Raw genomic sequence first — 130032 nt, 5'->3', positions numbered from 1 at the left:
TTTAATTTTCCAGTTTCATTAGAACTACGGGTCAGCTAGGGATGCCTTTAAACTTCACCCTCAGACTGCTCCATTCAGTATTACATCGCTGCAGTGGGGGGGAGAGAAAACCCCCTTTTCACCACTTTAAAAGCAGGCAGCCAGGTTTTTTTGTGTTTTTGTTTTTGTTTTCGTTTTCCTTTCTCTTCTTGCTGCAGTTCAGCTGTACCAGGGCCACGCAGCTGGTGTAATCGCTGGTACGAAGTAGGAGGCCCTGGCAAACTCCTCAGTTTTTTGTTTGTAGTTTTTTTGGGATTTTTTTGTTTTGGTTTGGTGGAGGTTTTTTTGTTTTTGTTTGTTTTTCTTTTTTCTTTTTCTCTGTTCCATTAAAATGTTCTTTTCCCAACCCATGAGTTTTTCCTTTTGTTTCCTGAGTCTCCTCCCCATCCCACTGGGGGTGGGGGAGGGGTGAGCGTGTTGAGGGTTTTGATTGCGGGGTGACAATAAAACCGTGGCAGATGTATTATTAACCCCCTCTCCCCCCCTTCAGCCCCTCCCTCTCCCCCCCTTCCCACTAAGGACAGGTGATCGGGAGGGAAAGAAGGATGGTGGATGCAGGGGAAAACATAGTGACAGAGGATGAGGGAAAGGCTGAGGTACTAAATGCCTTCTTTGCCTCAGTCCTTAATAGTCAGACCACTTGTGTTCTGAGTACACAGCCTCCTGAGCTGGAAGACAGGGATGGGGAGCAAAATGAAGCCCAAATAATCCAAGGGGAAATGGTTAGCAACCTGCTACACCACTTCATAGACACACGTAAAACTAAGGGGCAGATGAGATCCACCCAAGGGTACTGAGGGAGCTGGTGGAGGTGCTCATCAAGACACTTTTAATTATCAGAAGTCCTGGCTTACCAGGAAATTGGCTAATGTGATGTCCATCTATAAGAAGGGACGGAAAGGGGATCTGGGGAACTACAGGCCTGTCAGTCTTATGTTGGTGCTGGGGAAGGTCGTGGGACCCAAAACTGAATACATTATTCAAGGTGAGACCTCACCAGTGCCAAGTACAGGGGGACAATCACTTCCCTAGTCCTTCTGGTCACACTGTTTCTGAGACAAGCCAGGTTGCTACTGGCTGCCTTGGCCACCTGGGCACAGTGCCAGCTCATATTCAGCTGGCTGTCAACCAACACCCCCAGGTCATTTTCCACCAGGAAGCTTTCCAGCCACTCTTCCCTGAGTCTGTAGCATTGCATGGAGTTGTTGTGATCCAAGTGCAGGACCTGGCACTTGGCCTTGTTGGAACATATACAGTTGGCCTCAGCCCATTGATCCAGACAGTCCAGATCCCTCTGTAGACCCTTCCTACCCTCAAGCAGATCAACCCTCCCACCAAAGTTGGTCTCATCTGGAAACTTATTGAGGTGTTTTTGTAAATGATCTAGATGCAGGAATCAAATCTGCATTAAGTTTGCTGACAACACTAAATTAAGAGGAACTGTGGACTCCCTCAAAGGTAGAGAGGCCTTACAGAGAGATCTGGATAGAATAGAGAGCTGGGCAATCACCAGCCATACAAAATTAAACGAGTAAGTTCTGGATCCTGTACCTGGGACAAGGTAATCCTGGTCGTACATACAAATTGGGGGACAAGAGGCTGGAGAACAGCTCCATGGAAAGAGATCTGGGAGTTTGGGTTGATGGCAAGTTGAATATGAGTCAACAGTGCACCCTCACAGCCAAAAGGGCCAACCATGTCCCGGGCTGTGTCAAGCACAGCATAGCTAGCTGGTGGAGTGAGGTGATTTTCCCACTTTACGCTGCACTGGTTCGGCCCCACCTTGAGTACTGCAGTTTTGGGCGCCTCAACATAAGAAGGTCATCAAACTATTACAATATGTCCAGAGGAGGGTTGCCGAGATGGTGAAAGGCCTTGAGGGCAAGATATATGAGGAGTAGATGAGGTCACTTGGTTTGTTCAGCTTGGAGAAGGCTGCGGGGAGACCTCATTGCAGTCTACAACTTCCTCGAGGGAGGTAGCAGAGGGAGAGGTGCTGATCTCCTCTCTCTGGTCACCAGCAATAGGACACGAGGAAATGGTATGAAGCTGCATCAGGGGAAGTTCAGATTGAGCATTAGGAAAAGTTTCTTCACTGAAAGGGTGGTAGGTCACTTGAACTGGCTCCCTGGGGAAGTGGTCATGGCACCAAGCCTATCAGAGTTCAAGGGGCATCTGGATGATGCTCTTAGTCATATGGTTTAGATTTAGGTAGTGCTGAGAAGAGCAGGGAATTGGACTAGATGATCCTTATGGGTCCCTTCCCTCTGCACTCCAATTCAATGTGAGTCATGCTAGAGCCATTTATTACAGAAACAAGCCTCCTTATATATGCAACTATTCTCTGATCACGCGTCCACGCTCCAAGCATGCATTCACTAATTGGATATCATCTATGTTCACGAGCTGTCCACGCGCTGAAGTCTCACTGCGGATAGGTCTGTTGATTTACGCCACGTTGAGGCCTTGTTATTATGGAGTTGCTTCTCTCCCATGACAGGTCCTGTTTTCAGCCTTTGAGTTGGCCTTGAAATTCCTGGCTGGTTCAGTAACAAATCTCCATCTAACAGAAACCCCTCCACAATTTCCCCTTTTTGGTCTCGAACCAGCCAGGCCCCATTTACAGCGCACTGAATCATCTTTGAAATACACTGCAATATACAGCACATGATTAACACAATAATTACAGTTACATATAATGCAATTAAGCCTTATTTAATAAGATCAAACAACTACCCACTTATTCCAAAACTTATAAGCTATATGTCAAACCTTAACTTTACTACGGCAATCTTATTAATGTACGGTTCTAGTTTGTCTAAAGCACTTATTAATAGATTTAGAATAATCAAACAAGTTAATACAGCACAACCATAATCCTAATGTTAAAAGTAGAACGTTTATAACTGCGTGATTTTGTAGAGTAACATGCCTAATACCATCAACATTTATTATTAGTATTTCAAGAGTTAAATTAACCTATTTAAAAGACCAATAGCTTAACTTTGATATATCTCCTAAAGCTTTACCAGCTGCTAGATCAGTGAGAAAGAGTGCAGTAGGTACTATGGTAGGAATGTCTCATAATTTGACCTCAATTTTGCATTGACTATCTAAGTGTAATATTGCCCTTTTGGCTCTCCTGCTATTTGTTCAAATTGCCATTCTCCACAGAAAGTACACCACCTGCTTGCTAATAGGCTTCTAGATCACCAGGTCTGTGAGCATCTGTAACACTGAATTAGGATTCATGGTTTATGTCTGAAACAGTCCTCACAACTTATCTTCCTCCTGTCCATCTGCATTCATTGAATCTCTGTTGTCTTTATTCAGCCATGGCTTGACCCATTTCGCGGGAATCCACTTCGATCCTTGGCCTGTAACAACACAAGCATAACCCTTTCCCCGGGTTATCAATTGATGTGGCCTTTTCCATTGACTAGTGATTTGACCATAACTAATGTAGGTTCTTTCTGATTTAGCATGGTTTTGGGTCATACTTGCAAAGTATTTCATCACATACAATGCTTTTGACAATTAGTTTTGTGGTGTTTCCCCCACTTCCCCCCCCCTTTTTTTTTTAAAGGTCAGAATCAGATACGTGCGTTGGATCTTGACTACGTACTCAAAATAACAAATCAAATTTAGACGTTCCTCCTTAAAAAGCTCTAAGTAATGTAAAGCTGCACCAAGCTCTGCTAATTGGGTTGAACCTTCAATAATTTTTACAGAATGATGCCAATTGTTATCTTCACACCAAACCACTACAGCTGTATGAGACTTCCCAGAACCAGCAACAAAAACTTGGCAAGTATGTAGGATCAGACCAGATACAAGTATGGTCTGTGACCTGATGTTAAAGACTTGCAGGTTCTGCAGCAATTTACATTTAGGCATGCCAACAGCTGTGCTGTTAACAAAACCAGCAAGTGCAAATTACAAGAACATAGATTACAAACAAAAAATCAAAATTAAATATCACAAATGGTACATATAGGACAAAAGTATCATGGCCTATTAAGACTTAAATTAATTCCCTGCATTTCTTGATCAGAGTAACAATTGGTATATCAGTCTGCTAGCAATCTCATCATACTGTCCCACAATAGCCACAGGTTGTTTCATAGACAAATCTGCAAGTCCAAGCGAATGCAATCAGTCTGTAAGGTTGTCATAAATTTATTCCTCAAAGTCTCTAAGTCCATTTTGGTTGTCATATTTATTGGATATTGTTTTCCCTTACCAGATTGAAGTCCTGTTTCAGTTCTATCAGTGTAGTGTTTGCTTTATGGAAACATTGGCTGTTAATACTAGTGGAAATACAGCATTCAAAATTTCCTTGGAGATTTCTCACTTGCAGCAAGCAGATCTGCACCATCCAAGCAGCATCTTGTAGGACATGCAACTAAACAGAATTCTCAGAAAACGTTATTTGAGCTTACAATTTACTTAACAAATCTTGACCCAAGAGAGGTACAGGGCTTTCTGGCAAATACAAGAATTCATATGGTAAAACTTTGTTCCAAATTTGGCACTCCATTGGTCTCAAAAAAAAAAAACAACAAACCTGTCTTTCTTTCTTTCTTTCTTTCTTTCTTTCAATCTTTCTTTCTTTCTTTCTTTCTTTCTTTCTTTCTTTCTTTCTTTCTTTCTTTCTTTCTTCCTTCCTTCCTTCCTTCCTTCCTTCCTTCCTTCCTTTCTTCCTTTCTTCCTTTCCTTTCTTCCTTTCTTTCCTTTCTTTCTTTCCTTTCTTTCTTTCCTTTCTTTCTTTCCTTTCTTTCTTTCCTTTCCTTTCTTTCCTTTCTTTCCTTTCTTTCTTTCCTTTCTTTCTTTCCTTTCTTTCTTTCCCATGATCTCAAAAACTATCACGGTGAATTTACTAGAAGTCTTTTACAACTAGTTACCACAGAATAAGTCTATTAACAAATTTTTGGTTTAATTTTCCAGTTTCATTAGAACTACGGGTCAGCTAGGGATGCCTTTAAACTTCACCCTCAGACTGCTCCATTCAGTATTACATCGCTGCAGTGGGGGGGAGAGAAAACCCCCTTTTCACCACTTTAAAAGCAGGCAGCCAGGTTTTTTTGTGTTTTTGTTTTTGTTTTCGTTTTCCTTTCTCTTCTTGCTGCAGTTCAGCTGTACCAGGGCCACGCAGCTGGTGTAATCGCTGGTACGAAGTAGGAGGCCCTGGCAAACTCCTCAGTTACAATGAGTCTATCTTGCAGCTTCACACAGGCCTGAAATTGATGTTTAAGCACAGGCCTGGGATATTTTGCTCTTTTGTTTTCCCATTTCATTCCAACCATAATACACTTTATATGCAATTCCAAGTAGCTCAGCAATAGTTACATTCCTTAGCTCCATTTACCTTTTACAATTTACAGATGTCAAAAACCAGTATAATAAACATAGATCCATTATTCTATTTTCCTAGATCCAAATCAGGTCATATTCTAGCAACTTTTACATACAGCCTCTTCCAAATACACATCTATCATAGCATTTAGTTTTCTTTCCCATACCTCCAACAAACACATAAATTCAATGCGAATCAAAGTTTAACAACTTAAATTATTTTCTGGTCTCAAAATTATTAGATAGCAATATGAGCAACAACTCTAATGTATAAGGATGCATCCTAAGGGGGAGCAAGGTGGAATTTTAGCAGCGGAACCGGTTCCCATTTTGTAATTATCTCCCCAAACAAAATTCTTTTGGTACCAAATAGAAATATGCAAATTAAAATACTGAGCTCAGATATGAAAACCAAATACCAAGTTCAAATATGCAGATGGATCACAGTTACACTAATTTAAGACAATATCTCAATTTTTGCATTGCACCTTTGAACTGCTTACTACTCAGCCAGGTGGAGGTACCTCTGGGTCTCCCTTACAAAACAGGTCAGTGCGCGCTGGAGCCCAATCGGCACCTGCCCCCGCCGCCGCAGCAAGCTGGACCGGGCAAGGCTTTTATTAGTGTCTCATCTGCTGCACTACAACTGTTAAAAACAGGATTCTTTACATGGTGTGCATACAAAAGAGCCAAATCCAGCACATCGAGATGAGACACAGCCTATCACAGAGTTGCTCAAGTCTGGATACCGGAATAAAGCTAGCATGCTAGAAAGAAAAAAAACAGCTACTACACACAAAAATTTTACCATCACATTCATGCAGTAAAGAACTAAATTACTCATGGTTTCTGTATTATCACAAAACGCACATTTTGAGTCAATGGATTCTCATGATTTAACAGTCTGTGAACTTATCATACCATATAACAAAGACCTACCAAAACTGCAACATGCTTAAACAGATACCCACAAAGAAAACAGGTTAATAAGGAAAGCATCTTGCAGACTTCAGCAAGTTTTCTGACCTGTGTGTTATCAGTTAACTCTCTCAGCTTGTTGAAGTTCAAATCGCTCCACCTGTAAAACTGTCTGAAATGATCTAATGATCTCTTGTAGAGATTTATTTTTGTCCTATTCTTCTCACCTTAAAAACAACATTAATTGCAACAAGGTGTTATACTTCAAGATGCTATTCTCCGGACACTCTTCTCAATCATTTAACTTATACAGCAGCCAACACTAATTTCAATATTTAACAAGATCATATTTTCTCCTATTTCCAAGTGCTTTCCTATGTTCTAAAACACCTCCCAATACTGATTACTTAGGAACATGACTGAAAACAGGCATTTCTCACCCCACCTTGTAAGTAAAACCCTTGAGAAGAGGGAGGGAGGGGGGGAAGCACAGGACTGCTTGCAGCGCGAGTGGGAAAAATGGGGAGAAGGTTTTACGGCGCACTTAAAAACAACTAGTAAAACAATTAACTCACATTCCTGACAAGCTGCTTGATTTTCAGAGAGGCAATACACAGGAGCACATAACATGTACTGTAAAACTCACAGATAACATGTTGATAGCAATCATTAGCATTCTCTACTGCGAATTTCAACACTAGTGCTTCCTTAACTTCTAAGTTTTCAACCTGCTTATTGATGGCCTCTTGAAGATGGTCAATAAATTGCATGTAATTCTCATCGGGACCCTGATAATAGTTGTAAATAATTTGGCTGCTTTGTTGGTTTCAGGCATCTCTATCATAGCTTGATATGCAAGGTCTGCTGACTGCCTCAGGATTTCAGAAACTAATCACACCTGTAATTGTGATGTGTCAGTTAGTGTCTCTTCCAAGAGTTGGGGGATACCCGCCCCTTTCAACGAATCCCCATTGTTCTGTCCTAAATGATCTATAGCTGTTACATTGCATAGGTCAAATTTTGCTTGAGTCTTTCATGGTTTTTATCTGATCTCGGGGCAACACGCACACATACTCTTTTTCCTGTTAACTTTTGAAGAAAATGCTGCAAACCCCCATCCTCATCCAAGTCATCAGATAACACGGACTTGAACGGTGCTGGAGAATCACTAGTAACGGGGGGGTTCGGAACAGTGCACATTCTCGCCAATACTTTCTAGCATCATAATTATTTGTATAACCTGAGTCCCCAGGTGTATCCACTTTCCCGTCACGATCAGCATGACTGCATTGCTGACTGTTGGATTCACTCACTGTTAGCTGATCTAATCTGTCACACAGTTCTTTTGCCCAGTTCCTATCTGGCGAGTTATCTGGAGAGTTAAATTGACAGAGATAAGACAGTTAGAAAAATTTAAAATGTTTTACTAATGCTAATAATAAGAACAGAGAAAATAATACAAAATATACAAAACCAATCTTTAAAGTCCCAGCAACTGCAGAGCTGGCACCCGAAGTCTGGGATTGGACTCTGCAGCCAACCAGAGCTGGATTCAGTCTTTCACTAGGCCTCAGTTCGCAGGGATGACTCACAAGGTCCTCTCCTAATGTCAGCCATAACGAAAAAAGGGACGAGAACCTCGTGATCTCCCACTTTTATATGAAGTATTCACATGAATGGGATTTTCTACTCAGTTGGTCAGTTTCTTGGTCACCTATTTTCTTGTTGCCCCTCTCGCGAGAGGTGCATCCATGCTTATCAATAACTTCTCATTCCATTGCTATGTTTACCAAAACATGTATCTCGTTCTCCAGGAAAATGCAGCTAATATGAAAGCTTTAACTGACAGGCAAATTCACTAAAAGAGAAACTTGTTTTTAACAAAACCAGGACAAAGTGGCACTTGGTTTTAGTTGCTTGCTGGTGGGGGCTGGGGCTAAACTACAACAATCACATAGCGTTTGCCTTGGTGGTTTCATGGCAGAGGTCCGATTTAATCAATCTGACAGTCCTCACCATGTCAATATCCCATTGTATTGGTTCTGGCTGAGATAGAGTTAATTTTACCCATGGTAGCCCTCATAGTGCTATGCTTTGTATTAGAATGATAGAATCATTTAGGTTGGAAAAGACCTTTAAGATCAAGTCCAACCATTAACCTAGCACTGCCAAGTCTACCACTAAACCATGTCCCTAAGCACCACATCTACACATCTTTTAAAGACCTCCAGGGATGGTGACTCTACCACTTCCCTGGGAAGCCTGTTCCAGTGCCTGACAATCCTTTCAGTGAAGAATTTTTTCCTAATATCCTGTCTAAACCTCCCCTGGTGCAACTTGAGGCCATTTCCTTTCATCCTATTGCTTGTTATTTGGGAGAAGAGACCAACACCCACCTCACTACGGTCTCCTTTCAGGTAGTTGTAGAGAGCGATAAGGTCTCCCCTGAGCCTCCTTTTCTCCAGACTAATTTGGTAGCTAGAAAGGTGTTGATAACACACCAGTGTTTCAGCTACTGCTGAGCAGTGCTCACACAGCATCAAGACTGTCTCTCCAACATTCCTCTGCCTCACCCAGTAGGCTGGTGATGGGCAAGATCTTAGGAGGGCACATCGCCAGAACAGCTGACCCAATCTGACCAAAGGGATATTCCATACCCTATGACATCTGCTCAGCAATAAAAGCTAAGAGAAAGGAGGAGGGGGGGCATTTGTTATTATGATGTTTGTCTCCCAGAACAACCACTATGCATACTGAAGCCCTACTTCCAAGGAAGTGTCTAAACATCACTTGCTGAAGGGAAGTAGAGAATAAATCTGTTTTCCTTTGCTTCCATGTGTGGCCTTTGCTTTTGCTTTATTAAGCTGCCTTTATCTTGACCAATGAGTTCTTTTCCATCTTAGTTTTCTCCCCCCCCCTGTTTTTCTGAGGAGGGGAGTGACAGAGCAGCTTGGTGAGTACCTGGTGTCCAGTCAAGGTCAACCCACTACAGCCAGCCATTGCCCTCTATTCCAGGAAGACTTTACTTGCATGACTCACTTGATTGTGACACATTTCACATGACTTCAATGGCCAGGTCTGTTAAGGGATGTTAGGAGCAGCTGTACATCCTGCAGCTTTGGGCCCAGAACTTCCACCTGCATGGCTGCTGAATCTCACTGTGTTGTACTTGAGGTCTCTGCACAGGCTGAGGAATGCAGCTGTCACTTTCTCATTTGCAGATTTAACCAGCAGGGAAGCTCAGCACAGGACACTGACACAGCTGGTTACACAGACTGCACAGACTGCCCCATACAAGGCGTGGCCTTCAACAACACCTACATATAGAACCAACATAAAACATAAGTATAGACAGCCAAGTCCCATTCCTCCTCTTTGGCTGATAGAGATAGAAGTTCACTAGGGAAGGCACACACACACCACTCCCTAGGTTCACAAGCACACGCACATTCACGGATCCCCTGAATACAAGCACATTCCCCTCTGTCTATCCAATATCACCGCACATATCTCAGCCATCTTATCCTTTTCATAGGTCCCATACTTGCCAGTGAGTCCAGTTTGATGCTCACTAGCAAACATGCATACATTCACACACTCATCTCAAAGGCACTCCACACTCACAAGTTCCTCTGAGCATACCAGCATGGACCCTCTGCCCAACTGATAGCACTGCCTAGACCCAGGGCCTCCTACTCACCAGCTAGTCCAGACTGAAGTTTGCTAGAGAATAACATGCACATGCAGACCAGGTTTGAGGAAGTGTTGTGGCTTAAACACAGTAGGCAGCTAAACTCCACATGTGGGTTTGCTCACTCATCTCTCAGTGGGAGGGGAGAGAGAAGCAGAAGAGCAAAAGTGAGAGAACTCATGGGTTAAGATGAAGACAGTGCGTACAAGCAAATCAAAATAAGGAATTCATCCACTACTTCCCATTGGCAGGCAGATGTTTAGCCACTACCTGGAAAGCAATACTTCATCACATGTAACGGTTAATTGGAAAGACACACAGAATCACAGAACCTCAAAATCACAAAATAGTTGAGGTTTGTGACAACCTTGAAGCACTCCCCCAATCCTTAGCAGAACAAAGGGCTATGTTATGCCTTAAACATCTGGTTTTTGTTACTTTGGGAGGAAAAGACAGATGACACCTCATCTTATCTTTCCCAAAGTTTTATGGCCATGGAGGCAGACACCTTGTAAGATAAGGGCAATTAACAGTGTTGCTGTGAAAGGCCTCATGGTCTAATTGGGATGATAGAGATGAACCATCTGTCGGACAACCAACTACCAGAAGAAACCACGAACCAACAGCTACCCCTGACGGGCAAGACAACTCACTTCTGGTCAGTACTGTGAAATTTCCCCTAGTTTGAAGACCCCAGACCCATTTCCAGAAGAGTCTTCCTAATTAGCATGAAGAGCAAGCAGAGGGAGGAGATGAACCGCCCTCTCCTATCTGGCATGTAAATGAGCTGGGTTATAAAACGACCTCACGCATTATATGAGTGGGTGGCATGTAAATCTTATGCGTCCACCCCCCTCCAGAGGTCATCGCGGGACCAATGTACCTGTGGAGTGGTGATATCTTTCTCTCTCTCTCTCTCTCTCTCTTTCTCTTTCTGATATCTTAGTTTTCCTCTCCTTTCTCTCTTCCTTTTTCTTGAACATATAAAAGTAATATAATTTAAAGTTCTGCTTCTAACGTCTTATTAAGTTTTGCATTACAGTTGCTAATTGTTGCCAATCCATCATTTTGCCATCAATGTGTTGATAAGCTTTGTGTTATTATAACATACTTTTGCCAAGTCACTAATCGCTGTAATTTGTATACCACCATGTGCTTTTAGTAAATTCATAATTGGACCCCCGGAGTCATTGTCTGTCATTCGCTTCAAATTGCCGCGCAGAATTACCCAGAGTTAACTCACACGTGATCCCATCTGTTGAGGCAGGGTGCGTGTTGTGTTCAGAATTAACTCATCCCTCATCCCATCTGTTGGGACGGGACAAGGTTGGAAGGGATCTCTGGATCTGATCCAAACATCCTGCTCAAGCAGGGAAAGGGACCTGGGGGTCTTGGTGGACAGCAGGATGACCATGAGCCAGCACTGTGCCCTTGTGGCCAGGAAGGCCAATGGCATCCTGGGGTGTATTAGTAGGTCCAGAGAGGTTCTCCTTCCCCTCTACTGTGCCCTGGTGAGACCCCATCTGGAATATTGTGTCCAGTTCTGGGCCCCTCAGTTCAAGAAGGACAGGGAACTGCTGGAGAGGGTCCAGCGTAGGGCAACGAAGATGATTAAGGGAGTGGAGCATCTCCCTTATGAGGAAAGGCTGAGGGAGCTGAGTCTCTTTAGCTTGGAGGAGGCTGAGGGGTGACCTTATTGATGTTTACAAACATATAAAGGGTGAGTGTCACAAGGATGGAGCCAATGGTACCCTCCAGTACCCTATACCATAGGACTCTTCCAAGCAGATCCCTGTATATGCAAAAGTCTGCTCTCCTGAAATCCAGGCTTGTGAGTTTGCTTTTCACTCTCCTCCCTCCCCTCAGGATCCTGAAGTCTACCATCGCATGGTCACTGCAGCCAAGGCTGCCTTTGACCATCGCATCCCCAACAAGCCTAAGTATTACGTAGGCAGGCAATTGACAGGCGGGAATTTGACTATAAAAGGTACACATGAACAAGCACTGGCAGTGTGCCCACCGCCTGAGGATTACTCTGCTCACCATTCTCATCACGGGAACTGAGCCAAGCACCAGAGGACTTACTAAAATATGCATCACTGGATCCAAGATTACTATTTGCGAATCTGTGCAAGACCAGTTGTTGAGCACTTATAGTGACAACTTGAGGTTATTTGATGTAATTGGGCATCCCTCATGGGTTCAGGCAAGCCGCTTTGCAAGGAGGAGCTTCTGGAACTCAAGGGAGTTTACCTTCTGCTAAATTAATCCTCTTAACTCAACAGGTAGGGGGATTTCTGACTGAATGATTCTCTCCAGCTGACTTCTTTTTCCTGCTCAAAGAATGGACTAATAATTGGAGGTTATTATTGTGCACGCCTTGTAAAACTTGTCGAGGAACTCCTAACTCTAATGCTGAACACCACAAATCATTTTGCCCTCTGTCAAATTTAGGTCTCCTCTCAGAGAGGGAGTTGTGAGTGTGAATCTGATAAACACATTAAGTGTTATCAGCAGGAGAAGGCAGAGTTACTGAATGCCTTCTTTGTCTCTGTCTACTCTGCCGGAAGCTGTCCTGAGGAGCCCCGTACCCCTGAGGCCCTAGAGGAAGATGGGAAAATGGAGGAGTCTGCCTTAGTTGATGAGGACTGGGTTAGGGAGCAATTAGGCAATCTGGACATCCATAAATCCATGGGTCCAGATGGGATGCACCTGCAGGTGCCGAGAAAAGTCCCATCAGAGTTCCAGACCCGAGCGGACGGAGGAAGAAATGCGGCCGACCCAATATGAGTGATAAAGCATACTTCAACTTTATTGCCCGAGATAGCGTGCATTTATACCAAATACCATAATTATGCATACTTGTCTCTATCTAATAGGCTAAGCACATTTACTTACTCCACCTACTTGGGTTTAGCTAGCTATGCGCATCCCACATTCTTCTGACTCTTATCTCTTCAAAAATATCCTAACCCTGCCTTAGTCAGTACTTTTCCGTTCCCCCTTTTCCCACGGCCTAATAGACAAGCTAACTAAGGCCTACTTATGTCAACTAAAATGGGCTCTGCTCCTACAGTTGCTTGGTGGACTCATGTCTGTGCTCCTTGAGTCAATCCCCGACATGCAGGTGCTGAGGGAGCTGGCTGAGGTCATTGCTAGGCCACTCTTCATCATCTTTGCTAAGTCTTGGGAAACGGGAAAGGTGCCTGAGGACTGGAGGAAAGCAAATGTCACTCCAGTCTTCAAAAAGGGCAAGAAGGAGGACCCGGGTACCTACAGATTGGTCAGCCTCACCTCCATCCCTGGGAAAGTGATGGAACAACTTATCCTTGGTGCCATCTCAAGGCATATCAGGGATAAGAGGGTCATTAGGGGCAGTCAACATGGCTTCACCAAGGGGAAGTTGTGCTTGACCAACCTCATAGCTTTTTATGAAGACATAATGAGGTGGATAGATGATGGCAGAGCGGTGGATGTGGTCTACCTTGACTTCAGTAAAGCATTTGACACGGTCTCCCACAGCATCTTCACAACTAAACTGAGGGAGTGTGGTCTGGACAATCGGGTAGTGAGGTGGACCGCAAACTGGCTGAAGGAAAGAAGCCAGAGAGTCGTGGTCAATGGAGCAGAGTCTAGTTGGAGGCCTGTATCTAGTGGAGTGCTTCAAGGGTCAGTACTGGGACCAGTATTATTCAATATATTCATCAATGACTTGGACAAGGGAATAGAGTGTACTATCAGCAAGTTTGCGGATGACACTAAGCTGGGAGGAGTGGCTAACACGCCAGAAGGCTGTGCTGCCATCCAGCGAGATCTGGACACGCTGGAGAGTTGGCAGGGAAAAATTGAATGAAATATAACAAGGACAAGTGTAGAGTATTGCATCTGGGTAGGAACAACCCCAGGTTCCAGTATAAGTTGGGGAATGGCCTATTAGAAAGCAGTGTAGGGGAAAGGGACCTGGGGGTCCTGGTGGACATCAGGATGACCATGAGCCAGCACTGTGCCCTTGTGGCCAGGAAGGCCAATGGCATCCTGGGGTGTATTAGAAGGGGGGTGGTTAGTAGGTCCAGAGAGGTTCTCCTTCCCCTCTACTGTGCCCTGGTGAGACCACATCTGGAATATTGTGTCCAGTTCTGGGCCCCTCAGTTCAAGAAGGACAGGGAACTGCTGGAGAGAGTCCAGCGCAGGGCAACAAAGATGATTAAAGGAGTGGAGCATCTCCCTTATGAGGAGAGGCTGAGGGAGACTGAGGGGTGACCTTATTAATGTTTACAAATATATAAAGGGTGAGTGTCACGAGGATGGAGCCAGGGTCTTCTCGGTGACAGTTGTGAAAAATGCAGTTGTGATTCATGCTAAGATGTTTAATGTTTACAGGTATAACCAAATGAAGCATGGACTCAACTTGGAAAAGGGAAAGGTGGTTAAGTTCTATAGAAAAAGTTATGAAACTTGCTTAGGAAGTTATATTGATAGAGCGAACTAACATTTTAAGGGTTAAGCAGCTATATAATAAGGGCCTACTAACAAGCTAACATTTTAAACCACATAATTAATATCTAGTTTAGAGCTGTATGTAACTAATTGTGCTAAAAAAAAAGCAGGACTTCATTAAATGCCGAGATAAGAAGTTTTACAGCACCAGCTGCAACCTTGAGGAGACAAGACAGCCAAGATTTACAGCAAAAAAGAGGCACCAGTCTGGTTCCAGTCGGTTTGGTAGCTTGGATTCCAGCCAGTTCCTCCTACGGAGCCAAAGGTAAAAAGTCCACTGTGACGAAGCTGAAGGAGCCTTCATCCAAAGACCCCTAAAGACCCTTCCTCAAATTCACCAAGTGACATTGTGCAGGCGCAACAGGGGAGGGTCAAGGAGGGGAATATGTAAATGGTTATCTGAGACTCATTTTAATAAAAAGCGGGAAAGGTCATGAATATGTATAGGCGTTTCTGGGGTCATTATGAATATGTAATACCATACTGTATTTAAGCACACTTCTTATTGTTAAAAGGGTGCGTGTTGGGCGGAGTGAATCCCCCTCGCACCCAGCGCTGTTTTGCTTATGCTCTAATGAACACGTGTTTAAGGAATACAAGGAATTGGATTAAATGTTGTTTATCCATAGAAAAAGCGTAAGTTATTTATTTCACAACCAGTGGTAGGACAAGGGGTAAGGGGTTCAAACTGGAACACAAGAGGTTCCACTTAAATTTGAACAAAAACTTCTCAGTGAGGGTAACGGAACACTGGAACAGGCTGCCCAGGGGGGCTGTGGAGTCTCCTACTCTGGAGACGTTCAAAACCCGCCTGGACACCTTCCTGTGTAACCTCATCTAGGTGTTCCTGCTCCGGCAGGGGGATTGGACTAGATGATCTTTCGAGGTCCCTTCCAATCCCTAACATTCTGATTCCGTGATTCTGTGATTCTGTGATTCTGTGATTCTGTGATTCTGTGATTCTGCTGGCTGAATTAATCCAGCCCATTCAGCACCCATATTTAACTATGTATTGTACAAATTCGCCCCAAGTAGGAATGTGTCTCGGTCTCTGTCTTGATCTCTGCCTTTATCTCATTTACGACCATGAGTGCCGCTGGCAGCTTTTATGTGGTCCTGGATGTGATCCTGGGTATTTGCTACAAACATTTTAAGGCTATCAGGGAGACCATGAATGAGAGGGGTTAATCGTGCTGGGTCAATGGGAGCCAGCATCAGGGATTTCCTAAACTCCTCACATTGATATAGAGCTTGAACACATGCTGCTTTCTGAACTGACGCTGCCAGATTGGAAAAAATTACTGTCGATTTCTCGTGGCTTGCCTCTCTCCTGGGGATCTACTTCCCTGACCCAATATGCTGCTCTTGCCGTCAAGGAGTATTATCTCCGAGTGTAGTAGTCAGAAAATACCCCTGGTCCCTAGTAACCTCCCGCTTCGTCCTCACTTAGCATAATTCTGTCTCTGCCTGTCAGAGAGACTCTCCAGACATATTCAACTTCAGATTCCTCTGGTCACCATGAATTTTTTTTCTTGCAGCTTCATTAACTCTACTGGCGTCCAGGGGATGGTTCGCGTCGTAACATGAACCTCCTCCTCTTCTTCATTAACAGCAGTCTCAGTTTTCATTACAGGATATAATGAGACAGGCTGCAAGGTCTCAGATCATTATCCTCACATTCAGGCAATACATCACTGTCCCAACTGTAGGACTCTGCACAGTGTACTAATTTACGAATCTACCTGAGTCAGAGGAAGGCATGTTCTGAAGCAGCAGGCTAACATCCAAGTATTTGTTTCAAATGAACATTCTCATCTTTAAGAAAATTATTTTCATAAGTTTATCAACACAAGCTCTCAATTGTTCCCCTGTCTGTTTTTCAAAAGTCAATGATTTCAGCACTTTATTTTCAGACTCCAGCACCTGGAATTTGGCATGTGTGATTTGTCTGGGGGGAGGGGATACTTGATATTCTTGGAATTCTTGCTGAGCACAAGACAGGCAGGCTCCTAAGACTGCACAGATCACGCCCTTGCCTTTTCCACTTTAGCTTTCTGTGTAATTAAACATTGTTCAATGCCTTCTGTCGCTTTCTTTTCATCCTTCCAAAACTTGCGAGCCCATGCTCTCCCAGCCTGGGAAGGAGTACATTTCTATTTTTGCAACAGTTTATCCATAGCACCCTGCTTTTTTCTGTTGTGTTAAGAGGATTAATTTAGCAGAAGTTTCCAGAGGAAACTCAGAGTTTTTACCTTTATTGGTTTTTTTAATTCTCCTCTCCATCCCACCGGGGTCAGGGGAGGGGTGAGTGAGCGACACGTGGTTCTAGCTGCCGGCTGGGGAGACCTGGGCTAAATTATGACAGTCCTTTTTGGCAAGCCAGGTAGGAGAAAGAATAAAAGGGTTGAGATAAAAACCAGAGCTAACCGGAATGTGTTAGAGCTTACTCTATTCGTTAAGTGGTCACAATGTTTCTTTGTTTGTCCACACGGCTGTGTCATCTGAATTCCTACATGCCCTATATGTTCCCTGCGGTGTTCTTTGTTACATCTGGGAAAAGGATTCGGTTTATCATAAAGCTGTCCTGTATGATATCAGCTTATGAGATTTTGATTTCATTTCTTACACAGCTCTGTTGGTATTTTTATAAGATATTGTTGATTTTTCTGTATCCCGAGTGCCGTCTCCTGGAACTGTTTAGTAATTGCACCCAGTCTATGAAGAAGATGAAGGGGGGTGTAGTCTTCCCTCATGTCTTCACCTCATTTTTCTCCTCCAGCTTGGGTCCAACGGTTTCTAAGGATTTTTAACACCCTGGGGATACTCAAGCTAACCTGCTCTTGCTGCTATATCTTCTGAATGTGCGCCAGGTCACATACAGGGTTAGAAAAGGATATGCTAAGAATATCACCCATAGATTTACCCCAAGGTCAGATGATCATGGGTAGAACGGTGCGTGGGAAAACATGGGCAGATATCTGGAGAATTTCTTGCCTCCAATGGTCTGGAGTTTCACTCCTGAACAACTGCAGGACCCTGGTGAGGTGACAGAATATGTAAAAGGGAGATGCTCTAGCTATTCTAGAGTGGCACAACTTACTGTGTTGTGTTGGGCCCTGGCCAATATCTATCAAAAACTGCTCAACACCATGCAGTGCCCTCAGGGCAAAGAGGGGGGTAACAAACTGACAGGCACTACAGCTGCTCCCGCCCTTGCACCAGATGCTGCGGTTGCTCAGACCCCAGTGACAGGCACTGTGACTACTCAAAGCCAGGAAACGGGCACTGTGGCTGCTCAGACCCAGGTGGCAGGTGCTGCAACTGAATCAGAGAACCAACCTGTGTCTGTATCAGTTGCCCCTCTCCAGAAGAAGAAATACACAAAGAAATCAGTTTGTGTAGTGAGGGAAGATGATGACCCAGGCCCATCACAAGAACAGGAGGAGGCAGAAACAGAGATAGTCACCCGATCACTATCCCCAGGTGAGCTGTGAGATGTGCAAAAGGATTTCAGCCGCCGGGATGGCGAGCACATCGTTGCTTGGCTGCTGGGATAACGGGGCCAGTAGCATGGATTTAGAAGGCAGGGAAGCTAAGCAACTAGGATCCCTGTCTAGGGAAGGGAGCATTGACAAGGCAATTGGAAGGAAGGCACAAACCCTCAGCCTCTGGAGATGACTTCTGTCAGGTGTGAAAGAGAAGTATCCCTTCAAGGAAGATGTTACCTGTCACCAAAGCAAGTGGACCACCATGGAGAAAGGTATCCAGTACCTGAGGGAGCTAGCTGTTCTGGAGGTGATTTGTAATGACACCAATAATGATGATCTACCCACCGATCCTGATGAGATCCACTGCATGCAACCGATGTGGTAGAGGTTCCCGCAGAGTGCACCATCATCCTACGCCAGCTCATTGGCAGTAATGTCATGGAAAGAAGGCAAGGGACAAATGGTGGATGAATTGGTTGGCCAACTCTGGCAGTACAAGGGAAGTCTGTCCTCCTCCCTACAGGCTTGTGTTTCGGCTGTAGAGAAACTGCCTGACGCACTAGCTGAAAATTGTCCCAAGAATTCCAGCATTTTGAAGACAAGTTCCGCTTCCCACCTGCATGGTCTAGGGTTTCAGCTACTTGGAATGAGCATCTCTCTGATCAAAGGAGAGAATACAGAGGGTATACAAAATGGAGCACCCTGTGGTTTTTCCTGCATGATAATGGAGAGGACATGAGGAGGTGGGATGGACAACATACCTCAGTCCTAGAGGCACAGGTACATGAGTTGAAAGGGGAGACAACCACAAGAGGACATTATGCTGCCCCAGTTTCCAGTGGGCAGTTCTCCAGACAGAGTAGAAGAGCTGACCTTGCCTCTGACCCTCTTGAAGGCACTTCTGATTCATTCTTACAAGGAGGAAGCAATGAGTACCATGACCGGGACTAGGGGGGCCCTGCCTCCAGACTGGTGGAGGAGAGGGATAACCGAGTTTATTGGACTGTGTGGATTCGATGGCCTGGAACATCAGAGCCACAGGAGTACAAGGCTCTGGTGGACACCGGGGCCCAATGTACTCTAATTCCATCAAACTATGAAGGGACAGAACCCATCAGCATTTCTGGGGTGACTGGGGGATCCCAACAGCTAACTGTATTAGATGCTGAGGTGAGCCTGACTGGAAAGGACTGGCAAAAGCACCCCATCGTGACTGGCCCAGATGCTCTGTGCATCCTTGGTATAGACTACCTCAGAAGAGGGTATTTTAAGGACCCAAAGGGGTACAGATGGGCCTTTGGCATAGCAGTCATGAAGACAGAGGACATTAGACAGCTGTCTACCTTGCCTGGCCTCTCAGAGGACCCTTCTGTTATAGGATTGCTGAGGGTTGACAACCAGTGGGTGCCAATTGCTACCACGACTGTGCACCGGTGGCAATATCATACTGACCGAGATTCTTAGATTCCCGTCCATAACCTGATTCATCAACTGGAGAGCAAAGGAGTGATCAACAAGACTCACTCACCCTTTAATAGTCCCATATGGCCAGTGAGGAAGCCCAGTGGAGAGTGGAGACTAACAGTGGACTATCGTAGCCTGAATGAAGTCACGCCACCATTGAGTGCTGCTGTGCTGGACATGCTAGAGTTGCAGTATGAACTGGAGTCGAAGGCAGCCAAGTGGTATGCCATAACTGATATTGCCAATTCATTTTTCTTTATTCTTCTGGCAGTAGAGTGCAGGCCACAGTTTGCTTTCACCTGGAGGGGCATCCAGTACACCTGGAATCGACTGCCCCAGGGGTGGAAGCACAGCTCCACCATTTGCCATGGACTGATCCAGGCTGCATTGGAGCAGGACAAAGCTCTGGAACACCTGCAGTACATTGGTGACATCATCGTGTGGGGCAACACAGCACTGGAAGTTTTTGAGAAAGGTGAGAGGATAATCCAGATTCTTCTGCAATTTCTTGGGAGTTGTGGGTTTTTGGAAGATGCACATTCCAATTTACAGTTGGATCATGAGCCCTCTCTATCAGGTGACCTGGAATGAGAATGACTTTGAGTGGGGCCCTGAGCAGCAGCAGGCCTTTGAACAAATTAAGCAGGAGATAATCCATGACATGGCTCTTAGGCCAGTTTGAACAGGACATAATGTTAAAAATGTGCTCTACACTGCAGATTGGGAGAATGACCCTACCTGGAGCCTTTGTCAGAAATACCAGGGGAGAGTTGAGGTCGACCTCTGGGATTTTGGAGTCAGGGATACAGAGGGTCCGAGGCCTGCTACACTCCAACTGATAAGGAGATATTAGCAGCATATGAAGGGGTTTGAGCTGCCAGGTTAGAGAACTTGCCTGTAAAAGTGCCCATGTGCCTAAAAGTCAGTCTACCGAAGAACATTGAAACAACCATCAGGTGGATTGAGCTGCCAAGATTAAGGTGTATCAGGTAGATTTGGACTGGCAACACAAAGGTGAATTATTCATAGCTCAGTGGGCCCATGATGCCTCAGGTCATCAGGGAAGAGATGCAATATATAGGTGGGCTCGTGATTGAGGGGTGGACTTGACGATGGACACTATTGCGCAGGTTATTCACAATTGTGAAGCATGCTCTACAATCAAGCAAGCCAAGCGGTTGAAGTCTATGTGGCATGGGGGGAAATGGCTGAAGTATAAATATGGGGAGATCTGGCAGATTGACTATATTACACTCCCACAAACCCGACACGGCAAGTGCTATGTGCTTATGATGGTGGAAGCAACCACTGGATGGCTGGAAATGTACACCATGCCCCATGCTACTGCTCAGAACACTATCCTGGGCCTTGAGAAACAAGTCCTATGGTGACATGGCACCCCAGAGACAACTGAGTCAGACAACAGGACTCATTTCTAGAACAACCTCATAGACACTTGGGTCAAAGAGCATGGCACTGAGTGGGTATATCACATCCCCTACCATGCACCAGATGCTGGAAAAATTGAACAGTGCAATGGACTGTTAAAGACTACACTAAGAGCTATGGGTAATGGAACTTTTAGAAATTTGGATTCAAATTTAGCAAAGGCCACCTGGTTGGTTAACACCAGGGGATCTACCAATTGAGCTGGCCCTGCCCAGTCGAAGCCTCCACACACTGTAGAGGGGGATAAAGTCCCTGTGGCATGAACGAAGAATGTGTTGGGGAAAACATTCTGGGTTACCCCTGCCCTGGGCATCCATGGGATTGCTTTTGCTCAGGGACCTGGGTGCACTTGGTGGGTGATGTTAGAAGATGGAGGAGTCCGATGTATATCTCAGGGGGATTTGATGTTAGGTGAGAATGCTCCCGTTATATGAATTTTATGATGGTAATTACTGCATAATTCTATACATAAGATTAACAATTTTCAGCAAGTGTCTTTCAGGTTAATGAAGAATAAACTTCAACAAAACTCAGCAAAGTGCGGCAGTGATGGAACCAGAGTTTCCTCCAACAACTGGTATCCAGACTCCTGCTTGAGGTCAGCGCCTCTAACATGCAGGCCGTGAACACGAACTAAACGTTCCAGATGCAGCATGCAGCAATACAACACTCCAACATGACACTCTATCTTTCCTGCCTGTCTTGATGGAATCCAAAATCATGGACTCAATGAATATTTCAGAGGAATGAGACCGTGCCATTAACTAAGGAAGAAAATATCCGTGTGTGTATATGTATATCTATAAGTATTTAAGGTGGTAGTAATTAGTTAAAACATGTGGGTGCATGTGAGACCTGTATATGGTATAGAATAAGGGGTGGAATATGCTGGGTCGGTCAAGATGGGGTTAATTTCTACGCTGCCAGGACATACGGGTATTCTCAACCATATCCGGTCTCTGGCTTTGGGCTCTTCTTCCGGTTCCTGGGGGGCAAGCCAGGAGGTGGAGGGAGAGGTGAGGCTCCTCCTGGGCCACGTGGTTTCTTTTCCTTTTAGTATTTCGTGTGCGAGTCGTGATTTGGGGTGGGGGATTAGCAGTGGCTTCAGCGCGGCTGTGACGGCGAGAGAGTTTAAGCGCGAGCCGTGGGGGGCAAGCTGATGGCTGGAAGGGCGCTGACTGCTGCAGCGGCAGATAGTCACGTGGGGAGCCACCTACGGTGTGGGCCACGCTGCCCTGTGTGCCCATTGTAATAAATTTTGACTCGAAATTAACTTGAATAACAGAAATTTATTCCCGATGGATTTCAACGCAATAAGCAAAAACAGCGCTGGGCGACCGCTTCTCCAGTGGCGCGCGCGGGAAAAACTTCTTCCGGACTTTTTATAGGGCCGACAGTCCCGGGTTCGTTGCTCAAAGTGCCACCTCACTTGTTCTTTCTGCGCATGTGTCCTCTGTTGCCGGGCAGTTAATCTCCTATCTTCTCACCTACCCCTGCCCCCCCCCCCCCCCCCCCACCTTTAGGGGATCGAACATTTAAGGCAATTGCATAACAAAGGGCAGGGGCTTCCCGTGTCGCACAATAACCCCTGAGCGTTTCCTTTTAAGAAGTGTTAATGAACAAACATCTCTAACTCAATAACCCCTGAGCGTTTCCTTTTAAGAAGCTTTAATGAACAAACATCTCTAACTCTTAGAATTGTTTATTACACCCATCGTCTTTGTAGGTTCCTTTACCATTGCTGTTACTGCTTGTTCTCTGTTCTTTGTTTTCTCCTTGCTGCCCCATTAAATGGTTTGTTATCCCAACCTACGAGTTTTTTCCTTTATTGTTTTTTTGTTTTTTTTTTTTAATGTTTTAATTCTCTCCATCCCACCGGGGGCGGGGGAGGGGTGAGTGAGAGGCACGTGGTTCTAGCTTCCGGCTGGGGGGACCAGGCTAAACTACGACAGGACTGGTTAAGTGTTTTAGCAAAAACCAGTGAATCTGGGTGGTATCTGCGATTGCCCCATGCCATCTACCAACTGAACAATAAATGGAGTGAAGATGGCTGCCCCAAAATTAAAGCCTTCAGCGCCTCTACTAATTCAGTTACCCCGAAGGTTCATACTAAGCCAGGAGAACACCCTACAGGATTCTACACTGGGCAACCAGTACTGGTGAAAATGCCTCAGATTGGAACAGTACCAATGGTACTAACAACACCCAAAAATCCCTATGCATGGGAAGCTAAAGATTGTTCAGGGAAAATACACCGGATCAGCACCCAGTGGATCACACCCTCTTTTTAAATAATCCTGCCGGTTATACGCCTAACCGAGCATATCTTTTCTTTTTGTATTCACAGGAATCCTGCAGGAATCGCACATGGATGGGTGGATTAGCTGATATCAACAAGATGACAGACCAACTAATTAGATTCATGGTGTTATTTCTTACCTTAACCATCTGGTTTCCCTTGATTGTCAGCCAAGGGGACTACAGATGGCTATGGTCCCACGCTCATGTTGCCTATACCGGAAGTATGGGGCTACATTCCATCAGTGGCAGTGGTTAATTAAACTTAGCCACTGTGGTCACACACAGAACCAAAGTGTACTTAGAAAATGAGTGAGGCTGGGACAGAAAGAGGTGAATTCCCTTTTTGCAGGGAATTCCTGGAGAAGAAATTTGAACAGGATGTAGAATGATCAATGGAACCACAAATGAAAAAGCTACTCAAATTACAGCATCCAACAGTACCTCACCCTCAAGGGCGAAATTAACAAAGCTTTGTGCCTCTGAGAAGTTAGATTGCTGGCTAAATTTCACTCTGCCACTTTTGTAAAATGTCTTTGGCAACAAAAACAGGTGCCCATCTATCATAGCATGGGGTTAACATTTAGGTTTAAAATAGACACTATCAAACCTGTTTCCACTACAGGATGGCTGAGTATAAGGAAAATAGACCCATGCAACTCTTCTGTGAGACAATTTGAGACCTTTAACCAAACTGGTGGGAGGGTGACTCGCATGAACTATACAAAATCAGGAGAACCCTTTCCAGAAAGTCTTACTGTGTGCTGTGAAACAAATAAGGTACCTGAATCGCTTACAATAATGGTGAACAATGAGAATAGAGCTCACTGTCTCCATGATGCCTGTTGCTCCTTGACAGCTGACACCGGTCAGTATATATTTGAGGAGATGGCAAGAACAAAAGTGTTAAAAATAAACTTAATGTGTGTGAAAATTGATCTCACCACCACGGTAGCCCCTACTATGACTCCACTAAGGGAAAATATGTTGACCCCACAATTATTCAAAATTGGACTGTATGTAGTAAAAAATATGGATCAACAGCAAATGCTGCATAATCCATCATGGTCCCTCAAATGAGTAGAATTATCAATGCAAATTGACATCTCTGTGATCAGACTTACCTGCTCACCATTCCTGAGTACATCTTACACAGGATGGTCAACGTGGTTGTGTACATGAATCCTCACGTCTCTCAAACTCCCAAGGAGAGATGTAACCGGTATCCTAGGAACAGGACTGGGAATCTTAAACAGTATAGATGCTGAGATATTTGCAAACAAATTAGTCACAGTGACTAATGATCTAAATAAACTGGATCATCCACCACAGTCTTCTCTTTTAGCATTGGGGATCAAACAATGGCTTTTATACGATACATTACCTCACTGGGAAGAAACTGACGAAAAGGATGACCAGTTGATTGTAAATGCACTTGATGTGGCCCAAAATGATGTTTCTTTGGCTCTTAGTTGTATCTGAGCTCAATTGTGGATACAATCAATGGCAGCTGTCATCATAAGGGGAGGTGAAGAATAATACCGAAACACACCTCTGTCTCAAAGGATACCCACCTCCAGCATACTTTCAAGCAAGCGCAGTGAAGTTTTTACCTTAAAAATCGAAGCGAGAGTTTTCACACCAATCAATAACAAAGGTATGTATGACTAGAGTCACTCAAGCTCCACCTAAATGTAGAAAATAGTATAAAATGCCCTAACAGTAGAGGAAGGGTGGGGGGAACACACTATCACTGAGAATTCAAGGGAACAGCATAATAAGACTTCTGGGACCAGTCAATGGGCTGTGCCTATCTTCTCCACCCCAAAGGGACGATTTTGGGCAAGATTTGTGCACTTAGTTATACCAAGTTTTCCCCAGGACACTTAGACTTCAAGCTTGTATTTGTAATCACATTAATAATGCTATATAGTCATCTTACAATTTATATATATTTGGTATCAATACTTATTTCTTGCAACTAACGTTTTAGTTCAGTTCCTCGGATCAGCTGACTGAAGCCAGCTCTACCGGAGCCGGGAGCGAAATCTCGAAGCTACAGAGGTAAGAGAGGGTAAAGAGAGGGGTTTCTGGTCGCGTTTTCGATTCCGCTACCCGGGAGTCCCCGGCAGCCCTTGCGGAACCGGCTGACGTGGCGCGACCGTTACCACGGTGACGGAAGTCACACCCCTCCCCCTTGCTTTGAAAAAGCCTCTTGGAGGGCAGCAACACGTCGCTGCCCACCAGGCGCTGGAAGGTGAAGTGCTTGTGAGGCAGGTGAGCACTACCCACACGGTGCTGCAGCAGCGACTGGGGCTGCTCGTGCAGTAGGGCTCAGAGGTTCTGTCACTCCTCGCTGTTAGACCTCTCACTTGTTGCTGGTGACACAGACTGGGGTGTGGCAGGGCAAGTAGACTGGACACAACTAGCTCTTGTAGGTGAGTTTGTCCGGGGTTACATTTTGTTTTCTTGTCCCCAATTTAGCTAAGGGTAGCAATGGTTTCTAGAAAAAGGAAAGCTGTTGCTGCCGTTAATACAAAGAGTGTGTCTACACAGACACTACCTGCCAAGAAGGATGCAGCCACCCAGGCTTCTGGCTGCGTAGAGTGTCTGTGTCTGGCATTAGTATCTGAGAATGGTATGGGAGGCACCTGTGTACGATGTGACCAGGTGAATGACTTATTGTGCCTAGTGGCAGAGCTTAAGGAAGAGGTGGAGAGACTAAGGAGCATTAGGGAGAGTGAAGAAGAAATAGACTGGTGGGGTCAGGCTCTTTTGACTCCTAAGGGTGTGCAACAGGAGATGGCAAAGCCTTGTCCCTCCTGCCATAAGGCGGATACAGCAGATCTAATTAATGGGGGGGAATGGAAACAGGTCCCTGATCGGAGAGGTAAAAGAACCCTCTCTCGAACCCCATCACCACCCTTGGTGCCCCTAACAAATAGATATGAGGCCCTGGACCCTGAAAATCAGGCAGAGGATAGCCAAGAAGATCCACCTGGAGAGCCCTCTGGATGGACCTCATCAACAAAAAGAATCATAACTGCAGCTGTAAGAGGAAAAAAAAAAAGAAGAGTGGTAGTAGTCGGCGACTCTCTTCTGAGGGGAACAGAGGGCCCTATATGTCGCCCAGACCCATCCCACAGGGAGGTCTGCTGCCTTCCTGGGGCCAGGGTGAGGGACATTAATAGAAGACTTCCGGAGCTGATTCAGCCCTCAGACTACTATCCCCTGTTAGTAGTCCAAGCTGGCAGCGAGGACATCAACAGAAGAAGTATCAAGATAATTAAAAAGGACTTTAAAGCACTGGGTCAGTCAGTTCATGGGACGGGAGAACAAGTGATATTTGCCTCAGTTCCTGTGCTAGCTGGGATGGATGAGGAACTAAATAAAGAGAGGAGCAGAAAAGCCCATCTCATCAACAGGTGGCTTAAGGATTGGTGTCACCGTCAAAATTTTGGGTTTTTTGACCATGGGCCAAGCTCCGTGGTACCCAGTCTCCTCAAATCAGATGGGCTTCATCCTTCTAGGGAGAGCAAGAGGACTATAGCCCATAAGTTGGCAGGGCTGATCAGGAGGGCTTTAAACTAGGTTTGAAGGGGGAAGGGATTGAAACTGGGCTCTCCAAAAATCAGCCTATGGATGGAAAGCCCAAATTAAGAGGGAAATCAGCAGCCCACTTGAAGTGCATGTACACTAATGCACGCAGTATGGGCAACAAACAAGAGGAGCTGGAAGCCATCGTGCAGCAGGAAAGCTATGACATAGTTGCCATCACAGAAACATGGTGGGATGACTCATATGACTGGAGTGCTGCTATGTGTGGCTACAAGCTCTTCAGAAAAGATAGGCAGGGTAGGAGAGGTGGAGGGGTGGCTTTATATGTTAGAGAGTCACTCGACTCTGTTAAACTTGAGGTCAGCAGTGACAAGGTTGAGTGCCTGTGGACCAGAATCAGGGGGAAGTCCAACAAGGCTGACATCCTCGTGGGTGTCTGTTACAGACCACCCAACCAGGACGATGAAGGAGATGAATTATTCTACAAGCAGCTGGCAGATGTCTCAAAATCGATGGCCCTTGTTCTTGTGGGTGACTTTAACCTGCCGGATATCTGCTGGGAGCTCAATACTGCACAGAAGAGGCAGTCTAGGAAGTTCCTAGAGTGTATAGAGGACAATTTCCTTCATCAGCTGGTAAATGAGCCCACCAGGGGCAAGACCCCGCTAGACCTACTGTTTACAAACAGAGAAGGGCTGGTGGGAGATGTAGTGGTTGGAGGCCGCCTGGGGCATAGCGACCATGAAATAATAGAATTTTCAATACTCAGAGATGCAGGGAGAACCATTAACAACACCTCTACGCTGGACTTCCGGAGGGCAGATTTTTGCCTATTCAGAAGTCTAGTTCAGAGCATACCCTGGGAAACAATGCTTAAAAACAAGGGGGCCCAGGAGGGCTGGACATGCTTCAAGCAGGTGGTTTTGAGTGCACAGGAACAGGCTATACCAGTGTGCCGAAAGGCTAGCCGGCGGGGAAGACAACCGGCTTGCCTAAACAGGGAGATTTTGAATGAAATCAGAAATAAAAAGAGACTTTACCGACTGTGGAAAAAAGGGCTGGCTACTTATGAAGAATTTATGGAAATAGCTAGATCATGCAGAAAAAAGATCAGGGAAACAAAAGTGCAATTTGAAGTTAACTTGGCCAATTCTGTCAGGGATAATAAAAAGTCCTTCTTCAAATATGTTAATAACAAAAGGAGGGGCAAGGAAAACCTCCATTCTCTGTTGGACTCTGAAGGAAATATAGTTAACAAAGATGAGGAGAAAGCTGAGGTACTTAATACCTACTTTGCCTCAGTTTTTACCAGTAAGACAGGTGGCCCTCAGGACAACTCATGTCTGGAGGTGGTTGGCAGAGATAGAAAGCCAAATAGGCCCCTGGTATTCCAGGAGGAAATAGTTGGTGATTTACTGAGCCATCTGGATCCTCACAAGTCTATGGGACCAGATGGGATCCATCCTAGGGTGATGAGGGAGCTAGCAGAAGAACTTGCCAAGCCGCTCTCCATCATCTTCCAACAGTCCTGGCTCACTGGGGAGGTCCCATATGATTGGAAATTGGCCAACGTTACCCCAGTCCACAAAAAGGGCTGCAGAGCTGACCCTGGCAACTACAGGCCTGTCAGCCTGACCTCGGTGCCTGGCAGGGTTATGGAGCAGATCATCCTGAATGGAATCACACAGCACCTTCAGGATGGACAAGCGATCAGACCCAGCCAGCATGGGTTTAGGAGGGGCAGGTCCTGTCTGACCAACCTGATCTCCTTTTATGATCAGGTGACTCACCTGGTGGATGAGGGGAAAGCTGTGGATGTGGTCTATCTGGACTTCAGCAAGGCCTTTGACACTGTCTCCCATAATATACTCTTGCAAAAGCTGGTAGCTCATGGCTTGGACAAGTGTACTCTACGCTGGAGGGCCGGGCCCAGAGAGTGCTGGTGAATGGGGCTGCATCCAGCTGGCGGCCAGTCACTAGTGGTGTTCCCCAGGGGTCAGTGTTGGGTCCAGTCCTGTTTAACATCTTTATTGACGATTTAGATGAGGGGATTGAGACCATCATCAGCAAATTTGCTGATGACACCAAGCTGGGAGGGAGTGTCGACCTGCTGGAAGGCAGGAGGGCTCTGCAGAGGGATCTGGATAGACTGGAAAAATGGGCTGATTCCAATGGGATGAAGTTCAATAAGGCCAAATGCCGGGTGCTGCACTTTGGTCACAACAACCCCCTGCAGCGCTACAGGCTGGGCGCAGAGTGGCTGGAGAGCAGTCAGACAGAAAGGGACCTGGGGGTGCTAATTGACAGGAAGCTCAACATGAGCCAACAGTGTGCCCAGGTGGCCAAGAAGGCCAACGGTATCCTGTCCTGTATCAAAAACAGTGTGGTCAGCAGGACAAGGGAAGTGATCCTTCCCCTGTACTCTGCATTGGTGAGGCAACACCTGGAGTATTGTGTTCAGTTCTGGGCCCCTCAGTTCAGGAAAGACATTGAAGTGCTGGAGCGGGTCCAGAGAAGAGCAACACGACTGGTGAAGGGACTTGAACATAAGACCTATGAGGAGAGGCTGAGGGAGCTGGGGTTGTTTAGTCTAGAGAAGAGGAGGCTTAGAGGTGACCTCATCACTCTCTATAACTACCTGAAGGGAAGTTATAGCCAGGTGGGGATTGGTCTCTTCTCCCAGGCAGTTAGCAATAGGACAAGGGGGCATGGGCTTAAACTCTACCAGGGGAAATTTAGGCTGGATATTAGAAAGAAATTCTTTACAGAGAGAGTGATCAGGCATTGGAATGGCCTGCCCAGGGAGGTAGTGGACTCGCCGTCCCTAGAGGTTTTTAAACTGAGATTGGACATGGCACTTAGTGCCATGATCTAGTAAACGGACTAGAGTTGGACCAAGGGTTGGACTCGATGATCTCTGAGGTCTTTTCCAACCCAGTCGATTCTGTGATTCTGTGATTCTGTGATTCTATTCCTGTAGGCTCCAACACCAAACAGTAATCAATTAAGGAAGTCAGATGAAATGATGCAAAGATCTGAGTCATCAGTGGCAAAATCATCTCATCTCAGTAGTATCAAAGGAAGAGTAAAAAATATGCCATATACTTATTTCATAATGCAAGTAAATTATTGCAAACAGTCAAAAGATTTATCTAACAATTCCCAAATAACTACTGTAATCAAAATTTATGAAGTAACTTCACAAATCTATATTCTAGAGTGTATAAATAAATTTCTGTATGTATTATACAAGTTTTTTTCTTTTTTACAGTGTTAAAGAACACAATTTAGGGAATACTTAATCTCTGAATGATTAACACCAACTGTGGTGGGTTAGCCTTGGCTTACAGTCAAACTCCCACCCAGCAGCTTGCTCACTCCCTCCTTCAGCATGGTTGGGCAGGGAGGGAGAGAAAACAGGAAGAACAGGAACAAGAAAGCTCTTGGGCTGAGATAAAGACAGGGAGATTGCTTATCAATTACCATCACAGGCAAACCAGACTCAGCTTGGGGAAAATTAATTTATTGCCAATTAAAATAGATATTTAATTACTGATTTGGGTAGTCAGAAACACAAAGACAAACATTAAACCAACACCTTTCCTTCCCCCTTTCCCCAGCTCAACTTCACTCCAGACTCTTCTACCTCTGAGTCGTGCTGGAGGAATAGGAGGGTGGGAGGGTTCTGCTCAGTATATAATGTTTTCTTTCTGCCACTCCTTTCTTCTCACACTTTTGCTCTGCTCTGGCATGGGTTCTCCACAGTCTGCAGTTCCTTCTGGAATATACGACAGATCCATCACGAGTCCTCTGCCTGCTGCAGGGAATATCTGCTCTGCCTTATAGAACTGCATTCTCCTTCTTCTCTGACCTTGGTGTTCCCTTCTCCTGTTCCTGTCTGGAACTGGCTGTGTCGAGCACAGGGGCAGCCCCTGGTCCCTTCCAACAGAGGCCACTCCTGCTGACCTCCTGCCTGCTACCAAAACCTTGCCACATGCACCAAATACACCGACTTAATTACTGAAGGGAAAAAAAATCAAATAAATACAGTTCAGTCCCTGGAGATCACTTAATATTTTTACATCTCTTGAGCATTTTTCTTTTTAATAGGGAAAAACAATGCCACTATTTTTTGTCTATATATTCCACCTGTGAACAACTATTAAGCACAAATAACATTGCTTTGTTATACAGCTAAGTTTTTGAACCTGTTGAGCTAGCAAAGATATCCACAGCAGGGTGCTGAGAAGGGGGGCAATTAAATACCATTCAAAATATGGTTCTTATTTTTCCATACTCTTTGGCTATCACCATCGTGAAGGCCTCTACCATGTTACATGCCATAGAAAGCTACCTGACACAATCTGTAGTGCATTCTTTACCTTACACAAGCAAACTATCAGAATCTAGTAAAATTACTTCATGTTGATAGTACTAGAGACAGGATAAATCACAGATCAAGAATCAGATACCAAGAATGTGTCTCAGGGTGCTGAGGCCAGGCCCATTTGCAAGCAAATGAGATTGTGTGAAGCTGGCATGCTCAGTGATGCACTGAAAGGGGGCTGGACTAGATGATCTCTAAAAGATTCCTTCCAACCCAAACCATTATATGGTTCTGTGTGTTGCGGTCTTTGATATAATCTCAATCTGTTATAAATACTACTTTTAAGAACACCAGTAAATATTGAGAGAAACAAAATAAGAGTTTAATGTTTCACAAGATACATTTCTTTATTATCATAATCACAGAAACACGATTTTGTACATGAATGTGTAAGTGAACATTAATCAATGCAATTAAATTTGTTTCAAGCATCAGGTAACATATTACAGGACACTATTGTAAAGAATAAAAATATCTGCTCTCTGGTGTTACAATGCACATTTTGGTGCAAGTATTAATACACAATAGTGTTCAATTCAGCTATATATTGCAGAATAACATGCCACAGTCCACTTCAAAGAGGGTCATGACATGCAGCTTGTTAATAAAATGTTGTGGTATATAAAACTGCCACATATTAATTCATAAAATATATAGTGGTTTATTTGGATGATTTTGAAGTGATTTCAGTGTGGAATTTAGTCCAGTACAAACATTCAGAGTTTCTTGTTATTTGGAACAGTCTTCTTTTAGGTGATGCATTTGGCTTCAGGTAGAAATGCCTCCCAGTATTTTATTAGCTTGCAGAGAAGGTAAACAAACAAATAAACAAAAACCACACACCTTACTTGAAGTACTGAATGCTGGAAAAGAACACACATACACCTTCCTCCTCTTGTACTAAATTTGTCTCCACTGGACAAAGTAAGAACACAGATGCTTCCATTTACATGATCCATTGTCCATTTGTAAATTATCCATTCACACTCACACTATTACATGATGCATGAAAACGACAAGTAATAAATACACAAATCTGCAAAGAGTTATTCTTACACACTAAGCACATTGCCATAGAATACAGTTATACAGAATTTGTTTACACTATGAGTTTGCCATTCTTACCTCTAAAGGTGTTTTGTTTTCTAATTATTTTATTTTTATTAAACAAAGTTGGAGGTTTATATTGCCAGATTAAAAAAGGAAAGATTCCAGACACTCATTTGGGAACCAGGCCTACTTCTGAGTCACTGAAAGCTGGCTTACTGCTGTACAATTTTCAGTACTACTTTTTTTTTTTTTTAAAAAAAAAAAGAGCAGATAAGCATTTGAGTATTCAAGTCTCTTCAGTAAGCCTACACACATATTTAATGAATTTTATTCCAATCTACAAATATTACTTGAATAGACAAGACCCTCTACTCCCCCCCCCCCCCCCATCCCCCCCCCCCCCCCCCCCCCACCTCCCTGATGAAGCTTCTCTCTTGTTTCCCTGAGTTAGGGCTATGCAAGTGAGAACAGTAATAGCTGAGAAACAGCAATCACTATATTCTCCTGCAATATATTACAGACTAGAGTTAGTTCTCCATGTTTTAGAAACTGCTATACTTAAAGGCTGCCTTTTAAAAATAATCTAATAAGGAACATATTAAGTATTAACTTGTATAAAAATTTTAAAATTTCTTACCTGCTCTTGTGTTTGCACTAATGATTCTAAGTACTTGATAATAACAGTTTTGAAGTCTTTCACTCGTTCCCTCTGTTAATAAAGTAAATAATTATAGCAGATTAACCTCTTAACCGAGCTTGCTTGAAAATCAATATTAGGTCCATACTGGAACCAGTACTGTTTAATATCATCATCAATGACATAGATAGTGGGATTGAGTGCACCCTGAGCAAGTTTGCAGATGGCACCAAGCTGAATGGTGCAGTTGACATGCCTGAGGGACCGGAAGACATCCAAAGGGACCTGGACAAGCATGAGAAGTGGCCCCATGTGAACCTCATGAGGTTCAACAAGGCCAAGTGCAAGGTCCTACACCTGGGTCGGGGCAACCCCTGGTATCAATACAGGCTGGGGGATGAAGGGATTGAGAGCAGGCCTGCGGAGAAGGACTTTTGGGTACTGGTGGATGATAGATTGGACATGAGCTGGCAATGTGCGCTTGCAGCCCAGAAGGCCAATCTTGTATTGGTCTGCATCAAAAGGAGCGTGGCCAGCAGGTCAAAGGAGGTGACTGTGCCCTTCTACTCTGCTCTGATGAGACCCCACCTGGAGTACTGCATCCAGCTTTGGAGCACTCAGTACAGGAAAGACATGGACATGTGGAAGAGGTCCAGAGGAGGGCCACCAAGATGATCAGAGGGATGGAACACCTCTCCTATGATGAAAGGCTGAGAGAGTTGGGGTTGTTCAGCCTGGAGAAGAGAAGGCTCCAGGGAGACCTTATTGTGGCCTTTCAGTACTTAAAAGGGGGCCCATAAGAAAGATGGGGACAGACTTTTTAGTGGGGCCTGTTGCAATAGGACAAGGGGTAAGAGTTTTAAACTAAAGGAGGGGAGATTCAGGCTACACATGAGGAAGAAGTTTTTACTATGAGGGTGGTGAAACACTGGACCAGGTTGCCCAGAGAGGTGGTATATGCCCCATCCCTGAAAACATTCAGTACCAGGCTGGATGGGGCTCTGAGCAACCTGATCTACCCTGCTCATTGCAGGGGGGTTGGACTAGATGACATTTGAAGGTCCCTTCCAACCCAAACTATTCTATGATTCTATCTAAAGCAAAACTGTCATTTATTTGGACAAAATTTTACATGCCTCAAATCTTTGCACTTCCTCACGAATGGTTTTGGAGATCTGTTCAAAATCTTTTTCCTCTTGCTGAACTTTTGTTTCCCACTGGCAAAGGAAAAACATGCAGAGATAAGACTGTGTTCTCTGTTCAGTCTATCAGTACCTGAACTTTTTTTTTTAGTATATTAGTGATAGTCATTCAAGAATTGAAAAACACCTATTTGGTTTTTGACATACTTAAGTTTCAGTATGGTAACTTCAAAACAACAATTTATAAAGAAGAATGTCATTACATCAGTGAAAACAATATCTTTAATTATAATTGTATACCAAATACAAAAATATCTTAATATTTTTATTAACAAATATTTAGTAACAAAAATTTTAAAGATTCTTTAGCAAAGAAAAAGGATCTTTAAAGCTTTATTAGCTATTCCCTTTACAAACACTGCTATAAAAGGAACCTAAACCTTTAAATTTTCTTACCTGTTCAACCAAACGTGAAAAAGTCTCAAAAAATAGTTGCCTGTGCTTCCCTATTCACAGAAGAGATTATTAAATCTTCAGCTCTGCCTATGGCCAAGTAAATGCTTATCTTTATTGTATTTCTGCTGCAGATGACAAGCTAACAAGGATCTGTTTATTGGTCAGAACATGTGTTATTTAGGCAAGCCAAAGCACAAGCTCTCTTGCTCAGTGGGGACTGTTTTAGGAGATAGCAGGAATAAAAAAAAAAAATGCAGGTAAGAGCACAGAAAGAAAATTCAGAGTAAGTGAAGCTGCTTGTAGGGTTTTGCCATACTGGGAACAAGGCATTAATATCAATACTACAAAACGCTTGGTCATGTTTATCTTTATTTTATGTCAAAAGACATCCAGCTACACAACTAAAAAAGCATCACCAGCTACATTACCTTATCGTTACTAGACTTTCCTTTGCATCTGCTTTTATGCAACTATTATATTGCTAAATTTAAACCATCTGTGTAAGTATATAATGAAAAAACCTATCATCCTGACACTTCAGACATATGCATGCTAACAGACATTCTAAAAATTGAACCGTATCTGTTAATCTTTACATACTAACTGAATTTTGGGAGCCAATAGATCTGGTAATGGTTATCTTTCCAAGAAAAAAGCAGCCAGGAAGCAACATACAACAATAAAGTATATTCCTGCTAGCAACCTAGTGGTGCTATTTAATCACAAGAGCATTTTGAGTTGCAGTGTCAGCTTACTGTTGCAATATGTAATGAACATCTATTCAAATAAATACATTGAGATATTTAAGGTTTTAGTCTGTATTTATTTAAAGTTCCCTTATTGTCTTTTCAGACATACACTTATGGAGCTATACAGTACGTCATAACAGGATGTGCTTCAGGGAAACACTAATATGTGCACAGCCTAGAGAGTCAGCTAATAACTAAAACAACATAAAATTCAGTCCAGGAAAATAGAGATAAAGATGCCTTAAAATAACTTGTGCCTTCCTATCACAGCAACTTAGAGTTGCCTGAAACTTCAGAGAAAGCGTCTATAGGCCGTCTATAGGCCTATGGACCCACATCCCAGTTTCATCATATCCAAACACCAGAGTTTGTAGGAATTATCACTGGATAATTTTGCCATCTTACAGTTTCTGACAAGGAAAAATCTTCCCCTTGTTTAATATGGTGTTTTGAGGAATAATCTTTTACCTTTTATCTGCACAAAGGAACTGAGTCATGAATTAAGCTCAAGCTGCATAGGCTTCCACTTTTCAATGTCTCTGTCAAAACGACTACTCTTTAATGTCTTCATAAATTACTTGGACGCAGGACTTGAAGGAATGCTAAGTAAGTTCATCAATGAAACAAAATTGGGAAGAGCTGTTGGCACTCTGGAGGGCAAAAAGGCCCTGCAGAGGGATCTAGACAAATTAGAGAACTGGGCAATCACCAACTGCATGAAGTTTAACAAAGGAAAGTGTGGGAATGGCAGGACGTGCAGTTCCTGGATGATAAAGGAAGATCAATACTAACATGACCATCTGGACGAATAATACTAACATGATTAAATTACAGTAATTAGTGAAAATATAAAGGGCCTTGGACAGGTTATACAGAAGTATGTTTTTTATGAGTATAAGGAGTGATAGCCCAGGCAGGTGAGAATAATATCTCGGGCTGGAAAACCACCCCCAGTACATATGATGTATAAATAGTGAGTCTGGGCATGTGAATGAGTGGGTCAGAAAACCACCCACAAGATATGCATGGGAACGTGACTGGGAACAGTCACAACATGAGTGTGGTATGTTTGGAACAATGATTATTTAAAAAAAACCATCCTATCTAACCTCTTAGTCCAGGCCCATATCTGTAAACCTATAAATTGAGAACTGTTAATTAAAGAGAGCTCAACTTTGCCTCTCTTTGCTCTCCCTGCTGATACGACCTCTGCCTGTGTGTGCATCTCTATCTGCGCCTCTGTGTACGTCATTCTTGGTCACCGCAGGCAAGTGCTGGATTTTGCACCTGGGACACAGCAACCCTGGATGGACATAGAGACTGAAGAACGAGAGGCTGGAGAACAGATCTGTGGAGAGACATCTGGGAGTTCTGGTCAACGACACGTTGAACATGAGCCAACACTGTGCCCTGGCAGCCAACTGTGTCCTGGGGTGCATCAAGCACAGCATTGCCAGTCAGTCAAGGGAGGTGATTGTCCCGCTTTCTCTGCACTGCTGCGGCCTCACCTGAAGCACTGTGTGCTGTTTTGGGTGCCACTGTATATAAAGGATATAAAGTTACTGGAGAGTGTCAAGAAATGGGCCACAAAGTTGGTGAAGGGTTTAGAGTGGAAGCTATATGAGGAGTGGCTAAAGTCACTTGGTTTGTTCAGCCTGGAGAAGACCTCATCGTGGTCTACACAAGGGGAGAAGGAGGGGTAAGCGCTGATCTCTTCTCTCTGGTGACCAATGACAGAAACCGAGGGAACGGCAGGAAGATGTGCCAGGGGAGATGTAAGTTGGACATTAACAAAAGGTTCTTCACCCAGAGGGTGGTAGAGCATGGGAACAGGCTCCCCAGGGAGGTAGTTATGGCCCCAAGCCTGGCAGTATTCAAGAAGAGATTGGACAATATCCTCAGATACATGGTGTGAATTTTGTGGTTGTGCTATGCAGGGACAGGAGTTGGACTCAATGATCCTTGTGGGTCCCTTCCAACTCAGGACATTATATGATTCTATTCTAAAGAAGTCATCAACTCTGAATATATTTCAGTGGAAGCAATAATTTTCTGCCAGCATATTCAATTTCTGGATTCAATAACAAACTTCTATAAACACATGATCAAGTAGGAAAAAGAAATCCTTCAGGAACAACATCATTAATTCTTTTTATGAATGAGAAAGGATCATTGAGTATTTCTTACTAATCTAAACACTCAGGAATTAGTTTTGCCAATGACTTCCAGCTCACTTGTTGCATGGTGGATGGATGACATCAAGAGAGCCAACCAGCAAGAATGTGGTCACAAAAGTGATGCTTTTTTTCCCAGTCAACAAGGGCCTTTTTAAAGAAAAAAAAGAAAGCCATGTTAATGAGCAACTGCAACACTGTATGTAAAATATATTGGAGTGCAGATAGAAGAAAGCAACTTTGGTTAGTGACCAATGAGGCAGCCAAATAAAATAAGGTGCATAAGAGACTGAAATGTGCAATGATGTTCTCCATTATTTCATGAGAAAAGAGTGGTGCATAACTAGAATGCATTAACGTTAAATAATTAAGCTCTCCTACCTCTTCAATTTCCTTAGTGAAGCGTGTTAGAAAAAAAAGTATAATTTACAAAACTTCAACATGTTAGATGCTTACTGAAATTATACGTATATTTAAAAAAATAAGTAGATATGCTAGATCATTAAGCAAAATATGAGAACAGTTCTCTTTTAGTCTTTTTCACTAGATTTTTAGCTTTAGAAGCCAAGAGATGTTCTTCTGACTACTCAAGTCACCTGCAACAGTTAAAAGCATTTTTAAACTTGTTCATGTTCCCCTCCTCCCATCTTCCAGACTCTGTAGAGAAGATATTCAACTGCCTTACATATCTCAGAATGGGTAACAATTGTGCACATCTCATATTTTAAATAAATTCATTTTAACAATTTCAGTAAATATGGAAAAGAGCAAATACATTATTTAGAAACAAAAATTGCATAAAACAGTGCATTAATGGGGACTGAATGAATCAGTACAAAAGGTCTGGCCTCCAGAAAAACAGAAATACTTGACAACATTACCTCTTTTATATCATCTTTAGCTTGCTGCAGTTTATCAGGTCTGTTGGCAAGTTGGAGCTTTGATTCAGCTTCACGTTTTTTTTGTAAAGTGACCTGAGCATCTTGGCATTTCTGCCAGCATTTCATTCGATGATCAAACACACCCTGAAAGTACAGGAATCTATTAAGCAATTGCAATTGTTAAAACTATCTAAATTCCTATTAGGAAAACATATTTCTGGACAAAACTGGAACAAGTGTACTCAAAAGAAACCTCACTGTGTCTTGGATTTCATTTGACAACATGCTTGCACACCTAAATACCATCTAAAAATAACAGAGGGCATTCAAGAAGCCTCTTTAGAGCAGACACCTTGGTCTTGCAAATTGTTTTATGTTCCTTGTCCCATTGCAATACTACCAAAGCAACCACTGAAAACTGCTATAATACACAAATGCTTCTCTAAATACAGATTCTAGCAAACTTTTAAACTGACTATATGCATAACTGGCTGTACATTTTTATTAGCAATGAATGGAGGTAGTAGAATTTAAGTATACATTTTTATATCTTATGTATTCTATATAATAACACATAGACTATAACTACATGTATTCTGTGTGTGTGTGTGTATATATATATAAAATATAAAAATATATTCCCAAGAGCCTGACAAGTTCAAAGATATTTCTGGATCAAATTCTTAGGCACACCTGTGATGGGTTGACCCTTGTCTGGCTGCAGGACCCCCATTCATGGCTGCTCTCTCATTCCCCCTCTTCAACATGACAGGGGGAGAAAATAAGATGAAAAAACTTCATGGGTCAGGACAAAGACAGGAAGACCACTTACCAATTACCATCACAGGTAAAAATGACTCAACTTCTGGAAGATTATTTTATTGACAATTAAAACCAGAGTAGGATGGCGAGAAACAAAGACAAAAACTAAAACACCTTTCCCCCACCCACCCCTTCTTCCCAGGCTCAACTTCACTCCATCATTCCCAACACCTCTACCTCCCCCCTGCCTGAGCAGCACAGGAATAACACAATCAAAGAATGTTAAGGATTGGAAGGGACCTCAAAAGATCATCTAGTCCAATCCCCCTGCCGGAACAGGAACACCTAGATGAGGTTACACAGGAAGGCGTCCAGGCAGGTTTTGAATGTCTCCAGACTAGGAGACTCCACAACCCCCTTGGGCAGCCTGTTCCAGTGTTCTGTCACCCTCACTGAGAAGAAGTTTCTTCTCAAATTTAAGTGGAACCTCTTGTGTTCCAGCTTGATCCCATTACCCCTTGTTCTACCATTGGTTGTGACTGAGAAGAGCCTGGCTCCATCCACATGACACTCACCCTTTACATATTTATAACCATTAATGAGGTCACCCCTCAGTCTCCTCCAAGCTAAAGAGACCCAGCTCCCTCAGCCTGTCCTCATAAGGGAGATGCTCCACTCCCTTCATCATCTTTGCTGCCCTGCCCTGGACTCTCTTCAGCAGTTCCCTGTCCTTCTTGAACTGAGGGGCCCAGAAATGGACACAATATTCCAGATGGGGTCTCACCAGGGCACAGTAATGGGGAAGGAGAACCTCTCTAGACCTACTAACCACCCCCCTTCTAATACACCCCAGGATGCCATTGGCCTTCTTGGCCACAAGGGCACAGTGCTGGCTCATGGTCATCCTGCTGTCCACTAGGACACCCAGGTCCCTTTCCCCTACACTGCTCTCTAATAGGTCATTCCCCAACTTATACTGGAACCTGGGGTTGTTCCTATCCAGATGCAAGACTCTACACTTGCCCTTGTTATATTTCATTCAATTTTTCCCTGCCCAACTCTCCAGCCTGTCCAGGTCTCGCTGGATGGCAGCACAGCCTTCTGGCGCATCAGCCACTCCTCCCAGCTTGGTGTCATCCGCAAACTTGCTGATAGTACACTCTATTCCCTCATCCAAGTCATTGATGAATATACTGAATAATACTGGTCCCAGTACTGACCCTTGAGGGGCTCCACTAGATACAAGCCTCCAACTAGACTCTGCCCCACTGACCACAACTCTCTAGCTTCTTCCCTTCAGCCATTTTGCAGTCCACCTCACTACCCGATCATCCAGACCATACTCCCTCAGTTTAGTTGTGAAGATGCTGTGGGAGACTGTGTCAAATGCTTTACTGAAGTCAAGGTAGACCACGTCCACTGTTCTGCCATCATCTATCCACCTTGTTATGTCCTCATAAAAGGCTATGAGGTTGGTCAAGCACGACTTCCCCTTGGTGAAGCCAAGTTGACTGCCCCTAATGACCCTCTTATCCTTGATATGCCTTGAGATGGCACCAAGGATACGTTGTTCCATTACTTTTCCGGGGATGGAGGTGAGGCTGACCGGTCTATAGTTACCTGGGTCCTCCTTCTTGCCCTTTTTGAAGACTGGACTGACATTTGCTTTCCTCCAGTCCTCAGGCACCTCTCCCATCTCCCAAGACTTGGCAAAGATGATGGAGAGTGGTCTAGCAATGACCTCAGCCAGCTCTCTCAGCACCTGCAGGTGCATCCCCCCATCTGGACCCATGGATTTATGGATGCCCAGATTGCTTAATTGCTCCCTAATCCGGTCCCCATCAACTAAGGCAAACTCCTCCACTGTTCTGTCTTCCTCTGGGGCCTCAGGGGTAGGGGGCTCCTCAGGACAGCTTCTGGCAGAGTAGACAAAGAAGGCATTCAGAAACTCTGCCTTCTCTCTGTCTTCTGTCACCAGGGTACCCACATCATTCATCAGTGGGCCTACATTGCCTCTGCTGTTAGTTTTATCTGCCATGTATTTGAAAAAGCTCTGTCTGTTGTCCTTGACCCTTCTCGCCAGTTTTAATTCTAAGGAGTCCTTAGCTTTCCTAGTTGCCTCCCTAAACCCTCTGACAACAGCCTTATATTCTCCCCAAGTGACCAGCCCCTCCTTCCATGATCTGTAAACTCTCCTCTTCCACTTGAGCTTACCCAGCAGTTCCCTATTTAACCACGCAGGTCTCCTGGCTCCCTTCCTTGACTTCCTACATGTCGGGATCTTGAGTTTGGTAGAAGCAGTCCCTGAACACTAACCAACTATCTTGGGCCCCTTTACCTTCAAGCAGTCTTGCCCATGGGATTTCCCCTAGCAATTGCTTGAAAAGGCCAAAGTTGGCCCTGCTGAAGTCCAGGGTTGCAATTCTGCTTGCTATCCTGCTCCTGCCACATGAGATCCTGAACTCCACCATTTCATGGTCACTGCAACCAAGGCAGCCCTCAACCAGACCCTCCTTGTTAGTGAGGATGAGGTCCAGCAGTGCACCTCTCCTAGTCACTTTTTCCACCATTTGCATCAGGAAGTTATTGCCAAAGCACTGGAGGAACCTCCTAGACCGTGGCTGGCTGGCTGAGTAGTCCTTCTAGCAAATGTCAGGGAAGTTAAAATCCCCCACCACAACCAGGGCCTGTGACTGTGAGGCCACTCTTAGCTGCCTGTAGAAGGCCTCATCAGCCTCCTTACCCTGATCTGGTAGCCTGTAATAGACACCCACAACAGTATCACCCCTGCCAGCCTGCCCCTTAATTCTCACCCATACACTCTCAACTCGTTCCTCATCCGTGCCTGGACAGTACTCAATACATTGTAGTTGCTCTCTCACATAAAGAGCGACTCCACCACCATGCCTGGCTGGCCTGTCTTTCCTGAAAAGGACATAGCCATCAATGACCATATTCCAGTCATGTGAGCTGTCCCACCATGTCTCTGTAATTGCCACCAGATCACAATCTCCTGCCCGAACACAGGTTTCTACCTCCTCCTGCTTATTCCCCATGCTGCGTGCATTTGTATACAGGCATTTCAGGGAGCAAGCTGAGAACACTGATTTCACCCTAGGGATATGGGAGGCCTCCCAGTCTTCATCAGTTCTAGAGTGCTGCCCCACTGATGAAAGCCCAGCTACAACCCCATCCCCCTTTGAATCTAGTTTAAAGGAGGGATGAGAGGGTGCAGTCAAATTCCTGACATTTCCTCTCTGCCATTCCTTCCTCCTCACACTTTTCCCCTGCTCCAGCATAAGTCCTTCCCCTGGGTTGCAACCTTTCAAGAACTGCTTCTGCATGGGCTCCTCTCCACAGGCCACAGTTCCTGTCAGGAGCCTGCTCTCTCTCTCTCTCTCTCTGTGGTCTCTCCAGGACTGCAACTTCCTTCAGGGCATATTCACTTGCTCAGATGTGGCCCTCTCCACAGGCTACAGGGAAATACCTGTTCCAGAACCTGAAGCACCTCCTCTTCCTCCTTCTCTGACCTTGGTGTCTGCAGGATTGTTTCTTACAGTTCCTTCCTCACACACCAGCTCTGATGAGCAGCAATTTGTCCTTTCTTAAATATGTTTTCACGGAGGTACCACCAGCATTGCTGACTGGCTCAGATTTGACCAGCAGTGGTTCAACTAGGGAGCTGTCTGGAACCAGCTGTGTCTGGCATGGGGCAGCCCCTGGCCTATTCTCACAGAGGCCACCCCTGCAGATCCCCCCACTACCAAAACCTTGCCACATAAACCAAATACAACCCCTTCCCCATGTCAAAATCTAATCATGCTGTACACCAAAACTGAATACTTTCTTTAATGAGATGTAGAGCCACAAGTGATATTTGTTGCTTATTTACTGAAACTATTGGTTATCTAATATGGCCAAATTATGTTCTTAAAAACATTTTATAAGCATACTGTAAAAATCAGTTACCTGAAAGAAACACGTACAGCATGCTAACTAGTATGGTGTCCCTAAATACTCTGCACAATTGATATTACTCTAATTAGAAGATATTTACCATTTAAATTTTGTCTGGATCCTATTAATCCATGCCCATTTTTTGTCATGGGAATAATTGATCATGGATTCATTCATTTTACTTGATTGGAATTTCAGGCAAAAATTCAGCAAGTCTGAACTGTGTAATGAAGTGTACAAATGCATATAAACATTCATAGAATGATAGAATGGTTTGGGTTGGAAGAGAACTTAAAGATCATCTAGTTCCAACCCCTCTGCCACGGGCAGGGACACCTTCCACTAGACCAGGTTGCTCAAACCCCCCTGGCCATTTACCTTAAATATACAAACTGCAAAATGTGACCCTAAACACAAAAATAAGCATTTCTCCTAGCAGTACTTACTTTTACTGCAGCAATAAGACGAATGTAGTCACCAAGCAGTTCTGAGAACACATAAAAATCAGCAAAAGCTTGTTCTTGATGCAACTGATCTATCTTCTCCTCAACCTCTGCAAGCTGAGACAAAGCTCTAGATAAAGCAGTGTGGTCCTCAGAATTACCTAACATGGCAGCACTTTTAGCAAAGGCAGCTGTGTTGGCTGAAAGCTCTGAAACACAGAAGTGACATCCAGTATGATGAAGTTAATTTGTTATGTTACTCTTCAAGATAGATCAACCAAGCAGACCTCTGTCCTACAGCAACCCTAATTTACCAACTGAAAAATATAAACTATAATTCCCAAAGCTTAAGATACAATACGCAAGGAGATCACAATGAAACCACATTTAGGAGAACATAGCGCACCCAAAACTCTCCAACATCAGTGAATGATTTGCTGAGCCTGTTTTGTGATGCCTATTGTGTCTTGCAAAATATATGGAAGAAAATGTCACTTCAGTATTACCCAATCGCTTAGTTCAGAAAAAGTCCAAGTCAACAAAACAAAAGTCAAGTCACCTATACAGCAAATTTAAGACAATCTTAACTGGTCTGTAGTGAAGTTGTTCCATGCAGTTGTGAGTGCAGGGAGGAAGAAGAGGAAGAGAATTATTCAATGAAAACATCAACACCAGAGTGAAATTTGATTCCATTATACTTTTCTATTGACTAAAGTATCTTTAACAAGACTGTGTATACTGTAATATATTTTCATGTTTTGACATGCCTTAAAAAAAAAGGCATGCGACTTAGTGACTGGCATCCGTGAAGCTGAAGGTTTAAGCTTATTCATTAACAAACACTTAGGCAACTGTCTTATCAAACCTCATGTTAAATTATCATGTACAATGTTAACTCCTATGAAAGACCTTTGAACAAAATCTCATTGTAATCCAGCTTAGTTAAGGATTGAAAGCACAGGTTTGTTTATAACTGTGCTGCTTTTGCAGAATCATCAGAACACCAGAAATATTTGTAGAAGAAAAGTCTTCAGATATTTAAAACTATCACAATTTAAATACCACTATTTAAAAAAAAAAGCATTTATTGAAATCTAAGTGCAGGTGTCAAATCAGCAGTAATCAGATGCATTCCCATTTTCATTACTTCTTAAAATACTCTTTAACCTTGAGTACATCTGATCTCAAGAGATATCTGCCTCTTCCTGGTAGAGGTATGAGAAAGCAATTTAAGACACATTCATGTACTTTTAAAAGGGCAGAGTTGAAAGGTGACCCCATATTTAAACATAATGCAATTTGTGTCAGAAGGTACATTTATGGTCTTTTGTGTACTACAAATCAAACTTTGATTTATTTAATTTATATTGAAAAAAAATCATTGATGGAAAGCAATCTTAACAAAACAGATACATGGGTGATTAAAATATTAAACTTATGGACATTTCTTCTCTCAAAAATTAAAATTGCTAGCGAAAGAAAGAGAAAAGGAGGAAAATTTATCTACACCTTTGCCTAGTGCTCTTCCCATACAGAGAAACCCCTTCAAAGTACAAAAATATCTTGATTTGTCTCCTATCAGAAAGCAGTATTGGGGAAACTAGACTAGGGACTCAGACTGGCAGAGGCCATTGTAAATGATAAATTAAAACCTGATTTTCTCATAGATACTGGAGCACAACTATCCATGATTAAAGCAGAATCATGTCCTGGAGCCATCTCTCTGAAACATCAGAAAATATTAGTAAACAGAGGAGTGGTTCCTTATTCAATTAAGGTAAAATTGGAACTTCCCTTTTGCACCCCCCCAAATACTAAATGCTACTAGGAAACCTAAATATATTGTGCATGCATATTCTGTGAGGCAAAAGCTGGATACAGGGCAACACTAAACAGGCTTTTGAAATAAATGATGAAGAAACAATTCCAGGGCCCCAGTCAGTAAGTTACCTTTTTCAGGACCAAATGGATAGGGGGTAGGAAGTAAGTCCCCTAGTCCACTTGGCAAATTGATTATGTTGAACCTCTCCCTCGAATACTGGAAGCGTGGCATTATATCCTTAATGAAGCTGAAATATTATCAGGCTTAGGGAAAGTTTTTCCTTGCAGGAAAACTGATGGTCTTATGACTGTGGCGGAACTTAATGGATGGTTTGCTGACACTCCCATGCCTTTTGCTGTGCAGTCTGACAACAGCTGTCATTTCAAAAATAAAATCGTACAAGAATGGTGTGAATGTGCAGAGAAAAGTCCCATCAGAGTTCCAGACCCGAGCGGACGGAGGAAGAAATGCAGCCGACTCAATATGAGTGATAAAGCATACTTCAACTTTATTGCCCGAGATAGCGTGCATTTATACCAAATACCGTAATTATGCATACTTGTCTCTATCTAATAGGCTAAGCACATTTAGTTACTCCACCTACTTGGGTTTAGCTAGCTATGCGCATCCCACATTCTTCTGACTCTTATCTCTTCAAAAATATCCTGACCCTGCCTTAGTTAGTACTTTTCCGTTCCCCCCTTTCCCACGGCCTAATAGACAAGCTAACTAAGGCCTACTTATGTCAACTAAAATGGGCTCTGCTCGTACAGTTGCTTGGTGGACTCATGTCTGTGCTCCTTGAGCCAATCCCCGACATGAATGTAATGGAGTTATCTGGGTGTTCCACCTGCCCTATGGACCCCAAAGTAATGGCATGGTTGAGAGATGGAATGGTCTACTAAAATGAACTCTAGGGCAATATTTATATACAGGAAAATGGGGTAAAGCTGTTTGACAAATAACTGACAGACACCCACCAGATTCCTGATGGAATGAGCTCATTTTTCTGCTCTCCAACCAACAAAACCTTTAAAACCCCCACTGTCAGCCTGTCACTTTTCTCAGAGTGACACTGTTCTTATTAACTACCTTTAAATGGTTAAAATATCTGTCATTTTACTAACTCACTCAGAACAGGGCATATGGAAAACCATTTCTAAATGAGGACTCCCTCTAACTATCACTGAAGCTTGGATAATTTCCAAGACCAGATAATTTATTGGATGGATTCTTTGACCTGAATAAACCTGGAATGCACCCAAGGAATCATCACTTTACCTTTGTGGAAATTCCAACTGCAGGAAAATGATGATCATAGCACCTGTAGCACCCATAGCATCCTTACTTGTACCCTGTTCCTCCTTATTTCATGACTGGAACAATAATTGTGTCATTCAGTTCATGAACATCATCTCTCAAATGAGTAATGAATCAAACTGCTCGTATTGTTTACACCATCCTCAATCTTCAGATACTAATTTTGGGTGGTTAGGTGAACCCGTTCCTGAAACATCTGGGTACCAATCTAAATTGGCATACTCACTTCACAAAACAAACTCAACCTTTTAAGGCACATTCTTATGATAAAATGCCACGGTGCATTACAATGCCCAAACATACAAATTCAACGTGGGTGGGGAAAACAAGCCATTGTGATTATACTCTGCTTTAAACCCAACACAAACCCAGTTTCAGCTGATGTGCCATAATCGAATCAGAATTTGTAATGAATCCAATTTAAGAACCACATAGATCTGTAAAAACAAATCAGTGATTACAAACACTACTGTTTTAAATATTTCACCACTCTGGAATATCACATGGAATATTAATGGTACATTTTGCCAAAGATACTATAATTTCACTAGTCCTAATTCTACATTTTACATTCTACAGAGTACTGGTTGGTTAATTACTAACAACAATTGGACCACCTGTAACTGGCATAACACGACCAGCTATATATATGCCAATTCTTTTCACGCTATTTGAATAAGCTACACTTTCCTACTCAAATTTGATCATCCTGACAGTGAAAGACACTTATCAATGGTGTGAGGAATATTTCCTGAGAAATCTTATTAAATCAAATTGATGGCCTACCATTCTAGCATCCAGATAGTTCTGGCTCTGTAGCACAAACACATATAAAAGTCTTCCACCACAATGGGAAGTACTTGTACCATAGCACATCTTGTTCCCTATGCATTTCAAGCCAAAAATTCAACTACTACTTTTTTACACAACCATTACCCTGTATGCCATAAGCATTTTGTGATCGATCCCCTGGTAAAAAGACCAATGAGATTCCATCAATTTATGTGTGCATTGTTTCCAAGTTTAGGTATTATTGAGTTAGAAAAAGCTACTGTAAATATTTCTGCTATTCTTGGAATTGTCAAAAATGCTACTGCAGATGCTTTAACTAATTTGCCATCGGAAATTAGTTGACTTTCACAATTAGGAGGTGTATGTGTACTGTCAAACACCACTTGTTTTTATGCTAATGAATCTAAACAAATCAAATATAATATAAACATAATTTAAAGACAAGTTTGTAACTTTCACTAAATAACTCAAGCAACCCTTGTCAGAAGGTCTATGAACCTGGTTTTGGCTGTGGTCTTGGTTACCTGACTTCAGAGCATGGGCCTGTCATGTTCTGTTAATATTAGCTCTTATTATAGTTGTTGGAATTATGTTATTTTGTGTTATATCTTGCTTTAAATCTTTATGCATATCAGTTACTAAAAATCAACGTTTTATACTCTCCTCCCTCCTCAGATGAACATCCTTCAGACAACAAGCAGCCCATTATTACCATGGAGTCCTCCTTATGACCCCATTACTAAGCTGTAGGCCGTGGGCAAGAGGTGATGGTACCATCACCAGTGGTGTCCTTCCCTGTTTGTGACGGTGTCATGGGGTGGGGTGTGACTGGTACCCCCTGCTCCCAACCCCTGGTAATATGGTTAGCATAACTAATGCCATTTTATAAGGCAAAAGGCCATTCTCTGTGATTGAGTGAGTCACGTATTAGTCCCCTTTCCCCTCATTATCAGGTCCTAAAGGTCCTGTCAACTAAGTAGACAAATCAAACAGATTTCTTCTTCCCCACCCTATTGGCCTCAAGATTCCTGGGTGCCAGGCTGACTACTCCCTTACTGGCCTTGAAGGTCCCAAGCACCCAGCCAACCAGGTGGTGGTGATGATCCTGTCACAGAACAGGGAAGCGTAGCAGCACACAGAGCACTATCTATAAAATCTAGTAGTTACAAGTCCTAAGTGAGAACTTGGACTGGAACTGCTGCTGGACAGTGACACCCGTGACCTCCTTGTGGCCAGGGGTGACTCCACCATAATTTGCTTCCTCCAAGGACTGAGTAAGTGACTCATATTCTTTTATGTCTTTTCAAGTCTAGATTATGATTGTTATATTGATATGGCAAGCCAAGTATTAAGATTTGACCCAATCTGCAGAGGGTCCAGGTGACTGGAAACCATAAGCTATATGTGCTATAAAATTCTGTGTTATGCTACTTATAAAATTGTACTACACTGATTCTGCTTACAGAAATCTTGTGCTATTCTGATTATAAATTCTATGCTATACTAATCACAAAATCCTGTTAAGAAAAATAAAGCTTTAATTGTAGCTACAACTTAGTGCCGTAATCATTCTGCCAAGGATCCCTAAAAGAACCTGTCTTTCCTCTTGGTGTTGGGTGACACCGTGAGATCTCAATACATTTATAGATGTCTACTGTAGCATATCACTTGCTAGTTATGGTATTAAATCTCTGCAAGAAAAAAAAATTATGCTAATCAATACCGTAACTTTCAAGTTCAACAGAAGGAATAATATATATTCTGGATAAAATTAAGATTAAAATCAGATATACCAGAAATACTAGAGCAGTTTAAACTAAAAGATAGAGTTAGAAGACATTTGCATTAAAATTTACTGTAAAACTGTTAGTCAAGAGCTCTGACATACTAAGTTCCTGTTTCATTAACATTTTCTGAAGTTCTAAGCACTTAAGCTTATGCAGTCATATAAAAGTAAAGTTACCTTTTCTGTGGCAGACTAACGCTTCAACACTAGCATGAAGTTTCCTAAGTTGCTGATCCAGATTCTCAAATTGCTGCTGTTTTTCTTCAAACCACTGATAAAAAAAGGAAAGGGTCTGGCATTATAATATAGATTACCAACAGCATTTATTGTTTTAAAGAAGGAAATTATCCATTTATTGCTAGGATGGTAAACTGATACAGCTAAGAAACCAAGCCAAAAAGAAATTACTATCTCATTTTCTACTTCTACAGCTTTAAAATGCAATTGTTGAGCCTCATTAATTCAACTCATTATGCAAGTAAAAAAAAAATCAGCTCTTACTGCATCTGATTCGTTCATCTTGATTGTCATTTTGTTGACAGCATCAGCAGCCTTGTTTACCATCCTCAGTAATCCTGCTCCACTCAGAGCCTGGGTGTTAACCGCTCTGGGCAGCTGAAAGTGAATGGCAAATAAGAGGAAACAGACTGGTTAAAAGGCTGGAGGTTTAACTGGATGGGGAAAGAAAACAACAGACTATTTTCTTTACTCCTATGTGTTACAATATAGTGGAATCTAATTTCTCAGTTTTACTATTTTTACATTCTCAAAGGAAAACTTAACAATATAGACTATTTACTTTTCTTCTACACCTTTACATTTAAATGGAACAAACAACCTACTTGTCAGAAGTTATGAACTAGCCAAAGGTCCTAACTAGCCACCTATATACTACAAACTGCCACTACAGAAACAGAAAAGCTTAGATTTACAATCAGATACATAAATTCTGTAAAACACTTCATTAAAATGCAGGATTCATACTGTGTACAGATCATAAAAAGTTGGATGTCTTTTTGCTTTTAAATATAGGCCAGGTTTCAAAACCTACCTCATAAGTATTATGAGAACTGTGCATTTGTGAGGTATTTAGGAAATCCTCAGGAGTAAGTTAACAAACTTTAAACTGATATTTTTCTTTGTTAATGTTGGTCTAAATATGCTGTACAAAAAGGCCCCAATGTCAGGCCATTTACCTTTTGTGCCTGATATTTTGTGTCAGTAGCACTGATAATTTAAGTTATCTGTCAGTGATGCTTTTGTCAGTATTGAGGCCTCAGTGACTTATTAGCATAGCTAAGATATTGACATTAGCCAACAGACAATCCACTATTACAGCAAATCCACTATGCACATGTACAGACTTATGTTTTTGGAGACATAACAGGCAACCCGTTCCACAATACATTTAATTTTGTGAAAGGTGCCAGATAGATAGCACTGGTGACTGAAGTCCTCTATCCACAAAACATCTAGCATGGCCAGCAACACTGCATACCTGTTCACACTATCATGCCAATAAACCTCAAGCTTGACTCCTAGAGGTAAGAACTGTTTCTGAGCCAGTTTAATTCATAATCTTGATTAACCCTCAGTAGCACTGAGTATGGGTGTTCATTCTGTGTATGATGAGCTTCACTCACAACTGGACAGATTAACTCACTTGTCATATGTCATTGAACAGCAGATAGTGTTGTAGGAAAATAAGGAATTAGGATTTTAGGCCTATATCAGTGTTATAAGCTGTGCTGCTAAGGCTGAAAGTCTCAGCTTGTCCCCTGTATAGCCCTTACCCAGAACCATGAGCGTGGTTACCTTATGCTTGCTCTGTACCTTCAGTTAAGACATTGATAAATGCTATTCTTCGTTTTGCTGATCTCCGTGCTAGACTGATGAACTATAGATAACAAATGAGACAGGTAGAACTTCAGACAAAGCTAGCCCTGCGACCCGATGACCTTTCGTTTGGTACTTGCCAAGAAAGAAGAAGTAGAACCCGCAGGCCACTGGGACGGAAGGAACCTGAGGACATCGTGAATACTAAGAAAATCCTACTGGACAGTGATAAATTTTGCTTAGTTGCATAATACCTGTTAGAACCCTATATAAAGACCAGTTATACTGCTGTATGATTGTCACTCTCTGAGGAGGTGACCCAACGCTGCTGTTCCTGCGAATCTTCTACAATAAATGCTGCTCAGAGTAACCCACAAGAGTTTGAGTCTCTGTCCAGCGCCTCCACCTACTACCTTTTTCAGATAGCTTTTGGTCACTATCAACCTAAGATTTATCAGAGGTAGAGGCAATAGACTTTGTACATCATTACCTAAGTAGCCTTTTGTCACTCTGTCCCATGAAGGGTACAATCCAATTTGATTTCATATTAATTTAGAACATTAGGTCTCAATATAAAAAGTACATTACTTTGTACATTACCATATCTGAAAAAAAATAAGGAACTTAAAAGAATGTAAATACCTCAGAACTTTCCAAGAACTGCCTTAAATCTGGATCCTGCAACAAGGTAGGATGTTTTACTGTTCTTTGTAGATACCTATGAGTTTAAAAAAGTTAAAATATTAGATAAGAAAACAGATTTAATGTGCCTGACAACATATAGAAAATGTCCTTTAGTTAAAGAATGGGTACAATGCAGGCAGCACGTAAACGGGGTTTGAACACTTTTTAAGTTATCTCTAAAGATAAGTTGCTGGCAGTGGTTTTCTAACCTAATTTGTTTACATCAAACTTCTTTTGGTGTCATAATTTGCCATAAATCTATGTTTTACAGTATTAAAATAATATGCTTGACATTTTTAACACCTCAGCAAAGGCTTCCTGCTCTAACAATAACCAAATTAAGCCAGAAAACAGATGGGCTTGGTTAAACATATTCTCATACAGTGCAGTGAACAGTCTTTTTGACAGAGCTAATTCTGGTTGCCTTGTTTTAGAATTTTAAAGGAAGTCTTGGAGAAGTGAGCTGAACTTGTTCTGGGTATTTCTGGTATTTATTCACTGGCTAGACAGCCTTCAACCTAAATTAGTTCTACGCAACTCATCCACCCAGAAATTAAATCAGTGCAATTCCCTTTTGCAATTTTTTGTACTTCTGCTTGGATCTAAAAAACTGTTGATTGTACAAATATGAGGAGAAGAGGGAAATTCACTAAAAAACTGCTGCAAGTTTGTCATAACTGATTTTAATATTACATATTAATGGAAAGTATCTGATATTTACAAAAATGCTTTACAGAAACTTAAAAACCTCAAAAGATCATGGGAGTATGAGAAAGTATGCAATACTGCTAATTAAGATGTACTAACATAACACCATTAACAGTATTTGCACTTTTTGCAAAGCTTTAGTTTTGCTCAAACCTTGGCTGTAAAGTACCAGAGCTGCCCCATTACAGTCACAAATTGCTTGGAAGCTGAAAGTTTGAGTACATTGATATTGTAAACACAATGTATTTTCTTCATCCTCCATTAGATATGGCCACCAGATTGTTATTTTTCTTCCTAAAGAAGCTAAGAGTTGCAGTGAAACTATTTCATACTTTAGATTGTTCAATTTTTCCTCACTTGTTCTGACAGTCAAGAGCAAGTACAAGTTAAATTTGACACAACAAAGAGCTTTTTCTTTAGAACTTTGCTGCTAGAGAACAGCATTTACTCCAAGGGAAATAACTAACATTTTTCACTGGAGATAACTAGAGGTATGCTTGAAGACACCTGTCAGACTCGTAGTATTCAAGTTCACTATTCTAAGGCATAAACTTCAGTGAATTCAATAAAAAAGTACATAGCTTTCCTGCCCACTTTCCCCATAGCTCTGGGCAATCTAGAAAGAGCAATCTAGAAGAGATTTCTTTGGTCTTTCTGGGGCACATTAATACGTTTTCCTTGGCTTTAGGAAACAGCAACATAACCACTGCCTCTAAATATCTTCTGAACACCTCTGTAGGTAGGTGACTTTTTGGTTCTGAATGGAAAAGCTAGCTAAAATTGGATTAGGAACATGATGAAAAAGTTGCTTGTTGCCAGATAAGACTTACATGGTGTTTCTGAAAAAAAGAAACAATATACTGTGAAGCCTTTCCAACACTATCAAAAGTACTGAGGAGTCCCTTTCCCAGTATGGGAAGAGTGCTTAGCATCCACTGAAAGTGGTATACTAGTTTAAGTCCTTTAAGAAATAAATGAAAAAGCAATACTTGAAGCATGCACACAAATTTGTGAATTAAACTTTTCCTAATGCAAGTTCTGTTGTTCAAGTGACCAACCAAAGAGGAAACCAGTCATCTCTGTTCACAGACAGAGACCTAAAGCTGTCTGGAAGTGGTTGTTCAGTTGTCTTAAGTCTAATTACTCCAATCTCAGCTGTTATTCCAAGTCTTCATATCTTATAACACCACTCTTTCAGCAACAGGCTTGGTGTACAGCCAGGATATGTTTCACGGTTCTGCTGCAACTGACAGAATTACTTCAGTAACTTGAATGTGCAATTTTAAGTAGCAAACATTAAGCTGTATACCAATCTTCAGTGATGGACAATTGTAAGATAGGACAATCTATCAGTATTTCAAGGGTCAGTATCAATTCAGATGTTGAAAGGAAGCTGCCAAATTCATGTATACTGTGATTAAGTTATAAAAGACGTACCCATCATTAACCAATTGACATAAGATAAATGCTTTCTGACCACCTGCAAAATGACGGGATATTTTTCAAGTTTTAGACAAGAGGGAGACAGAAGATTAATAATACACTGTTTAGAAGCAGAGTGCTTAGTTTATATTTAACTAATAATTAATAGATGTATTGTAAGTAAGAAACTAAACAATTATAGCTAACATAATAAATTATTTCTTAGTAATAGATGTATTCGATGTAAAAATTTTCAAAAATTGTAATGCATATGTAATAATTATGTGAATATAAGCAACGCAAGAGCATCCAGTCTTTGGAGCACTTATGGAGGATGATCCCCAGACCTCCCCAGCGCTGTCAATAAAAGAATGCTGCTTAACAGTATAATTGACTCTGCTGTTAAGTTTATTTCTCCATTTCATTGTTCTCCTATTAGTTAACAGAAGGATGGTAGCAACAAGATTCTGCAAAGATATTTTTCCAATTCTGGAACTCCAAAAGCTCAAGAGATTAATATATTATCTTTTAGATATGCTCTTTGACATACAATCAAAAACCTTTGATTTCTATTAATTTTCTAGTTAAACTGAAACTGTTAAATGGTGTATTGTTTTCATATGATATTATAATCACACGGAATCACATCACAGAACGTGCATATTATAAAATCATACCAAAATTAATTCTGTATACTTGACTCATCTGTCTGTGATCATAAGTTGCAGAAGTTTTACCTGTTGGTTTCGAAAGGCTTTACCAGCCGTGTCAACATGAAGGAATGATGCAGCACATCAGTAACAGTACCCTTTGTGATGCGTGCACCCCTCCTGTTTTAACTAACTGAACTCAGGTCCAGGCAGATGCTCAACAAGTAGGCCTAACCAGAGTTAATCCTATTGTGCAAGGCTATCAGCAAGAAACCAGCACCAAAACAAAACCCCACAACCATTTGTCTGGAGACTGGGCTGATAAGTGGCAGAAACTGCATGAACACAGTAGAAAATCTGACTTAACACTATAAATATGTGCAGCCATCAGGGTCATCAGCCATCAGCTCTCCCTCTATAGCAGCTGGCTGCATGGCAGTGATCACCACTTTGTCACGTCCCACCCAGAGGTATCAGGTATCGGTGGGGGAGAGGTGACTCAGATTCGTTGGTCCCCTTGGTTGGAAAAGAATATACACAATACTTAAGGTCCATAAACAAAAGACTTTTATTTTGCAGTTTGGCCCAATTGACAAATTGGTAGTGATATTGTGAAATCGGTGAATTGAAGAAACTTCTAAAACCAAACGTTAAGATTTTAGAACTTTAATAAGTGCCTAACACCTAACATTTGTGAACCTTATTCTTATTAACTTATTTTATTACTATTTTTTTTAATTTTAGGTATCAGCAGAACAATTTACATTATTTAGGCTCAATTGGTAAACAAAAAAAGTTTGCAGCACATGTGGGGCTATAAACCTTACATTGCTATATTACTTATAAAAAGGAAAGCAAAAGAATAGAAATAGAGGGAGGGAGGGAGGGAGGGAGGGAGGGAAGGAAGGAAGGAAGGAAGGAAGGAAGGAAGTCCCAAGGAAGGAAGGAAGGAAGGAAGGAAGGAAGTCCCAAGGAAGGAAGGAAGGAAGGAAGTCCCATCTCCTGTGGCTGGATGTTGTGGAACTGGTTTTGTCACAATGTTTGAGACATTACCCTTTTAGTCTCTCACATCCTTGAGTAGGGATGCCTCTCAAGGTTACCCCTTGGCTGAGATATCCCTTACCTGATACCAGGCATCAACGGGCTGTTAAGTGACATTTTTTGCATGCAGGTACCATTTAGATACATATAGTAACCTTAAGCAATGATCTTTGCATCCCATACTAACTTTAAATGTAGTAAATATTAGAGTATTGACCACAAATCCATCTGTACTTATTAAATATTTTACATACCTAAATTTAGTGATTTGAACTCAATAAACTAACTACTAGATGAGATCCGTCTGAGTGATCTCTGACTCTTCTCTGACACCCTTCCATAGCAAAGGTATTTGAACAATATCAGTTCTATGTCATAGAATCATAAAATAGTTTGGGTTGGAAGGGACCTTCAAATGTCATCTAGTCCAACCCCCCTGCAATGAGCAGGGACATCTTCAAGTAGATCAGGTTGCTCAGAGCCCCATCCAGCCTGGCACTGAATGTTTTCAGGGATGGGGCATATACCACCTCTCTGGGCAACCTGGTCCAGTGTTTCACCACCCTCATAGTAAAAACTTCTTCCTCATGTGTAGCCTGAATCTCCCCTCCTTTAGTTTAAAACTCTTACCCCTTGTCCTATTGCAACAGGCCCCACTAAAAAGTCTGTCCCCATCTTTCTTATGGGCCCCCTTTTAAGTACTGAAAGGCCACAATAAGGTCTCCCTGGAGCCTTCTCTTCTCCAGGCTGAACAACCCCAACTCTCTCAGCCTTTCATCATAGGAGAGGTGTTCCATCCCTCTGATCATCTTGGTGGCCCTCCTCTGGACCTCTTCCACATGTCCATGTCTTTCCTGTACTGAGTGCTCCAAAGCTGGATGCAGTACTCCAGGTGGGGTCTCATCAGAGCAGAGTAGAAGGGCACAGTCACCTCCTTTGACCTGCTGGCCACGCTCCTTTTGATGCAGACCAATACAAGATTGGCCTTCTGGGCTGCAAGCGCACATTGCCAGCTCATGTCCAATCTATTATCCACCAGTACCCAAAAGTCCTTCTCCGCAGGCCTGCTCTCAATCCCTTCATCCCCCAGCCTGTATTGATACCAGGGGTTGCCCCGACCCAGGTGTAGGACCTTGCACTTGGCCTTGTTGAACCTCATGAGGTTCACATGGGGCCACTTCTCATGCTTGTCCAGGTCCCTCTTGATGGCATCCCATCCCTCAGGCATGTCAACTGCACCATTCAGCTTGGTGCCATCTGCAAACTTGCTCAGGGTGCACTCGATCCCACTATCTATGTCACTGATGATGATATAAAATAGTACTGGTCCAAATACGGACCCATGAAGGACATCACTTGTCCATCCAGACATTGAGCCATTGACCACTACCCTCTGGATGCTAGCATCCAGACAGTTTTTCATCCACTGAACAGTCCACCCATCAAATGCATACCTCTCCAATTTAAAGAGAAGGATGTTGTGGGGGACCATGTCAAAGGCTTTACAGAAGTCCAGATAGACGACATCCGTAGCCCGCCCTTTGTCTGCTGATGTAGCTACACCATCATAGAAGGCCACTAAGTTGGTTAGCCAGGACTTGCCCTTGGTGAAGCCATGCTGGCTGTCTCGAATCACCTCCCTGTCCTCCATGTGCCTTAGCATAGCTTCTAGGAGGATCTGTTCCATGATCTTTCCAGGCACAGAGATGAGGCTGACAGGTTGGTAGTTCCTGGGGTCCTCCTTTCTACCCTTTTTAAAAATGAGTGCAATGTTTCCCTTTTTCCAGTCACCGGGGACTTCACTTGACTGCCATGACTTATCAAATATCGTGGAGAGTGGCTTGGCAACTACATCAGACAATTCCCTCAGGACTCTGGGATGCATCTCATCAGGTCCCATAGATTTATGTATGTTCAGGTTCCTCAGGTGGTCACAAACTTGATCTTCACTTACAGTGGGAGGGACTTTGCTCCCCCAGTCCCAGTCTTGCAGTTCATCCACTCGAGAGGTGTGGGAAGAGAGATTGCCAGTGAAGACTGAGGCAAAAAATTTGTTGCATACCTCAGCCTTCTCCTCATCCATTGTTACCAGTTTACCAGTCATGCTCATTGAGGGAGCACGCTTCCTTTAACCTTCCTTTTCTGGTTGACATACCTGTAGAAGCCCTTCTTGTTATTCTTTGCATCCCTTGCCAAGTTCAGCTCCAGCTGTGCCTTGGGCCTTCCTAACCCCACCTCTACAGAACCGGGCAAAGTCCCTGTACTCTTTCCAGGATACCTGTCCCTGCTTCCACTGCCTGTGCATTTCCTTCTTGCCCTATAGTTTCACCTGCAGGTCTTGATTCAGCCATGCCTCTTGCATTCCTTACCCATTTTCTTACATCTGGGGATTGTGAGCTCTTGTGCTCTATGGAAAGCATTCTTAAAGATCTACAAGCTCTGTTCTGCTCCCTTGTCTCCGAGGACAGTTTACCAGGAGGTCCTATTGACTAACTCCTTGAAGAGTTGGAAGGCGGCTTTCCTAAAATTCAGGTAAAGTCATACTCTTTGCCTGTTCCACATCCCCCAGGACTGCAAACTCCACGAGTGCATGACCACTGCAGCACAGGCTGCCTCCAATCTTGATGTTGCCAACTCACTCACTTGCATTGGTGACCATCAGGGTCCTCTGCTGCATCCCCCTGGCAGGGCTGTCTATTACCTGGATTAGGAAGTTATCCTCAATGCACTCCAGAAATCTTCTGGATTGCCTACAGCTGGCTGTGCTACTTTTCCAGCAGATGTCAGGGTGGTTGACATCCCCCACAGGACAAGAGCCTGATGTCTCCTGTAGCTGGAGTAAGAAGGCTTCATCAATAGGCTCCCCCTGACTGGGCGGCCTGTAACAGACACCAACCATGAGGTTTCCTTTGTTGCGTCTGTCTCTGATTCTTATCCATAAGCTTTCAACCTGCTCGTGGCTATTCTTCAGAGACAGTTCTTCACACTCTATCCATCTCTTGATGTAGAGGGCAACCCCTCCACCCTTACTTCCTTGCCTGTCCCTTCTGAACAGCCTGTAGCCATCAATAGCCACATTCCAGTCATGGGATCCATCCCACCAAGTTTCAGTAATGGCCATTAGGTCGTAGCTTTCTAGCAGCACAGTGGCTTCCAACTCCTCCTGTTTGCTGCCCATGCTGCATGCATTGGTGTAGAGGCACTTCAGCTGGGCTGTCAGCTGTGTCACCTTCTTAGAGGAACATCCCTTAATTCCTTTGAAGTATTTATCTGGCATTTTCCTGTTGTCTTCTATTACCTCAGGAACCCCTGGCTCATCTCCATCAGGTTTGCTCACAGCCCCATCCAGCCTGGCCTTGAATGTCTCCAGGGATGGGGCATCTACCACCTCTCTGGGAAACCTGGTCCAGTTTTACCACCCTCATTGTAAAAAAATTCTTCCTCATGTCAAGCCTGAATCTCCTCACTTAGTTTAAAACCATTACCCTTTGGCCTATCTCAACAGGCCCTGCTATAAAGTCTTTCCCCATCTTTCTTATAGACCCCCTTTAAGTACTGAAAAGCCACAATAAGGTCTCCCTGGAGCCTTCTCTTCTCCAGGTTGAACAACCCCAACTCTCTCAGTCTTTCCTCCTAGGAGAGCTGTTCCATCACTCTAATCATATTTTGTGGTCCTCCTCTGGACCCTCTGCTGGGTGACAGAGATCTGCTATCTCTTACTTCAAAATACAGCTAGTCACACTAATGCATTATAAGTCATCAGTAGGATGTTATAGTTGCAACTAACTAAAGGTTTCTTTCATCCTTCCCCCTGCCCAACAGTCAATTTTATATTCAATAGTTGCACTGGAGTGATTTAATGCCTTAAAATCACAATGTCTAAGTAAGCTTATGAAGAAAGGTTTGCTTACTGGTTCTCTGCAACCTGAATTTTAAGAAGTTATCTGTTTGAAAAGAGGTAATTATAATTCTCCCTATGAAGTCTACATTTCCTATTATTAATGGAAATTATTCCATTTCTACACAAAAATTGGGCAGCTGCATACAGACTCCAGAATCCACCTAAGTACAGATGATCCAGATCCCAGTTCCAGAGCCCATGTAGCATACTAAAATTCACTTTGACACTAAACAAGTTTTAGTTAGATACATACATTACCTTTCTAATGCTGCTCTTCTTTTTTCTATGAATTCAGCAGATGAAGAATCTTCCTTGCCTACTTTAACCTTGGTCATCCCTTTGAAGAAAAATGCATCATATTGATTTTATGTTATCATAAATAAATCATTAACATAACTGATATGATTAGAAGATTAAGCTCAGCTAAGTTTAAGCCTAATTACAATGAAAAGCACCGAAGAATACAAAGAACATAAATACCACATGCTGCACACTTTTGTGGGAAACAGATCTATGAAATATGCAATTTCCTGTAATACATTTAGTGTAATTAAAGTTATTAAAAACTAGTTAAATTTGCATTTATTAAGACAATCTAAAATAAGGTCACGATCTTAATGGTCACTTGTGTTCAGAAGAAAAGTTACTCTACTAAAGCAGGACAAGAAATTAAATCTTAGTTTATAAGTCTATTGATTGGTACGCTCATAACTAATATTTTTATTCTAGTATTTTCTAATTTCTAAAAAGTGTGTGTGATTTTTTTTTTATTTTGGGTTGTTTTTTATGGTTTCTTTTTAATTAATATATTTGGTATAACTGGCAAGGTAATGGGGGGGAGGCAAGCCCTGCAGGGGTTATCTCTGTGGGAGAAGGTCAGATGCTACCCTATGCCAGTCACAGCTGGTTCTAGCCAGCTAACAATGAACCCACCACAGGCCAAAGCTGAGCCAGAGAGGTTTGTGGTGCCTCTATGAAAACATATTTAAGAAAGGGCTGTAAATATCAAGGGAAAAAAAAAGAAATAAGACCAAAGCAGTAGAGGGAACTCCACACCAGAGCAGGTACACTCCTGAAGGGACTGCAACCTCTGGAGGAACCCATGCTGGAGCAGAGGAAACGATTAGAAGGAAAGAGCAGCAGAAGATAAGAGTAAGGAACAAGGAGTGGCAGAAAGAAACCACTGTCCTGAACCCACGTGGCAGAATGCAAACCCCCCTCTCTCCCCCTCCCTCCTTCAGTATGGAAGGAGTAGGCATATCTCCCTCTCTCTCTGCTACTTGAGGCTAACAGCCTCTTTTGTTTGGCCCCAAAGCACCCTGGCCAGGGCCATTAGGAGAAGGGAGTGCCGAGGCGCCAGTGAGCCGCTGGGCATCTGCGGCCAGTGTGGGGGATGTTTGGAGGCTTCAGGGGCACCCACAGCCAGTGTGGGGGTGCAGAGAAGCTTCTGGAATGCCTACAGTCAGATCTGATCAGCCAGTATAAAAACGGGATTCTCATCGAGACTCCACCCATTGTCGCGGGGGTCTCTCAGAGCACGAGCTTAGCCACTGCCGCCAGGAGCCACGCCCCCCCCCGCTCCCCGGGATCGAGACTCCGCTTGCCTTGCCACCACGTGTGTAAGTAAATTAACCCTCGCAGGATTGCGAGTATATTTATACTTTTCGTGCACATATGCACGTGTAACTTTCCGTGCTCCATATGAGCACGTGTAAAATTAATCCTCGCAGAATCGCGGGTGTATTTTCCTTCCGTGCACATTTGCATGTGTAACTTTCCGTGCACATTTGCACGCTTACTTTCCGTGCTCAATACGAGCACGTGTATAAATTATTTCCTCACAGAATCATGAGTGTACTTTCCTCCCGTGCTTCCACATAAGCACGTGTAATATTCCGTGCACATTTGCACGTGTAAGTAAATTAACCCTCGCAGGATTGCAAGTGTATTATAAATTTACCCTCGCAGAATCGCAAGTGTACACTTCCCGTACTCACTACAAGTACGTGTATCTCTTTGAAAATAATCCCGCACCATGTTTAGGCAAGTGTGTACTTCTCCGGGACTCAGGGCCGGCTCCGGCATTGTTTTGGTGAAGCCACGTGCATGCACACTGTGGACCGCCTGTTGTATTAGTTGCTGCCCCTTAATAATTTTCCTCAACTGATATCCGAACCTTTATTTAAGTCACTTTTGGAGTGCTAAAACCCTGTTTCTCACCGGTTTAATAAAAGTTGTTTTGGACCCTGTTGTCCCTTAAACTAACCTCGGGGTGCCTCCGTGACAACCCAACCTCCTGCACCACCTGTGGCCTCACTGTGAAGGGACTGAGTGTAAGATGCACTGATAACAAGGGAAGTTGCAACTATGAAGGAGGGACTAGAGGTGTCTGGACTGAAGTTGAGCCTGGGAAAGGGGAAGGAAAAGTGTTTTCCTTAAGTAGTTGTTTTATTTTTTTCCACAATACCCAAATCAGTAATTAAATATTTTAAATTAAGTTAAATTATTCAAATCGAGTCTGCTTTGCCCACAACAGCCAAAAGGCATTCCTGTGGAAATTAACCCTATCTCAGCCAACCCAGCACACTCTCCAAAATTATAAGCATGTGGACCATACACTTTTAGATGGGACTAAATACCACCCAAGCACTGAGGGAAAGGCAGCTCAAGTTTAAAGTGGGAGTTTTGTGTTCTTTGGAGAAAGGTCCTATAGAGTCTGTGAGTTTTCACAACTTATCCACAGCCAAAGAAAGTCTCTACATTAGAACCTTAAGTCACACCCAGAGCTTGCTTACATAACAGTAAATCATAGAACAGAATCATAGAATTGTTTTGGTCAGAAAAGATCTTTGAAGATCATTGAGTCCAACCATTAACCTAATACTGCCAAGTCCACCACTAAACCATGTCCCTAAGAACCTCATCTACACATCTTTAAATACCTCCAGGGATGGTGACTCAATCATTCCCTAGGCAGCTTATTCCAATGCCTGACAACCTTTTCCATGAAGAAATTTGTCTATAATTATATCAAATCTAAACATCCTCTGGCACAACTTGAGGCCCTTTCCTCTTGACCTATCGCTTGCTACTTGGGAAAAGAGACTGACACCCTCTTCACTTTCAGGTAGTTGTAGAGACCAATAAGGTCTCCTCTCAGCCTCCTTTTCTCCAGGCTAAACAACCCCAGTTCCCTCACCTGCTCTTCATAAGACTTTTTCTCTAGACCCTTCACCAACTTCATTGCCCTTCTTTGGATACACTCCAGCACCTCAGTGTCTTTCTTGTAGGGAGGGGCCCAAAACTGAACACAGTATTTGAGGTGCAGCCTCACCAGTGCTGAGTACAGGGGGATGATCACTTCCCTAGTCCTGCTGGCCACACTGTTTCTGATACAAACCAGGATACTGTTGGCCTTGGCTACCTGGGCACACTGCCAGCTCATATGCAGCTGGCTGTCGACCAGCACCCTCAGGTCCTTTTCCACCAGGCAGTTTTCCAGCCACTCTTCCCTGAGGCTCTAGTCCCACCATTTTACCAAGTTCCATGTCTATTTATTTTACAAGCTGTATTGGTATTAAAATATTTCATATTATAGTATATGCATACATTCAACCTTACAGAAAATAAACTTACCTACAATACTTTTTTCTGGAGCGGGAGGCACAATGTAACCAATATGCATGTACGTTGCTGCTAATTTGCTGTGCAAGCCAAGGAAATCACTGAATCTTCTTTTAACAGAGAATTCATTTTTGTGAAACATGGAAAGGGATGTCTTAAAAAAAAAAAAAGTCACTTTAGCTATGACTTACTGATGTATCTACTCAGCTGTGATATAAAGTTATTTGCAAATATATTTGTTGCACTAGTTACCTTTGTTGTTACTCTATATGCCATATATGCATTCATGCCATCCCCTGCAAGAAAATTAAAATACTTATCCTAAGGCAAGTTACTTTAATCCTTTCACACACTTTTTTTCCCCTGAAACACACATTAAATAGCTTTTTATTTACATACTAAAACCCATCAAAAGATAACTGAATAAGGAATAATCTTTAAGAGGTAAGACAGCCTAACATACGATTTGCTAGGTTCAAGTAACTTACCAACTTTCTCTGGGTCTGATACATTGATTTCTATATCAAGCAAATCTCCATTTGCTTCCTCTTGAATCTAGAAAAAAATGTATGCCATATTTAACAAGTTAATGTGCATTCATACAACATTTGGGTACAAAGATAAGGATATAGGGGAAGGAAGAGTCATTATGTCTCAATTACTAAAAATCTCTTCTAGACCTACCATCCAATTTTAAGTGAACATAATTTCACATCTGGGTTTTTAATTTTGAGCCTTCCTGAAAGTTTTTTAGTGTGGCAACCTCTTCTTCAGACTTGTTTGCCTCAGTTTTAGTAAACATTCATCTTGGGGAAGTGCTCATTTTATCTCCTCCAATTCCAGCAGGCACAGAGGTTCAAAAATGTTCTCGCTTGCAATGTTTCTATAAGCTTCCAATCAAAAGACAGATATATTCCTTATTACTAATGGTATCTGTAGTTGAATAGTTGGGGATGGGGAAAGCAACAACTAGAGAATTTTCAGATACTTGCCTGAGCTGTGTGATCACAGAATTTCCTATCTTTAATGTGATATACATAAGTATGATAGAACAGAAATAGTTAAGAAACACCATGGCCGGACAGCATGCCAAGGTTGAAGAGGAAGAAAATCAGAAAGAAATCTCAGGTTAGGGCATCTAGGGAAGCAGCCATCTTCGAGTCCCAGGCAAGTCTTGTTTGATAAATCTCATTGATCAATGACATTTTCCAAGAACATTGTCTAGAATGAAGGGTATTTGCCAATGCACTAACTTTGAATGGAATGCCAAATGTAAAAAGCAAATTAAGTGGTAAAACTTCCAGCCTCAGCTATTTGGTAGTATGCAGAATAATGCTAACAACTGTTTCCTCCATTTCCTCATTAACAACAGCTTCAGAAATCCAAGTTAAAACCTGTACCATGCTAGTATGAATTAATAAATATCTTTAACATTTTTCCTCCATCTAGCTCAACACTTGGTCCCTTCACACACTTTTACAATACCTATCCTTTAGGAATGGAGCATGTTACTCCTCACACTACAGATCTCTCATCACCTAAGCAATGAATACTCATTTTATTGAGACAAATACATATTAAAAACAAGATAAACAGAATAGTTGTTCTCTTGCAAACTTCTCTTTACCAAAGAATGAGCCTGTGAGTAATTTAGGAACTGCATAAACAAACAAACAAACAAAAACAAACAAACAAAAACCCAAACAAAACAAAAAACACCACACCAAACAACAAAAAAACCACAACCATAAAAAAACACCATAAAAAACAATCACCACCACAACAACAATAGCAAACGCACACCACACACACACTCCCCAACAAGACATTTCCACAGTCGTCAAAACATAACTTAAAAATTTTCTTAGTACCTCTTCTCTGGATCTATCAAAAATCACATGGGCTGTTACACTTTTCAAATCCATTCTGGGAGCTACTAACATAGTAGGTGTTACAGGAGTGACTGCAGGAGTAGGTTCTGGAGAAAGTACTGGATCCCTCTCTGGACTGTCCAATGAAACTTCTTCTGTGGCTTCTAGATAAAGATTTTGAGTTCACAATTTATTTATTTTTTTTTACAATAGAGATAGATGTGCACCACAAAAGATACCAAGCATGCACATTAAAATGATCATACAGAAGTTTAATAACATCATTTATAAGTAACATCCATTAGTCTCTCAGATAATTTCTCTAAATGTGTTGGTTGAACTAGAGGCAACATACAAGTTCCTAGTGAAAAACAGGTTAAAATAAAATTAAGTATTCAATTTTTTTTTATATGCTGCCAGGTAAAGTCTTTTAAAATAGTCACAAAACTGCTAAGTCATTCATTTCTATATGACATATCATGAAAACTAATGACATTTTTCCACCACAGACTGTTCTTTTTCAGTGCCTATGTCAAATGTAGTTTTTGTAGTCTGAAGAACAGCTAATGAAGTAATTTATGCTGATAACTGAGCATACCAAGAGAATTTAAATATATACACCTCCTATCAAAACTACACAACTTGTAAAATACAAATATTAGTAGATGAAGCATTCTGACCAGTAGGACTAACTACTTATTTTTACTTTCTTCAGACTGTAGATAGTACATCTATATTTAAAGAGGATGCATATCTCTGCTCCACAAACCCCTCATGCTTTCTTCCCTCCACTAATTGATATTGACCACCAGGAAACCATACATTTACAGTAAACTGTTTCAGTTGGAAGGGACCTACAAAGATCATCCAATCCAACTGCCTGACCACTTCAGACCTAATAAAAAGTTAAAGCATGTTATTAAGGGCATTGTCCAAATGTCTCAAAGACTGACAGGCTTGAGACATTGACCACCTTTCTAGGAAGCCTGTTCTAGTACTTGACCACTATCTATTATCTGTTAAATAAATGCTTCCTAATGTTTAGTCTAAACCTCCCCTGGCGCAGCTTTGAAACATTCCCATGTGTCCTGCCACTGGATACTAAGAAGAGATCAGCACCGCTCTCTCTACTTCCCCTCCTCAGGAAGCTACAGCGAGCAATGAGGTTGCCCCTCAGCCTCCTTCTCTCCAAGCTAGACAAACCCAAAGTCCTTAGTCGCTTCTCATAGGACATTCCTTCCAGCCCTTTCACCAGCTTTGCTGCTCTCCTCTAGACACATTCAAGGACCTTCACATCCTTCTTAAATTGTGAGGCCCAGAACTGCACACGGTATTCAAGGTGAGGTTGCATCAATGCTGAATACAGTGGGATAATCACCTCTTTTGACCAGCTGGTTATACTGTGTTTGATGCACCCCAGGATGAAGCCCTCTTGGCTGCCAGAGCACACTGCTGACTCATATTGAGCCTGCTGTCAACCAGCACCCCCAGATCCCTTTCTGCAGGGCTGCTCTCCAGCCACTCCTCTCCCAGTCTATACTCGCGCCCAGCATTACTTCATCCTGGGTGCAGAATCTGGTATTTCAACTTGTTAAATTTCATGCCATTGATGATTGCCCAATGCTCCAATCTATCTAGATCCCTCTGCAAGGTTTCCTGTCCCTCAAGAGAGTCAACAGCACATCCCAGTTTGGTATTGTCAGCAAACTTGCTAATGGTACATTCAACTCCTACATCCAAATCATTGATAAAAATATTGAATGGAACTGGCCCTAGAATTGAACCCCGAGGAATGGCACTGCTGACCAGTTGCCAGCCAGATGTAGCCCCATTCACTACAACCCTTTGAGCTCTACCCTTCAGCCAGTTCTTCACCCAGCTCACCCTGAACCCGCTCATCCCATAGTTGGACAACTTGTCCAGAAGGTTGCTATGAGGGACAGTATCAAAAGACTCACTAAAATGCGGAAAAACTACATCCACACCTTCACTTCATCCACTGGGAGGGTGACCTTGTCATAAGGGATCAAATTAATTAGACAGGACTTCCCCTTTGTGAACCCATGTTAACTGTGCCTGATGATTGCATTAGACTTTAAATGCCTTTCAATAGCACCCAGTATAATAGTCTCCATATTTTTTTCAGGTACTGAGGTTAGGCTAACAGGTCTGTAGTTCCCTGTGTCTTCCCTCACACCATTCTTGTAGACTGGAGTAATGCTGGCTAGCTTCTAGTTAGCAAGGACCTCTCCAGGCTCCCAAGACCTTTGGTAGATGATCAAGAGGGGTCCTGCCATAACATCTGCTAGCTCCTTCAGTACTCTGGGATGAATCCCATCAGGCCCCATGGACTTGTGAACATTCAGCTGATACAGCTAGTCCCTTACAACTTCAGTGTTCACAAATGGAAAGTCACTGTTCCCAGACTTGTGGTCCTCTGACTCAGGGGACCAGGCATCCCAAGGTCTATCAGTATTATTAAAGATTGCGGGAAAAAAAAAGCATTGAATGCCTCTGCTTTTTCTTCATTCCTGTTACTCAGGTGACCATCTTCAACAAGTGTCGGTCCAATATTTTCTTTAGACCTCCTCTTGCTATTAACATACTTTAAAAAGCCCTTCTTGTTATCTGACACAACTGTCCAGTTTCAACTCTAATTGAGCTTTGCCCTTTCATGTCTTCTCCCTGCATATACAAACCATGGCTCTGTAATCTTCCTGTGAAGCCTGACTTTGCTTCCAGATATCATACAATATCTTTTTCCTCTTGAGTTCCATGAGGAGTTCCCTGTTCAGCCAAGCTGGTCTTCTGCTTCACTTGCTTGACTTTTGACACAAAGGGATTGCCTGCTCCTTTGCTTCTAAAAGGTGGTTCTTAAAACCTGACCAGAACTTGTGGACTCCTAAGCCCTCAAAAGCAGATTCCCAGGGTATACTGTGCTAAGTAGGCTCCCTGAACAGCTTAAAGTTTGCTTTCCTGAAGTCCAGGGTAGCAACTCTGCTGTCCCTTTTTCTCATTAGGCTGAAAATTTTAAACTCAACCATTTCATGATCACTGTGGCCAAGACAGCCACCTATCATCACATCCCACACAAGTCCTTCTCTATTCACAAACAAGTTTAGGAGGGCATCTTTCCTAATTGGCTCCCTGAGTACCTGTGACAAGAAGTTATCTCCAACAAACTTCAAGAATTTTCAAGACTTGCTCATCACAGCAGTATGATATTCCCAGCTGATGTCTAGGACATTTAAGTCTCCTATAAGGACAAGAGCTATCAATCCTGAAATTTCTCTTAACTGCATATAGAATAACTCATAAGTCCTTACATCCTGGCTGGGTCATCAGTAGTAGATACCCACTACAACATCTCCGTTGTTTTCCATCCCCCTAATCCTCACCCAGACCACATCATCGCTAACTGTAAGGGCTATATAATCAAACCTGTCCCTTACGTATGGCGCAACACCTCCATCCCACCTGCTCTGCCTATCCCTCCTGAAGAGCCTGTAGCCCTCCATCCCATCACTCCAATCGTGGGTATCTCTTACCACTCCATGCTATAACTGTCTTCCACCCCTCCTTATCCCTTGTAACTCTGCCTTGCTTCTGGCACAAAGCAGATCCTGGACCTGTGTCCATAGCAGCCACACTGAGTTGGCTTCTATACATCATAGATGGCAGAGTATGGATCCATTGATCAATCTCCCTCTCAGACTCCTCAGTCTGCTCACCTCCTCCTGCAGCTTGGCCACCAAGCAGAGCAGTTAATCACCCTGGTCACACCTCCCATAGGTTTGCTTGCAAGCACTTTCCACTTCTAGGAATATCCACATATCCCACAGCCAAAAACCCAGGTGGTTGCATGCTTGAACAGGAGCTCTGTCTGTTGCAATCAGCTACTACTCCTACATTTATACGGTCCTAAAATTACATTCAGCCCTTTGAAGGCAACCGCAAGGCTGATGTAGCCCCTGGTGAAAATGAGTTTGACATCCCTAGTGTAGGAGGTTCCTGGAGTATGTGGAAGACAACTTCCTGGCACAGCTGGTCAGTAAGCCAACTAGGGAAGGTGCCCAGCTGGACCTGTTGTTTGCAAACAGAGAATGACTTGTGGGTGATGTAATGGTTTGAGGCCATCTTAGGCACAGTGATCATGAAATGATAGACTTTCAGATTCTTGGAGAAGGAGGGGAGTCAGCAGAACTGCTACCTTGGACTTACAGAGGGCAGACTTTGACCTGTTTAGGAGGCTAATTGACAGAGTCCCTTGGGAGACAGTCCTGGAGGGCAAAGGAGTCCAGGAAGGCTGGAAATTCTTCAGGAAGGAAATCTTGAAGACACAGGAGCAAGCCGTCCCCATGTGCCGAAAGACAAGACAGTGGTGAAGAAGATCAGCCTGGCTGAACAGAGAGCTTTGCCTGGAACCCAGGAATAAAAAGATTCTTTGGAAGAAGGGGCAGGCCACTCAGGAGGACTACAAGGATGCCATGAAGTTATGCAGAGAGAAAATTAGAGGGGTCAAAGCCCAACTAGGAGGCAAATAGCATCCTGGCTTCTGTGAGAAACAGTGTGGCCAGCAGGACTAGGGAAATGATCATCCCCTGTACTCAGCACTGGTGAGGCTGCACCTTGAACACTGTGTCCAGTTTTGTGCCCCTCAGTACAAAAGCATGTCCAGAGAAGGGCAACGAAGCTGGTGAAAGGTCTAGAGAACAAGTCCTATGAGGAGCAGCTGAAGGAACTGGGGTTGTTTAGCTTGGAGAAAAGGAGGCTGAGGGGAGACCTTATTGCTCTCTACAACTACCTGAAAGGAGACTGTAGCATGGAGGGTGTGTCTTCTCCTAAGTAGCAAGTGATAGGATGAGAAAAAATGGCTTCAAGTTGTGCCAGGCGGAGTTTGGATTGGATATTAGAAAAAAATGTCTTCACCAAAAGTGTTATCAAGCACTGGAACAGGCTGCCCAGGAAAGTGGTTGAGTCACCATCCCTGGAGGTATTTAAAAGACATGTAGATGTGACACTTGGTGACATAGCTTAGAGATGGACTTGGCAGTGTTAGGTTAATGGTTGGACTTGATGATCTTAAAGGTCTTTTCCAACCTAAACAAATCTATAAATAGTATTAACAGGATAGTCAGCCACGAATAAGGTTTTCTTCTGACTTCAAAACTGTAGGTTCAAATGCCTTTGAACGTTTCTTCCAAAATAAACCTGGAACTGAATAACCAGCTTCTAAAAAGCAACCAGGCATTTACACAACTACTCTGATTAGACACTTCACATGACAACAGCCTGACAGATACTATTAGCTAGAACTTCTGCTGTTCAGCTGGGCTTCAAATAAATGTTTTGTTTGCTCCACAGAATTAGCATAATCTTTTTCTGTATGAACTCTGAGAAATAAAGGTCTAAAACAAATCTATCTAGATCTGAAGCTAAAAAAAACACCAACAATAACAAAAACATGTCCCCAGAAAAACACTTTTCCCCAGAAGCTAGATGCTTGCATGAGAGGATCCATTCCTAAAACACCTGAAAAGTAATATTTTACCAGACTAGAGAAGTGGAAAAAAATGTTATTTTTTCTGAAAAGGTGACAGAACACTGATATAATTTTACAGCCTTACTCTTGTCACCTATGAGAATTAGAAGCAGAAGGCATAGCTATGTCCTGCACAGACAGTCCAAGGCACATTTCTTCAGTTTCAGCTACACGTTGAAATTCAGGACAACATTTTAGAATTTTTTAGATTTAGTTCTTAACTCTATATAAGAAGTTTATGGATGACCAGGTTTTAAGATAGCAGTCATCTGAACAAATGTTACTACAGTAGTCTCTTAACCAAAAAAAACCCACAAACAAAAAGCCAACATTATAATAATCTGTGCCCACCTGCCCTGCCCACACCCCCCCCCCCATTGGGAGCTTTGCAGAAGACATTGTATTTGAGGAGTTAGTGATCTAGAACAGGTCATATCTGCTCTATTTGGCCTCATACTTAGGTCATTAGAAGCCTGTACGTTATTAATATAATCTGTAACTTAAAATGTATCTTTGGGAAAGGTGAACTCTGTGTGGATCAAGGGGTAGAAAGTAGTGATCCTGACTGGGAGATTACTACACACTGAGGAGTCAGTGATCCACACAACAGTTAACTTGAGGAGGCCCAAGCCTGTGCTGGGGTGCACGTACAGCTTGGCATCCAGGCCTGTGTTGTGTTGCACAAACCCCTTTGAAGAGAAGCTGCTAAATTAATGTATACTACGATTAAGTTGCAAAGGACATACCCATCATTAATCAGTTAACATGATAAATGCTTTCTAACCACCTGCAAAGGGAGGGGATATTTTTCAAGTTTTAGATCCTCCTGCATGACAAGCTGGAGACAGAAGATTAAGTAATATATTGTTTAGAAGTAGAGTGATTAGCTTATATTTGACTAGATGTAATGTAAGTAAGGAACTAATCAATTACTTATGTAAGTGTGTACTATTTGTGCTTCCACAAAGAGCTGCCAATGTGGTCAACCAATGGACACATGAAAAGACCCTCAGAAGCCCCCCTGAAAGAGACTGTGGTACCTGTAAAAGGATGCTAGATGGCAGCAAAGACCATGAAATAACTAACTCAATACTGATCTTATGTTTATGCAATCATTTCTTGATATAGATGTATTGTATGTTAAAAATTCCCCAAAACTGTAATTATATAATAGCTCAAATGAACAAAAAGAAGGAGCTCCCCTCCACAAACAGCATGTCATGAGCAGCATGTCATGGGAGAAACCCATCTGAGCTCCATCTGATGCTGCATGATCGTGGTGATCATGGGGTTCCCGCCATCTGAAGAGATGCAAGACTTACCCTTCTTATTAAAATGAGTATTTTATTAAGCCATTTGTTGTTGGGCCTTTCTTACTGAGATCCAGAAAGAACATGCTGCCCCCTCCCAACAACAAACACCATAAAATATATGCCCCTCATCATATCGTTGTCCACTGCTGAAAAGAGTCTGGTCCCATGCTCTTGACATTCACCCTTTAGATGTTTATAAGAATAAATAAGATCTCCTCTCAGCCTTTTCTTCTCCAGGCTGAACAGACCCAGCTCTCTCAGTTTTTCCTCATAAGAAAGATGCTCCAGATCCCTAATCATCTTTGTAGCCTGCCGCTGGACTCCCTCCAGTAATTCCTTGTCCTTCTTAAACTGGGGAGCCCAGAACTGGACACAGTACTCAAGATATAGCCTCAGAAGGGCAGAGCAGAAGGTGAGGATAACCTCTCCCCACCTGCTGGTCACACTCTTCCTATTGCACCCCAGGATGCCGTTGGCCTTCTTGGCCACAAGGGCACAGTGCTGGCTCATGGTCATCTTGTTGTCCACCAGGACCCCCAGGTCCCTTTCCCCTACACTGCTCTCTAACAGGTCGTTCCCCAACTTATACTGGAACCTGGGGTTGTTCCTGTCCAGATGCAAGACTAAGCTAGCTAACTAGCTAACACTGCCATACTACACAGCAACAGTATATATCACACAGAAACCTGTATTTAGCAATCAAACTTAACTAAAGCTAGAGTCCCACAAGAAAAAATCCTGTACATCACTGTCAAGATCTTAAGACATTTAAATTTAACTTTTCTATCAAATAAGCTTCTCCAAGTGCCATTACTTCAGTATGTAACTCTTCATAGTTCCGTTACAAAAATATGCATTGTCAAGAGTGTAATGAAGTGTTTACTACTGAGATGACAACACACAAATTTGGTGAAAAAAATCCTCAATTTTAATTTACTGTTGAAATTTAAACAAGACTCATCTACCCCTAAAGAGAAGTCACATATCACTTTATTTTCACTAATAAGCAAGATTAAGTCTTCTACTTGCAGTTCAAAAAGAAAAGGCTACATTTCAAAACAGTTTTACAATAATATTCAACCAGTAGCTAAATGTGTTAACAACAGTAGAACAAACTTTGCGCAAAGAATCTCAGCTGTTTTTACTTTTATAGCATGTCACTTTTCTTGCACAGAATCACAGAATGGTTGGGGTTGGAAGGGACCTTTGGACATCATCTAGTCCAACCCATCTGCTAAGGCAGATACACCTAGAGCAGGTTGCACAGGGACACATCCAGGCAAATTATTTCAAGTTCATAAATTTGACAGTATATTGCAGAAGATCATAGGACTTTAATTAAATAGGTGATCATTGAATCCAATAAAAAATGATTGAAAAAGACTAGTTATACTCCTAATATCCAAAGGAAAGCATTACTTAATGAATTTTCCAGAAAGTATATCTTCAACAGGTTCAACAATGGTTAAGATTTACAACAATATTAAATTGCTTAAGCTTAAAACTGAAGTTTCCATTGCAAGGGTACTGCTTCATATTTCCTTACAGACATGGAAATTACCTTTTACAGCATAAAAAAGTTTTCCTCCTCCTCACAAAAGTACACTCCTTTAAGTCCAAGAGGAAAATAGTCTATGCAGCCACATTAGAAGAAAAAAAGCAGTTACCAGCAAAGAGGTCTTCTCTATCATCATCTGGCATGACTTCTGCTGGCTTTGGACCATTAGAGTTTGTGCTGAATTCTTCTGCAGGAAGACTTGCTGGCTCTGTAGATGAAGAACTTGACTGTTAAAAAAAAAAAAAAAAAAGTGAAAAAGCAGAGAACCAGTTGTCACATATCAGTCTAAAGAAACAAAGCAAGATATACAGAAAGGAAGCCCAGTCAGCAATTTCCATTTCCCACTCCTAGGGGAATAAAAATGAATAAAGGATACAAACTAGTCATCAGCTCTTTTCATTTCTGTCAGAAAAAAAATAAATACCCATTTCCTCAAGTTTAATTTACATGAAAAACTGCTACAGAAATACCTAGAATAAGTTTGTTAGCATTCTGAATATAATTTGATTATGAAGGTCCTTTTGGAAAGGCTTATATTTAGATTTTGTTTAGTAATTTTTCTATGTAGAAAAAAGTCTCCAAGTGCTCCATACCAGTTTTTCAGAGATTAAGTTAACAAGTTAACTCCATTTAAACAATGCACAGCTGCTTGCAGCCATAAGAAATTTCTCTTCATAATATACATGAAATTTATATTTTGTTGGAACAAAGGTGAGTTAACAAAATCTCCTCTTATAAAACAAATGCTAAGACTGAAGCTATTTGGAAGAATTATTAGCAATCTTACAGTTTTTCCACTGCTTAGCTTAGCCAAATTATAGGTAAAAACATAACAGTTTGTCTTCTGTGAGGTGCAAAAAGAATGAAAGCAAGGGAAAAAAAAAAAAAAAAGGAGGGGGACAAGGGCAGAAATTAATCACACAAAAAGCAAGGGAACAGCTCCAAGATTAAGAGTTAGGAACCCTCCCAAAGCACCATAACCTTCACATAAATTGGCTTTGGACCTCACTGTCACTTGCCATGCTCTCCTCTCTAGTTAATCAGCAAACAATCACATGATCAGGATTAAGTCAGATCTGTTTTTACTTTAATAGAGCTGCCATTGCCACTTAAAAACAGCTACTTCTTAGAATGTTATAGGACTACAACACCACTACAACACTCAAATACATAAGTTTAATTAGACCCACACCATGACGTAATCATTCCTCTCTGGACTAAGGTGCCTTGGATGCTTAAGTTAAATAATCTAGCTTTAAACTAGGGAGAAGTTCAAGATCAATATTCATTCTCTCTTCCTTCCAAATTTGCTAGAAATTCACAAGAGCAGGGTTCTTTCCTAAGCACTCTAGTTGATTAAAAGCCAAAAAAGCTTAGTCTTCAAAGTTTCTCTTTAAGCAATGAGGTTTCCCTTTGCTACTTAACAACTTCCAAATAAAATTACTACAAAAACAAAGCAGCACAACAGAACTGTCAACCAAACCACTCAATACAGAGAAAGTGCATTTCTTCACTAGTTTTTCCAGCTATAAAAATTTACGGTATCTATTTTTTATCATCAAGATGAGGACTTTTCATTGTTAGACTGACTGTGGTTTAGGCATTAATTCTATTACATCTCATGGGGGTTTAATTCAAGAACACATCAATAAAGAAATTATTTCTGGTTTATTGCATTTTTCTGAAAGTACAAAACAAAACTCCAATAATATACACTGTACCACACAGAGATGTACAGAACTCTACTGCAAGTTCACAAATCACATCCTTCACAGTATTTTTCCACAGATTGTTTTTGTAGCATTGCATGGATTACCTATAAAAAACAAAAACAACCCCACTAAACTTTTAAGCTACTTCAGAGAAGGCAAGTATCTTTGAAAAACACATTTAAGAGCCTCTTTACTCACTGACCTTTTTAAGGACAAACAACAGTCAGAGCAAAACAAATATGCACTGATCCTATTACTGTTAAGGTCAGGGACAGAAAACTCTTTAGGTGATGAGGAACACAAACAATTTTCTTTTTAAATGTATAACTGTTTACAGGGAGAACAAAGTTTTTCCATAAGAGACTAGCACAGGTGAAATATGGCCACAACTTAAAAAAAAAATCTGCTTTAATAAACACATGAGCATTTTTTAAAACTAGGAAGTATTTACACATTGAGTGATAGTTGGGAGTTTTTTATTAGACTCCTGACACAGAAACCAAGAGCGGTTTATAGATGTATTCACCATACATTTTTAGATCTTTCAGTCTCTTGATTTCTCTCAACAACTGCAGGTGTGATACTTGGAGAAATACTTTTTCACGCTTTTCCTGCGGTTTTTTGTTTGTTTGTGTTTTTTTGTTTGTTTTCTGGTCAGTAGAAGGACTTCAGGGGAACGACTGAGTCCACGCAGGGCTGAGGGTCCCAGAGGTCCCCTGGCGAGGCAACTCTCCCCAATAACAGGCAAGGGCTAAGGAGTCTCCACTCCCAGAGAAAAGAGCGGCGAGGGCTGCAGCTCCAGGCCGAAATGGGGCTGGGAAGGGATCCCCGGTAGTCAGGGAGGGCCCGATGGGCGCCGGCACCATCACACTCCACCACAGATATCTGGGCAACGGCTTGGCCCCGCAGTAATAGACTGTACCAGGGAAGGAGAGAGGGCAGCTATAAAGAAGGGGGGACTCTCACCTCCATGGTGGACACGGGGCTAGCAAAGACATTCTTGCCATCCTCCAGCACCTCGAAATCGACAGGCCATTCATCCGCCAACAACGGAAACTGTCTCTTCGCTGCCATCTTCCCTTCCAGCTTGGATCACTAGCCCCAGCCTCCTGCTCTCACGTGACACCCCAACCCCCGCCTCCTCCCATCACGTCATTGGGAGAGCTAGGAAGAGAGGCGGGGGAGAAAAAAAAGGGTAATACGCGCGCTTGCATCACTACAGCTCGGTTATTTTTTCCTGCTGCTGTCAGCGAATACTGCTGCTGTTGGACTGGGGTGGTGCCAACCTCTCGTATTTTCGGGCTACTGTGTGTTCGCCTGCCCCCCCCCCCGCGGTCTCTCTTCGTAGAACAAGACGGGAACGGAGAACTAGAGAGAGGGGGAGAGGGTTGCGAATGCGAATTGCAAATACCAGTGCTCTTGAGCCCACGGGCTCCGTCACGGGGGGGGGGGTTGTGTGCCCGCGGAGCAATCTTTCTACTTTGCCCGAGGTGAGCTCTGTGGAAGCACTGGGGTGGCTGTGTACCTACCTAGGCCTGGCTGGGGTTGACTTGCCTGATATGAGCAAACCTGTAGATATAAATTCCTCCATCACTTGAGTCACATCATAACCAGTACATCACTGCATGCAACATGCCCAGCTTTTAGTTTCCCTTCTCTTACTATGAAAGGGGACAGCTGTAGGTCCACCATGTTAGGGCATCTAGATAAGTTGCGAAGTTGGATGTTTGCTGGTAGCTGTGATTTGAAATTGTTACTGTGATTAAATAGTTTAATAAGGCTGGTCATTTTTGTTTAAATCAAACAAAGTTTTCCTTCTCGTAAAACACAAAGTCTGTGGCCCAAAATATTTGTATTTTAGGAATATCATCTATATATATATGGTTGTTATTGTGAGAAATGCAGTTGTGATTCATGCTAAGATGTTTAATGTTTACAGATATAACCAAATGAGGCACGGGCTCTGAACCTGGAAAAAGGAAAAGGTGGTTAAGTTCTATGTAAAAAGTTATGAAATTTGTTTATGAAGTTATATTGATAGAGGGAACTAGCATTTTAAGGGTTAACCAACCACATAATAAGGGCCTACTAACGAACTAACACTTTGAGCCATATAATGAATGTCTAGTTTAGAGCTGTATGTAACCAATTGTGTTAAGAAAAAAAAAAAACAGAACCTCATCGAATGCCGAGATCAGAAGTTTTACAGCACCAGCTGTAACCTTGAGGAGACAAGATAGCCAAGATTTACAGCAAAAGGGGGCGCCAGTCTGGTTTCAGTCGACTTGGCAGCTTGGGTTCCAGCCAATTCCTCATAATGAGCCAAAAAGGTAAAAAGTTCACTGTGACGAAGCTGAAGGAGCCTTCATCTAAAGACCCTCAAAGACCCCTCCTCAAAATCATCAAGTGACACTGCACAGGCGCAACAGGGAAGGGTCAAGGAGGAGACTATGAAAATGGTTATCTGAGAGTCATTTTAATAAGTGGGGAAAGGTTATGAACATGTATAGGCGTTCTTGGGGTTATTATGAATATGTAATACCTTACTGTATTTAAGCACACTTCTTATTGTTAAAAGGTGCGCGTGTTGGGCGGAGCGAATCCCCTGCGCACCCAGCGCTGTTTTGCTTATGCTCTAATGAACACGTGTTTAAGGAATACAAGGAATTGGATTAAACGTTGTTTATCCATAGAAAAAGCGTAAGTTATTTATTTCATTATTGTCACAAAGATTTTGAAACCGGCCTGTGCCAACCTAGGAGAAAGGCTAGGATACAAAGTAATTCCTTAATTCATGGGCATGAGGTGTCCCATTCAAATTGGGGCACCCCAAATGCAGTTTTACACATGTTTCTTATATGTTTCAAGCATTTGCATACAACATGATTTGACCAATCACTATTTAAAACAAACACTGCTGTTTTGCAAAGCAACTATAATTCTACAGCATCATCATCCATCTGCTTCTTTCTTGATCTAAACATCCCTGGAGTCAGTCTTGCTACAGTTACTTATCTATGATGCCAGATAATGAGAGGGGTTCACAGAGGTGTTAGAGGAGCTAGGATGCTGGAGTTCTCTCAGTAGTCTAGGGTATCCTTCAGCGTGGGGGCTGTCCTCCTTGACATGAGCTGGGATCCTTTAGTTGTGCTTACTTAACCATGACTGTGAGGTATACGATGTAAACTCTATATATATCTGTCCTGGTTTTGTTAAAAACAAGGCCAGCTTCTCTTTTAGTGATTTTGTTTTCAGCTAAGTTCTTAGTAACTGCACTTTTCTGAAGTTGGATACATGTTTTGGTAGACATAGCAATGGTATGCAAGGTCGCTAATAAGAATGCATGTCCCATAAGTGAGAGGGGCAAGGAGGAGCGAAATGAACAGGTGACTAAAACTGACCAACTAAGTATTCCATCCCATCCACGTCATAACACCATATAAAAGTTCCCATTAAAGTTCATAAGGGTCTCCTTCTTCTTTGACTATGGCCAACAACTGGGAAGGACCCTGCCTGCCATCCCTGCAAATCTGAGGCCTAGTGACAGACCCTGCATCCTTTAATCCAGTTCTGGTTTGCTGCAGAGTCCAACCCAGGACTTCTGGGTGACTGCCCTGCAGTTACTGGAGCAGTTCTGAGCTTTGCCAGGGAATTCAAGACTGGTTTTGTATATTTTGTGTTATTTTCTCTATTTTATTAGTAGCATTAGTAAAACATTTTTAACTTTTTTCCAACTTGCAAGTCCTCTGTCTCTTTGCCTTCCTATTGCCTTTACTTAGGGGGGGGGGGGGGGGGGCACCGAGGAGGGGCGAGAAAGGGGAGGGGGTTGACAAAGCATCTGCCACGGTTTATTGTCACCCTGTAATCAAACCGTGACAATATCTCTTAAGAAAGTTCATACAATTCCATACTATAAAGACTAATTGGTACAATAGTTAGGGAATTTGGGGGGGGGCTACAGTTGGTCCATGGATTCCCTGACAGAGGGTATGGGAACAGAGATTGACCTTGGAGATATTAAGGTGTACCCATGAGAAAGAAGGGAGTAAAAGAGTAACATTGACGATAGCGAAATTAGCCAATGAGATGTTACTATTGCAGCCTGTAACCAATAGTAAAAAAGACACATGAGCTAGTAAAGACTATATAAAAAAGCGTTTGTGGCAATAAATTGAGACTGCTCTTTGTACATAAGAAGAACTTTGTCTATGTCGTTTGTCTCTCTCAATCATGCCATTTCTGTATTAAAGTTAATTTCTAAACTTAGTCCAATGGAGAACAGGAAGAATGAGTCTTGTTCTACAGTGTATTTTTCACTGTTTGACTGAAAATGAGTTAATTTTCTTCACGCAGTTAGAAACCTTTCTTTTTCATAGCTAGCATGGTCATTATTTGAACTTAGCTAGAGAACAAGAGATAACACCCTGGGACAGAGTGTTTTCACTTGCTCTGGTCAGAGAGCCAAGGACACTCTGAGTGCTCTGCCCACAGGTGTGAGACATCGAGGAAGGGGGGCATAGATGATGCAGACTTTGACTAACATCCAGACTTATTGATAAGAGTATTCCATCCCATTAGCGTCATGCTTCATATTTAAGGAGGGTTGGGGTCTTCCAGTCTGGCTCTTCTCTTCGTTCTCTTTGTTGGAGACAGGAAGGTTCGAGGGAGTTCCGTTTGGGACTTTTGGTAGTTCGGCCTTTTGCCATCCTGCTGTTTTACAGAGGCCTCTGGGCCTTTCTGTCTTTTTCTCTCTTCTCTCTCTGGGATCGGCTGTTTCCACCAGGTGCTGTTTCCTGGCACTGGCTGCTCGGTGTGGATGGAGTTTGTGAGGAATTGCTGTGAGTATCTTTTATTTTATATTATATTTCTATTTTTTATATATATATATATATATATATATATATTTACTAGTAGTGTATTAGTATTTTGTTATTTTATTAAACTGTGTTTATCTCGATCCAAGTTTCTCCCTTCCCTTTTGATTCTCTCCCATATTTGGAGAGGGGGAAGTGAGTGAGCGGCTATCGTGATTGTATTGCTAGCTCAGGTTAAACCATGACATACAGACTGCATCTCTCCAGCATTTGCAAAATGCCTAATTGTCATGGAAGCACCCCAAAACTAAATTTAGACAGGCTCCAAACAGACTTTATTCTAACCAGAACTGTTTAGCAGAAAACCAACAAGAAACAGGGTTTATAAAAAATTATTCAGCACTCTGACAACATCATAAAACACAGATTGAGATACCAGTTAGGTATTACTACACAGCTGATTTAGACTCACAAAACTCTACAATGATAATTCAAAATGCACATCTTCCCACTCATAAAAAATGAGGACTCTCAAAGCTACCCAGAAGATCAATTACCAATAAGGCAAGATGTCTCTGTCTTTGAGGAAATTTCCTTAGATGGCATCCCAGTCTAAGGAGAAAAGCCTTCCACTGCAGCCCCACTGCTCTGAAGAAGACCAACTCAGCAGGGGCCTCCAACAGGCTCCATTTATCCTTTAGCTGTGGTCATTTATGGTAGTGGTCTAGAAACTTCTCTCAACTGAGGTGTTTCATTGGTCAAAGGCCCTCTCTGTCCACCAAGGGGTGTGTGACTATAGTGGTCCATTAGTCTGGTGTTTTTGGGGGAGGTGGTGGGAGGTGCATCTGCCACACATCCACCCCGTGACCACAGTCATGATTCAACTGGTCTTTTTGAAGTTGTGGTGCAGTTACCTCTTGCCTGCAAAGTTAAAAGGGAGTGCAGTTTCAGTGAGTCTTACTGCCCTCTGTGAAACATCGTTTCTCAGTTACCTTCTGACTATTCCAAATACCATCAGTAATCAAAAATACAATATCAATCAATAGTTAATCAACTATGTAATTATAGCAACAATAATTAACAGCAACAGATAAGTAGGCACTATCCTGAGGTTGCAGAAGGCCAATTAGCCATACTGACAAAGAAATCCAAACACATCAAAACTTTTCCCAGCCAATTTGTCCCCAGTGCGGCAACAATTGCCTCTGAGTCCTTTGATGCTTTCTTCATCTTGTCCTGAAGCGGCAATCAATACATTCAAGATGTGGACGCAGCACTTGTCTATTGATGTGTTCAAGACTTCACATACTAACATAATCACACCTGGCTACTACTGGTTCTTCCACCACATTTATGCTATTATTTTGCATTATCTCTTGCAACATTTTAAATAGGTTTCTGCATGGGTACATTTAAAGGCAAAGATTTCTTGTCCAGTTTGACACATTCGGCCACTTTCAAAAGAGAAAAGAGTCATAGCCATAGTGACAGAAATAGAGATAGTGCAATTTTACAGAGTCCCCTTTACGGGTGTACAAAATTAGTTCTGCATCGGTAAAGGTAAGTACTCCGCACTCAACAGGAAGGAGGTGGCTACTCAGACAGAGCTGCCACGGGAACATGCAGCCACCCAGACCTCAGGCTGCAGAGAATGCCGGAGCCTTTCACTGGTATGGAGTGGTAATAGAAAAAACAGTTGTGTGAGGTGTGAGCAGGTGGATGACCTGCTCAGCCTGATAGTAGAGCTGAGAGAGGAGGTAGAAAGGTTGAAAAGTATCAGGGAGCTGGAAAAGGAAATCGACTGGTGGGATCAAGCTCTGGCCTCCCAGGGGCAGGTAAGACCACCAGCAAGAAATGAAGATAAAGGGATTCCTGTATCTTGCCTGACTGAAGAAGGCAGGTCAAGGGAAAGGGATGAACAGAAGCAAGTCCACACTCGGGATGGCAGGAGAAACACCCCCTTACCCACCCCACCTTCCCAGGTGCCTCTGTCCAACAGGCATCAGGGTCTGGATGTGGAATACGGCAACTCAAGGAATGGGGGGAAATGGCAGCATGTTCCTGCCTGGCATAGAAGGAGGAGGGTCCTTGCCATGACCACCCCACCCTCCTGGGTTCCCTTGCAAAACAGGTACGAGGGTCTGCAAGTGAAACCAAATAACAACATTGAGGGATGTGGTTCCACTAAGTTGGAGGTGCTGCAGAGGATAAGTCACCCTGCACCCTCCATCAAAACAGCTCCCACAAAGGAAAAAAGGCAGGTTGTGGTTGTAGAAGACTCCCTTCTAAAGGGAACAGAAGGTAGGCAGGGATGAAACTGAAAAGGGAAAACAAAAGGCAATCAAGAGAGACTTCAGGGCCTTAGGACGTATGGTCAAGGGATCAGAAGCACAAGTAGTGTCCTCCTCTGTCCCCATAGTTGCAGGGTATGACAAGGAAAGATGTGGGAAGACCCACCAGATGAAAACCTGGCTGGGGGACTGGTGTCACCGACAGAATCTTGGGTTTTTTTGTTCATGGGCCAGCTTAGAATCATAGAATCATTTTGGTTGGAAAAGACCCTCAGGATCATTGAGTCCAACCATAACCTAACTCTAGCACCAAACCATGTCCCTAAGAAACTCATCTAAATGCATGAGGTTCAACAAGGGCAAGTGCTGGATTTTGCACCTGGGACGCAACAACCCTGGCTGTACATACAGCCTGGGGGATGAGATGCTGGAAAGCAGCTCCACGGAGAGGGATCTGGGGGTGTGGTCGACAACAAGTTGAACATGAGCTAACAGTGTGCCCTGGCAGCCAAGAGGGCCAACTGTGTCCTGAGGTGCATCGAGCACAGTATTCCCAGATGGGCAAGGGAGGTGATTGTCCCGCTCTACTCTGCACTGGTGCAGCCTCACCTGGAGCAGCACTATGTGCAGATCTGGGTGCTACAGTATAAAAAAGATATTAAGCTACTAGAGAGTGTCCAGAAGAGGGCTACAACGTTGGTGAAGGGTTTGGAGGGGAAGCCATATGAGGAGCGGCTAAAGTCCCTTGGTTTGTTCAGCCTGGAGAAAAGGAAACTAAGAGGAGACCTCATCGTGGTCTACAGCTTCCTCATAAGGGGAGGAGGAAGGGTAGCCACCAAAATCTTCTGACCTGGAGTGGGCGTTACTGCGGCGAGGGCGGGTGATTTAAAAGCCGTCGTAACTTGACACTGGCACTCAGTTCCTGAGATGAGCTGATCAGAGGCAGCTCGGCGGGTCCCAATTAAGCAAAATCTTTGAGGTACAGAGAAGTCTTTTTTTGTTTTTTTTTTTTTTTTCTCTCAGACAGGCACTTTCGTTCTCGAGAGACCTGGAAGCTCCCAGCAGCCCTTGCAAGAACAGCTGATGTGGAGTGGGCATTACCGCGGCGAGGGCGATCACACCCCCGCCCCTCATCTTGAAAAAGCCTCCGGAAGGACAGCGACGCGTCGCTCCCCACCGGGTGCTGGAAGAGGCAATTGGCTTGTGACATGGGTGAGTAGCACCCATGCTGTGCTGCAGCAGCAGGTGTGGTAACTCGTGCGCTAGGGTATAGAGGTTGTCACCTTTTGCTAGTTAGACTCTCTCACCTATTGCCACTGTCTCATACTATTGCAAACCACGGTCTCGACCAGAAAGAGAGCTTGTCTGAAGAAGACTGTAGCAACTCAGACAGACTGTCTGCCCTGAACCGTGGCTGTTCAGGTTTCTGGCTGCAGGGAGTGCCAGAGCCTGCTGCTGTCGGATGACAATGGCCAGCATTCCACCTGTGTGAGGTGTGAGCAGGTGCAAGATCTGCTCTACATGGTTGTGAAACTTAAGGAGGAGATTGAGATGCTGAGGACCATCAGGGAGTGTGAAAAGGAAATCAACTGGTGGAGTAACTCCCTGGCATGTCACTCAGAGAGGCTCCAGGGGGATACCCCCCAAAAGGTGACAAACCCCTTGCCCTGTCAGGCAGAAGGAGAAGACCTGAGACAGCCCCTGACCTGTCGCTGTCGGGCAGAGGTAGGGGACAGAAAAGATGACGAGGGTTGGAAGCTAGTTCCAGTTCGGGGGCATGGGCAATCCCCCTCCCTACCTGCTTTGCTTTCCCAGGTGCCCCTCCATAATAGGTATGAGGCCCTGGATCTTGAAGAGGAGGTAGGCGAGGATGTGGTGCAAGGCCCACCTACGAGGTGACATAGAAAGAGGCAGTTGACCCCATGCCTCAAGACCGCCTCAGATAAGAAAGAAAGAAGGATAACTGTAGCAGGCAATTCCCTTCTGAGAGAGATGGAGGGCCCCATCTGCAGAGCTGACCCTCATCGTAGGGAAGTGTGCAGTCTACCTGGAGCCTGGATCAGGGACATCATCAGGACGCTCCCCAACCTGGTGCACCCAATGGACTACTACCCACTGCTGATCTTCCAGACAGATGGGGAGGAAGCTGCATCCCACAGTCTGAGGGGAATGAAAAAAGATTTCAAGGCCTTGGGATGGATGGTAAAAGAGTCTGGGGCTCAAGTGATTTTCTCTTCCCTCCTTCCAGTTTTGGGTGATGATATAGGAGGGAATAGAAAAATCTGGTCTGTAAACAATTGGCTACAGGACTGGTGCTACAGGCAGGGCTTTGGGTTCTTTGATAACATCTGTTTTTACAAGACACCAGTCCAAACAGTGATACGTGGGAAAGGTTTATCTCGCAGGGGCAAAAGGATGCTGGGACAGGAATTAGCAGGGCTCATTTGGAGAGCTTTAAACTAGACTTGAAGGGGGATGAGGTTGTAGCTGGGCTTGCATCAGTAGGGCATCACTCTAGATTTCATGAAGGCTGGGAGGCCTCCCATACCCCTGGGGTGAAATTGGTGTGCTCAGTTCAATCTCTGAAATGCCTGTACACCAATGCGTGCAGCATGGGGAATAAGCAGGAGGAGTTAGAAACCTGTGTTAGGGCAGGAGATTATGACCTAGTGGCAATTACGGAGACATGGTGGGACAGCACACATGACCGGAATGTGGTCATGGATGGCTATGTCCTTTTCAGGAAAGACAGGCCAGCCAGGCGTGATGGTGGAGTCGCTCTTTATGTGAGAGAGCAACTACAATGTATTGAGTATTGTCCAGGCACGGATGAGGAGCGAGTTTAGAGTCTGTGGGTGAGAATTAAGGGGCAGGCTGGCAGGGGTGATACTATTGTGAGTGTCTATTACAGGCCACCAGATCAGGGTGAGGAAGTTGATGAAGCCTTCTACAGACAGCTGAGAGCAGCCTCACAATCACAGGCCCTGGTTGTGGTGGGGGATTTTAACTTCCCTGATGTTTGTTGGAAGGACTACTTGGCTGGCCAGCCACAGTCTAGGAGGTTCCTCCAGTGCCTTGATGATAACTGATGCAAAGGGTGGAGGAGCCAACTAGAAGAGCTGCATTGCTGGACCTCATCCGTACTAACAAGGAGGGTCTGGCTGAAGTGGTAAAGGTCAAGGGCTGCCTTGGTTGCAGCGACCATGAGATGGTGGAGTTCAGGATCTCATGTGGCAGGAGCAGGATAGCAAGCAGAATTGCAACCCTGGATTTCAGCAAGGCAAATTTTGGCCTTTTCAGGCAATTGCTAGGGGAAATCCCATGGGCAAGGCTGCTTGAAGGTAAAGGGGCCCAAGATAGTTGGTTACTGTTCAGGGACTGCTTCTACCGGGCACAAGATCAGAGCATCCCAACACGTAAGAAGTCAAGGAAGGGAGCCAGGAGACCTGTATGGTTAAACAGAGAGCTGCTGGGTATGCTCAAGTGGAAGAGGAGAGTTTACAGATCATGGAAGGAGGGGCTGGCCACTTGGGGAGAATATAAGGCTGTTGTCAGAGGGTGTAGGGAGGCAGCTAGGAAAGCTAAGGCCTCTTTAGAATTAAACCTGGCGAGAGGGGTCAAGGACAACAGGAAGAGCTTTTTCCAGTAAGTGGCAGATAAAACTAACAGCAGAGGCAATGTAGGCCCACTGATGAACGAGGTGGGTGCCCTGGTGACAGAAGATACAGAGAAGGCAGAGTTACTGAATGCTGCCTTTGTCTCTCTCTGCTCTGCCGGAGGCTGTCCTGAGGATCCCCATACCACTGAGGCCCCGAAGGAAGGCAGGACAATGGAGGAGTTTGCCTCGGTTGATGAGGACTGGGTTAGGGAGCAGTTAGGCAATCTGGACATCCATAAATCCATGGGTTCGGATGGGATGCACCTGCGGGTGCTGAGGGAGCTGGCTGACGTCATTGCTGGACCACTCTCCATCATCTTTGCCAAGTCTTGGGAAATGGGAGAGGTGCCTGAGGACTGGAGGAAAGCAAATGTCACTCCAGTCTTCAATAAGGGCAAGAAGGAGGACCCGGGTAACTATAGACCGGTCATCCTCACCTCCATCCCTGGGAAACTGATGGAATGACTTATCCTTTGTGCCATCTCAAGGCATATCAGGGATAAGAGGGTCATTAGGGGCAGTCAACATGGCTTCACCAAGGGGAAGTCGTGCTTGACCAACCTCATTGACTTTTATGAGGACATAACAAGGTGGATGGATGATGGCAGAGCGGTGGATGTGATCTACCTTGACTTGAGTAAGGCATTTCACACAGTCTCCCACAGCATCCTTATAGCTAAACTGAGGGAGTGTGATCTGGATGATCGGGTAGTGAGGTGGTCTGTGAACTGGCTGAAGGGAAGAAGACAGAGAGTAGTGGTCAATGGGAGGGAGTCTAGTTGGAGGCCTGTATCTATTGGAGTGCTTTAAGGGTCAGTGCTGGGGCCTATATTATTCAATATATTCATCAGTTATTTGGACAAGGAAATAGAGTGTACTATCAGCAAGTTTGCTGATGACACGAAGCTGGGAGGAGTGGCTGACATGCCAGAAGGTTGTGCTGCCATCCAGAGAGACCTGGACAGGCTGGAGACTTGGGCGGGGAAAAATTTAATTAAATATAACAAGGGCAAGTGTAGAGTCTTGCATCTGGGTAGGAACAACCCCAGGTTCCAGTATAAGTTGGGGAATTACCTATTAGAGAGCAGTGTAGGGGAAAGGGAGCAGGATGACCATGAGCCAGCACTATGCCCTTGTGGCCAGGAAGGCCAATGGCATCCTGGGGTGTATTAGAAGGGGGGTGGCTAGTAGATCGAGAGAGGTCCTCCTTCCCCTCTACTCCGCCCTGGTGAGACCCCATCTGGAATATTGTGTCCAGTTCTGGGCCCCTCAGTTCAAGAAGGACAGGGAACTGCTGGAGAGAGTCCAGTGTAGGGCAACAAAGATGATGAAGGGAGTGGAGCATCTCCCTTATGAGGAAAGGCTGAGGGAGCTGGGTCTCTTTAGCTTGGAGAAGAGGAGACTGAGGGGTGACCTCATTAATGTTTACAGATATGTAAAGGGTGAGTGTCACGAGGATGGAGCCAGACTCTTCTCGGTAACAACCAAGGGGTAATGGGTTCGAACTGGAACACAGAAGGTTCCACTTAAATTTGAGACAACCTTCTCGGTAAGTGTGACAGAAAACTGCAACAGGCTGCCCAGGGAGGTTGTGGAGTCTCCTTCTCTGGAGACATTCAAAACCCGCCTGGATGCCTTCCTGTGTAACCTCATCTAGGTGTTCCTGCTCCGGCAGGGGGATTGGACTAGATGATCTTTCGAGGTCTCTTCCAATCCCTAACATTCTGTGATTCTGTGATTCTGTGATGTGCCAGGAGAGGTTTAGGCTAGACATTAGGAAATAGTTCTTCATCCAGAGGGTCGTGGAGTGTTGCAATGTCAGGATGTGCATTTCCAGCTAAAGTGCCTTGGACAGGTTATACAGAAGTATGCTTTTTATGAGTTGTCCTATTTTTTTAAAAAAACAAGTTTCTCTTTTAGTGAATTTTGCCTGTCAGCTAAAGCCTTCATATTAGCTGCATTTTTCTGGAGAACCAGATACATGTTTTGGTAAACATAGCAATGGAATGCGAGCTTATTGATAAGCATGGATGTACATCTTGTGAGAGGGGCAATGAGAAACAGGTGACCAAGAAACTGACCAACAGTGTATAACATTACATTCACGTGAATACTTCATATAAAAGTGGGAGATCACGAGGATCTCATCCCTTTTTTCCCTTTTTCCTTATGACCGACATTAGGAGAGGACCTTGCTAGTTGTCCCTGCGAACTGAGGCCTAGTGACAGACTGAATCCAGCTCCGGTTGGCTGCAGAGTCCAATCCAGGACTTTGGGTGCCGGCTCTGCAGTTGCTGAGACTTTCAAGATTGGTTTTGTATATTTTGTATTATTCTCTCTATTCTTATTAGTAGCATTAGTAAAACATCTTTAATTTTTTCCAACTCTCTTCTCTCTGTCCTTCTTTTCCTCCTGATCACCTGTCCTTAGTGGGAAGGGGGAAGAGGGAGGGGCTGAAGGGGGAAGTGGGGGGGGAGAGGAGGTTAACAATACATCTGCCAGGGTTTTATTGTCACCCCGCAATCAAAACCCTCGACATGAGTGTAAGGAATGATAGACCAGGCCAGTGAGAATGATATCTCGGGCCATTATTAAAAATGTTTTACTAATGCTACTAATATAGAGAAAATAATACAAAATATACAAAACCAATCTTGGAAGTCCTGGCAAAGATCGGCACTGCTCCAGCAGCAGCAGAGCCTGCACCGAGAAGTCCTGGATTGGACTCTGAAGCAAACCGGAACTGGGTTCAGTCTCTCACTAGGCCTCAGTTCACAGGGATGATTTGCAAGGTCCTCGCCTAATGTCGGCCATATTCCAAGAGAAAAATGGGACGAGATCCTCGTGATCTCCCACTTTTATATGAAGTATTACGTGAATGGGATGGAATACTTAGTTCATCAGTTTTAGTCACCTGTTCAATTTCGCTCCTCCTTGCCCCTCTCACTTACGGGACATTCATCCTTATCAGCAACCTTGCATTCCATTGCTATGTCTACTAAAACATTTATCCTACTTCAGAAAAGTGCAGTTACTAAGAAGACTTTAGCTGAAAGGAAAATTCACTAAAAGAGAAACTTGTCTTGCTTTTAACAAAACCAGGTCACCATCTGCAAGAAGGGCCGGAAGGAGGTTCCGGGGAACTACGCATGTGCCAGTCTAACCTCTGTGCCAGGGGAGGTAATGGAGAAGATCATCCTGAGTAACATCACATGGCACATACAAGAAAACCATGTGATCAGGCCCAATCATCATGGGTTTATGAAAGGCAGGTCCTGTTTGACCAATGTGATCTCCTCCTACGACGAGGTGATCCACCTAGTAGATGAGGGAAAGGCTGTGGATGTTGTGTACTTAGACTTCAGTAAAGCCTTTGACAACATATCCCACAGCATTCTCCAGGAGAAGCTGGCACTTCATGGCCTGGGTTGGTGTACTCTTTGCTGGGTAAAGAACTGTCTAGAGGGCTGGGCCCAAAGAGTTGTGGTGAACGGAGCAAAATCCAGTTGGTGCCTGGTCACAAGTTGTGTTCCCTAGGGCTCAATATTAGGGCCAGTTCTGTTTAATCTCTTTATCAATGATCTGGATGAAGGGATTGAGTGCACCCTTAGAAGTTTGCAGATGACACCACATTGGATGGGAGTGTTGACCTGCTGGAGGGTAGGAAGGCCATACAGAGGGATCTGGACTGTCTGGATCATTGGGTTGAGGCCAACTGTATGAGGTTTAACAAGGCCAAGTGCCAGGTCCTGCACTTGGGTCATAACAATAGCTGGAAAGCTGCCTGGCAGAAAAGGATCTGGGGATGCTGATTGACAGCTGTCTGAATATGAGCCAGCAGTGTTCCCAGGTGGCCAAAAAGGCCAACAGCATCCTGGCTTGTATCAGGAACAGTGTGGCCAGCAGGACTAGAGAAGTGATTGTGTTGTTGTACTTGGCATTGGTGAGGCCCCACATTGAATACTGTGTTCAGTTTTGGGCCCCTCATCATAAGAAGGACATTGAGGTACTAGAGAGAGTACAGAGGAGGGCAATGAAACTGGTGAGGGGCCTGGAGCACAAGTGTAATGAGGAGCAGTTGAGGGAACTGGGGCTGTTCAGCCTGGAGAAAAGGAGGCTGAGGGGAGACTTTATTGCTGTCTACAACTACTTGAAAGGAGGTTGTAACATGGAGGGTGTTGGTCTCTTCTCCCAAGTATCAAGAGATAGGACAAGAAGAAATGGCCTCAAGTTGTACCAGGGGAGATTTAGACTGGATATTAGGAAAAAAATCTTCATGGAGTTAAGTTATGTTTGAACTCAATGATCCAGATGTTCTCTTCCAACCTAAGTGATTCTATGATTCTATAAACTGCAGCAAGAATTAAAAAAAAAAATGGAAAAAGCTGGCTGCCTGCCGCTAAAGTGGCAAAAAAGCAGGGGGGTGCATTTTTCCCCGCTGCAGTGATATTGCTGCTAGAGAACTGTAATACTGAATGAAGAAGACTGAGGGTGAATTTAAAGGCATCCCCAGTAGATCCCTGGTTCCAGTGAAGCTGGGAAATTAAACCACTTTTTTTTTTTAATAAACTTATTCTGTAGTAACTAGTTGTAAGAGACGACTTTGTAAATTCACCATGCTAGTTCTTGGGATCATGGGAAGGAAAGAAAGAAAGGCTGTTTTTGAAACCAATGGAATGCCAAATTTGGAACAAAGTTTTAACACATGAATTCTTGTATATGCCAGAAAGCCTGATACCTCTCTTAGGTCAAGATTTGTTAAGTAAATTGTTATCTCAAATAACATTTTCTGAGAATTCTGTTCAGCTACATGTCCCACAAGAAAATTCTTGGAAGGTACGGATCTGCTTGTTGCAAGCAAGAAATTTCCAGGGAAATTTTGGATGCTGTATTTCCACTAGTATGGGCAGCTGAATTATCTGTTAAGGCCGACACTACCACTGGTAGAAATGAAACAGGACTTTGAGCCTGTAAGGAAAACCAATATCCAATAAACATGAAAGCCAAAATGGGGTTAGAGACTTTGATGAACAAGTTTATGCCCTTTGGACTTCTGCATTAATGCAACCTATGGGAGCCTTACAACCTGGAGTTCCAAATCCCACTATGTTCCCTAGTAATTGGATATTACAAATTATATATTTAAAGGATTGCTGTTTTTATTATTCCACTACATCCTGAGGATTGCCAGTATTTGGCCTTCTCGGTCCCTAGCATTACAATGCTCAGCTTTATGCAGCGTTACCAGTGGACAGTTTTACCACGTGGTATGATGAGCAGCCCCACAACTTGTCAGCTTGTTGTGAGTGCCACTGTGCAGCCTATGAGTAAAGCATTCACAAAGGCTATAATATATCTTTACATGGATGATATATTAGTTTGTGCTGAGCAATCTGATTATCTGCAGAGCACAGTAACCCGTTTATTTCAAACTATGAAAATTTATGGCTTACAAGTGGCACAGGAAAAAGTGCAAACTGTGCCTCCTTGGAAATATTTAGGCTGGATTTTAACAGAAACTATGATCAAACCCCAGTCTTTGACAATTAATAAGGATGTTAAGACGTTGAATGATTTGCATAAATTGATGGGCACAATTAACTGGGTATGACCTGTGCTTGGAATTTCTAACCATGAACTCCAGCATCTCTAATTTACTAAAAGAAGATCCAGATGTAACATTCCCTCGCACTTTAACTTCACATGCACAGAAAGAATTAGAGCTAGTAGCATACAAAATTACAACCTTACAGGCTGACTGCATTTGATTAGGCTTGCAGATTTGTTTATTTATAGCTACAACACAGAAACAACCTGTAGCTGTTGTGGGGCAATATGATGAGAATGCAAACAGATCAATACACTTGGAATGGAATTTTTTGCCCAGTTCTTTCCGTAAGACTTACTCAGCCTCTAGAAATGATTATTGCTCTGACTGAAAAAGGCAGGGAGCAGATTCAGGTTTTAATAGCCCATGACCCATTTGTCATATATGTACCATTTCTGAAATCCGATTTTGATTTTTTTAATTCACAATCTATGTCCTTGCAAATTGCACTAGCTGATTTTCTTAACAGCATAGGTTTTGGCATGCCTAAATGTAAATTGCTGCAGAATCTGCATGTCTTTGACATCAGGCCACAGACCATACTTGTATTTGGTCTGATCCCGCATGCTCGCAGTTTTTGTTGATGGATCAGAAAAATCTCATAAAGCTGTAGTGGTCTGGCGTGAAGATAACTATTGGCATCATTCTGTTAAAATTATTGATGGCTCAACTCAATTAGTAGAACTTGGTGCAGCTTTACATCACTTGGAGCCTTTTTAAGGAGGAACCTCTAAATTTGATTTGTGATTCTGAGTACATAGTCAAGGTCCTACGGTGCATCCCCTCCACCTTCCTTAAAGAAATCTCACAACAGCAGCTCTTTGAAATGTTTGTATCATTGCAAACTGCATTACAGCATCGCAGACACCCACTGTTTGTTATTCATATAAGCTCTCATACCATTTTACCAGGTCCCATAGCAGAACGAAATGCAGTTGCAGACTCTTATACTGTAGCTACAGTCCGCTTCCAGTCTGCCAGGGTGTCACATGCTTTCTTCCATCAAAATGCTGATGCTTTATAAAAGATGTTTGATCTGACACTCAAACAACTGAAAGACATATTTCACTCTTGTCCAGAATGTCAAGGTCTTATTACAAATTCATCCTCCTTTGGAGTTAACCCTCATGGGCTGACAGCTAATGCCATTTGGCAGACTGATGTTACACATCTCATCTTTTGGCCGCTTGAAATACGTGCACATTTCTGTGGATACCTTTTTGGGTATGCTTTGTGCATCTGTTCATACTGGTGAGAAAAGCAAGGATGTTCAGCGCCACTGGACCCGCTGCTTTGTTATGCTGGGTGTGCCACAACAGATTAAAACTGACAATGGTCCTGGCTACACGGCCAAATCCATGCAATACTTCTTACAGCAATGGGGTGTTTTGCATGTCATGGGTATTCCGTATTCTCCAACTGGGCAGGCTATTTTTGAATGGGCGCATTCCATGCTGTAACATGTTGTTAAAACAAAAAAGGGGGAATATGATGCCCCAAGAACAATTAGACAATGCAACATATACTCCAAACTTTCTGAATTGTACTATGCCTCCCTTCTCTATCACGGTGATGGAAAAACACTTCCATGTTCTGTATTCACTGTCTCAGAGACCAAAGATTTTGTATCGGGATCCCCTGCACAACAGTCAATGGCAAGGGCCTGTAAAGTTAATTACCTGGGGAAGGGGATATGATTGTGTTCTTCTTCTAACAGGACCGAGGTGGCTTCCTGCGAAATACGTTAAACCTTACTATGAGTTGGAGAAATGCGGCACATAATCCAATGCCAGAGATGCAACATCTGTCCCTGCAGCAGAGGGTGATGAGGAAAAAGAAGAGACCAAAGGAAGAGTGTGGCAATGAGAACGACGCATACAGGAACACAGACAGAGATGCACAGACACAGAGTTCTTGTTAGCAGCGAGAGCAGAGCTCAGCTGAGCTGAGCCTTCTTTAATTAGCCTTTCTCAATTTATAGCTTTACAGATACGGGCCTGGACCAAGAGGTTAAACAGGATGGTATTTTTCAAAAAATGTTATTCCAAACACACAAGCCCAGGCCCAACATTCACACATCATACATACGAGGGCCGTGTTCCGACCTGAGATATCATTCTCACTGGCCTGGGCCATCACTCTTTCACAAACACACAATCCTGTGTAACCTATCAAGGCTGCCTTGTTTTGACTGATTGCTATGATTTAATCATGTTAGTATTAGTCTACTTTGACCATCCAGATGGTCATATTAGTATTGATCTTCCTTTATCATCCAAGTGGCTGGACCCACACGTCCTGCTGTTCCCACAGAGGAGGCCAATGACATTATGTGGGAGCAGTTGAAGAAGTTACAACAAAACACAAGTACTATGACGGCAGTGGCAGGCACCTCCCCCACTCCAATTAACACCTTCTTAGCCTACTTGGCTATCATCTCCTTCAACAGTGCAGTAAGATTTTGTTTTGTGATGATCAGTTCTGGCATGATTCCAACTGTGGGGGGAGAGCATGTATATTGAGCTTACATCATGGATCCACCTCTTTTTTGACCTATAACATGGTGGAATCCTGAAGTCCCTCTTTCCAACAATGACACGCACTGAGTAGGTGGTGCATATATACCACCAGTGGGTCAATTGTTGGAAAACAAGGATTGGATTAAATTTAAACAAACCAACAATATTTTGTTGAGACCTCTTCCATATGTGTTTCTAACAAGCCGATTACCAATTGTTTAATGATTTCAGAGAAGTTTCACTTATTTTATCAACAAGAGAATAGAAGGGTAGTCCAAGGCAATTTAATTTTTATTTCCATTCTGGGTCTTGAACACCGAGATCTAAGTCACAATTCTGCTCTGAAACCCCCTGCTGACATTCCAGTATGCAGGGTACCTAGAGGAACCATGGGAGATGTTTCAAATTTGTAAACTAGAGGCACCAGCATGTCAGAATGGTACAAATTTATATTATTGGGACTGGGGACCCAGAGGGCATTTGATTTCAAATTAATCTAAGCCTGTCAATTTTTCACAAGTAAGCAATGAGACACTAAAGTGGTCAGAAGGCGGGTTGTCAGGACCGGTTTTGCAGGTACAAGTAAACGATAGCCTTAGTCCATTTATTTTGAAAACCTGGCGATTAGCCTTGGCTTTTTTTTATGAGGCATGTGGCTCATGGGAATTATAAGAAAAGTCAAAATCAATACACATTAAATCTCACTCACTGGCATAATGATACAGTTATGATTTGTACTTCACACCCTCAGGTGTTGGCAGCTGCTGCCGATGCACAGGTATTAATGGAAAGTTATAACTATGTTTTAAATTTGACTAACCCTGTTTATGCCAGTTGTTTTACAAATCAAAATATAACAGACCTTAATTTAACTGCGCTTATACCCATGTGATGGAGAGCTGACTTAACATGCCCTTGGGAAGGAGACTCTGGCCTTGGGCAATTAGCTGAAATATTACAACAACCAAGGCAGCACCGAAAATGCTTCATAGGTTGGATCATTGCCTTCATAATATCAGCAGTAATAATTTTAGCAACTGCAGCAGTAGCTACCACTGCATTAGCAGAGTCTGTTCAAACAGCTCATCAGGTAGCACAGGTTTTGACAAATGTTACTCAAGATTTGGCCCTGCAAACAAGTATTGATCAACAGATTTTAGCCAGATTACATGCATTGGAAGCAGCCCTGTTGTGGATGGGAGATAAGCAGAGTGCTTTGGCTACCAGAACAAAACTGCATTGTGATTTGGAACATATTCAAAAGAATTTATGTGTAACAATATTAAAATGGAACAATAGTGTTTATGAATGGAATCAAGTGAAACAACATCTTCAGGGGGCATTTTCAGCTAATGTGCAAGGCCTGGTTCAGGATTTAGCCAGTGCCCTGCAAAAACAATTACATGAGTTGCAAGAATTAACACGGAAAAGCATAATGGATGACATTTCTGATATCATAAAGTGGTTAAACCCAAAAGCATAGTTTTCAGGCCTCAATCTGCATATATGGATTTTTGTGGGGATTGGATGTGCCTGTGTAATATTTTTTCTTGTAGTCCTCTGAATCATCTGGGGAATGATACAGAATGTAAAGAAGAATGAAGCCAAGGTTCTTGCTGCACTCATTGTGAACCCAATGTTCCAAAGTAAAAGGGGGAGATGTGGGAGCTGCAGGACATACGGCTCCAGCCACCTGGATGATCAAAGAAGATCAATACTAACATGATTAACGCCTCCAGCCATTTGGATGATCAAGGAATACTAATACTAACATGATTAAATCACGACAATCAGTCAAATACAAAGCAGTCTTGGACAGGTTACACAGGATGATTGTGTGTGTTTGCATGTGGAAGTGTAGAGGTTGGGCTGGAAAACCGCACAAGGAATGTATGAGAAAGAACATGACTGAAAATAGTCACAGGAAGCGTGTGTTGTGACAAAAATAATATCTTTGACAAAAACATCCTGTTTGACCTCTTGGTCCAGACTGGTATCTGTAAGATATAAATTGAGAAAGAGTTAATTAAAGAGCGCTTTCTGCTCTGCTTTGCTCTGCTGTCTCTGTTTTCGGCTCTCAGGAACTGTGTATGTGTGTGTCCCAGAGCGTATTGCTCTCAATCGCCACATCGGACTTAAAAGGCAGGGAGGTGGTGGAAGCACAAACCCCATACAAATGATGCAGCAGCAGGAACAAGCAGATGGGGGGCGGGGGGGGGGCTGCATATTGCATGTACTTAAACTCCAAAAGAGTTAAGGGAATTTTTAGAGAAGAGTGAGGAACGAATACCGGCATCGATTTTGCGAGCTTGGGATAGTGGAGCTGCATCGATCCCTTTTTTAGCAGATGAAAAAGATTTATTAAGCCAATGATGATCAGATACATCGAGGATATGCTCAACTGCAAAATGACAGAAGTCCTGATGGGCGAAATATTATTGCACCTATGCTATATCAATGGTTGTGTGCAGCACATGCTGAACCTGTCAAATTGGTGTTGTCCCTTGGAAACCAGTGTACAATGGAGAAGGGTATTAATTTAGTGTGGCAGATGGGGATGGCTTATGCATTGATTATGGGATCCAACCCAGACAGGGTAGCAATGATGAGAAATATTAAAATACAGCTTTTCAGAGAAGCACCTGCCTCACTAAAATCCGTGATTGTACCAGCAGTGACAAATGCTACAGGTAATGTAGGCGCTCTAGCAAATACTTTGAGGGAAATTGGGGCTGTAATTTCGGAACCCTCTGTTTGGGTGGTGAATAAAGGAAAGTTGGCAAAACCAAAAGGAGTTAGAGCATGGGTGATGAGAATGAAAATGTGGAATGATCTTGTATAAGCCAATATCCCATGATTAGAAATAGGTGGGATCACACTAGCAGAAATTTTTTGCCGATGACAGAATTAGTGCTTGTGCTAAAAAGATGACCACTCCTAGCCCCACTGCCAACACCGTGCCCACCCCCCACGCCACCTGCCACCTCAATGCAAGACCAGTTTGCCTTTACCTGGCAACAAAAGAAAACTACTTTCCGAGCATTGCCTCAGGGATGAAAACACAGTCCCTCCATTTGCCACCAAATGATAGTAGCTAATATAGCACTATGGTTTGGTACCATTACTGTTTGCCATTATATTGATGGCCTATTGATTATGACAGCATCACAAGAAACTGAAGAAGCTGCTGAATTTCTGAAAGTGCATTTACAGGACCAAGGCTGGGCAATTAATTTGACTAAAATGCAGGGCCCTAGTGCTACTGTACTATTTTTAGGAATAGTTTGGCATGGACAGATTAGAGAAATACCAGATAAGATACAGCACACAGTCCAGCAGTTTTGTGTACCAGTCACAGTAAAACAATTACATGCCTTTTGGGGATTTTTAGGGCACTGGAGAACTTTTATCCCTACATCTTGTGTGGAGGAGGATTCCCCTTGTGAAGGGTTAATAGAAGCACAAAATAAAGTTGATTAACTTGAGTCGCAAAACTATAGGGAAGTAGATAATATGACCTCTGCTGAACTGCATGCTCAAACTCTAAATGAACATACAGCTTGTGGACATCAATAATCTTATACTGCATGCACATGAGACATTGCTCACAATCATAGAATCATAGAATTGTTTCAGTTGGAAGAGACCCTCAGGATCATCGAGTCCAACTATAACCTAGCTCTATCACTAAACTAAGTCCCTAAGAACCTCGTCTAAATGCCTTTTAAATGCCTCCAGGGATAGTGACTCAACCACTTCCCTGGGCAGTCTGTTCCAATGCCTGACAAGCCTTTCCATGAAGATTTTTTTCCTAATATCCAAACTAAACCTCCCCTGGTGCAAGCTGAGGCCATTTCTTCTTGTCCTATCTGTGGGAGATTTGAGGGATTTTCTTGAAGTTAATGTGTGGATGGGTTTCTATTAGATGGAGATTTGTTATTAAACTAGCCAGGCCCAAAAGAATTTCAAGGCCACCTTGGAAAGCTGAAAACACAACATAAATCAACAGACCTATTAGCAGTGAGACTCGGGCGTGTGGACAGCTCGTGAACATAGACGATATCCAATCAGCTAATGCATGCTTGGAGTGTGGACATGTGATCAGGAAATAACTGCATATATAAGGAGGCTTGTTTCTGTAATAAATGGCTTCGCTTGAATTCATATTGGATTGTGTGGAGTCCCTGATTTTTTGCCCACGCACCTATCACCTCCCCCCCTCCGCCACTGCTGGAGTGATGCCAACTCCATATCAAGCATTCAAGATTGGTTATGTATATTTTGTATATATTTTCTATTTATTAGTAGGTTTGGTAAAACCCTTTAAAACCTTCCAACTTGAAGTCTGTCTCTCTTCCTTCTTATCTTCCTTATCATCTTTCTGATTTAAAGGAGAAGGCGAAGGGAGGGTGAGGGGGTAACAGAGAGTGTCTGCCACGGTTTATTGTTGCCTTGCTTTAAACCCTGACATATTTAATTGGTGGTTCATACAGGGATTGAACCCATGACCTTAGCGTTATCAACACCAATTAAATCTGTAATTAAATCTGTCAGGGTGTCTCACACCTGTGGGCAGAGCACACAGAATATCCTTGGCTCTCTGACCAGAGCAACTGAAAACATTAACTCTGTCCCAGGGTCTTATCTCTTGTTCTCAAACTAAGTCCAAATAATGACTGTGCTAGCTACCTGCTCACACCTCACACAACTGTTTTCTCTATTACCACTCCATACCAGTGAAAAGCTCTGGCATTTTCTGCAGTCTGAGGCCTGGGTGGCTGCATGTTCCCATGGCAGCTCTGAGTAGCCACCTTTTTTCGGATGAGTGCAGAGTATTTACCTGTTCCCCGAGTGGATACCCTAGTTGGCTCCTTCTGTGAGGGTGACAACAACCAAGTGAGGTAAATCACTTGAGCTTGCCAAGCTTCCTTCCTCTGCCTGTGCACATTGCTGCACTAACTGCTTCACCCCTGTTTGCTGACCCTATTCAATGTGCCCCAATCACCTTCACTCCCTAGGAGGGCATTTTAATCTCCTCCGGTTGCTCCTAGCAATGCTCTTTTCACGTCAGCTCCTCCCACTAGATCAGCTGCTTTCACAGCGATTCTCTCCAGGAACTCCTCCTCATCTCCTGTATCCGTGCCCAGCCTCAGCTCTTACCATAGCCGCTGCTGTGCATGTCGGTTCACCACGTTTACATCTGTGGTTTCACTGTAGCCGCTGCTGTGCTTGTCACTCGCCACTGAAGCACCACTCTGCTGGGACTGATTTTTGTTTGACAATCCTTACGCTGAAGCCCTCCTAATTGCACTGATCTGACAAGCTTTTCCATGTGAGGATATTTTAGTTGCCAAGACGTCAGATGTTCCTGCTCCACCAGAGGACCAGCTCGTAACCACTTTGCTATTGTATACTTGCATGCATCATTGTGCTAGTTGTACACAGTTACCTTTAAGGGCATTATGTAGGTCATGGGGGAAGATAAAATGGGGTCAATGGGCCTTGAATACCTAGCAGGTCGATTATATGGGCCCCCTGCCTCTGTCTAGGGGGTGGCAATATGTATACAGAGCTGTGGATACAGTGTAAGGACTCACTACAGAGGAATTGGAATTATTCACACCAATGGACTGTGAACTGGGACTACAGTCTATTAATCTAGATGTAAAAATTCGTATAATAACCGTATGGTTCTGTACCCTGCCTTCTCTTATTACATCTTTTGCTAATATCAGATTCTCGAGTTCTTTTATTTCAGGTATCTTCAATCAATACCTCTACCTTATCTAGAGGACACAGCACTGGAACAGTGTTATTGGTGTTGCGAACGCTGCATTGAATTGCAGTTCAGTCTGAAAGAGCACAGGTCATGGGAAAATGAGGTGGTGCCAAGCCTGCCTACAAGATCACATAGGAAGAGGCGGTTGACTTCACAACTTAAGACTGCCTCTGATAAGAAAGAAAGAAGGGTGCTTGTAATAGGAAATTCCCTTCTGAAAGGAACAGAGGGCCCAATATGCAGAGTTGACCCTCATCTTAGGTAAGTTTGTAGTCTACCTGGAGCCCAGATCAAGGATATTGCTAGAGAGCTCCCCACACTGGTGCACCCGACAGACTACTACTCGCTGCTGGTCTTCCAGACAGATGGGGAGGAAGCTGCTTCCCTTAGTCTGAGGGGAATGAAGAACGATTTCAAGGTCTTGGGAAGGATGGTGAAAGACTCAGGGGCTCAAGTGATCTTCTCTTCACTCCTTCCATCTTCAAGGGTTGATGTGGGATGGAATAGGAAAATTCAGTCTCTTAATGGTTGGCTCCAAGACTGGTGCTACAGGCAGGGCTTTGGATTTTTTGATAATGGTTGGTTTTATAAGACTCCAGTCCGGACAGTGTCATGCGGGAAAGGTTTATCTTGCAGGGGCAAAAGGATGCTGGGACAGGAATTAGCTGGGCTCCTTTGGAGAGCTTTAAACTAGGCTCGAAGGGGGATGGGGTTGTAGCTGGGCTTGTCCCAGTGGGGCAGCATTCTAAAACTGATGAGGACCGGGTGGCCTCCTATGCCCCTAGGGAGAAATTGGTGTGCTCTGCTCGCTCCCTGAAATGCCTGTACACCAATGCGCACAGCATGGGGAATTGCCGAGAGAAAAATTCCATCAGAGTTCCAAACCCGAGCGGACGGAGGAAGGAATGCGGTCGACCCAATATGAGTGATAAGCATACCTCTCTTTATTGAGACACTAAGCTGGTTTATATAAGACTTACAGTAATTATGCCTACTTGTCCTCTATTAATTGGATAGCATACAATAATTATGCCTACTCGTCTTCTATTAATTGGATAGTATACAATAATTATGCCTACTCGTCTTCTATTAATTGGATAGTATACATAATGAGCTCAACCTTCTTGTGGTTTCTCTGGAATGCAACCTTCTCACCCTGCTAGAGATAATTCCCCAGCTTGTTTATCTTAGACGCTCAGCTAACCAGAGAGCGACCGCTCAGTACTTTTCCACTTATACTGCACCAGACTCATGCTAACTGAGGCCTACTCATGCTAACTTAGAACAAAATTCTCCTGATACAACGGATCAATAGAGCCATGCCCCTTCTCTATTAGCCATGTCCCAACAGGGAATAAGCAGGAGGAGTTAGAATCCTATGTTCGGTCGGGAGATTATGATCTGGTGGCAATTACGGAAACATGGTGGGACATTTCACATGACTGGAATGTGGTCATGGATGTCTATGCTCTTTTCAGGAGAGACAGGCCAGCCAGGCGTGGTGGTGGAGTTGCTCTCTATGTGAGAGAGCATCTACAATGTACTAAATTCTGCCCAGAAGTGGATGACGAGCGAGTTGAGAGTGTATGGGTCAGGATCAAGGGGCAGGCTGGCAGGGGTGACACTGTTGTGGGTGTCTGTTACAGGCCACCAGATCAGGCAGAGGAAGTTGATGAGGCCTTCTATCTGTTCTCAATTTATATCTTTGTGTGGATTTTTTTACAGACCACATTAAAAGACTAAAGTAGCAGTTCTTAGACTTTTGTAGCTATTTCCCTTCTGCAGTTGGGTTGGTGTCACGTTCCACCAAGCAGGGGGAGGAGAGGTGACTCAGATTCGTCGGTCTCCTTGGTTAGAATAGAGTATACACAATGTTTAAGGTCCATAAACAAAGACTTTTATTTTGTGGCTCAGCCCAATTGGCAAATAATTTACTGACAGAAAGTTTTTCGGCACATGTGGGCTTTTATACCTTATGGTACTTATTACTTATTAAAAGGAAAGCAAAAAAATAGAAAGAGAGAAAAGAGAGACAGAGATATCACCACCATTTCAGCTCCCGCGACGTGTACAATGGGATTTGTAGTCTTGGATGCAGTGGTGCATATTTTTTGCGTTAAGAGGATTAATTTACAGTATCACACAGTATGTTTGGGATTGGAAGGGACCTCAAAAGATCATCTAGTCCAATCCCCCTGCTGGAGCAGGAACGCCTAGGTGAGGTCGCACAGAAACATGTCCAGGCGGGTTTTGAATGTCTCCAGAGAAGGAGACTCCACAACCTCCCTGGGCAGCCTGTTCCAGTGCTCTGTCACCCTTACTGAGAAGAAGTTTTTTCTCAAATTTAAGCGGAACCTCTTGTGTTCCAGCTTGATCCCATTACCCTTTCTCCTATCATTGTTTGCCACTGAGAAGAGCCTGGCTCCATCCTCATGGCACTCACCCTTTATATATTTATAAACATTAATGAGGTCCCCCCTTAGTCTCCTCTTCTCCAAACTAAAGAGACCCAGCTCCCTCAGCCTTTCTTCATAAGGGAGGTACTCCACTCCCTTAATCATCTTGGTTGCCCTACGCTGGACCCTCTCCAGCAGTTCCCTGTCCTTCTTGAACTGAGGGGCCCAGAACTGGACACAATATTCCAGATATGGTCTCACCAGGGCACAGTAGAGGGGAAGGAGGACCTCTCTCGATCTACTAACCACCCCCCTTCTAATACACCCCAGGATGCCATTGACCTTCCTGGCCACAAGGGCACAGTGCTGGCTCATGGTCATCCTGTTGTCCACCAGGACCCCCAGGTCCCTTTCCCCTACACTGCTCTCTAATATGTAATTTCCCAACCTATACTGGAACCTGGGGTTGTTCCTGCCCAGATGCAGGACTCTACACTTTCCCTTGTTAAATTTCATTAGGTTATTCCCCGCCCAACTCTCCAGCCTGTCCAGGTCCTGCTGGATGGCAGCACAGCCTTCTGGAGTGTCAGCCACTCCTCCCAGCTTAGTGTCATCAGCAAACTTGCTGATAGTACACTCTATTCCCTCGTCTAAATCGTTAATGAATATATTGAATAATATTGGCCCCAGTCCTGACCCCTGAGGCACTCCACTAGATACTGGCCTCCAACTAGACTCCGCACCATTGACTACCACTCTCTGGCTTCTCTCCTTAAGCCAGTTTGCAACCCACCTCACTACTCTATTGTCTAGACCACACCTCCTCAACTTAGCTGTGAGGATGCTGTGGGAGACTGTGTCAAAGGCTTTACTGAAGTCAAGGTAGACCACATCCACCGCTCTGCCATCATCCATCCACCTTGTTACATTCTCATAAAAGGCTATGAGGTTGGTCAAGCATGACTTACCCTTGGTGAAGCCATGCTGACTGCCCCTAATAACCCTCTTATCCTTGATATGCCTTGAGATGGCACCAAGGATAAGCTGTTCCATTACTTTCCCAGGGACAGAGGTGAGGCTGACCGGTCTATAATTACCCGGGTCCTCCTTCTTGCCCTTTTTGAAGACTGGAGTGACATTTGCTTTCCTCCAATCCTCGGGCACCTCCCCCGTTTCCCAAGACTTGGCGAAGATGATGGAGAGTGGTCCAGCAATGACTTCAGACAGCTCCCGCAGCACCCACGGATGCATCTCATCTGGACCCATGGATTTATGGATGTCCAGACTATTTAATTGCTCCCTAACCCAGTCCTCATCGACTAAAGCAAACTCCTCCATTGACCTGGCTTCATCCAGGGTCTCAGGGGTACAGGGCTCCCCAGGACAGCCTCCGGCAGAGTAGACAGAGACAAAGAAGGCATTCAGTAATTCTGCCTTCTCTGTATCTTCTGCCACCAGGGCACCCACCCCATTCATCAGTGGGCCTACATTGCCTCTGGTATTAGTTTTATCTGCTATGTATTTGAAAAAGTTCTTTTTGCTGTCCTTGACCCCTCTCACCAGCTGTAATTCTCAGGAGACCTTGGCTATCCTAGCTGCCTTCCTACATCCTCTAACAGCAGCCTTATATTCCTCCCAAGTGGCCAGCCCCTGCTTCCATGACCTGTAAACTCTCCTCTTCTGCTTGAGCATACCCAACAGATCCCTATTCAACCACGCAGGCCTCCTGGCTCCCTTCCTTGACTTCCTACGTGTGCGGATGCTCTGATCCTGAGCGTGGAAGAAGCAATCTCTGAATGCAATCCAGCTATCTTGGGCCCCTTTTCCTTCAAGCAGTCTTGCCCATGGGATTTCCCCCAGCAATTGCTTGAAAAGGCCAAAGTTAGCCCTGCTCAAGTCCAGGGTTGCAATTCTACTTGCTATTCTGTTCCTGCCACACAAGATGCTGAACTCCACCATCTCGTGGTCACTGCAACCCAGGCAGCCCTCAACCTCTACTGCTTCGACCAGACCCTCCTTGTTAGTGAGGATGAGATCCAGCAGTGCACCTCTCCTAGTCAGCTCCTCCACCATCTGCATGAGGAAGTTATCATCAATGCACTGGAGGAATCTCCTGGACTGTGGCTGGCTGGCTGGCTGAATGGTCCTTCCAGCGAACATCAGGGAAGTTAAAATCACCCACAACAACCAGGGCCTGTGACTGTGAGGCCACTCTTAGCTGCCCATAGAAGGCCTCATCAACTTCCTCTGCCTGATCTGGTGTCCTGTAACAGACGCCCACAATAGTATCACCCCTGCCAGCCTGCCCCTTAATTCTCACCCACAGACTCTAAACTCGCTCCTCATCCGTGCCTGGACAATACTCAATACATTGTAGCTGCTCTCTCACATAGAGAGCAACTCCACCACCACGGCTGGCTGGCCTGTCTTTCCTGAAAAGGGCATATCCATCCATGACCACATTCTAGTCATGTGAAATGTCCCACCATGTTTCTGTAATTGCCATAATGTTCCGACCGAACACAGGATTCTAACTCCTCCTGCTTATTCCTCATGCTGTGCGCATTGGTGTACAGGCATTTCAGGGAGCGAGCAGAGCACACCAATTTCTCCCTAGGGGCATAGGAGGCCACCCGGTCCTCATCAGTTTTAGAATGCTGCCCCACTGGGACAAGCCCAGCTACAACCCCATCCCCCTTCGAGCCTAGTTTAAAGCTCTCCAAAGGAGCCCAGCTAATTCCTGCCCCAGCATCCTTTTGCCCCTGTGAGATAAACCTTTCCCGCATGACACTGTCTGGACTGGTGTCTTATAAAACCAACCATTATCAAAAAATCCAAAGCCCTGCCTGTAGCACCAGTCTTGGAGCCAACCATTTAGAGACTGAATTTTCCTATTCCATCCCACATCGTCCCTTGAAGATGGAAGGAGTGAAGAGAAGATCACTTGAGCCCCTGAGTCTTTCACCATCCTTCCCAAGACCTTGAAATCGTTCTTCATTCCCCTCAGACTAAGGGAAGCAGCTTCCTCCCCATCTGTCTGGAAGACCAGCAGCGGGTAGTAGTCTGTCGGATGCACCAGTGTGGGGAGCTCTCTAGCAATATCCTTGATCTGGGCTCCAGGTAGACTACAAACTTACCTAAGATGAGGGTCAACTCTGCATATTGGGCCCTCTGTTCCTTTCAGAAGGGAATTTCCTATTACAAGCACCCTTCTTTCTTTCTTATCAGAGGCAGTCTTAAGTTGTGAAGTCAACCGCGTCTTCCTATGTGATCTTGTAGGCAGGCTTGGCACCACCTCCTCACCTACCTCTTCTTCAAGATCCAGGGCCTCAAACCTATTACGGAGGGGCACCTGGGGAGACAAAGCAGGCAGGGAGGGGGGCTGCCCGTGAAGCCGAACCAGAATACACTTCCAACCCTCGTTGTCTTTTAGGTCCCCTACCTCTGCCCGACAGCAACAAGGGTGGGGCCATCTCAGGACTTCCGCCTCTGTCCGAGAGGGCAGGAGGTCCATCTCCTTTTGGGGGGTACCTCCCTGGGACCTTTCCGACTGGCACGTCAGGGTGTTACTCCACCAGTCGATCTCCCTTTCGCACTCCCTGATGGTCCTCAGCATCTCAACCTCCTCCTTAAGTTTCACAACCATGTCGAGCAGATCTTGCACCTTGCAAGATCTTAAACTCCCTTGCATTCCAATGTGTCCTCAGTGTGTGCACTGGGGGCTGGGGGTGGCTGAGCTTAACCCCTGAGTGATGCTCAGTTACATCAAATAACCTCAAGTCAGCACTATAAGTCCAGTTTTGCTCAACAGCTGGTCTTGCGCAGATTCACTAACAGTATAGTCTGAGTGAACATTGAATTCGCACACTAGATTAGCGAATAGTGTGAGGCAGTTGCAATAATTGAATTTATGCATTTGCACAGATTCACGAATAGCATAATATATACTATAAGTCTGAGCACATTCAATGAGAAATTCTCATTACTAGACTCACAAATAATAAGGTTTATTAAAGCAACAGGTGCAAGTTCTTTTAGATGCCATTGATAAATATGCCGTCTGCAAAAACACACTTTAGTTGCAAAATACACTTCAGTTGTAATTTCTTTTTTTTTTTTTTTTTTTCTTTTTTTATCAACTGGGTTGGAAAAGACCTCAGAGATCATCGAGTCCAACCCTTGGTCCAACTCTAGTCCGTTTACTAGACCATGGCACTAAGTGCCATATCCAATCTCAGTTTAAAAACCTCTAGGGACGGCGAGTCCACTACCTCCCTGGGCAGCCATTCCAATGCCTGATCACTCTCTCTGTAAAGAATTTCTTTCTAATATCCAGCCTAAATTTCCCCTGGTAGAGTTTAAGCCCATGCCCCCTTGTCCTATTGCTAACTGCCTGGGAGAAGAGACCAATCCCCACCTGGCTATAACTTCCCTTCAGGTAGTTATAGAGAGTGATGAGGTCACCTCTAAGCCTCCTCTTCTCTAGACTAAACAACCCCAGCTCCCTCAGCCTCTCCTCATAGGTCTTATGTTCAAGTCCCTTCACCAGTCGTGTTGCTCTTCTCTGGACCCGCTCCAGCACTTCAATGTCTTTCCTGAACTGAGGGGCCCAGAACTGAACACAATACTCCAGGTGTGGCCTCACCAATGCAGAGTACAGGGGAAGGATCACTTCCCTTGTCCTGCTGACCACACTGTTTTTGATACAGGACAGGATACCGTTGGCCTTCTTGGCCACCTGGGCACACTGTTGGCTCATGTTGAGCTTCCTGTCAATTAGCACCCCCAGGTCCCTTTCTGTCTGACTGCTCTCCAGCCACTCTGCGCCCAGCCTGTAGCGCTGCAGGGGGTTGTTGTGACCAAAGTGCAGCACCCGGCATTTGGCCTTATTGAACTTCATCCCACTGGAATCAGCCCATTTTTCCAGTCTATCCAGATCCCTCTGCAGAGGCCTCCTGCCTTCCAGCAGGTCGACACTCCCTCCCAGCTTGGTGTCATCAGCAAATTTGCTGATGATGGTCTCAATCCCCTCATCTAAATCGTCAATAAAGATGTTAAACAGGACTGGACCCAACACTGACCCCTGGGGAACACCACTAGTGACTGGCCGCCAGCTGGATGCAGCCCCATTCACCAGCACTCTCTGGGCCCGGCCCTCCAGCGTAGAGTACACTTGTCCAAGCCATGAGCTACCAGCTTTTGCAAGAGTATATTATGGGAGACAGTGTCAAAGGCCTTGCTGAAGTCCAGATAGACCACATCCACAGCTTTCCCCTCATCCACCAGGTGAGTCACCTGATCATAAAAGGAGATCAGGTTGGTCAGACAGGACCTGCCCCTCCTAAACCCATGCTGGCTGGGTCTGATCGCTTGTCCATCCTGAAGGTGCTGTGTGATTCCATTCAGGATGATCTGCTCCATAACCCTGCCAGGCACCGAGGTCAGGCTGACAGGCCTGTAGTTGCCAGGGTCAGCTCTGCAGCCCTTTTTGTGGACTGGGGTAACGTTGGCCAATTTCCAATCATATGGGACCTCCCCAGTGAGCCAGGACTGTTGGAAGATGATGGAGAGCGGCTTGGCAAGTTCTTCTGCTAGCTCCCTCATCACCCTAGGATGGATCCCATCTGGTCCCATAGACTTGTGAGGATCCAGATGGCTCAGTAAATCACCAACTATTTCCTCCTGGAATACCAGGGGCCTATTTGGCTTTCTATCTCTGCCAACCACCTCCAGACATGAGTTGTCCTGAGGGCCACCTGTCTTACTGGTAAAAACTGAGGCAAAGTAGGTATTAAGTACCTCAGCTTTCTCCTCATCTTTGTTAACTATATTTCCTTCAGAGTCCAACAGAGAATGGAGGTTTTCCTTGCCCCTCCTTTTGTTATTAACATATTTGAAGAAGGACTTTTTATTATCCCTGACAGAATTGGCCAAGTTAACTTCAAATTGCACTTTTGTTTCCCTGATCTTTTTTCTGCATGATCTAGCTATTTCCATAAATTCTTCATAAGTAGCCAGCCCTTTTTTCCACAGTCGGTAAAGTCTCTTTTTATTTCTGATTTCATTCAAAATCTCCCTGTTTAGGCAAGCCGGTTGTCTTCCCCGCCGGCTAGCCTTTCGGCACACTGGTATAGCCTGTTCCTGTGCACTCAAAACCACCTGCTTGAAGCATGTCCAGCCCTCCTGGGCCCCCTTGTTTTTAAGCATTGTTTCCCAGGGTATGCTCTGAACTAGACTTCTGAATAGGCAAAAATCTGCCCTCCGGAAGTCCAGCGTAGAGGTGTTGTTAATGGTTCTCCCTGCATCTCTGAGTATTGAAAATTCTATTATTTCATGGTCGCTATGCCCCAGGCGGCCTCCAACCACTACATCTCCCACCAGCCCTTCTCTGTTTGTAAACAGTAGGTCTAGCGGGGTCTTGCCCCTGGTGGGCTCATTTACCAGCTGATGAAGGAAATTGTCCTCTATACACTCTAGGAACTTCCTAGACTGCCTCTTCTGTGCAGTATTGAGCTCCCAGCAGATATCCGGCAGGTTAAAGTCACCCACAAGAACAAGGGCCATCGATTTTGAGACATCTGCCAGCTGCTTGTAGAATAATTCATCTCCTTCATCGTCCTGGTTGGGTGGTCTGTAACAGACACCCACGAGGATGTCAGCCTTGTTGGACTTCCCCCTGATTCTGGTCCACAGGCACTCAACCTTGTCACTGCTGACCTCAAGTTTAACAGAGTCGAGTGACTCTCTAACATATAAAGCCACCCCTCCACCTCTCCTACCCTGCCTATCTTTTCTGAAGAGCTTGTAGCCACACATAGCAGCACTCCAGTCATATGAGTCATCCCACCATGTTTCTGTGATGGCAACTATGTCATAGCTTTCCTGCTGCACGATGGCTTCCAGCTCCTCTTGTTTGTTGCCCATACTGCGTGCATTAGTGTACATGCACTTCAAGTGGGCTGCTGATTTCCCTCTTAATTTGGGCTTTCCATCCATAGGCTGATTTTTGGAGAGCCCAGTTTCAATCCCTTCCCCCTTCAAACCTAGTTTAAAGCCCTCCTGATCAGCCCTGCCAACTTATGGGCTATAGTCCTCTTGCTCTCCCTAGAAGGATGAAGCCCATCTGATTTGAGGAGACTGGGTACCACGGAGCTTGGCCCATGGTCAAAAAACCCAAAATTTTGACGGTGACACCAATCCTTAAGCCACCTGTTGATGAGATGGGCTTTTCTGCTCCTCTCTTTATTTAGTTCCTCATCCATCCCAGCTAGCACAGGAACTGAGGCAAATATCACTTGTTCTCCCGTCCCATGAACTGACTGACCCAGTGCTTTAAAGTCCTTTTTAATTATCTTGATACTTCTGTTGATGTCCTCGCTGCCAGCTTGGACTACTAACAGGGGATAGTAGTCTGAGGGCTGAATCAGCTCCAGAAGTCTTCTATTAATGTCCCTCACCCTGGCCCCAGGAAGGCAGCAGACCTCCCTGTGGGATGGGTCTGGGCGACATATAGGGCCCTCTGTTCCCCTCAGAAGAGAGTCGCCGACTACTACCACTCTTCTTTTTTTTTTTCCTCTTACAGCTGCAGTTATGATTCTTTTTGTTGATGAGGTCCATCCAGAGGGCTCTCCAGGTGGATCTTCTTGGCTATCCTCTGCCTGATTTTCAGGGTCCAGGGCCTCATATCTATTTGTTAGGGGCACCAAGGGTGGTGATGGGGTTCGAGAGAGGGTTCTTTTACCTCTCCGATCAGGGACCTGTTTCCATTCCCCCCCATTAATTAGATCTGCTGTATCCGCCTTATGGCAGGAGGGACAAGGCTTTGCCATCTCCTGTTGCACACCCTTAGGAGTCAAAAGAGCCTGACCCCACCAGTCTATTTCTTCTTCACTCTCCCTAATGCTCCTTAGTCTCTCCACCTCTTCCTTAAGCTCTGCCACTAGGCACAATAAGTCATTCACCTGGTCACATCGTACACAGGTGCCTCCCATACCATTCTCAGATACTAATGCCAGACACAGACACTCTACACAGCCAGAAGCCTGGGTGGCTGCATCCTTCTTGGCAGGTAGTGTCTGTGTAGACACACTCTTTGTATTAACGGCAGCAACAGCTTTCCTTTTTCTAGAAACCATTGCTACCCTTAGCTAAATTGGGGACAAGAAAACAAAATGTAACCCCGGACAAACTCACCTACAAGAGCTAGTTGTGTCCAGTCTACTTGCCCTGCCACACCCCAGTCTGTGTCACCAGCAACAAGTGAGAGGTCTAACAGCGAGGAGTGACAGAACCTCTGAGCCCTACTGCACGAGCAGCCCCAGTCGCTGCTGCAGCACCGTGTGGGTAGTGCTCACCTGCCTCACAAGCACTTCACCTTCCAGCGCCTGGTGGGCAGCGACGTGTTGCTGCCCTCCAAGAGGCTTTTTCAAAGCAAGGGGGAGGGGTGTGACTTCCGTCACCGTGGTAACGGTCGCGCCACGTCAGCCGGTTCCGCAAGGGCTGCCGGGGACTCCCGGGTAGCGGAATCGAAAACGCGACCAGAAACCCCTCTCTTTACCCTCTCTTACCTCTGTAGCTTCGAGATTTCGCTCCCGGCTCCGGCAGAGCTGGCTTCAGTCAGCTGATCCGAGGAACTCAATACCTCAATACCTCTTAAAAATTCTCCTGGCATCAACTGATTAATGTGAAGTTGTTAATGTTACTGATTTCATCTAAAACATATTCAAAACCAAGTTAGCAATCTGTTCTTAAAACTGTTAGATCATTGGCCCTTGCTATTTTGAACATGTTAGTTTGAATTAACAAAGATTTCTCTGGAAAGCAAAAAATCTTTTAGTGAGTCCTGTGGGAAGATCAGATTTTTATTCAGTTGTTGTACATTACTATGGCATACATGCCCATGTTTTAAATATTTTTCTATTTTAAAAAAATGTTCTTATTAGTACTCATGATATTTCTGAGGAATATATAAAACTTCTTGAGAATAAACCATTTCTTCTTAGTTTTATGTAGGGAATTTCTAACAGCAGTGTAACTGTGCACCCCACTAGCAAGACTGTGCAAGTCTGTTGTTCCCTTACACACTTCACCTTCCATATTTGCTTAGCAGTTTTCCTTAACTAAGTAAAATTTTAAAATGAGCCTGCATTTTTCTCTTTCTGTTCTAAATATATTTTTAAAATACTATGGAGTTATACAGTTCCTCAGAGGAATTCTAGGCTAGGATCAGAATTCGCTGTTATTATTATAAATTAAAAGAGAAAAGGAAAATTGTGGGGCTTTTTTTGTTTCATTTTGTTTTTTAAGCTTGAGGTAGCTCAACTGCTGGAAATATGTTTTGATTTTCCTTCTTGGTGTTGTTTGTTTTATTGTAGGATGATTTCTTAAAAGCAAAGAGAGATTTTTAAAATGTGCTAACTGATGTGTGTTATATGTGCATCAATAAAACAGCCCTGCCATATTTTCTAGTTAAAAATGCTGTTGTCAGCTGAGGAAGGTACAAGTTAGTTGATTCCAGTGCAAATGCTATTTACACTTATGAGTTTTGTTTGTATTGGAGGAAAGCTAAATGAGTTAGTACTCAGCAAGCGCCAAAACCAACCAGGTACTCTGGTCAGTTTTATCTCCATATTTTCAGATACAGGCACACACATATATTTGTACCTGTGGGCAAAGGTATGCAGACGCACATGCATATATCAACAAAGGAAGGATTTATTGGGTAGTATTGCAGAGGGGTCTGTTCAAGGTTCCATATCAACTGATTTTTTAATGACCTCAATGATGGAATAGAGAGTGTGCTTATTGACACCAAGGTGAAAGTGACTGTAAATGTTCTGAAAATCAAGAGTAGAATTAATAATAAATTTGGTAAATTAGAAAGTTTATTTAAGAAAGGAAAAATGAAGTGTAATTAAATAGGAAATGATAGCAAGTGCTGCATTTAGCAAAAATAATCAGTAGCCCAGATTAAGGTCCAACAGATTAAATAACAGTTCTTCCTGAAAGGATTTGGGGTTTATCCTGCATTACAAACTGACTGTGTGTCAGAAGCTGATCATGTCACTAATGTCATGCTGTTGCAAAAAAAGCAAATACATGTTGGTGTTTTCAAAGATGAATATAAAGTATAAGAAAGAGGGAGTTATTCTTGCCAATTCCTGACCAATGACAAGAGGAATGTATACTGAGCTGGAGTACTACGTCCAATTTTAGGTACTTGTCAGCGTTTATTGCAGGGCAACAATAAAGTGTGGCAGATGCTCTCTATTACCATCACCCCACCCCCACTAAGGAAAGGGAAAAGGAGGAAAAGGGAGAGAGACAAGTTGGAAAGTTTAAAAGGCTTTACTAATGATACTAAGAAGAAAATAATGCAAAATATATAAAACCAATACTGAATTTCCCAGAGTAGTACAGCAGCCTGACAAGTCCTCTGCCAGGGGTAAGGGGAGGGGACAGTTGGCATCACACCAGTGGCTGCAGAGCAGACACCAGGAAGTCCTGTACTGGACTCAGCAGTAGACAGGAAATGGATTCAGGGATGCACGGACTGGAACCAGGATCAGGACTGCAGGCAGGAGAATGGGCAGCATCCTCTTCAGATGCCAGCCATGGATGAAGAGAGCAAGACCCTCATGACCTCCCAACTTTAAACTGTGTATGGCATGGAATACCTCATTGGTCAATTTGGGTTACCTATTCTGTCTGCCCCTCTGTTGTGGTTTAAGCCGAGCTAGCAATACAACCATGACAGCCACTCACTCACACCCCGCCCCCCCCCCCCCGCCCCAATAAGAAATTTGGACTGAGATAAACGAAGTTTAATAAAATAGCAAAATACTAATACACTACTAGTAAATATATATATAAAATAGAAATTAAAGATACTCAAGGCAATTCCCCATGAACTCCGTCCACACTAAGCAGCCAGTCCCAGGAAGTGATACCCCAGTCCTGAACAGCTGATCCCAGAGAGAGGAAAAAGGCAGAAAAGCCCAGAGGCCTCTGCAAAATGGCAAAAGGCCGGACTAAACGTCCCAACCGAAACTCCCCTGGCTGCACCCCAGAGAGAGAGAGTGGAAGAGTCACCCCGAAAGGTCCTGACTCTCTTTAAATCTGAAGCATGACACTAATGGGATGGAATACTCTTATTGATCAGCCTGGATATCAGTCAAGGTCTGCCCAATCTATACCCCCCTTCCTTGATGCCTCACATCTGTGGGCAGAGCGCTCAGAGTGTCCTTGGCTCTCAGACTAGAGCAATTAAAAACATTAACTCTCTGCTGGGGTGTTATTGTCTTGTTCTCAAACTAAGTCCAAATAATGACCATGCTAGCTATGAAAAATAAAGGCTTCTAACTGCATGAAGAAAATTAACCCATTTTCAGTCAAACCAGCACATTCCACCCCTTATTCCATACCATTTATGGCATGCCTGGGCCTTATCAATACATTCTAGTTAATTACTACTACTATATATATACATATGTACACATATAGATATACACATATATACATATATATACAGATGTAATTCATCATTCTCTTAGTCCATGGGCCATCCTTTTGAAAAGTTCATTAAGTTCATTTAGTTAATGACTTTAAGCTTCATTAATCACAGCAGTCTCCCAGGGCAGGAAAAATGGTACATCTAGTGCAACTCATGCCCATGGTTTGTGGGTTAAAGACATCAACTTGGAAGAAGTTGTCAGGCGCCACTTGTTGAAGCCAGCTCTGGCTTCGTCACCAATGCTTTGATCTGAAAGACACTTACCAAACACCGTTATTATGGCATATAGAATCATGTAGCAATTAACATCATGCAATTCAATATTTAATTTTCTCACCTAAAATCAAATCCCCCTGAGGTACACACTGAACTTCTCTTCAGCATTACCCACCAAGTACTGCCAGGTCCTTGAGCAAAATCAATCCCACAAATGGCTTTGCTTTTCCCTGAGGCAGGAGTAACCCAGACTGCCTTCCCTAAAATATTTATCATGTGTGCTACAGGGACTTTATCTCCTTCTACAATATGTAGAATTTCTGATTGTGCAGGTCCAGCTAGATTAATTGACCCTCTAGTGTTGACCAGCCAAGTGTTTTTTGCTAAATGTGAATCCCAGTTTTTAACGGTTTCGCCACCAAGTGCCTTTAGTGTAGTTTTTAACAGACCATTGTACCTTTCAGTTTTCCCAGAGTCTGGTGCATAATATGGAATATGATATACCCACTCAATACCATGTTCTTTGGCCCAATTGTTTATAATACTGTTTTTGAAATGAGTCCCATTGTCTGACTCAATTCTTTCTGGCATGCTGTGCCGCCAAAGGACTTGCTTTTCAAGGCCCAAGATAGTATTTCGGGCTGTAGCATGGGGTACAGCATATGTTTCCAGCCATCTGGTGGTTGCTTCCACCATTCTAAGTACACAGGGCTTACCTTGGCAAGTTTGTGGAAGTATAATATAATAAATCTGCCAAGCTTCTCCATACTTATACTTTAACCATTGCCCCCCCATACCATACAGGCTTTAACCATTTGGCTTGTTTGATTTCAGCACGTTTCACATTCATGAATAACCTGTGAAATAGTGTCCATGGTTAAGTCCACGCCTTGATCATGAGCCCATCTATATGTTGCATCTCTTCCTCAATCATCTGAAGCATCATGGGCCCACCGAGCTAGGAAAAGTTCACCTTTATGTTGCCAGTCCAAATCCACCTCAGCCACTTTGATCTTAGCAGCCTGATCCGCTTGCTGGTTGTTTGATGTTCCTCAGTGGCTCGAATTTTAGGAACATGAGCGTCCACATGACGTATTTTTACAGGCAGGCTCTGTAGCCGGGCAGCAATGTCTTGCCACAGCATAGTAGTCCAAATGGGTTTACCTCTGTGTTCCCAGTTGCTCCTCTTCCATTGCTGTAGCCACCCCCACAAGGCGTTTGCTACCATACATGAGTCAGTGTAGAGATAAAGTACTGGCCACTTTTCTTATTCAGCAATGTCCAAAGCCAGCTGGATGGCTTTCGCTTCTGCAAATTGACTTGATTCACCTTGTCCTTGAGTGGCTTCTGTCACTCATCATGTGGGATTCCACACAGCAGCTTTCCACTGCCATTGTTTTCCTACAAAATGGCAGGATCCATCTGTGAACAGTGCATACTGCTTTTCAGTCTCTGATATTTTATTATACAGTGGTGCTTCTTCAGCACGTTACTTCCTCCTCATTTGGTGACATCCCAAAGTCTTCACTTTCTGGCAAATCTGTAATAACTTCTAAGATCCCTGGGAGATTGGGACTCCCTATTCGAGCTCATTGTGTGATCAGTGCAATCCACTTACTCCACGTAGCATCGGTTGCATGATGCGTAGAGGGAACCTTCCCTTTGAACATCCAGCCCAGCACCGGCAGTCGAAGTGTCAGGAGAAGCTGTGCTTCAGTACCAAGCACTTCTGAAGCAGCTCTGACTCCTTCATATGCTGCTAGTATCTCTTTTTCAGTTGGAGTATAGTTGACCTCAGATCCTTTGCATCCTCAGCTCTAAAAACCTAAGGGTTTCCTAAGGGAAACTCGAGTTTCTCCTGATGCTTTTTGCCAGAGGCTCCAGGTAGGGCCATTATCTCCAGCTGCACAGAAGAGCACATTTTTAACATCTAGTCCAGTCCAAACTGGCCCAAGGGCTACTGCATAAGTTATCTCATGTTTAATTTGTTCAAAGGCTTGTCGTTGTTCAGGGCTCCACTCAAATTGGTTCTTTTTCCAAGTCACTCGATAGAGAAGGTTCACAATTTGACTGTAGTTGGGAATATGCATTCTTCAAAAACCTACAGCACCCAGGAAAGTCTGTGTCTCCTTTTTATTAGTAGGTGGAGACATAGCTGCTATTTTGTTGATTTCATCCATGGGGATCTGATGACGCCCATCTTGCCATTTTATTCCTAAAAAATGGGTCTCTCGTGCAGGTCCCTTGACCTTGCTTCGTTTTATGGCAAAACCAGCATCCAAAAGAATCTGAATTATTCTCTCACCTTTCTCGAAGACTTCTTTCGCTGTGTCGCCCCATACGATGATGTCATCAATATATTGCAAGTGTTCTGGAGCTTTACCTTGCTCCAGCGTGGTCTGGATCAGTCCATGGCAGATGGTAGGACTGTGTTTCCACCCCTGGGGCAAATGATTCCACGTGTACTGGATGCCCCTCCAGGTGAAAGGAAACTGTGGCCTGCACTCTGCTGATAAAGGAATAGAGAAAAATGCATTAGGAATGTCATTTGTGGCATACCACTGAGCTGCCTTTGACTCCAGTTCAAATTGCAGTTCTAACATGTAAGACACAACAGCACTCAATGATGGCGTAACTTCATTTAGGCCACGGTTGTCTACTGTTAGTCTCCACTCTTCATTAGACTTACGCATCGGCTGAATTGGGCTGTTAAAAGGTGAGCGAGTCTTGCTGATCACACCCTGGCTTTCCAACTGACAAATCAACTTCTGGATAGGAATCAAAGAGTCTCGGTTGGTGTGATATTACCGGCAATGCACCGTCATGGTAGCAATTGGCACCTACTGTTCATCAACCATTAGCAATCTTATGACAAAAGGGTCCTCTGAGAGACCAGGCAAAGTAGACAGCTGTTTAATATTCTCAGTGTCCACAGCTGCTATACCAAATGCCCACCTATACCCTTTTGGGTCCTTAAAATACCCTCTCCTGTGATAGTCTATACCAAGGCTGCACAGAATATCTGGGTCAGTTACAATGGGATGCTTTTGCCAGTTTTTCCCAGTTAGGCTTATTTCAGCCTCTAATACAGTCAGTTCCTGGGAACCCCCAGTTGCTTCAGAAATACTGATGGATTGTGTTTCTTTATAGTTCGAGAGGCTTATCGTGCATTGAGCACCAGTGTCTACCAAAGCTTTGCACTCCTGGGGGTCTGTTGTACCAGGTCATTGGATCTACACAGTCCAATTAACTCTGATGGTCCTTTCCTCTGCCTGACTGGAGTCAGGGCACCTCTAATAGGCATCACTGAACGGATTTGTGTTATGCAAAGTCTGAGAGTATGACTTAGAGGTTCCTTCAAGAGGATCAGAATCTCTTCTACCCCTTCTAGAAACTGGAGCTGCCATTTTCCTAGGAGTTTTTCCTTTTAACTCACGTACTCGTTCCTGAAGTTCTGAAATAGGTTTTCCATCCCATCTCATGTCTTCTCCCTGATCACGAAGGAAAAAACACAGTGTGCCTATCTTTGTGTACTTCTGTCCTCTCTCTTGTGATTGGAAATGCCTTCTCCTAATAGCTGAAACAGAGATTCGTACAGGTCGTGAATGGAATCCGTCTTCTCTGATTTCTTGCAACAGCTTTTCAAACCAGTCATCAGATTTTTCACACAGTTTCTCCACAGTCAAGACATGAGCTCGTAGCAAGAAGGTAGCAAGGCTTTCCTCAAAGTTCCAAAGCTGCTTAATCACTTCAGTCATGTTTTGTTGAACTGTAGCTGTCCAGGTCATTGATGCCGATGACTTAGCATATGCTGATGGTGTGCTTTGTACAAACCTGTGCAACATAGGTCATGTACAAAGGATTCTGTCTGAATCTGTCCCCTCCTGACTGTTCGGCTCAAAATAGATGATGTCCCGCACAGCTAATTTTCTCAGGAACTGCATACATCTCTCCATAGTATTCCAGTTCCCTGAATTACATACAACATCTTCCTTGAAGGGAAACCTTGCCTTCATGTCTGTCAGGAGTCGACTCCAGAGGGTGGAGGAGTCGTTCTCTCTTGCAATTGCCCAATCAAGGGTGGCATCCTTTGACAGAGATCCCAGCTGATTGGCTTCCCTACCATCTAGTTCTAGACCATCAGCTCCGTTATCCCAGCATCAGAGCAGCCAGGTTACAACATTCTCGCCTTCATGATGACTGAAATATTTTCGCATATCTCTCAGCTCACCTGTAGAATAGGATCAGTGGTTATTACTTCTTGTTCCCCTTATGTTGGTGATGCCCCTTGCCATCATCTGCAGCACGAATAGTCTTTCTTGTGATTCTCTTACAACCGGAAACTGATGCTGACATGGGCTCACTATCTCTTGATATATTTCCAGAATCTAAATGACTGTCACCTGCACTGGCATGCCTGTTGTAGAGGTTGCAACAGCAGCAGTGCCCAGCGTGGGGGGGTGCAGTAGCTGCCTTATCAGTCGCTGAGGCTGAAGAAGTGGCAGTGTCTGCGGTTGGGGGGGGAGGTTACAGCTGCAGGTGCTGCAGCAGTAGCCTTGGCTGCCTTGCTCTGTGTAGGAACTGGAGCTGCCATAGCTGCCTTGCCCTGTCTGAGGGGGACAGTGGCTGTAGCAGCTGCCTTAGGATCTGCCATAGCTGCTGTGCCAGTTACCAAGGCTTGAGCAGATGCAATGTAAGCTCCAAGAGTTAGAACAGATGCAATCCTCCTATTTATCTTCATCTCTCTTATCACTATAAAGCATAGCAGTTTGTGTAAATAAAGGTCTTTGGTCTGTGTTCTGCCAGAGTCCGTGTCTTCATCCTCCCCACTCTTTAAAGGGGCAACTAATGCTCACATGGGCTCCCTATCTCTTGATTTATTTCCAGAGTAAGTAACTGTCACCGACATTGGCATAGTTACAGTGCCCGAACAAACTGTCCTGAACCAAACTCCCCTGTATCTGACAAAAAGAAAATGAAGAAAGAACGCATGAGAGAGAAAACGCCCAAGAGTGAGCAAGAGCAAGTACACCCAAGAGAGAGAGACTGGAAGATCCCAACTCTCCTTAAATATGAAGTATGATGCTAATGGGATGGAATACTCTTATTGATCACTCTAGATGTCAGTCAAGGTCTGCACCATCTATGCCCCCCTTCCTAGCTGCCTCAGATCTGTGGGCAGAGTGCTCAGAATGTCCTTGGCTCTCAGACCAGAGCAACTAAAAACATTAACTCTCTGCTGGGGTGTTATTGTCTTGTTCTCAAACTAAGTCCAAATAATGACCATGCTAGCTATGAAAAAGAAAGGTTTCTAACTGCATGAAGAAAATTAACTCATTTTCAGTGAAACCAGCACATATAGACACTATTGACCTTGCAGCTTAGACATTTCAAGGCACATACAACTAGTTGAGTCTTCCTTTAACACGTCTCAAGACTGTTGGATAAAGTGTCCTTTTGCTGAATGTTGCTTATTATAAACTTGATTTTTAATGAGGGTTGAAGCCTAATGGCTACAGACCCTAAAGAAAAGAGGAGAGATTAATGATACCTAAAATCAGCAATTAGTAATGAAATAAGTTAATAAGGGCCATAGATTTTAGGTACTTGCTAAGTTAATAAGGATAAGGTTCACAGATGCTAGGTTTTAGGTACTCAGTCAGCGTGGCACTCAGCAGCGTCAGCGACTAGTTCCCGCGGCTGAGTGTTAGACCAGGGCGGACAACAGGCTTCCCGGAGGTAGGGAAATCCTAGGAAGAGGCAGTTCTGGCATTCGCGCTGAGAAGTGGCAGATCTTGTGAGAGAGGTTGACGTGGAGGGGGCATTGCCACGATATTTAAATGGCCCCTAAGGAGCGCAGGCGACCAGGAGTGCAGGGCCATCAAACAGAGGTGAGGCAGTTAGAGCAGCGATTCAAGCGGAAGGGCAAGCGGCAAGAGCGAGGAAGCTCTGTCAGCTCAAGAGCTTAGTGCAGTTAGTGGTTATCACCCTTGCATGAGGAGCCTAACTATGGTAGCCACTAGGAGGAAAGGTAAGTCCCCTGCATCTGCCATGAAGGAGGCAGCAACACAGACAGAGCTGCCAAGGAAACATGCAACTGTCCAGACCTTGGGCTGCAGGGAATGCCAGTATCTCACTGGCATGGAATGGTAAGAGAGAGAACAGCTGTGTGAGGTGTGAGCAGTTGGATGACCTGTTCAGCCTGGTGGTGGAGCTAAAAGAGGAAGTAGAAAGGTTGCGAAGTATCAGGGAGGCAGAGAAAGAAATAGACTGGTGGGATCAAGCCTTCACCTCCCTGAGACGAGAAAGGCTACCACCAAGTAACCAAGACCAAGAGAATCTATTACCCTCACCCTGACTGACTGAAGACAGTCGATCAAGGGAAAGGGATAAATGGAAACAAGTCCACACTCGTGGTAGCAGGTGAAACATCCCCTTGCCCACCTCACCCTCTCAGGTGCCTCTGTACAACAAGCACGAGGCTCTGGAAGTGGAAGGCCAGCCAATGGCCGATGAAAATGAAGGACCATCTACACCACAGGTGCTCACACGATCCGAAAGGCCTACCCCCCTGTATTACGACCACCTCCACAAGAAAGAAAAGGAGGGTTATAGCTGTAGGTGACTCCCTTCTGGGGGGTCCAATATGCTGGAAGGACCCTCCTCTTAGAGAGGTCTGCTGCCTTCCTGGGGCCCAGGTTAAGGACATCACCAGGAAACTTCCTAGCCTGGTACAGCCCTTGGACTAATACCCATTAGTGGTTTTTCATGTAGGTGGCGATAAGATTGTGACCTGTAATCCAAGGGCAATTAAAAGAGACTTCAGGGCCTTGGGACAGTTGGTGAGGGAATCAGGTGCACAGGTTATTTTCTCCTCTCTTCTTCCATTTATGGGCAGTGACATTAGAAGAAACAGATGGGTGCACTCGATTAACACATGACTCTGTGCTTGGTGTTGCCACCACAATTTTGGATTTTTTGATAATGGGATGGCCTACACAGCACTGGGTTTATTGGCATCAGATGGAGTCCACCTTACACATAAGGGGAAGATCTTAGAGCAAAAGCTAGCAGGGCTCATTGACAGGGCTTTAAACTTCATATGATGGGGGAGGGGGATGGAATGGGGCTCACCTGTGACATGCTGTGCAAGCATAGAGGGGCGAGGTTAAGAAGGCTCTAAACTGATGAGCTTGGGAGGGTGGGGTCCAATGTGTTGAAGCTCATGCAATCACATCCAACCAGGAAAAATGCTAGACCAACCAGAGCGGCGACAAATATTCCTTAGCTGCCTCCCAAGTTGAGAACCAGAGGGCCAGCCACCTCAAGGGTGCACACGGCTGCAGCGGACATTTCTGCACCCCTCATGAGAAACCCACATGCTTGAGTATTTCCCTGAAGTGTCTGTACACCAAAGCACGTAGCATGGGGAATAAACAAGAAGAATTAGAGATCTATGCACATTCACAGGGCCATGATCTCATTGCTATTACGGAGATGTGGTGGGCCAGCTCACGTGACTGGAATGTTGTCATGGAGGGATACGTACTTTTCAGGAAAGACAAGCCAGCAAGGCAAGGTGGAGGAGTTGCACTTTATGTGAGAGAGCAACTCGAATGTCTTAAACTCTGCCAAGGGGGAACGATGAGAGAGTTCAATCCTTATAGGTAAAAATTTAGGAACAAGCTAATAAGGTGGATGCTGTTGTGGGTGTTTACTACAGGCCACATGATCAGGAAGTTGATGAGGCTTTCTACAGACAGCTGGAAGTAGCCTCATGATCACATGTCGTCATTCTCATGGGAGACTTCAGTCACCCTGACATCTGCTGGGTGGGCAACACAGCTAGGTATGCACAGTCCAAGAGATTCCTACAGATCATTGGTGACAATGTTTTGTCACAAATAGTGGAGGAGCCAACGAGGAGAGGCATGCTGCTGGACCTTGTCCTAACAAACAAAGAACAACTGGCTGCAGTGAACATGAGATGGTGAAGTTAAGGATCCTGCATTGGAGGAAGCAGGACAATAAGTAGGACTAAAACCACAGACTTCAGCGGGGCGAACTTTGGCCTCTTCAGGGTCTTGGTTGGAAGAATCCCATGGGTTAGGACTCTAGAAGGTAGGGGTGACAGAACACTGGAACAGGCTGCCCAGGCAGGTTGTGGAGTTTCCTACTATGGACGCATTCAAGACCTGCCTGGATGCCTTCCTGTGTAACCTCATCTAGGTGTTCCTGCTCTGGCAGGGTGATTGGACTAGATGATCTTTCAAGGTCCCTTCCAATCCCTAACATTCTGTGATTCTGTGTGATTCTGTGGTCCAAGAGAACTGGCTAATATTCAAACATCACTTCCTCCAAGCCCAAGTCCAATGCATCCTTATGAGGAAGAAATCAAGTAAAGGGAGTAAGAGGCCAGCATGGATAAGTAAGGAACTCCAGTCAAAACTCAGGTCGAACAAGGATGTTTATGTAATGTGGAAAAAGGGACAGACCACTGGGGAGGAACCCTGATGGGGTGCACCCATGAGTGTTGGAGCGAATAAAGGACTCAGCATTCCGATTCAATGTGAATCACGCAAAGCCATTTATTACAGAAACAAGCCTCCTTATATATGCAGTTATTTCCTGATCACGCATCCACGCTCCAAGCATGCATTAATTGATTGTATATCATCTATGTTCACAAGCTGTCCACGCACTGGAGTCTCACTGCTGATAGGTCTGTTGATTTACGTCATGTTGCTGCCTTGCTGCCGCAGAACTGCTTCACTCCCACAGCAGGTCCTGTTTTCAGCTTTCCGAGGTAGCCTTGAAATTCCTTTGGGCTTGGCTAGTTCAATAAAAAATCTCTATCTAATAGAAACCCATCCACACTTGAGTACTGAGAGAGTTGGCAGATGTCATTGCTAAGCCACTGTGGCAGAATGCAAACCCCCCTCTCTCCCCCTCCCTCCTTCAGTATGGAAGGAATAGGCACATCTCCCTCTCTCTCTGCTACTTGAGGCTAACAGCTTCTTTTGTTTGGCCCCAGAGCACCCTGGCCAGGGCCATTAGGAGAAGGGAGTGCCGAAGCGCCAGTGAGCCGCTGGGCATCTGCAGCCAGTGTGGGGGATGTTTGGAGGCTTCAGGGGCACCCCACAGCCAGGGTGGGGGTGCAGAGAAGCTTCTAGAATGCCTACAGTCAGATCTGATCAGCCAGTATAAAAACGGGATTCTCGTCGAGGCTCAACCGGTTGTTGCGGGTCTCTCGGAGCACGAGCTTAGCCACTGCCGCCAGGAGCCACGGCCCCCCCGCTTCCCGGGACTGAGACTCCGCTTGCCTTGCCGCCTCGTGTGTAAGTAAATTAACCCTCACAGGATTGCGAGTATATATATATATATATATTCCGTGCACATTTGCACATGTAACTTTCCATGCACATTTGCACGCTTACTTTCTGTGCTTAATACAAGCACGTGTACTTTCCGTGCACAATACGAGCACGTGTATGAATTATTTCCTCGCACAATCGCGAGTGTATTTTCCTTCCGTGCTTCCACATAAGCACGTGTAGTATTCCGTGCACATTTGCACGTGTAAGTAAATTAACCCTCGCAGGATTGCAAGTGTATTATAAATTTACCCTCGTGGAATCGCGAATGTACACTTTCCGTATTCACTACGAGTACGTGTATCTCTTTAAAAATAATCCCGCACCGTGTTCAGGCAAGTGTGTATTCGTCTCGGACTCAGGGCCGGCTCCAGCATTGTTTTGAGTGAAGTCATGTGCATGCACACTGTGGACCGCCTATTGTATTAGTTGCTGCCCCTTAATAATTTTCCTCAACTGATATCCGAACCTTTATTTAAGTCACTTTGGAGTGTTAAAACCCTGTTTCTCACTGGTTTAATAAAAGTTGTCTTGGACCCTGTTGTCCCTTAAATTAACCTCGGGGTACCTCCGTGACAGCCACTCTCCATTATCTTTGAAAGGTCTTGGAGATCAGGAGAGGTGCCTGAGGACTAGAGCAAAACCGGCATCAGTCCAGTCTTCAAAAAGGGCAAGAAGGATGGCCCAGGAAATTACAAGCCAGTTAGCCTCACCTCCGTCCCTGCAAAGGTGATGGAACAGCTCATTCTGGATGTCATCTCCAAGCATGTGGAGGAAAAGAAGGTTATCTGGAGTAGTCAGTGAGGGGTCACCAAAGGGAAATCATGTTTGACCAACCTGATAGCCTTTTATGATGGTAGGACTGGCTGGGTAGACAAGGGAAGAGCAGTGGATGTTTTCTACCTTGACTTCAGCAAGGCTTTTGACACTGTCTCTCACAACCTCCTTATAGGCAAATTCAGGAACGGTGGGCTGGATGAATGCACAGTGAGATGGATCATGAACTGGCTGGAGGGCAGTGCTAAGAGGGTTGCGATCAACTGTGCAGAGTCTGGTTGGAGGCCTGTACTTAGTGGGGTTCCCCAGGGGTCAGTGTTAGGTCCAGTCCTGTTCAACCTGTTCATCAGTGACCTGGATGAAGAGAATGGAGTGCACCCTCAGCAAGTTTGCTGATCATACCAAACTGGGAGGAAGGGTTGACACAGCAGAAGGCTGTGCTGCCATTTAGCGAGACCTGGACAGGCTGAAGGACTGGTCAGAGAAGAACCTGATGAAGTTCAGCAAACGCTGCAGAGAAATAACCCCATGTACCAGTACAGGATAGGGGCGGATCTGCTGGAAAGCAGCACTGCAAAGAAGGACTTGGGAGTTCTGGTCGACAACAGGTTAACCATGAGTCAACAATGTGGAATTACTGGATGCAGTCCAGCGGCGGGCTCTGAAGATGATAAGGGGCCTAGAGCACCTTTCTTATGAGGAGAGATTGAGAGAGCTGGGTCTGTTCAGCCTGGAGAAGAAAAGGCTGAGAGGGGATCTCATCAATGTTTATAAATATCTCAAGGGTGGATGTCAAGAGGACGGGATCAGACTCCTTTCAGCGGTGCCCAATGATAGGATGAGGGGCAACGGGCACAGACTGAAGCATAGGAGGTTCCATATATGGCAAGCATAGAGGGGCGAGGTGGAAGCAGGCCCTAAACTGATGAGCTTAGGGGTAGGGTCCAATGTGGTGAAGCACTTGGTATCACATCCAATTGGGAAAAATGAGAACCAGAGGGCCAGCCACCTCAAGGTTACACACAGCTCCATCACAGCAGCAAAAGCATCAAAATCTTCAAAGTTTAGCCTTTTTTAGTGCTGAATTTCTGTCTCAGTTCCCCACTTTTGGTGTCACGGAAGTCTGTCATGGTTTAATCTGAGCTAGCAATATAACCAGAATAGCCACTCGCTCGCTCCCCCTGACTAAATAAAGTCCCAAACAGAACTCCCCTGAACAGGTCTCCATCCCAGCTCTGACAAAGAGGACCAACCAAAAGATGCTGACTCTCCTTAAATATGAAGCATGATGCTAATGGCATGGAATATTCTTATTTATCATCCTGGATGTCAGTCAAGGTCTGCCCCATCTATGCCCCCCTTCCTAGCCACCTCAAATCTGTGGACAGAGTGCTCAGAACTTTCCTTGGCTCTCAGACCAGAGCAATTAAATACATTAACTTTGTCCAGGGTGTTATCGTCTTGTTCTCAAACTAAATCTAAAAAATGACCGTGCTAGCTACAGAAAGGTTTCTAACTGCATTAAAGAAAATTAACTCATTTTCAGTCAAACCATCACACCCATTTTTCAAATAAGAGTAAGAAGGAAGAACCTGGCAATTAGAGGCCTGCCATTCTCACTTCAGTGCCTGGTAAAAACTCGAGAAATACTGATAGATTTTGTTGCTTTATAGTTTGATGGGATTATTGTGCAATCATGGGCCCAGTGAGCTAGAAATAGTTCAGCTAACTATCTCAGTTATCAGAGCAATGATCTATAAATTCAAGAATAAATAGTTTACAGATATCTAGCAACAGGAGCCCTGGCTATGACTGGTTCTTTTGGTATTATTTCTGTAAACTGATAAATAATTATAGAATTTTTAATTTGAAGAACATGACAATACAGTAAAGATCTTGAATTTGTATTAGAGGATTAGGAAACCTTCAAGTAACCATAACAGCATACAGGTAGGGATAATTTAACGTGCAAAATCAGAGTAGTAATTGGGGAAATATAACTGAAGATTGGTGAAGAGAAGAATTGTAAATGCGCTGAAGCAACTGCAGCTGAGGTGTAGAAAAACACATATATCATACTAATTGTTTAGCATTCTTTGCTTCACAGTATAACCTCTGTGTTTAGATAACATAGGCCTGTGAAAGTCTTAAAGGCACCTTATCAAACATCCTTGAAATTCCTGCTCTACTGCAGGCAAAGATCAAAGCAAGGTGGTAAACTGTACCTGCATGAATCCCTGATATACAGGTGAAACCAGCAGGCTCGTTGATCTTCTAGCAAGGACTGAGCTCTACAGTGCCTGTGTACATCTGCCTGGGTGCTTAGGTGCTTTTTCAGAGATCCCCCTAGTTAGCGAGGTATCAAAAATAAATTCATTCTTTGTATTTCATCCGTGGTTTGTGGTTGTTCCTGGGACCTGCCTGTGTTGGCTCACACAGTAATAGTACAAAGGGGAAAGTTTAAAATATACTTTTATTTTTAAAGTTTATATGTCATTTAATGCAACTTAAAGGTCTGAATAGTTACTGACTAATGAAGAAATAAATAAAAATATTCAGCTTGGTTGCTTAACGTCAATGTGGATAGAATACAGGGTGTTTGTGGCAGATGCACTCGACACCCCCCCCCCAAGCCAAACCAGCAGAAGTTTGGTTCAGGCTCCAGAGGAGGTAAGGGCCTGAGCCGCAGCCAGGCCAAGAACTCCTTCCAGGAGACCCACAGGGAAGCAGAACGGCAACTGAATGCCGGTGGGCTCAGGGAGTCTCGTGCACACTTTTTGTACTGTATGCAATTTGACTACGAGTCAACCACTTCATTCTATAAATACAACAGCCTGGATGAGCCCACTTTGAGCTCTCCCTGCTAATCAAGTGAGCTGTATGGCAATGGTTTTACTACTCACAGGTCAGTGGATGAGCCCAATTCAAGTTCAATATTAATAATTTAGCTTAAGTAGATGCACACCAAATGTAATGGATTGTATGATTTTTAATATACTCTTTGATTCATATTACTTGGTAGACTAGATTTGCTAAAATTTTAAGCTCATATTTACCAAAAGCAACTGCAGACTGCGCTTGACACCTGCAAGATAAAGTCTAGCTTGCATTTTGCTGGGAAAAATGGAACTGACTGGGAAAACAATGATCCAAGGCTAACACAAAGACATCACAGACATCTGCAAAGCAGGGCCTATTTTTCGCTTTTCTGAGAAGAAAGGATTTATTCAGACAAAACGGCATCTGCAAGGATATGGATCAAAACCAATATGTCTACAACTGAACAAAACAGTGGCCCACGTGGAGTCAGGGAAAAAGGGTCCAATGGGGAGTAAAGGACCTGGTGGTGAAATATTGCTATTGGACTGAATCCTGGTGTGAATGGTCTGTAAAGATTTAGTTTGTAGTTTTCCTATGCTTGGGTAGACCTCTGCGCAGGTACCCAGCTTGAGCCAACCCTTCTGCTGTTCTACTCCATTAAATTTTTATTTTCTGAGAATTTTATTTCCTGAAAGCCTGTTTTGCATGTGGTTAAGGGCCTCGCCTGAAAGTTTGCCACTGGAGCTTTAAAAATAGGCTCCAGAGCAAATGGCTATCAGGGAGAGAATAATCCTGAACGTTTGCACCGTGATGGATACAGATCTCACCTGCGAGTTTGCCCCCGGAGCTCCAAGACACAACCCCTGGAGCGAACGGTTATCAGGGAGGAAAGATGCCTGAAAGTTTGCTTTGTGAACAGATACAGGCATCTGGAGAGAAGGTAAGCAGCATTCGGCTTGGCATATTTCCCCCATGCAGTAAATAATAGAGTGAACCTGCCACCGAACTCTTTTAAGTTGCACTTCTCTTTAAGAAATCTAAACATTGTTCTGCAGCAAGCAGAACCTCGTGACAGTGTTTCAAAAAGATGGACCCAATTTCACAATGGCAACATGTTACAATTATACACAAATTTACAAAGAGTTTAATGAGTTATCAAGTTTTAGTAACCTTTTTATAGATGCTCTATGTTCCCTCCACCTGCTGTACAGAAAACATCAAGACAATAGTTGAATTGGTCCCAAATGGCTCTCAATTGGGTCCATCTTTTTGAAACACCCTGTATTATTTTTGTTTAATAAGAGTCCCATAAACCTATCCTGCTGTCTAAACTACACTCAAATGTACTATACCAGATGGATCTGCAGTGGTACCATCTAAGTTTAAAAAATAAATATCTTATTTTAGAGAAATGTACGCTTTTGTTTACTTGTGTCCAAATGCAATGTTAAGTAAAACCAAAACCACTTAAGTCTCTGTTTTAAAAAGCAGATCCTTGTCTATTTTTGGTGTCTTTTAGCACATTCTGGTCCTTTTTTTTTTTACATCCAACAGTGAGTTTTATACATCCTCATTAACCACTATCCCCTGTCCCTTGACATATACACAGATATTATTCCCCCACTCCATGAGCCCTCCAGGAAATGTCCATAAGAACAAGCTATTAGTTGGGCCTGATCTGTCAAGGCAATGGCACCAAGCTGAATGGTGCAGTTGACATGCCTGAGGGATGGGATGCCATCAAGAGGGACCTGGACAAGCATGAGAAGTGGCCCCATGTGAACCTCTTGAGGTTCAACAAGGCCAAGTGCAAGGTCCTACACCTGGGCTGGAGCAAACCCAGTATCAATATGGGCTGTGGGATGAAGGGATTGAGAGCAGGCCTGCAGAGAAGGACTTAGGGGTACTGGTGCATGAAAGATTGGACATGAGCTGGCAATGTGTGCTTGCAGCCCAGAAAGCCAATCGTATCTTGGGCTGCATCAAAAGAAGGCTGGCAAACAGGTCAAGGGAGGTGATTCCACCTCTCTATTCCTCTCTGGTGAGGCCAAACTTGAAGTCCCATATCCAGCTCTGGAGCCCTCAGTGCAGGAAAGACATGGACCTATTGGAGAGGGTCCAAAGGAGGACCACAAAAATTATTAGAGGCATGGAACACCTCTCCTATGAGGACAGGCTAAGAGAGTTTGGGTTGTTCAGCCTGGGTAGGAGAAGGCTCCAGGGAGAGCTTATTGCGGCCTTTCAGTACTTAAAAGGGACCTTCTAAGAAAGATGGGGACAGATTTTTAGCAGGGCTTGTTGTGATAAGACAAGGGGTAATTGTTTTAAACTAAAGGAGGCAAGATTCAGGCTAGGAAGAAATTTTTTACAATAATAGTGGTGAAACACTAAACAGGTTGCCCAGAGAGGTGGTAGATGGAGATCCATGGAGACATTCAAATCCGGGCTGGATGGGGCTCTGAGTAACCTGATCTAGTTGAAGATGCCCCTGCTCATCGCCGGGGGGTTGGACTAGATGATCTTTGAAAGGTTCCTTCCAACCCAAACTGTTCTGTGATTCTATGACTATTGTAGGATTAAACAACTGTCTACCCTGTCTACCTGCCTGGCATCTCAGAAGATGCCTCTGTTGTGGGCTTACAGCGGGTCAAAGAACAGCAGGTACCTATTACTACCATGATGGTGTACTGGAGGCAATATCACTTAAACTGAGACACCCCGATTCCCATCCATGAGCTGATTCATCAATTGGAGAGCCAAGGAGTGATCAGCAAGACTTACCATTTAATAGTCCAACATAGCCAGTGCCAAAGTATGATGGAGAGTGGAGTTTAACAATAGTCTGTCATGGCCTAAACCAAGTCACGCCATCACTGAGTGCTGCCATGCCAGGCATGCTAGACCTCTAATATAAACTGGAGTCAAAGGCAGCCAAGTGGTATGCCACAATTGACATTGCCAATGTGTTTTCCTCTATTCCTTTGGCAGCAGAATGCAGGTCACAGTTTGCTTTCACATGGAGGGGTGTCCAATATACCTGGAATTGACTGCCTCAGGAGTGGAAGCACAGTCCTTTGTGACTCCCAAAGTAAGGCTTTAGAGGGATTTGAGACAAGGATAATAATTGGGAGGGGTAACAGGCAAAACATGGACTTAACATTGTTAGAGAGTAGAATAATTGTGGGGAAATTTTTGTTGTTGTATTTATGAAGGGACAAGAGGTGGAGTACGTGTACATTTTTCACCTTGTTGGTGTTGTGATGATGTTTTTTGGATTTTGATGTGGGCAAT

General features: G+C 43.8%; 1 protein-coding gene and 1 long non-coding RNA gene across 4 annotated transcripts; one reads left to right on the top strand and one right to left on the bottom strand.

Annotated features, from left to right (window-relative positions):
- The first annotated feature begins 21839 nt into the window (after window positions 1-21839).
- On the top strand, window positions 21840-38823 carry LOC135577092 (uncharacterized). The gene is made up of 4 exons (XR_010468686.1): window positions 21840-21917; window positions 23249-24856; window positions 25193-25263; window positions 36446-38823. It is a non-coding gene; the product is annotated as an uncharacterized LOC135577092 (long non-coding RNA).
- On the bottom strand, window positions 31466-76121 carry LOC135577091 (sorting nexin-2-like). 3 transcript variants are annotated; one of them, XM_065044788.1, is made up of 15 exons: window positions 75944-76121; window positions 73375-73492; window positions 64853-65016; window positions 63470-63536; window positions 63234-63277; window positions 62994-63135; window positions 59616-59694; window positions 51594-51669; window positions 49617-49730; window positions 49293-49386; window positions 43399-43604; window positions 38234-38377; window positions 33968-34048; window positions 32832-32903; window positions 31466-31944 (listed from the first exon to the last, which is right to left on the bottom strand). In XM_065044788.1, exons 1-15 carry the CDS (start codon window positions 76049-76051, stop codon window positions 31894-31896), a joined length of 1560 nt encoding a protein of 519 aa, XP_064900860.1. In that variant the 5' UTR covers window positions 76052-76121; the 3' UTR covers window positions 31466-31893. The 3 variants fall into 3 exon arrangements, 2 of the variants coding, with proteins under 2 accessions (XP_064900860.1, XP_064900861.1); XR_010468685.1 differs by lacking the exon at window positions 31466-31944 and adding an exon at window positions 37413-37502 and having other exon boundaries at window positions 32835-32903; window positions 75944-76106; XM_065044789.1 differs by lacking the exon at window positions 64853-65016 and having other exon boundaries at window positions 75944-76102.
- Window positions 76122-130032: the final 53911 nt, after the last annotated feature.

Source organism: Columba livia, chromosome W, assembly GCF_036013475.1.
Source record: "Columba livia isolate bColLiv1 breed racing homer chromosome W, bColLiv1.pat.W.v2, whole genome shotgun sequence".
In the NCBI taxonomy this organism is placed as follows: domain Eukaryota; kingdom Metazoa; phylum Chordata; class Aves; order Columbiformes; family Columbidae; genus Columba; species Columba livia.
This window is presented reverse-complemented; position numbering and strand designations above follow the sequence as displayed.

Coding starts and splice junctions, on each gene's coding strand:
- LOC135577091 (XM_065044788.1), bottom strand. CDS start 76,051: ATGGCAGCGAAGAGACAGTTTCCGTTGTTGGCGGATGAATGGCCTGTC. Junction 63,537..64,852: donor TTGATAGATCCAGAGAAGAG/GTACTAAGAAAA, acceptor ATTTTTTTCTAG/ATTCAAGAGGAAGCAAATGG. Junction 31,945..32,831: donor TAGTGCAAACACAAGAGCAG/GTAAGAAATTTT, acceptor CTTCTCTGCAAG/CTAATAAAATACTGGGAGGC.